Source organism: Xyrauchen texanus, chromosome 48 (assembly GCF_025860055.1).
Source record: "Xyrauchen texanus isolate HMW12.3.18 chromosome 48, RBS_HiC_50CHRs, whole genome shotgun sequence".
NCBI lineage: Eukaryota > Metazoa > Chordata > Actinopteri > Cypriniformes > Catostomidae > Xyrauchen > Xyrauchen texanus.
Genome location: NC_068323.1, coordinates 23,372,366 through 23,516,544, shown reverse-complemented (window position 1 = coordinate 23,516,544; position 144,179 = coordinate 23,372,366). Strand labels below are relative to the sequence as shown.

Genomic DNA, 144,179 nt, shown 5'->3' with positions numbered 1-144,179 from the left:
GTGCTGCGAAGTGGCGAAACATATGTCAGACATGTGCTGCTGTGGCAGCGAGCTCACGCTAAAAATATCTGTATTGATTAGAGAAGTTGTAATTAGAGTAGTTTGTTTGTTGCATGATTGCTTCTGAGTTCTGAATTGGATAAATCACGCTCCGAAGAGTGATTTGAAGGGAGAACAATCTTGATATTTCTGTTGGAAGATGACTTCAAAATGGAATCGCTGAATGGATCACGCCCTAAACGAGCTGTGCAGCGAGATAATGAGGTTGACAAGAATCACCTGTGTGGGTGAACCAGATTGAAACGCTGGGGAGTGTTGGCATGATTGTTGAATTAAATAGTTAATCTTTGTGTCACTCATTCGAATGGAGCTGTAGTAGAGCTCGCATAGCATGAAGCTATGGGTGGGTAGTTTAGATAAGAGAACATATGAACAGTTGTAGAGAGCGGTTTCATGTGTATGAGGCACCGAAGTAGCTGGCTTGTGGAAGCAGATTCACGCGAACAGACAACTCTGGGTGGAAAGAATAGATTAGCTGGAAAGTAGCACTTAAGTGGTAGCAGTCGATGCTGTAAATGAACGAGCTGCTGTGGCAGCGTCAGTAGCAACAAGATAATTTAAATGGAAGAGTCACTTGCATGGGTCTGTTCATGGGCAATGGTTGGGGCCGAATGACGGAAACTCTCAATGCTATGTAGAGGTAAGCAGCTGTTTATATACTCTTACTCTGCCTGTGTGATTGGTCAGAATAAATTATCTTGCTCCTCCTGAACTTTGTTAATAAAACCCCAGTCATTTGCTGTATTTGAAACATTTGTATTTAAAATAATTTGATATAATTGCAGAAAAAAAAACTGATTCTGTGTGAAGTTTTCATGCTGGTAAGAGAGTGATTGTCAACTACATTTTTTAAAATGGTTTTATTGTTGCATGGTTGTGTAAGGAGCCAACTATTTGAAAGTTCTGGTGTGGATGAAAGACACAGATGTTACAAAATCAATGCATTTCATCAGTGCAAATAGTGTGAATGTGGCTTCAGATGTGTATTCATATGTCTATTCAAAATTTCAAACACTCATGAAAAGGCATTGCCCTCTTTAAAAAAAAAGCACATTGAAAGGACAATGAGTAGGGACTTTGAGTCGCTTGAGCTCCACTCCACTCACATACTCTAATAGTAAACAAGAAGATGTGTTCCAGTTTTGAACAGGTGCATTTTTTTCCCCATGGCTTGATCTGTGTTTTAGCTTCGCATCTCCTATGCTGCTTGCATTTGCTAGACAGTTTTGGGGATGTAAAAAGCCACGGCAAACTGAGCACACAGCAGTGTTCCCTCAACCCTTTCCAATTTGAAGATAATTACAGGCAATTAAACAAACGCTCTCCTTGCTAGAGTGAAGACCCAGTGTGGCCACATTCCAGTGTGCATCCTTTATGGGGCCCTCACAATGTGGTCAGAGGTGTCCATAAGTGAACAATGAGAAGGGTCTGTTTTATTGAAGAGATCGGGCAGTGCTTGAATGTGGATAAGCTGAAGAAAAAGGAACTGAAGAGGGTTCTACTTCAAACAAGAGAAAACCAAGTGTGGAAACTTGGCCCTCTTTCCCTGCAAAACAGGAAAGAACTGGAGAGTAATTAACCAAGTTTAAACTGAGCAGTCCTCAAGGTGATACAATGTAGCACGTTTCCAAGCATTCAACCACCAGAGTAGATTTGTAAGGATCAGCATTGCGAATGGGAAGGAGACCTTGAGTGCAACTGCTGCTGGGTCATTTCTGTTATACATACTATCTACTTAATGCCCCATCATGTACAGTGGTCCCAAAAATGTGTGGACACTTAAGTCACACTTAAATATGTATAGAAGTCTTTGTATTATATAAGTAAATACCAAAGTGAGTAGGTTTATTATATTGATATACTGAAGCATAGACATATTTTCAAGCAAAATATATAAAAAAAGAAGCTTGTTAGGTTTAGGGTGACCAGATTTTTTTTGTCTCAAACTGGGATTAAATGAACTAATTTGTTTTTCAAAATGAATACAAGCAGTTTTTGGACCCTTTCTAGTTGTCAAACATTAGTGGAACATAACTACTCATGTGGCTACTTTGCTAGAACTTGAATTCATACATCCATAAAAAAATAAATAAAAAAAAAGTATCTAATTCTTGTTAAAGACTGCCGCTCTCTGGTTGTTTTTTGTTTTTCACACCATTCTCTATACACTGAGTGACTGTTGCACGAGGAAATCCCAGGAGATCAGCAGTTACAGAAATACTCAAACCAGCCCATCCGGCACCAACAATCATGCCATGGTCTAAATCACTAAATTATTTTTTTTGCCCATTCTAATGGTTGATGTGGACATTAACTGAAGCTCCTAACCAGTATATGCATGATTTTATATTATATATATATTTAATGCTTAAATTAAGTTAATGCATACCAAGAACCTGCTAGTTTCTGAAAACAGTACACCCACAATTAATGCTCAAAGGGACTCTAAATGTTGTATCAGGCTGCATTACATATTTTCTGCCCCATCACTTCTGTTTACAGACAGTGGCTGTCCTTGAACTCCAACAGGTTAAAAAAATAATTTGTTGGCTGATTTTTCAGTGGTCAGGATGGTCAGTGGCCTTGACCCTTGCTTGTGGCTGAGCTGAATTTTAATTCTCTGCCAGACACAGAGGATCTGGACTGTTTCTCTTTGAAGGACATCCAGTGACAGCAGCACAGTCCCTTGGCAGGCCTGTCAGAGCATTGCAGCAGAACCAGATAGACAATGAGCTGTGTGTCTGAGCTGCATTTGAGATACATGCCAGAGAGAGGGAGATTTACCCTTCTACAGGAAGCTCAGGACTTCCCGTTCCCAATGGGTGTAGGTCTCACTTTTAACTTCCCGTTGACCACCATTTACCATTATTGACAAGAGTTCAGTCATGACAACTCTCTAAAAGATTTAGCATGTTAATGTGGGTATGACATATTGATAGGATATTGGTCTTGGCAGACTAGTTCTGCTACGCTGCTACTGCTAGAAAATACACAGACATACTGAGTAAGCATGTGGACATTCAGCTGCTGCAGTACAATTAAACATGCAAGACATGCAGCATTGAGTATGTATGACATGCTGCTGCACAATTAGACATTACAAACAATCCCCCAACAAAGCAGTGAAGCCACACAAAATGCATGACACAGGCCAGGTACACACTACAGAGTTTCTGGAGTGACAACCGCATTTAAATGCAAGAGTGAATCCCCTAAATTATAGTTCCATGTGTGTACAGAATACAGGACTGACTCCTGCAATTGCAATGATTGAGAAGTTTAGCCATAGCAACGTTGCAGTGTCTCATGCCTGTGAAACATGAATAGCACCATCTTAACCCATTTTTGTTCACTGTTTTTGAGAAAAGAGATTATCCACCACAGAAGTATTATCATCTAACAATGTTTAGTTTACTGCTGTCGACAGAAATGCTGTGTTTTGTTTATGCACGTAAGCGGATGTTGTTAAACATTGTGCATGATCTCGACTGTAATGTACAGGTTAATGTAATGCCCCTAGACCGCAGGGATGATGAGAAAAACTACTGATGAGAGAGAAAGACTGGAATATATAAATTAATGAATGAAGACACACACCTCTTTAAGTGTGATTTACACTAGGAGAAGACATGCACCATTAATCACATCATTTAGTTTGGTTCCGTACACACTGTGTGGAATGTTTTTTAAAATGTGGTTGTCACTACCTGAATTTTTTGGAAGTTAATTCAGTTGTAGAATGTGTCACTCCTGTATTTTACTTAACTGTGTGTGTACAGAACATGAGAAAGCACTAAAGGATTAACTCTACAACTGAATTTAGTTGCAGTGAGTATGTGGCCATAAACACAGAACACAACCCCAACCAATAAGATCTATCACCAAGGCTTGTGCACTGCTGCTACTCCAAAGCAACTAATTCATTACGTAATCAATTACATTTGCAAGCTTGTTCAAGCGTGATCAGATTGTGTTGTAGCTCATAGCACGTTGCACTAGCTATGCAGAAATACCAGGGTCACGCAGAGTATGCAAGTCAACACATGAGCCAAAAGTGTCACAGTAACACTATAAATTATGTTATTGTGACACCAATTGTGCTTTTGTTTATGTCACATTGGCTTTTTATGTCACTATTGTTAAGTTTTAGGGTAGGGGGTGGGTTTAGTTGATTTTAATTTGGATTTAGCATTAACTTTAAAATATTTTTGGGAGAAAATTGTTCTCACTTTTAACATGTAAACGCCTAAAATGATTTAACTTTATTGGGGTAAGGTCATTAATGGCTTAAGCAAAAAAGGATCGACACACATAGATATTTTTCCCTTCACCCAGATTTAAACACCTGTACAACTAGCTCATCCAATGTGCGCAAGTGCAGAGTGCATGTCTATTTACGTATTGATGTCAAAAGCAGATAATTATCGATTTTCTATTATGCTGATTGTTTGTAGTTATCGATGCTTTGGTGTGCATGTAAAACACACTTATTGTTAAGTCCTCTAGGTGGTTGCTTACTGGCCCAATACAAAAAAAAAAGTCTTGATTATCCTTGGGTCTTCTTCAACTCGAGTCTATCAGATTGTTCGTCCGTTTTATCATCCACCAAGTAAAATTCTCAAGAGTGATTGCTTTGAAAATTAAAAGCCCATTTGTAGTATAATTCATCACACAAATGATGCAGGCCACTTTCATGGCAAAATGTATTCCTTGGGGTTAAGGTTTTTGAAAAATCTCGAACCCCAATTATGAGCAAGAATAGTCATGCTTGCTTGCTTTCATGCATTCATAACATGCTTTGATCAGTATACACTCATGGACACTGAGTAATATTAATTCTAAAAGTTCAAAGAGATTACACAGGACGCTCAGGCATGTGTACATTGCTTATTTACTTTCAGTGCAGATAAGACAAGGGAAGAGCGGTGTTAAACGGATATGGTGAGCGTGTCCATAGCTTCCTTTTGGCTCCTAACCCTCCACTGTTGGCCTCCATGAGGCAGTGCTGTGCTGAATCAGACAGAGGTCCTACCTCTGGGACCACACCGCCCATCTATAAGGGGGTTTTGCTTGAGTGAAGCATTATAATGGCTCAAGGAAACATTGCTTCTGTGAAATCTTTCAGAGCTGTCAAACGTTGAAGATTAATGCCCAAGCAGGATCCCTCTTGGGGAATGAACTCTCCATTCTCTCTTCTTTCTTTCTCCCACACTCTGTAAATTCACAAGAACATCTTTCTTCCGATCGCTCGTTGGCCGCCTTCAACATTTATTTCCTTCTTTAAACATATGCATGTAAAAACATTTAATCCAACTTCAAACGGTGCCACTCAATGGGTGCATCTGACAGCCAGGCTCAGAGCTGAAGTGGGACTCTTAAAACAATCTGTTCTTGGAGACGGCTCTGTAAGAAGTAGAAATTTTGATTGATCTGTGGCCATCAAAATCTTTTACAGAGGAGCATCTCTTTCGGACAGCGTCAGATCACACAAGAGCCATTCTCACTGTACTTATTTACTCGCTTGACAGCTTGATCACAGATGGCCAAAGAAAAGTTGCAAGAGACATAGAGAGAGGGTTTTATGACATTACCAAACCGCCCCACTCCATTTGTAGGGATAAAGATTTCTCAAGATTCCAAATTGTCTTGTTTAACCCCATTTAAAAAAAGCTGTGGTGGAGAATGCTTGATTTTCTTGACATCGCAGAGTTGGGGTGAACATATGGAATGCCTTCATTCATCTTGTCAGAGTTCCTCAGAATTCCATCATTCCTCAGGGAATGAGCTTAATCTTGTAATGAAATTTATTTTCTACTGGTGTTGTGGTTGATCGTTTGAACAGTCAAATAAATAGTTTTACTATGGCATACAGCAAATCAGATGAAAGATAGATTAAGGCTGCATCCACACTAATCAATTTTCAATTTGAAAACTCTGTCTTTAGTTGTCTAATTTCATTGTTTGCCAAAGTTTGCAGTTATGCATTTGGATGAAGAAGACAGCATTCTTTTGTGCATAAGAGGCAAAAGCGCAGTGAAATTAATGCATTTTCAAATAAATGAATAGTTCATGTACCCTGAAATTAACCCCATACTGCTGAATTACTGACAAGCACCATCTCACTTCAGACATGTTTTGCACCAATTCAGTCACCTTTCCCTCTAACTCTACTGATAGCGTGATGTGCGAGAAACCAACAAGACACAAGTTCTGGTCCCATAGGAACCAGGAAGAAATCATATTCACATACACAATGGTCCATCCGATTTGGAGGTTGCATTTTACTTTCCTAAGATTTAATTATTACTCCACTGACAGTTATGTGTATGGTTGGGATTTGGGTTAGTGGTAGAGTGAATACAATATGCATTCCTGTGGATTGTATTACACAATTTACAACTAAAATACAACTTGCTTTCTGTGGACATTTCACCTCAAATTAAATTGGAGCGAACTTGTCTCCATACGTTCAATAACACTTGCAGTTTCTGCCACCAATGGCAAGCACAGACCGATTTCAGCAGCAGAACTTTCGACCGACTGTTGCCAAAATCACTGTGCAATCAGTCTAGAGAGGTACCTATTAACTGTGACTATCAAGAAATGAATATCTTCATTCAAAATTGTCCATTTCATTTTTACTTCAGTTTATCTTAACACATGTCAGATTCACTTTACAAGAAGAAATCTGCTGCAGTCTAGATTGTACGAGTCTATTCCTGTAAAAGAACGTGCACGTGTCTTGCACAGATTTCTGTTTGGTCCATGGTGTGTTCTACATGCTCAAATAATTAGCATTGAAAATAACTCAAACCACATAGCATCTTATTTGGAGCTGGCAACCTACAAATCCTTTTCAACATAATCTCGTTCCCTCGTTCTTCTAATAAGAAAATACGTGGCATTCCTTGCCCACCACAAGCACATATGGACAGTGTTCCTCTGTCTCTCTCATATGGAAGTCAGTGGATGAACAGTCTGGAATCATTACTCATGCTTGGCTTCTCATCGTGGATATGATGTTGAGGTTAAGCAGACTTACGTAGAGCAGACCGCTGATGTGACCCGTACCACACAGCTTCTGTTTGAATAGGCTCTTGGGGTCAAGCTGAGCATTGTGATTGCAGGATCTTAAAGGGGTCAGATAGGTCAAGTGCATTTCCATGAGAGTGAGTTTTGATACATCAAAAATATTTATTGCTGTGAATTCAGCAAACTCAAAATGACACCTTGAAGTTACTGTAGTTTGCATTTGAAAGAGAAACCAATATACTATTCAAACTGATCAATGAGTTTTTAATTTTTTTTTGGTAATCCTTTTGGATTTTAGATAAATTATTTACACACCTTCATCCCCAAACACCAACATCACTGATTTATTACTGATAACTCATCCCGTCCTTCAATCATTCCTCCATTCCAACCCAATCAATAGCAATGAAATACAAAATCAAAGGTCATTGTAATGCAATTCCCCTTTGTTAAAGAAGATCCATGCACTTACTAAATAATAGTTTCATTTTTTACTCAATTTTTAATGATTATTTCTGTTCAGGCTCTCTGGCAAATGGTCATGTCTGAGGATTCAAGATCGTTAACAGAGGCTGATTTCCTGGAACTTGATTACATAATAATATCCCTCACAAAAAGGATCCAGAAGCCTCAACACCTTCAGGCTCATGATGAAAGTGGAGTGCCTCCAAAACAAACTCTGCAAGAGTATGTGAGTGTGAACATATTTGAAATGGTTCTTCCACAGGAGCTGTGCTTCATTAGTCTTTCCCACTCTTAATTGTGTATGTTCTGTCATGCGTTCAGTGCTTTCTTAACTAACATTTACATTTAGTCATTTGGCAGTCTTCCTCCATTTCAAGTTTTTTTTTTTTTTTTTTTTAAAAGACTCCGCCCTAATTTCATCTAACAAACGGGTTATTCCAAAACGATTCATTTGGAATAATTCTATAATGCTCATTGCTTTTTCATTTGTGCATTTTGTGAGTGATTTTGATATAATGGTTTAAAGTTTGTTCTATAAAAGAATACAAAAGTGAAAGTCAGTTCTTTGAAGAGTCTTAGGATTTAGGTCTTAGGGGGGCCAAACTCTTAATCAGGTTATGAGAAGTGTTCGTCCAGAAGTAAAGTATGTTTTTTGTGTGTGTGTTTTTAAGAGAGAGAGGTCACAGTTTCAAATCTCACTGAATGCACTATTAGTATATATTTATAAGTCTGTTTAAAATAGGGGCCTGGGTAACTCAGCGAGTAAAAATGCAAGTTCGAATCCAGGGTGTGCTGAGTGACTCCAGCCAGGTCTCCTAAGCAACCAAATTGGCCCGGTTGCTCGGGAGGGTAGAGTCACATGGGGTAGCCTCTTCATGGTTGCTATAATGTGGTTCGCTTTCAGTGCCACCCAGATTGAGGTGAGTCACTACGCAACCACGAGGACTTAGAGCACATTGGGAATTCCAAATTGGGGACAAAAAAATCTGTATATACTATAAAACCTTTTGTTGGGTTACTTTTTATTTGTATTCATTTTTTACAACTTTAAGGTATGTTCCATTACAGAAATTAACTTACCTGCCTACAAATAATTCCACCCTTTTACTGGAGTAAAAAGTTTGACAACAAGGCCCATTGTCCCAAATATAAGAACTGTTAATCACGGATTAAATATATAATATATATATATATATATATATATTTCTCCTATCTTAACTATGCAGCTAATAATTGTTGTGGCAGACACATCTTTGATAGTTACGTTGGGAATCGAAGGTGTGACTTCACTCACTTCAGAGGCTACTCTCCCATTCACACGCACAGTCTACGACTCCTGGCAGATCAGGACGGGTCACATCCTGGTGCCTACTGTCCCTTTGAGGCTTCTGTCTACTTCACTTCCTGATACTCAAGATGAGTGTCACTGTAGAACAAAATAGTGTGAGTGCACACAGCACATTAACTGTTTATGACTGTTTAAAATGAGAGCGGGCTTGTGAAACATGGGATGACATCTTGTATTGCATACAAGAACAGCTGTATTTGAGAAGAATTTTTTTTTTTTTAATATATATTGTTTCTCCTAAACAGCAATGAGATAAATAGGCAAATTGAGATTGTTGATTAAGATCTCCTGCTTATCAGGGGTTTATTTGTGTATGTATTTATGTTCCCCTTAAAAAGCCGCTGCAAGTACAGTCTGAAACGCAATTGTCCTCATGTTCCGTCGCCGGACACCAATTCCGAGTAAACTTCCCTTCGCCTTTGAAGGAATACAATGTGAATGTTGTACAAAGTGACATTTATTTTTTAACAACGCTATCAAAGTGAGTATCATGTACAACAGCGCCACTATAACACAGGCCGCCATCTTGATTGTTTTGGTTGGATAGATCATGACAAAAATGCGCCATCGTTTTCCAAAACATCCATTTTCACAGTCCAAACTACAACGCGAAAACGCCGTTTTCAAATTTATCCACTTTGGAGTGCGTTTTCAAAAAGCTCAGTTTGGACGGAAGGTCAAAATGGAGAGAAAAAGATGCGTTTTCGAACGAAAACATATTAGTGTGGACAAGGCCTAAAACTACAGTACGTTCTGTGGTTACTATTGTTTTACTATGAATATGAAATATGGTTACTGTAGTAAAACCATGGTAATGTTTGTGATTACTTTGGTTTTACTACAAATAACATGTTGTAAAACACAAACATAATTTATCAGTCAGGCAGCAATTTCCGCCTGAATAGAGTGACTAGACTAGCGTAGAGGCATTGGGTTTAAAATACTGCTGTCATTTCAAGTCATTAGGTGTCAGTTTTCACTCTTTCAAGGAAGTCCACAGGACAAGAAGCACAAGCCATTTGTCCTGAAGAGCAAATCTGCATATCACAGGATCAGTCTAAGATGAAAGAACGTCCTGAATGCAGACAGATATTCACACTAGAGCTGCACAGAGACATAAACAATTTTTCAGATCTGTTTTTAATGTTTTTTTTTTGTGGCTAACTACCATATAAAGTCTATACAGACGCTTATTATTTGTGCATCTGAAACAGACTTAATGTCTTAAAGTGAAAGTTTATCCAAAAATGAAAATTCTGCCATCATTTTAGGCAGAATAATTGGATCATTCACCACTTCATTGCATCTTTAATTATTATTTGTTTTAATGCAATAAAAGTGATTGCTAACAATAGTGCAGAATCATGAATATTGCTTCTTCATCTTACCTCATAACCATTGTTTGTTTGCAAATTTTCAAAATCTTAATGTATTTACAGGTTTTAATAAGATTTAAAATCCCAGATTTTCAAAGTGAACTCAGATTTGAACCTCACGTACAACCTAATAAAACATCAACCCGTTTATTTAACACAAATGCCAAAATAAAAAAAGCACTATGAATTTTTCAAAGCAAAGTCATACTAAATGATAAAACTGCTGGGAATTAGCATATGACAGTTAAGATTGATGGAATTAAATAAATTAAAAAGTAAAAATTCCAAGATAATTTGATTTTCTAAGAATGGTCCTTGTGGAGCCGGCATCTCCCTGTAATTAACTTCAGAAATGAGACAGGAAAAGCCGGATGTGACAAGACAACATCTCACTGCTTAAAGATGAGAAGGTCTTTTTTACTGCGGTGTCGCACTGAGACAGAGGTGATTTGTTGGACAAATGGTTTTGCTTTACAATCTTTGGAGTCTAAAGGAGTGTAGATCCCTAAAGAGGTAGGGAAGGAAGTCATGGTCAGTGGCTGTAAAAAGCCAATTGGTCTTCTTCACATCCTGTGCAAAACAGTCCAAAGTGAAATGGGGAACACCTTTACGGATCCTTATTCATGAAGTCCTGTCCCATGTAAAAGGGACCTCTAAGGGAATGTGGATACCCATTAATAACAACAAAATAAATCCTTATTGAAATCTTCTGGCATGGAGAAACTCAAATTTAATCATGTAAAGTAGTGGTTCTCAAATGGTGTCACAACCCAAAAATTGGTCACAGCTTCTGATAGGGTCATGGACAGTGGGGATGTATTGATCTGTTTCTCATCCACATTATCATATCGCTTATGAGGACATTGAATAACATTGACATTGAGGTTGTGGATTATTTTTATGATGCCGTGTTGTGCTTTTGGAGCTTCAAAATGTTGTCACCCATTCACTTGCAATGTATGTACCTACAGAGCTGAAACATTCTTCTGAAACTCTTCATGTTTTGCAGAAGAAAGTCATAAAGTGGAGTAGTTTAAAGTGCAATGACAAACAATAAATAACAACCCATCACAGCACTGTAAAAAGATGGAAATATGAAAGACACCAACTGAAGACAGCTTCTCTCTAGTCTCGTGCAACCAGACCTTTGACTTAAACAGCAAAGGTTCTATAGCAGATAGCAGATCAGTTGGTCAAGAACTTAGACAGGAAAAGTCATCTTTCTGACATGTAAAGTGACCAGTCACTGTCGGTTTTGTCATTACGTGGTGTTCAGGGGTAGGGCTGTTGAAAATGTATCATACCACGATAAAAGACAGACATGGGGAAATCAATCATTTATATAATGACGTGCAAAACTCTACGATGGAACGCACAGGAAAATAGCGGAAAATGTGCAGAGAGTCTAAGTAGGCCTGCAGCACAGCAAACATCATTATAGAGAATTTCACAGATATAACTAAGTAAACAAAGCTGAAAATGGAGCTCTGCTCGTGGATATCCCATTTACCTTCTGCTATGTGCCTCAAACAAAACTCTGAATATCTTTGTCCTCAAAAGCGGTCATTGCTATCAATGTGAAACCTAGTGAACACAACTCGGATTCCAGTCGGACTAATTAAAAGTCCTGCGTTCTACTCGCGGAAGTTCCATCAAACCAGCCAATCAGATCTAAGCTGAGTTGATCTTGAAAGTGTTTTCACATTTTGAGTGCTACAGTGTATGCATCAGACAAGGCACACCAAGAGTGAGCAACATAGAGCGACACGAAAAGTACAGTATAACGGGAAACAGAAGCATGTGTCCAAAAAAACACCACTTTATACAAGCCATAGTCGCAAACTATACCATCTGGCGTTAAATGATCAGGATATATCCACAAATACATGTTTGAGGTAGCTAATACTCCCTCGATTGGTCCATTAGATATCAGGTCCAGCATTTCGCTAGCACCCGCTATTATTTTGAGGAGCTGGAGCTGGGGAGATATTTGATGAGCAGGAGCTGGGGAAGAGGGATCCTCTGGTACATTAACAGCAGCCACATAACTATAACTGCTAAAAGCACCACCAGGCTTCTTTATGGGCAGCAACAATCTATTTATTGCACACATTTTTTTTGCTTGGGTCCAGCAGCTGGTCCACCTCTTGAGTGTAGAACATGTCATTGCTTTCGGCCAATTACAAAAATAAAAATATACACTTTTTTTTTTTTAAATGTGTGCTATTTTGTGATTATTTGGGGCAGTATAGCCACAAAGTTGGCAACACAGCCCACACCCAAATTTCTTTTAACAAATGGACAAATCGTAAATAAATTATAAAATCTTTTATTTAATATCATGTTAGCCTAATGTTTCTTTGAGTGAGCTCAGCCCACCCCTGCCCATGCCTGCATCCGGCCCCCCCAGCAACACATATGCTGTGACTTTCAGGAAAAATTACAAATGACATAAATCTCCTGTTGAACAATTTTAGTAGATATTTTAATGTAAATAAACTAATGAGACAACTTTACTTGTAAATTCACAGTTCTATAAGAGTCTTGAAAGAATACAAGTTGAAAGAATACCCATAAATATATTCAAGATGCTCTGTATATGTATTGTGTTTTACTACTGTAATGGGAAAACAGTCTTCACTTCTTATATTAAATTCAACATTAGGATATATTCATGTCTTAAAAAAAATATCATTAAATACCAAAATATGGCAGGTAAATTTGAATTATGACAAAATGAAAAAGAAGACAATTGCCTTGATCTTCCCTACAATTTAGATGAGGAAGTACCATGAGGCCAAATGAGTGCTTTGCATCTGTTTGGGTGGAAAACTTTTCTTGCAAACTGTGTGTTAATTAGGCCATTGTGATTATTCACAATTAATAGTTCATACTTTTTTTCTAAAAGCATTAAGTGGGAGAATTTCAAAAGGCAGAAGAATACTTCAAACCAGAGGCCTCGAGTGATTTGAGCTATTTCTGTGGCTCTTCAGCATTGCTTCAAAATGAATTATTCGAAAAAGAGCCGTATTGCACCACTTCTAACATTCTATTTATGACATCACCTAGAACATGAACAGTTTCATATGAGTCTGAGCTCATTTAACCCAATTTCATCTAAAATAGAAGCTTTGGCTTTCTGCTGTTTTTAAGACAGTGACAATTAAATAAATTCAATGTGTTTAAATCAAGTTTTAGGCTCTCTATCAATTTTTCATAACACTTGTGATTATTAAAAGCTTTTACTGCATTATTTATTAGCATTTTCCAGGTCAAGGTCATGGGAAAAGTATACTTATTTCAGTTGGGTTATGAGAAAACCCATCTGCTGTGGATTTTAACAGTACTGAAGGCGTTGTTTTCAGGGCAGGCATTGCTTTGCTGGCGCTCAACAAGATAAATTGCATCACACTCTACTTCCAAAGGACGCATTTCATCTCAAGACTCAGCAATATTAGAATAGCTGCCTCATGTGTATAAGTGGCTTCATTGTTTTGAGTTTTAAGTGTTAAAAATGGAGTGTTGTTTGGTATATAAATAATACCCTGGATAAAAAATACAATTTGATGTGGAAAGTGGCCTCTTGACGGGCCTACTTATTTTGTCCATGGATAATAAAGGAGGCTGTATCAAATGCTTTTCAAGTTTTACACACAGCCGGGACTATATTTATTTAGTCTATATTATACTATTATTTTATTTATTTATTTACTTAGTCTGTATTTAATTTCAGCCTGCGCAAATCATTTGACAGATTATATGTAGTGGGTGTTTTAATATGCATGGATTTTTGCAATTGGCTGTAACTCTGAGATGTGGTTGAGTGAGCCAATTCAAACTAGTGGGTGTGAAGTATCCTCTGTTTAATACGTAAACCCAATCATAATACCACGTTTATCAATTATGACTTGTAATAATGAAATGGCAAAGTTGTAAGATATTGTACTTCTTGGCTTGTATGAAAGGGTGTACATTTTATTACCATAGAGACCAACCAAACAACAAACGGAATATCAAATAGATTCAATACAGGCATCAAATTTCCGCTAGCCTCCTATGCAACACTTTATTTTAAGAAAGGAAATGTCTCTGAACAAATTTGGTTTATCAATAAATGTTTTTATCATTATTATGCAATACAAATGTCTGATGTATGAAAATAACCTTTAATATGCCGCACTCGTCTCATTTCAAACCTGATGTTACTCTTTCTTCCGTAATGCACAAAATTATTATAATTTTCTTTCTATTACAATAACAGTTAGACATAGGGGCAGTATACACGACAATATTTTCAACTAAAACCGGAAACCTTCTAATGCATTTTGGCTAACGTTTACACGACAACGCCGTTTTTGGGGCCAGAAAAGCCGTTTTTGGCGCTAAATTTTGAAAATTATACCGTTATCGGCTCCGTGTAAACATACAAAAATGCGAATTTGTGAAAACGATGATGTCATGCGCACATGTATTATGCGTTCAGTCTATAGGCATGAATTTGGAGAACTTCGTCCTTACCTCCAGGGCAAACAGACCAACACCAGTTGGAGTCCTTAAAAAGTTGGCGTGCTTTATAGTCCATGGTCATTTGTAGTAATAAAGCAACCCCATCATCTGTATAGACAAAATTGCTTGATGCTTTCGGCAACTTCATTGTTTGTATTCACCACTCTGTGGAAGAATGCTTATGTACGCAGGTAGTATTTCTTTACAAAGTGACATCACCAATTACTGGCCTAGCATGCATAATACAACGTTTTTAGTCGTTTTATGGATCTGTGTGAACGGGGATCGTTTTGATAACGTTTTCATCTGTACGCGAAACTTCAAAAACGCAAAGGAAAACTTTTTAGTACATCGTTGTCGTGTAAACGGCCCCTTAGCTTAAAGGTAAGAACACCGTTTCAAAACCCTGATATCTTTATGTTTTCCATTGTACACAAAAGTTATTTTTCCATTAAAATTATAGCCAGGTTTATGGTTTGGTTAAGGGGTTATGTTTAGTTTTGGGCTAGGAGTTAAACTTCGTAAACACATTGTTCACTGGTTCGTTTATTTTTCTTCATGGGAGTAAAAGGCATATGTTGTATGTATGAGCAAACATGTACGATCTCTTATGATTTTGATATCTCGTAATGTTATTACGACTTCTCATGAGTCTGTATTTAATATTTCGCAATAAAAAAGTGCTGTGCAGGGACCTGAATCTGTGAACCGTATTTTGTACTGGTCCGTTTACATGAACTGTCCAAACTAACAGATTCCCTAGAATGAAACAAACATTCCACTGCTTCATATGAGAGAGAAACATTAGGAGGAAATTGCTTTTGATTATTGTTTCAATTCGCTCAGCTATACAGCAATAGGTGCAATACAATGTGACAATGTAACAACATGCAGCATTTTGTTTCTCCTGCTTCTCATTTAAAATGGTCTTTTTACTGATAAGATGCACATTATTAAAATAGCTGAGCTACTGTCATATACTGAAAGTTAAGTCAGTATGTATTTCTTCCTCAACACTGCTCAAGAGTTCTCACAGTTCAGCCTGTCCTTAGCAGTGTTAAAGATGTGTTGACTAGGTTGGCTTAGAACTGCAGGTAATCATTTCAGCACACAGTGGTATATAATGGTGTTTTAATGGAGTTCCCCCAAGCTGCTGCTGCTACAATTATTTACAGACAGAATGGCAGCTCATCAGAATAAACCATACTTCAATCCCTGGTGATGTGATCTGGAAATAATATTAGGATTAGTGTACAATAACAGTTAGGGAATTAGGTCAGGCTTTCCTTTAAACTTGAGAGTGCGTGAGAAGAAAAACAGACTACCTGATCTTCCACCCGCTGGCAAGTGTCTACACCAAAGACCAGAATAATAATCACTATTGATTTCTCTTTATTTCTGACATTTACTGGCTAACACTTTTGGCTTTGATTTCATTTTCTAATACATTATTAGTATTTGCTCTGGCAAGTATCACTATTACTATTGCTCAAACTTTGGGTTAGGGATTATTCTGTAAAAATATATACTTTGCTGCCTAACTCGTCCTGTGCAGTTCGTGTTACTGAACAATATCTCAAATCTTGTGGCTTTTTGAAAAGGGCTATGCTTTTACTGTTTTAAGAAATCTGATTTACCAGGTGGAAAAAAAGGCTTATATTGAAGGCAGAAAACCACATAGCAACATTTAGGTGTCAACACACCACCCTTAAATTGTTGAGCTGGCATTTGCATGGGAAGCACCACTCACACTTATCACTCACACTCAGAAAATGTACAAATCTAGGAATAGCCTTCCCTTTATTTGCACTCAAGAGAGCTGCATTTATTATAGAATGATGTAATCAGGTTGTTCAGAAAAGCAAACATAACATAGGAACTGTCATTAAGGATAGTTCGTAGATCCAACGTTTCAACATACTGTCCATTGTTGCCGTATGGTTCAGTTCCCCCTGCCAGTTACACCAGATCGGGTTTGTGGGCTCAGATTCAATCAGGACTGGGCCTAGAGAGTTTTGGCACCAAAATTCAATTTTGCTTACTCGTCTCGAGTATCAGAAGCGGGTGCCACTTTAACCCCTGCAAGCGGGCACCTTTCAATTTGGGGGATTAACGCCACGGGCAACCGTTGAGCTCGAAGCTGAAGGACGGGACACCCAAAGCACCCATCGGCCACTCCCCCTCTCTCCTCAATCTGATTATGCTAATTAACTCAGATCTCCTCCACCAATTTCACTCCATCTCATGTCTCTCATTCCCCGACCACACCACCCACCGAATCAGACTGGAGACATGGGATCTCTTGCTTGGCCACCTCAGACGATTGGAAAGTGGAGATATAATGGCTGGTGGGAGCTCATTAGATTGTGACTTCTTATCTTCCTAATGAATATTGTAAATACAGGATGAATAATTAGAGGACATGGGACAAATGTCACTGTGGCAATGTCATCTTTAGATGAAATAGTGGATGACTAGATTTCCAAGGTCTTAAAAAGTTATAATTGAATTGGGATGTCTGTCTGAAAGAAAAAAAAGCCTTTGTTTTGGAAGTGTGGGTAAATATTTATTGTACTAAATGTTGTGATGAATAGAACTAAATTTAAGATGTTATTCACTCTCAAATCGAAATATATTAAATGTGGATCAAATATGTCGAGGACATAAAACCTTATTAGTTGTTTTTTTTTTTCTTGGGATAAAAGTACAACTTTACTACTATGCACTTTAACATTTGAATCAATGTGTCTGGAAAAAAAGACTCATTCCTGCTGGGTCCAGTTTGGTTGGATCGTTATGTCTGGGTTTGGTAATGTGCATGAGTACCAAAATGCAGGAATGTGATAAACTAAAATGTGAATCCAAACAAAAGTAAACAGAGAAACAAAAACTCTCACTATGGAGAAAAATAAACAATTAGACAAAATACAAACAAAAACACTCTCTGGGAGAAGAAATGACAACAAGACAAAAACAGAACAAAAGATTACTGACTGGGAGCAAAAAGGAATACAAGGAACTTACATGACAATCCGACTGGACAAGGGAACAAAATGATGCGACACCACAGACAAGACAAAGGAGAGAATATTAAGGGATAGGAAGGACTGAAAACAGGTGCTGTTCATAATTGCAAGCTGTGCTAATCAGACCAGACTACGAGAGGACGGCACTACATAACACAGAATAGACAAGAAAAAGAAACATAAGTTCAAATCAAATAAACAGAAAATAAGGTAAGGTCCATGGTTTAGCTGACAGGTTGGACCAGGATAGCACCTGCAGGATGGACCAAAGTGGCGCCGGTAGGATGGAACAGGATGGCATCCTTGGCATGGCAGCTTGACTAGGAGAGATGATTTGACTTGGTGAGGAAGTGACAACTTCACTTGTTGGTTTGACTGGGTGAGGTTGCTTGATTTGCCGTGATGGTTTGGCTAGGTGTGATAGTTTGGCTAGGCTTGACAGCTTGACTTGTCCTGATGGCTTGATTAGATTTGGCTGTTTGACTTAGTTATGCGACTTGACTTGGCTTCACAGTTTGAATAGGTGAGATGACTTGACTTGACTTGGCTTGTCTGTTTGACTTGACTTGGTGACTTGATTAGTAGGGGTGTGCAGCAAAGCCATTATCTGTATATGTATCTGTTCATATGACAAAATTATCTGTATCTGTCTCTGTATATGGATAGAACCAGGTGTGGGTGGGGCTTAAACTGGAAGTGTGTCACAACTAAATGAAATGTTAATTTTTAAGTGTTACACTTATGTTTATATTTTCTATTCATTAAATATGCCTTGTAGATGCCTTTTCATGATAATAGCCTAATAATAATAATCATAATTTTCTTGACTAGGCATGATTAATCCAGTATATAGCTCAATGGAATAATCAGGATCAAGTGCCTCTTGAACGGAAGCAAGGACAGGCAACTCCAGGATGTGAGCATGGACAGACGGCCCCATGACGGTAGCAAGGACAGATGCCTCAAGTATTGGAGTGAGGACAGACGGCTCCAGAAGGGGAGTGGAATCAAACAGGGAAATTACCTCCATGGCCATGAACACTGGCAGTGACAGGGGAACAGCCTCCGAGGCCGTGGGTGCTGACAGCGGCAGGGGAATGACCCTCCATGGCCATGAGCACAGGATCTGACAGGGGAACGGCCTCTGTGGTTGTGAGCACTGGCAGTGGAGCAGCCTCCGAGGCTGTGGTTGCTGGCAATGGCAGGAGAACGACCCTCCATGGCTGTGAGTACAAGCTGTGACAGGGGAACTGCATCTGTCTGTGGGCACTGGCCGCGGGTAATGGCCACCGCCTCCTTGCGGTCGGAAACGGGAATGTCCACCAACCTTCTGGTGGTCGGCAGTGTGCTTCCTCTGATGATGGCATCGAGAAGAGCAATGTTATTTTTGGGCTGGGATGAAGGAAGGATATTTTCAGAAGTGCAAACGGATTTTAACTCATCTCACTTTATTGCAAATTTGATGGTGACAGAAAGACTTATGGGATCACTCAAACCAGCCCCAAAATAAGGCTGGTCTGATTGTGGCCCAAACCTGAAGTTAGCACCAAAAATGTCTAGGTTACGGATGTAACCTGCGTTCCCTGATGGAGGGAACGAGACGTTGTGTTGAAGAAGCGACACTTGGGGTATCTTTTGAGCACCGAATATGCCTCTGATCTATGAAAAAAGGCCAATGGGAATTAGGCAGACAGTATTTGCATACCCCGCCCTGGAAATACGGGTATAAAAGCAGGGAAAATACGTCGAGTTCATTCAGGAATTTTCTGAGGAGCCAGAATGGTCCGGCCACTACAGTGGCTCGGCTCAGCGACGTGGCCGGGAGGACACAATGTCTTGTTCCCTCCATCAGGGAACGGAGGTTACATCCGTAACCTAGACATTCCCCGTCTGTCACTCACTTCAATGTTGTGTCGAAGAAGCGACACTAGGGGTCCAATTCAAATCACACCATGCGCTGAGCTGTGTATGTGTACTGTTGACACAAGAGCGGGCAGGTATATTTACGTGCAAAGGCGACCAGTTGTGTCAGGCTGCACGTACCCTTCCCGAATGCCCCATAAAAGAGGTAATCAGCAGGGCTTATTAACTGTTTATTAAGGGCGAGAGAGGGCCCTGAGTCCAACTGATTCTAGTGGCTCGAAGGGTAGTCTCTGAAGGCCTGTGAGGACCACTGAGAGATCTCAGGAGGGGAACAGGCTTGGCCGGGAAAGATTTAACATCCGGACGCCTCTTAGCCGCGACTCACATTCATTACAAGAATAAAACAAGACCAAAATGGCAGGACCATGACACAATGTACTTATTACGTTGATAAATGTTGTTGCATTGTACTTACATTTAAAGTACGTGCATCTGTCGTTTGCAAACACATTGCACTGTATGCATTTTAATGTTGATGCATTATAGTTAAAAACACCTTAAATGAAATGGGACCATATAATTCAATTTGAGAGTGAATAATGATTTAAATTTGTCCTGTTTCTCACACAAAGTTATTCAATAATCTATTTTAAGTCACTATATTACACTATAAAAATCAAAGATCGTGATTTTGTACAAGTATTTCTGTTTTCAAAACTACATCTCCATCCATTACCCAAACACAGAGGATTCCACTGAAACAACACCTTTAGACATGATGACACACCTTGTCATTGGATTGGCTCTTTTGTACTGCTTAGCACTGAGAAGATGGAAGTACAAACAGACAAAAGATAAAGGAAGGGTGAGTAAGAGCTACAGGAATGAGAGTTTGAGAACAGCTGACAGAGAGACTGTCAATAAGGTGTGAAATTCCGACAGTGACCCTCCATCTGGCTAACAGTAGAAGGCATGTCAGCTTGTCTGCCCAGTCCCACCATGTGGGTGTTCCTCCCCCAAGTGAGGCATGAAGGTTTATCTGTGGACACTGGTGCCCATCGCAAAATCTGTGACATCCAGACCTGGGCAACTGACTTGCCATTGGACACTTATTTAAGAGTCAAGCTGCTCTGAGTCAAACAGAAAGCAGCTTGGCTCTTAACTAAGTATCCAATAGCAAGTCAGTTGTGATGATTTAAAAGTTAACAGTGAAATCAGTAAGAACAAGGTATGAGGCAAAATATCAAAATAAATCAGAGGGAAGTGATAATACAATTCTAGAAACAGTAAAAAACAAAACAAACGTTGGACTGCCAAAGTCCGCTACTACACAGTGCTTACTTTACTGCTTCATCATGTTAATAAGCATGCAAGAATTCGTCCAAATCGGGAATTTAGGTTTATTAACTGCTGCTTCTAGCATTGTTATGTTATGATACGTAACCTACCTAACATACTTTTTATGTTAGCTGCGATTTTTATCTATGTTGCCAGATAAAGTGAACTTTGTGTGTTTCAAAAATGTTGTTTTGTTTGAAAAAAATTCAGGTACAGCTTTTTTAGCACATGAAATCGCCCACATTCCAACTAACCAAGGAGAATGCAGAACAGTTGATGACGATTCATAGCAATAGAATGTAGGTGCCAAAGCTGTTATGGATCTCCCTCCGTAACTGGAACAGATTTCAGAAAACCATCGTTTGACAATGGAATAATTTGCAGGTAGCGACAAACATATTTCCAAAATGTTATTATGTTAATAAGCTTTATGCTTCACCTTAAAAGTCTAAGCAAACCCCACACTGATTCTTTCGAATGGCCTGGGTATACCATACCTGTCAACATTTGGTTTTCAAAATCCGGGAGATTTTTTTTGGGGAGTATTGTTATGAGCCTACCTTTTCATGCTGTAAGAGGTAGGCTCATGCTGTTAAGTGTACTGCACGTGTTAAGTGTATTATTTACATTGCAATACCCATAAATGAAAACATAACTTAATTTATTAATATTTCTTAATTTTTTTTATTTGTCATTTTATTACAACAAAACATCACAGTTTTTAACACTGGTACAAACACATAACACTGTGGTACAAACTAATTTAACACATTTATTTACAGTTCATTCCTTGAGCATCAATAACTGTCTCTCTTTTGTAAACATAAGTACTGTATGTTTTGTAAACATGAATATGTGCTCACTATTTTTTTGAAGTGTTGTAATTGTATGTGGCAGATTTTGCTGCTCTCAGTGCCCTCTTGGACGGAGTGTATTTGGAAACCAAACCGGTGTGGTTTATTTTGCAGGATAGGAGAGAGCAAAGAGTGCTGTTATTCATGCTCATGCGATTTTCTGTAACTCTCTGTCTGTCCTTTCGTGATGAAGGATGAGATCGCCTGTGTGCCCTTACTTGCCTCATATGCGCGATGGTGCCGCTGTGTTTTAATGTGCTGCCTAATGTCATTTTTCCCGCCGTGGCCTACATTAAAATCAATGCGACATACCGTACAAAAAGCGTGGAGGTTGTCTATATGACTGGGTAAGATGCACGTACATTGTTAGCGTCCAACATTGTTGAAATTTACAATTGTACTTCAGTTTCTTTGCGGGGACACCGCCTTCACCTGCCATCATGTCTATCGGCTCGCTTTGGGTTAAACTTTCCGCGACTGCGCAACTGGGTTATACTAGGTTGCCAGGTTGAGGTGACAAATGGGTTGAAATTGTAAATGGTGTGTGGATTGTGTGAATATAATGCATTTAATACAATCTGGCAACTGATCAACATTAGACAAACATATTGGTCCGATTAATAATAATAATCGGCGATTATTCATAAAGGAGTTTGGGCCATGCAAATTACGGGAGTTTCCCGGGAGAAATAACAAACCGGGAGGGGTCCGGGAGATAGGGCTAAAAAACGGGAGAAACCCGGGAAAAACGGGAGTGTTGACAGGTATGGGGTATACAGAGCATTCGCAGCTTATATGAACCACACACTGTTGGTATATTTGCCACTTTGATGCAGTTTCTATGCACAGTAAAATCACTCAAGGCCAATTTAATGTGAATGTTTGTTCAGAGGACACCAAAAAATGTGTAACGCAAATGTGCACCTAAAAGTAAAATGTTCTAATAATTTCTTAGACAGAAAAAGAAGCGGGATGTACTGTACCCACATAGTTTCATGACCACTTGCAGGAATTCATACAAGATGGCAAAACTGGAAGACATTGTTTGACTGTGCTTGTAAGAAAAGGTATGACTATCATTCCCATGGATACCAACCAGCCAACAAACAGAATTTCAAATTGATGCAATACAGGCATCACATTTCAGCTGTCCTATCAAACAATTTATTTTAAGAAAGGAAATGTCTGTGAACAAATTTAGTTATTCATTCCAAATGTATTTATGCAATTAAAATGACTGATGTATGTGAATAACCTACAATACTCTTCCCTCGTCTCGTTTCCAAACCCCAATGTTTTCTTTCCGTAGTGCACAAAAGTTATTTTCTTTTAAAATTGTGGTTATGGTAGGGTTTGGGTAAGGTGTTCAATGTTTAGGTATGGGATAAATTTGAAATAACAAGAAAAAGGCAAAATAACTATGGCAAATTTTAGTCGTTTATTGATTTGTTGAGTCTATTACTCTATGAGAGTAAAGTCATTTGTTTTTGTACTGATTTTACCATCTCGTTCTGTTACAGTATTATAACTTGCCATGGGACTGGGTTGACTGTTCTGTTTATGAATATTTAGTTTACTTACGACCAGGGCTGGACTGGTAATCTGGCATACCGGGCATTTTCCCATTGGGCGATGCACTTTGGAGCCGATCAGGGGTGGACTGGCCATCGGGAGAACCAAGCGGGCCGGTGGGTCGCCGCAAAACGGGCCGAATGGGCCGCGATGAGCTAAAATGAGCCGCCGCGTTATGCAGAACGGACCCCCCCCCCACACACACACACACAACTTTTGGGACGGTTGCTATGTAAAATCCCGGGCCGATTTCTCATCTGTCATCCCAAAGATTTGATTCCACAAAACATGCAATCTTTAACAAATCCAGCAACTACTTCTTTTTCAAAAGCAAAATCTTGATTTTGTTCCCGAAAGTCTCCCAAGAAATTGCATAGCAGTCTGGCAAATGGAACTTGTGATTGTACACAGGTACAGTTTTATGTGCTATATGCATCAGATGGTCAGTGAATGGAACATGGGCATGCTGTCTGAGGCTAGGATTGGTGGAAATGTATGTAAATCGTGTTTTGAAACTTTTGAAAAGTCTCCTTAAGTCAGACTGTTGTTTGGTAATGGATAAATCTGCAAAACATTTTACAGGCTAATACTTAGATATGTAGTTTTAACTGGATCATTTAAGACTAACACTGCAATTTATTCTGATGTAAAATTGCTTTTTACTACTGTGTAATGGGTAAGGATCTGGCCCTCCAGGGCTTGAGGTGTTAAACCATTTCTCTTTCAAATATCGTGATATTAACCATCATTAATTATCTTGCTCAACATGATGTTAAGAGATGGGACAAATTATTGCCCCAAGCTGGCCATCTCGTTTCATTTGAATACACCCAATATGAAAAAGAAAATATATATACAGTGTATAGATATATATTTGTTTCATCAACTGTGAATTCAATTTGCTGTGTATTTTAATACATATAAACCTTTGCCCCCAGCACAGAGGAGCGTTTTGTCCTTTTCTAATTTGATCAAATGAAAAGATAGAGGGAGGGAGATAGGGTGAGAAAAAGTGACCTTAATAAATGTTAACCGTTCAAGCTTGTATTCGTCTGAACTTTCATTCATATTGTTTATACATATTTTAATTAAAATTTTAATTGGTAATTTTCTGGTCACAATATGTGGAGGTCTGTCTGCCACAAAGTCTTGCGCAGTGTCTGAGAATCCTGATATTTTATTTTTGTGGTTACTTGTAATGTCTTAGTCAATAAAATTATAATTTTAATTGATTTTCTATATGTTTCGTTTGATACATATAACTGTGAATGCGAATGCAATCATGGGAAACAATTATTATTATTATTATTATTATTATTATTATTATTATTCTTGTCTAGATAGATACTTACAAAATATTCTGTGCTCAGTTCATGCATACTGCAAAACATGGAACCAATGTCAATAGTATGACCCATTTTAGGGGTGGTCAAAATAATACTGCCAAATTAATTGATCCTGAAAGGGAACACTCCTTATGGAAGATGACTGAACATAAATAATTATTACTGTTAGGTATTAGGTATCTGGGGTGGGGTGGGGGGATACAACGTAACAAATATGATTAGAAATCAGGTTTAAAATGAACACTTGTACAATACAGAGATCGCTTAACTTATATTTTTTATTAAGTTTGTTCATCGTTTGTGTGTTTTTTTTTTATTCAACCAACATGTGCACAACTCAGCCTTTCACAAGTTTTCGCAAAGTTATGTATTTCCTATCGCTTTCCAGCCTTGTTGTTTATTAATACCTTCATATCACTTCATACAGCTGAAAGACATTTTTATGTCTTAAATGTCATTTCGGTATGTGCACTTAGATGTTAACTAGGACACATTTAATTGACTCTGTAATTGTACTGCACTTTGCCTGATAGAGAAAATACAGTAACACTTCACAATAGGGTTGTAAATATTACCATTAGTCTGTTAATGGAATAGTTAGAATAAACTGATAGTAATCCATATTTTAATAACATATAATATTCTTGGTTAATGTACTACTATTATATATATGTATGCAGGGCCAGACTGGGACACAATTTCAGGCCGGGAAATCCTACACCCATCCAGGCCATCCTATGCACCCAAATAAAATTTAGAAACACGGACAACCTTGTTTTTTTCCCCCCCTAAATTACATTTATTTCCCAGTATGACCATAACATAAAAACATAAACAACCAACCTAGAAGTAAAGCAGTCCTAATATCAAATGGGTCTGCACATAACGTCCTGTGCACTGCAATTACAACTGCAATAAATAATGTTATGAGATTGATGTTTTAAATAAATGTTTGAATATAAAAAAAAAATGCAATACTTAAACATTAAACTAAACCGCCAATAGGTGGCGGAAAGTGACCATCTTAATTAGTGAGTCATTCATACAAAAGATTCATTCAAAACGCTGAATCATTCAGTAACAAAACACTGCTGTAGCTTTCCTTTGGAACTATTTTAGTCGGTGAAATAGAACAAAAACAGTTAATATGATTTGTGTCTAAAATGTAAGTAACTTAATAATAAATATTAACTACGCTACTTGTTTATTGAACAATACATTCAATGTAACATTTTCAATCGTGATAATATTCAGCAAAACAGCTCCCTTAGTTGTGTTATGTTAAACTAAATCATATGTTATAAATAAAAAAAACAACAATTATAATTTTTACCTCAGTACATTGCTTCTGTGAGTTTTCTGTGTGCACTCATTTGTTTTGATTTCTCCACGAATGTAACGTTAGACGGGTGCTGCTCGCATGTTCTGTTTAATCGTTTGTCTGAGGCATAAAGTCGAATCATAGCCTTGCCAGTCAAGACTAACAGATTCATGATTTTTTATTGTTATTAATATTAATAATAATTTTATTGAATGACGAATTCATAAATTATCACTGGTAAAGGTAGTAATATAAAATAATAATAATAAAAATTAAATAAAAAAAAAAAAAAACGCTGGCTGGCAGCAGGCCAACTTAGTCGCCAGGCCAGCGGGAATTGTCCCGGTGCTCCTGATGGCCAGTCCGGGCCTGTATGTATGTATGTGTGTGTGTGTGTGTGTGTGTGTGTGTGTGTGTGTGTGTGTGTGTGTGTGTGTGTGTGTGTGTGTGAACGTGTATTTATCACTTTGTGGGGACCAAATGTCCCAAAAAGGATGGTAAAACCCAAACTTTTTGATGTTGTGGGGACATTTTGTTGGTCCACATGAGGAAAACAGCTTATAAGTCATACTAAATTATGTTTTTTGAAATAGACATTTTTTAAAAATGCAGAAAGTTTTCTGTGAGGGTTAGGTTTAGGGGTAGGGTTAGGTTTAGGGGATAGAATATATAGTTTGTACAGTATAAAATCCATTATGTCTATGGAAAGTCCCCATAAAATGTCTCGGGTTACTTAACTGTAACCCCTGTTCCCTGAAAAAGCGGAACGAGATGCTGCGCTGATTTAGCGCTTTGGGAATGTCATTAGGAGTGACCATCATCATCCTGGGGTATCCTCAGTGTGGCAATGAAGCGCAGCATCTCGTTCTGCTTTTTCAGGGAACGGGGGTTACAGTTAAGTAACCCAAGACGTTCGCTATAAAAAGCTACACTTTGACGCTGCGCTGATTTAGCACTTTGGGAACGAGAATACTCATGACGCCACACTGCGGATGTCTGGACCCCTTACAGTTGTGTAGTTGTGCTCACAAGACATGAGCTTGTGATGTTGACTCAAGGACATAAGAGCCCGGAGTGACATGAACATCCAACTATAAAATCTTATGAATGTGTGCGGAGAGGACCAGCCTGCCGCATTACAAACATGCTACAGAGGGACACCTATAGCCAAGGCTTTAGAGGAGGCGACCCATCTGGTAGAGTGAGCCCTGATCCCTACTGGCGAAGCTTGACCGCACGCCTCGTAGGCCAGGGCAATAGCATCCTTCACCCAATGCGACATTGTCTGCTTGGTGGCGGCCGCCCCCTTGTTACTGCCCCCATGACAAACAAATAGTTGCCCTTCCACTCCACTGCACCATTTTGGCTAGTGCAGTGGAAGTAAGCCTGAAGGGTACGGACTGGACATAGTCCGTGAAGTCTTTCCTGATCCGGCATTGTAAATGGCGGGGAACAGAAGGCTTCAAGAGTGACCGGATATATGGCTGAGAAAGGAACCATAGGCACATAGTCAGGATGAGGGTGCAATATTGCTTTAGCCATAAATGCTAACTCTATTATTGGCATAACTTCTTTAAGTAGGGGGAGCCCTAGCACTTAGAATGGTCTTGATATCTTCAGGTTAAAGCCCAGTGTCCCTCAGTTGGTACCCTTCAGGGGCCAAACATGAAGGTTCCACAACTCGGACCGGGTGTGAAATATTGTCCCCTGCTTCTGAGACAGAAGGTCCCTCCTGTCCGGAATCGCCCAAGGCGAGCCGTCGAGGAGAGACATTATCTCTGAGAACAATACCCTGTTCGGCCAACGTGGTGCATTAGTAAGAGGCAGGACCCTTGCTGGTGAACTTTGGCCAAGACTCCTGGGAGCAGAGAAACCAGAGGAAACGCATACAGGTGCATTCTGCTCCATGTGAAGGTTGTTTAAACATTTAACATTAACTAACATAGAACAATACTTTAACAACATTTGCTAATCTTGGTTAATGCATTATTATATTCATGAACATTAACCAACTTTAATGCTTGAAAACATATTGTTCATTGTTTGCTCATGATACCTAAATCATCAACTAATGTTAACAATTGAATCCTTTTATAAAACCAAACCAAAAACTGTTTAATATAATCTAATCATTTGACAGACACTTTTATATAAAGTGAATTACTGTGCATTCAATATATTCATTTTGTATTCACAAGTGTTCCCTGGGAATCAAATGTGCAAATTTGGGATTGTTAGAACCTTGCTCTAACAGTTAAGCTAATGGAACTCCTAATCACATTTCTTTTTTCTTGAATGGGCAAAAGTTACAGTGTCCTGACTTCTTTTTGTAAAATATTATATATATATATATATAAGTTAGTATATAAATTCTTTGTGGTTAAGAAAGTCAATCTGCCAGCGCTTGACTGCAGAAGTACCAAAGAACACAATGGCAGTATTCATGTGATGTCCTATATAGAGTTATTCTCATTATTAAGTAAAGATCTGAAGTCATGACTGTTAACTTGGCAGCAGTTAAACATCTGAATAGCTAACTTTGAAGAAAGACTATGTGTAAGAACTTTAGAGTGTGTTTAGGCACTGAGAAAGATACTGGGAATAGTGTAATGTCACAGTGGAGTGGTTCACTTCGGCTCTAAGCTTATTTAGCTGTGGGTGGGTGTGGAAAGTGTCAAAGCCACGCAGAAAGAAACCCAGTATTTACTTGCTGAACCTCAACAGCGAAGAATTCCAAAATTAAGAACTGTTCAATCTGTCATGTGTCATCATGTGAGTAAACTGGGCCTAAAATGTACCAGCTTCATTCAGTCAACAAATACACCAAATCTTCAGAGAGGATGATGTCATTTTGACAGATACAGTTTTTATTTGAGGCAATTTTTTGCCTGATAGACACAATGTGATATTGCAGGTTTTCCCATAAATTTTTAATAGGAGGGAACTTTGTATTTACATTGTGTTAGATATTTAAAACAATATTAAACGTTTTTACTGGTGGATGTTAGATGGATGGAAACATTGCCTCTAAATATATATTAGTTTGTGAATTAGGACTGGTAATGTATCGTAAACATGTATTTATGTACAATAGTTATTGATTCATCCATATATCTATTTGTCATTCAAATTTATTTATAAGTTTTACTATTTTATTTAACGGCATGTTTTTTTTTTCTTCTTAATTGACACAATAATATTGCAGATTGTGTTTTTTATTTGTTTATTTTTGCTTTGTTGTCTTGTTTTTGTTCTGTTTTACTTTGATTTTGCTTTGCTTTATTTTGTTTTTCTTGCTTTGTTTTGTTTAGATTTCTTTGCATTGTTTTGATTTTTAATTTGCTTTGTTGCTTTGTTTTGTTTGGTTTCCCTTGCTTTGATTTGCTTAGTCTTTTATTGATTTTTTTACTTATTTGTATTTATTTGTTTATTTATTTTTCATTTTATCATTTTATTCATTTTTTTGCAATGCATTCTTCCTGGCAGGGTAATTGGTGAGCCTTACATGTTATTGACAGGTTGCTCTTGAATATTAACTGGCAGTTTTAAAATGATTACAAGCCTGTCCTGCCTGGAGATGATGGGACAGCATCTGTCTCGAGACAAAATGCAGGAAGTCTCCATCTGTGGTAATCTAGCCGTGTATATTACAGAGAATTTAGACTAAACAAGGAACCAGGTGAGGTTTAAAAAGAGCAGGGAGGGGAAAAATAAGCTATAATGCAGTTCAGCTTGCCTGTTGACCATCAGAGCCAGGGTCCACTTTGAAATACCAGGTGCTTGCCTTTTGACACCAGGCATCCTAAATGTTTACATTTCAGTTAACGGGCCAAGAGAAACTCCAGATGCCCTGATTCTGTCGATTGTGGGACCTGCAGTAATGCTACACCTTTCCTAAGGTACCACAGAGGAGATGGCTGAAAACAAAAAGGCCACAATGGCCCAAAAGTGAGGCTGATCTTTCCCAACATGCTGCCAAACACTGACGTGAATGACCACACACAGCTGAGAGTAACAGTCATGTCAACCACTTGATCTCAGTGTTAGAGGTGAAACCATGTACAGTGCTGTGGAAAATATTTGGCTCCATCCTGATTTCTTTTGTTTTTGTGTATTTTTCATATCTTCAAACTAGATATAACATAAAACAAAGGCAACCTGAGTCAACACAAAATACAGTTTTCAAATATATATATATATATATATATATATATATATATATATATATATACACATATAGGGTTGAGAGGGTTACTTTTTAAATGTATTCCACTACAGAATACATGCTGTAAAATGTAATTTGTAAAGTATTCGGTTAGATTACTCAAGGTCAGTAATGTATTCTAAATATTTTGGATTACTTCACTGGTAGATTTTTTTCACTTGTTTTGACTATAAAAACTCTGCCAGTACAGTAAGACAAAATACACATGTTAAAAATACATTCTCTGAAAAAACCAAATATCTCTGTTTGCTCGTATGAATGTAACACATCATAAGAAAGTGTTTCACCGCTGTTCAAATGCACTTTGGATCGCATCATATATATGCATAAATGTTTTCCATCTGAAAGGACTAAATATTAAATGAAACATATGACAATAAAATGCAAAGTAATCTCTTCAGTAATCAAAATACTTTTTGAATATAACTTTATTCTAATTACCAATTATTTAAATTGTAACTGTATTGGAATACAGATACTAATATTTTGTATTTTAAATACTTAATCCCGTTACATGTATTCTGTTACTCCCCAACCCTGTATATATACAGTGCATCTGGAAAGTATTCACAGCACTTCACTTTTTCCACATTTTGTTATGTTTCATCCTTATTCCAAAATGTATTAAATTCATTATTTTCCTCAAAATTCTACAAACAATACCCCATAATGACAACGTGAAAGAAGTTTGTTTGATATCTTTGCAAATTTATAAAAAAAAAAAATTATAAAAAAAATCACATGCACATACATTATCTCACAAAAGTGAGTACACCCTCACATTTTTGTAAATATTTGATTATATCTTTTCATGTGACAACACTGAAGAAATGACACTTTGCAACAATGTAAAGTAGTGAGTGTACAGCTTGTATAACAGTGTAAATTTGCTGTCCCCTCAAAATAACTCAACGCACAGCCATTAATGTCTAAACCGCTGGCAACAAAAGTGAGTACACAAGTAAAAATGTCCAAATTGGGCCCAAAGTGTCAATATTTTGTGTGGCAACCATTATTTTCCAGCACTGCTTTAACCCTCTTGAGCATGGAGTTCACCAGAGCTTCACAGGTTGCCACAGGAGTCCTCTTCCACTCCTCCATGATGACATCACGGAGCTGGTGAATGGACCTTCCATTTGAGGATGCCCCACAGATGCTCAATAGGGTTTAGGTCTGGAGACATGCTTGGCCAGTCCATCACCTTCACCCTCAGCTTCTTTAGCATGGCAGTGGTCGTCTTGAAGGTGTGTTTGGGGTCGTTATCATGTTGGAATACTGCCCAGTCTTCGAAGGGAGGGGATCATGCTCTGCTTCAGTATGTCACAGTACATGTTGGCATTCATGGTTCCCTCAGTGAACTGTAGCTCCCCAGTGCTGGCAGCACTCATGCAGCCCCAGACCATGACACTCCCACCACCATGCTTGACTGTAGGCAAGACAAACTTTGTACTCCTCGCCTGGTTTCCGCCACACACGCTTGACAACATCTGAACCAAATAAGTTTATCTTTGTTTTATCAGACCACAGGACATGGTTCCAGTAATCCATGTCCTTAGTCTGCCTGTCTTCAGCAAACTGTTTGCGGGCTTTCTTGTGCATCATCTTTAGAAGAGGCTTCCTTCTGGGACGACAGCCATGCAGACCAATTTGATGCAGTGTGCGCCGTATGTTCTGAGCACAGACAGGCTGACCCCCCACCCCTTCAACCTCTGCAGCAATGCTGGCAGCACTCATATGTCTATTTCCCAAAGACAACCTCTGGATATGATGCTGAGCACGTGCACTCAAGTTCTTTGGTCGACCATGGTGAGGCCTGTTCTGAGTGGAACCTATCCTGTTAAACCGCTGTATGGTCTTGGCCACTGTGCTGCATCACAGTGTCAGGGCCTTGGCAATCTTCTTATAGCCCAGGCCATCTTTATGTAGAGCAACTTTTTCAGATCCTGAGAGAGTTCTTTGCCAAGAGGTGTCATGTTGAACTTTCAGTGACCAGTATGAGGGAGTGTCAGAGCGATGACACCAAATGTAATACACCTGCTCCCCATTCACACCTGAGACCTTGTAACACTAACGAGTCACATGACACCGGGGAGGGAAAATTGCTAATTGGGCCCAATTTAGACATTTTCACTTAGGGTTGGACTCACTTTTGTTGCCAGCGGTTTAGACATTAATGGCTGTGTGTTGAGTTATTTTGAGGGGACAGCAAATTTACACTGTTATACAAGCTGTACACTCACTACTTTACATTGTAGCAAAGTGTCATTTCTTCAGTGTTGTCACATGAAAAAATATATAATCAAATATTTACAAAAATGTGAGGGGTGTACTCACTTTTGTGAGATACTGTAAGTATTCACAGCCTTTGCCGTGACAATCAAAATTGAGCTCAGGTGCATCCTGTTTCCACTGATCATCCTTGAGGTGTTTCTACAACTTGATTGGAGTCTACCTGTGGTAAATTCAGTTGATTGGACATGATTTGGAAAGGTGCACACATGTCTATATAAGGTCCCACAGTTAACAGTGCACATCAGAGCACAAACCAATCCATGAAATCCAAGGAATTATCTGTAGACCTCCGAGACAGGATTGTATCGAGGCACAGATACGGGGAAGGGTACAGAACAATTTCTGCAGCATTGAAGGTCCCAATGAGCACAGTGGCCTCCATCATCCATAAATGGAAGACGTCTGGAACCATCAGGACTCTTCCTAGAGCTGGCCGCCCGGCCAAACTGAGCAATCGGGGGAACAGGGCCTTAGTCAGGGAGGTGACCAAGAACCTGATGGTCACTCTGACAGAGCTCCAGTGTTTCTCTGTGGAGAGAGGAGGACCTTCCAGAAGAACAACCATCTCTGCAGCACTACACCAATCAGGCCTGAATGGTAGAGTGGCCAGATGGAAGCCACTCCTTAGTAAAAGGCACATGACAGCCCACCTGGAGTTTGCCAAAAGGCACCTGAAGGACTCTCAGACCATGAGAAATAAAATTCTCTGGTCTGATGAAACAAAAATGTAACTCTGAGGCACCGCTCATCACCTGGCCAATACCAACCTTACAGTGAAGGATGGTGGTGGCAGCATCATGCTGTGGGGATGTTTTTCAGTGGCAGGAACTGGGAGACTAGTCAGGATTGATGGAAAGATGAATGCAGCAATGTACAGAGACATCCTTGACGAAAACCTGCTCCAAAGCGCTCTGGACCTCAGACTGAGGCAAAGGTTCATCTTCCAACAGGACAATGGCCCTAAGCACACAAGATAACAAAGGAGTGGCTACGGGAAAACTCTGTGAATGTCCTAAAGTGGCCCAGCCAGAGCCCAGACTTGAACCCAATTGAACATCTCTGATCTGAAAATGGCTGTGCACTGATGCTCCACATCCAACCTGATGCAGCTTGAGAGGTCCCGCAAAAAACGAATGGGAGAAACTGAGATAGGTGTGCCAAGCTTGTAGCATCATACTCAAAAAGACTTGAGGCTGTAATTGGTGCCAAAGGTGCTTCAACAAAGTATTGAGCAAAGGCTATATATACTTATGTGCATGTGATTTTTTTTTTTTGGCAAAGATTTCAAACAAACTTCTTTCACATTGTCATAATGGTGTATTGTTTGTAGAATTTAAACATTGTAGAATGTTTAATTTTGGAATAAGGCTGTAACATAACAAAATGTGGAAAAAGTGAAGCGCTGTGAATACTTTCTGGATGCACTATATATATATATATATATATATATATATTCCAACATCTATATCACCCATGTGAGAAACTAACTGCCCCCTTAAACTTAATAGCTGGTTGTGCCACCTTTAGCAGGAACAACTTCAACCACACACTTCCGATAAATGGAGATCAGTCTTTCACAATGCTGTGCTGGAATTTTGAACCACTCTTCTTTGCAGAACTGCTTTAGTTCAGCTACATTGGGGGGTTTTTGAGCATGAACTGCCCATTTAAAGTCCTGCCACAGCAACTCAATCAGGTTCAAGTCAGGACTTTGACTAGGCCACTCCAAAACTTTTTAATTTAGCTTCTTTTGTGCCATTCAGAGGTAAACTTAATCCTATGCTTTGGATCGTTTTCTTGCTGCATAATCCAGTTGCACTTGAATTTAAACTCACGATGACTGGATGTTCTCCTTTAAGATTTTCTGATAGAGAGCAGAATTCATGTTTCCCTCAATTATTGCAAGTCACCCTGGCCCTGAAGCAGCTGTCACGCGCACACAAAAAGAGACAGTCACAATGTTGAGTGAGAACTGCTTTATTAAAACAATAAAGCAGGCAACAGTACAAAAAGGGCAAAACCAGTGAAGAGTTGTCGAGGGAGCATAGGGTCAAAAGCCGGGGAATCAAAGATATAACAAGGGGGAAAATCCAATGAGGGAAGTGAACGATAGCGGGGAAAATAATGGGCAACTAGGGCGAAGAACAAGACGAGACTAGCGGGAACAATGACAGGGGAATGAGAGGAATGGGGGGCTGGCAAGCTAAGAGGAAGAATAGTAGGGAGGTCAAAACTAGACGAGACTAGCGGGGGGGCAAAACTAGGCGAGACTAGCGGGGCAAAGATACGGGGAACTAAATACAATAACCAACCGGGAACAAACGGAAGGATAATGTATTTATAGGGGCGAGAACAGGTGTAAACAATGACAGGTGATAGGGACGAGTGCAGGTGTATCTAATGTGTGGGGACGAGAAGCGCGTGAGTGCAAGTGGTCATAATGTTCAGGCTGATTTGAGGCGAGTGCGCTAGAGGGAGGAGATAGTTTACGAGCGTGAGCTCGTAATAGCAAAACCGGGCGTGGAAGCCTGAGGGAGGAAACAGAGCGTACGAGCTCAAGGGGCGGAGCGAGGAAGCGGGAAGCGAGCACGCTCACGGAGTGCATGTGTGCATGCTCGTGGACGCGGAGATGGGGCAGAGGAGCGGGGTTCGTGACAGTACTCCCCCCTCTGAATAGGACGGCTCCTGACGGCCGCGCTCGGCTGCGAGGAGCGCGAGGGAACAGAACGAGCGTGTGAGCTCGAGGGGACAGAACGAGCGTGTGAGCTCGAGGGGACAGAACGAGCGTGTGAGCTCGTGGGGGACAGAACGAGCGTGTAAGCTCGCGGGGGCAGAAGGCACAAAAGGGAAATGAAACAGTCCATGGGGGTCAATGGGCAGTTCAAGGCAAGGTCAGGGGGAACATAGTGGACAGGCGGGTGGTCGGGAGGTCTAGGGGGCAGCCATAGGGCAGAGACTGGGTCAAGAGGTCTGGAAGGTGACTGGAGGACAGGGACTGGGTCCGGGGGTCTGGAAGGTGACCACCGGACAGGAATAGGGTCCGGAGGTCTGGAAGGCGACTGGAGGACAGGGACTGGGTCCGGGGGTCTGGAAGGTGACCACCGGACAGGAATAGGGTCCGGAGGCCAGGGAAGAGGCCACAGGACAGGTAGAGGGTCAGGAAGTCCGGGCTGAGCCGTGAAAGGCGGAGCCGTCAGAGGCGGCACCGTAGGTGGCTCTGGAGCTGGGGTCCTGGAAGGCTCTGGAGGTGGAGCCGACGGAGGCTTTAGGGGCGAAGGCCTGGAAGGCTCTAGAGGTGGAGCCGAGGGAGGCTTTAGGGGCGAAGGCCTGGAAGGCTCTGGAGGTGGAGCCGAAGGAGGCTTTAGGGGCGAAGGCCTGGAAGGCTCTGGAAGTGGAGCCGAAGGAGGCTTTAGGGGCGAAGGCCTGGAAGGCTCCGGAGGTGGAGCCCATGGAGGTGGCGCCGTAGGAGGCTCCAGAGGTGAAGCCCTGGAAGGCTCTGGAGGCAGAGCCGAGGGAGGTGACGCCGTGGGAGGTGGCGCCGTAGAAGGCTCCATGAGTGAAGCCCTGGTAGGCTCTGGAGGCAGAGCCGGGGGAGGTGGCGCCGTAGGAGGCTCCAGAGGTGAAGCCCTGGAAGGCTCTGGAGGCAGAGCCGAGGGAGGTGACGCCGTGGGAGGTGGCGCCGTAGAAGGCTCCAGGAGTGAAGCCCTGGTAGGCTCTGGAGGCAGAGCCGGGGGAGGTGGCGCCGTAGGAGGCTTGGGAGGCAGAGCCACAGGAGGCTCGGGAGGTGAATCTCTAGAAGGCTCTGGAGTCTTAGGGAGCAGAGCCGTAGGAGGCTCGGGTGGCGGAGCCGTGGAAGGCTCGAGAGGCAGAGCCCTAGGAAGCTCTGGAGTCTTTGGGAGCAGAGCCATGAGAGGCTCGGGAGGTGGAGCCGTAGGAGGCTCTGTAGGGGGAGCCGTAGGGGGCTAGGGAGGCAGAGCCATAGGAGCCTCTAGTGGCCGAGCCCTGGAAGGCTCGAGAGGCTTGAGGGGGGGAGCCATGAAAGACTCGAGAGACGGAGCCCTGAGAGGCTTGAGAGGAGGAGGAGCCCCGAAAGACTCGAGAGGGGGAGCCCTGAGAGGCTTGAGAGGGGGAGGAGCCCTGAGAGACTTGAGAGGCGAAGCCGTGAGAGGCTTGAGGGGTGGAGCCATGAAAGACTCGAGAGGGGAAGCCCTGAGAGGCGGAGGAGCCCTGAGAGACTCGGAGAGGCGAGCCGTGAGAGGCTTGAGGGGTGGAGCCACGAAAGACTCGAGGGATGGAGCCCTGAAAGACTCGAGAGGCGAAGCAGTGAGAGGCTTGAGGGGTGGAGCCATGAAAGACTCGAGGGATGGAGCCCTGAAAGACTCGAGAGGCGAAGCCGTGAGAGGCTTGAGGGGTGGAGCCATGAAAGACTCGAGGGATGGAGCCCTGAAAGACTCGAGAGGCGAAGCCGTGAGAGGCTTGAGGGGTGGAGCCATGAAAGACTCGAGGGATGGAGCCCTGAAAGACTCGAGAGGAGGAGCCCTGGGAGGCTCGAGAGGCGGAGCCCGGGAGGGCTCTGAGGGGCGAGCAGAGGCCGGCAGAGTCGTGGAAGACTCTGAGGGCGGAGCAGAGCCCGGCAGAGCCGTGGAAGACTCTGAGGGCGGAGCAGAGCCCGGCAGAGCCGTGGAAGACTCTGAGGGCGGAGCAGAGCCCGGCAGAGCCGTGGAAGACTCTGAGGGCAGAGCAGAGCCCGGCAGAGCCGTGGAAGACTCTGAGGGCGGAGCAGAACCCGGCAGAGCCGTGGAAGACTCTGAGGGCGGAGCAGAGGTCTGCAGAGCCGTGGAAGACTCTGAGGGCGGAGCAGAGGTCTGCAGAGCCGTGGAAGACTCTGAGGGCGGAGCAGAGGTCTGCAGAGTCGTGGAAGACTCTGAGGGACACTCTGCGGTCTTGAGCACAAGACGTGACTGGGGAGAAGGGGCCCTCCTCCTTCTCTTACGTCTTCGGCCAACAGGGGACATGGCCAAGGGGGCGGTCGAGACCACAGGCGCTGGCTCGCTGACCGTGGCAGACATGGGCGCTGGCTCGCCGGCCGTGGCGGGCATGGGCGCTGGCTCGTTGGCCGTGGCGGGCCTGGGCGCTGGCTCGTTGGCCGTGGCGGGCATGGGCGCTGGCTCGTTGGCCGTGGCGGGCATGGGCACTGGCTCGTTGGCCGTGGTGGGCATGGGCGCTGGCTCGTTGGCCGTGGCGGGCATGGGCGCTGGCTCTCTGGCCGTGGCAGGCATGGGCGTTGACTCACTGGCTGTGCCAGGCTTCGAGACTGGGGCCGTTACAGGCTTCGGGGCTAGGGCCGTGTAAGGCTTAAAAACGGGGGCCGTGTAAGGCTTCAAGACGGGGGCTGTGTAAGGCTTCGAGACGGGGGCCGTGGTAGGCTTCGAGACGGGGGTCTTGGTGTGGAGCGCTGGTTCAGTGTCTGCCTCCCCCACAGTGAACGAGGAACCAGGGTACAGTAGGGCGAGGTCAATAAACTGAACCAGGTTAAGGGGGCAGCGACCACCAGGCATTAATGATGAGGTTGGCTCATTCAGTCCACATTGGAAAATGGTCTTCAGAGCCACCTCATTAAAATTCACCTGGTACGCCAGGACACAAAAATCCATAATATAAGCCTCCGAGGTTTGGCTCCCCTGACGCAAACCCACGAGTCGGGCCGCTGGGTCCACAATGCCGTGGGCGGGGTTATGGGTTACACAACCGCTACCTCGCATAAAAACCCCTTGGTCAGCGTCTGAAGAGCCGAAAAACCTCTCCGGGGGTGGAGAGCTCACGGTGCCCGGACATGCATAGGACGCATAAACGGGCTCAGGGGCAGACACAGGTGAAACCGGGTGAAATAAATCAGAAATTGCGCTTACCTGCTGCTCCTGGGCCGTGAGCGCGTGGTCATCACTCCCAGCTGCAAATCCGCGCACAGAACGTGCCGCGACAATCCGCTCTATTGAGCTGCGCGAATCCGTGGAGTGACGCATTGTGACTGTCTACGGTGAGGTTGGTTATTTTGTCACGCGCACACAAAAAGAGACACTCACAATGTTGAGTGAGAACTGCTTTATTAAAACAATAAAGCAGGCAACAGTACAAAAAGGGCAAAACCAGTGAAGAGTTGTCGAGGGAGCGTAGGGTCAAAAGCCGGGGAATCAAAGATATAACAAGGGGGAAAATCCAATGAGGGAGGTGAACGATAGCGGGGAAAATAGTGGGCAACTAGGGCGAAGAACAAGACGAGACTAGCGGGAACAATGACAGGGGAACGAGAGGAATGGGGGGCTGGCAAGCTAAGAGGAAGAATAGTAGGGAGGTCAAAACTAGACGAGACTAGCGGGGGGGCAAAACTAGGCAAGACTAGCGGGGCAAAGATACGGGGAACTAAATACAATAACCAACCGGAAACAAACGGAAGGATAGTGTATTTATAGGGGCGAGAACAGGTGTAAACAATGACAGGTGATAGGGACGAGTGCAGGTGTATCTAATGTGTGGGGACGAGAAGCGCGTGAGTGCAAGTGGTCATAATGTTCAGGCTGATTTGAGGCGAGTGCGCTAGAGGGAGGAGATAGTTTACGAGCGTGAGCTCGTAATAGCAAAACCGGGCGTGGAAGCCTGAGGGAGGAAACAGAGCGTACGAGCTCAAGGGGGCGGAGCGAGGAAGCGGGAAGCGAGCACGCTCGCGGAGTGCATGTGTGCGTGCTCGTGGACGCGGAGATGGGGCAGAGGAGCGGGGTTCGTGACAGCAGCAAAGCATCCCCACACCATCACACTACCATCACCATGCTTGACCGTAGGTATGAAGTTCTTTTGGTGGAATTCTGTGTTTGATTTACGCCAGATGTAATAAGACCCCTGTCTTCCAAACAGTTGCACTTTCGACTCATCAGAAAACAGAACATTTTCCCAAAAGAGTTGAAGATCATCAAGGTGTGTCTTGGCAAAATTCAGACGAGCCTCAGTGTTCTTCTTGGTTAACAATGGTTTTTGCCACCCACACTGATGGCATTTTTGGCCAGTGTCTTTCTGATGTGGAGTCATGAACAGTGACCTTTATTGATGCGAGAGAGGTCTGCAGTTCCTTGAATGTTATCCTTTTTTGTGACTTCTTGGTTGAGTTGTCGCTGTGCTCTTGGAGGAATTTTGGAAGGTAGGCCACTTCAGGGAAGGTTCACTACTGTGCCAAGTTTTCTCCATTTGGATGTAATGGCTCTCACTGTGATTTCTTTTTTTTTTTTGGTGTCCCAGAGCCTTTGAAATAGCTTTACATTTACATTTACATTTATGCATTTGGCAGATGCTTTTATCCAAAGCGACTTACAGTGCAATTATTACAGGGACAATCCCCCCGGAGCAACCTGGAGTTAAGTGCCTTGCTCAAGGACACAATGGTGGTGGCTCTGAGGTTAGAACTTGTGACCTTCTGATTAACAGCCCTGTGCTTTAGCCACTACGCCACCACCACTCCAGCTTTGTTACCCTTCCCAGACTGATGTATTTCAATCACCTTTTTCCTAATAACTTCTAGAATGTAATTTGACCTTGTCATAGTGTACAACTGGGTGAAATCTTTTAACCAACTTCACGCTGCTGAAATAGTTCTAGTTAGGTTTTGATTTGATTGAACAGGGCTGGCAACTCCATTATGTATGCAGTTTTATAGATTTGGGGATTTAGTAACTAAGGGGTCAAGGTTTTCACACATGCCCAGTTGATATTGGATAACTTTTTTGCTTCAATAAATAACATTCTCATTTAAAATCTGTATTTTGTGTTTACTCAGACTGTCTTTGTTTTATTTTAGGTTTTTTTTTAGTTTTTGAAACAATTTAGTATGAGCTATCCACAAAAACAGATGAAATCAGGATGGGGCAAATACTTTTCCACATCACTGTATATGTGTATGTATATATAAGCTTTTTGAACCATAAATATATTTTGCATTGTATTCAGAACACTGAAAATAAGAACTGGGGGTTCAAATGTGCATAACAATCCTGAAAATAATGTCACAATGTAAAAAAAAGAAAAAATCTTAATTAGCCTAAAAATAGACTTCTATATGCACATTTATATTTCTTCTTATTATTTTTTTGCTTTGGAGTTAAATAGGACCAGGACCATTTCTTAACAGGTTTTGTGATAATAACCAAGTCATAATCGAGTCTGTCGTTCTAAGAAGAAGAAGCCTTTATTTTTGTCACACATTATGCATTTGCACATATACAGTGAAATTATTTTTTTTCGCATATCCCAGCAAAGCTGGGGTCAGAGCGCAGGGTCAGCCACGATTCAGCGCCCCTGGAGCAGATAGGGTCAAGGGCCTTGCTCAAGGGCCCAACTGTGACATCTTGACCTTCTGGTCAGTAGCACAGAGCCTTAACCGCTGAGCCCAAAAATACTTTATATACTTTTCCATCTGAATAGTATGCAATAAACATGCAATATATTGTTTTATAATTAAAATAATGACTGTTTTAAATTTTACTGTCATTACCATCATATGCAATTATGTACATAGGATAAGTAGTTCAATTTTAGGACACAGTCTTGGACCATTGTCTCTTTTTGATTTTCAAATACGTTGGGCTTCAGATCAAAGTTATAATGTTGATTAATCTCAGAGTTAGTTTGTTTGATTCATGGCTTATAATGCTTAATTATTTGTATTACTTATTTTAAAATGATGAGAATGAATGTGTAAGTACAAGACTGCTTAAATAATGGGCGGTCACTGTGTATTGAAGTTGTTTTTTTCAACAATGTAGGGCTTGTTCAATTCGGCAAAAGTTGCTGAAGGGCAATTATATCTTAGATGTATTGTTTCTTAGTGCTCTATCAGCTATAAGCAGTTAATCTTTTGTGTTTGATGAATTGCTGTGTGTCAGTCTCATTTCCAGCACCTGTATGATGCACAGAACAGGACTGGTTCTCTGATTGCTTTCTTGGCAATGACTGGCCTGTTATTTGTGATTGTGTGTGTGCATATATGGGTGCGAGTATGTGTGGATTACCTTCTCTCGCAAGAATCTTACCCCTTCTTGAGTTGAAACTTTGTGTCACAACACGCTTTAGTAAGATTACAGGCCAGACATTTAACAGTTGAAATTAACTATGAACTATAGTTTCAATTCTAGCCCCTGACAATTGGAGCCAAAAAGCTTTCCATAAAGAATATGTATGTAGCTTACACAATATACATGCAGTGACACACTATATTTCAGGCCTATTGTGGAATTGTAGAAATAGTAGAAAAATGTATATAAATGGGGTGACCTTTTCATATAAACCTTTTAAGGCAGACATACCATGAGCGTCCGAGGTTGTTAATCAATGTTTATGCTTCTGTTGAAGCCATCAGTCCTTGTGATTTCAACTTTTAGGTTAAAAAAATTGTTTAACAGAAGAATTCCTGGTGAAGAACTGCACTACCCATGATCCTGAAGGGATAGATCCACCAATCAGAGAATCACGGCAAACAAAGCTCGCCAAAAGAGCTCTGCAGTGACCGCCCACTCACTGTGAATGCCGCAATCGAGTCGGCCTCTCTACACTCCAAAGTACGCATACAATTGTAAATATCTGAATATTTTGCAATCCAATTAAAATATATTGCTTTTATACCTATAATCAACAAATTTATATTAAGAGTTTTATATTTTTCATCAGTTTTAATTAGATTATGTCATTGTAGCGTGTTCCCTCATTAAAGATATTAAGTACACACAGGGCCGCCGCTGGCCAAATTGATGCCCTATGCAGAGTTCCACATGATATGAGCGTGAAACGATCATCTGTGTTCCGCAACTGCTTTCGGGTTTTTGAATAAAGTATAACGTGCAAGTAAGGGCAGCCGGTGGACTTTTGGTGCCCTCCTAGGGAAAGATGGTTGCCCCCCTAGGGAGTTGGTGCCCTACGCAGGCTGTGTAGTCTTCTTATAGGGAGCGCCGGTACTGAGTACACAGTACCCTTGTCTTTTTGTCTGATTTTCAAATACTTTTCTGTTTCAAATCAAAGTTTATAATGTGGTGATTCACCTCAGAGCTGGATGGTTAAAATGCTCTTTTATGAAGGATTTGATTCAATCCCTACTGAACAAAGGAATTGGGAAAATACTTTCGGAACCAAGATGCATTAAAAAGTAAGCAGGTACAGTCGCGTTGATTTTGATTGGTTAATCATGGGCTTCTACAGTCAAACATATTTGTTTAATGGGTAAAACTTTAAGGACCCACAATAATGCACTAGTTAAGCATAAATAAGACAGTAATTAATATATAACCAAATGTTTTGTAAGAGTATCATAGCCATATTTGCATAATGTATTAAACGTCTGATTTTTGTGTAGAAAGTATTGTAATTAATGCTCAATTTCTAATTAACTGAATGCATAGTAAGGCTCTCTTAGCCATACAACACAATACACGTCTTATTTTGGTTTGGAAAGTAATGCTCTTTTTCAGAGATCATATTTCAAGTTTACTAAACTTTATTAAGCCAGTAATTAAGGCTAATAAGTATTGGCTTTACAAAGCTGCTTCTAAAGTCATATGTTAAATAAAACTGGACTCCCTGTTCTAAAATTAACATTTTACCAATTGTTTATTGTCAGGGTTGGGGAGTAACGGAATACATGTAACGGGATTACTTTGTCATTGGTAATTAGAAATACAGTTAATAATTAGAAAAGTATTTTGATTACTGAAGACATTACTTTGCATTTTATTGTAATTTGTTTCATTTACTATTTATACATATAAATGATGTGATCCAAAGTGCATTTGAACAGCGGTGAAACACTTTCTTATGATGTGTTACATTCATACGAGCAGACAGAGATATTTGGGTTTTTCAGAGAATGTATTTTTAACATGTGTATTTTGTCTTACTGTACTGGCAGAGTTTTTATAGTCAAAACAAGTGAAAAAATCTACCAGTGAAGTAATCCAAAATATTTAGAATACATTACTGACCTTGAGTAATCTAACCGAATACTTTACAAATTACATTTTACAGCATGTATTCTGTAGTGGAATACATTTCAAAAGTAACCCTCCCAACCCAGCTGATAGGTTTGTTTTGCATGTATTAGCTGGTGTTCAAGGTAATTTAAATAAATTAAAACAATAAGAGTTTTAATAAGTTGTAAATTATGGCTTAGCCTTTCTCTACATTCAGCTCATAATTCATTCATGTCATGTTCATGCATTAATGCATACAAGTGCATTAATGTTGACCCTTCAGTGTTATATTTTTCACTTATTTATTTGGTAAGTAATCATGAATTAACTGGGATAATATAGTCAGCTGTCATTAGAGTAAAATAAAACAAGACCCATCCACTTCGTGTTAGCACACTGACTTTATTTTGCGATAATGACCAGCTGATGGTAAATTATCCCTTACATATGGTGTAAATAATTTCATCCATTAATATGTTTGTTCAGAGAAAAACAATCTAGAACATCTGCTTATCCTGATACTAAGACCAGCTTAGACCATCAGGAATTTCCATGCTTTTCCAGACTGTTGGTCCAACATCAACATGCTGTTAACCTGGAAAATGTGGCTTGTGAAGCAATCAGCAGGGTCTTTCTGGCGAAGTTGATTGGCCAAAATGTCTTGCTAGTTAAGGTATGGGAAGTTATACGGTCACCAGTGCCTAACTATCCTTGAGTTCATTGTTATTTTATGTTTATGCATTTGGCAGATGTTTTTATTCAAAGTGACTTGCGTTGCATTAAAGATATCTATTTTATCAGTAGGTGTTTTCCCTGGGAATCGAACCAATAGACTTGACATTGCAAGCAGAACCAGCAGAGTGCTCCATCTCATTGTAACCTATTTATCAGGCTAGAATTTTGGCAGTACATTTGGGGAAATTCATCAAATTACCACCATGCAACCTCAAAGAACTTTATCTACATTTGGGTTGCGTTCATGAACGTTGCTCAATTTCTCCAGGTGTTTGCTGTGAAGATTCATGTGGCCCAAAACAATCTGGCACTTGGAGACAAAGAACAATGATCAAGTGTGTGGATGTTTTGTCATGTCGGCATTCCCTCTTCTTCAGCACTCGGATCAGTCAACAGCCCCTGCTCGGAAGATTCCAAGAAACATCAGTGGGATCGAGGGGCTTTGTGCGCAAAAATGACCAATGTCTTTGGTTCCCATTAACCATGAGTTCTTGAGCTGAGAAATTTGGGTGGTTTGCTCACACACTCCACAACAGTAAGGGACCCATCTTGTAAGTTGCTTGCCCTTAATTCAAACCAGACACATTTGTGGCCAGGTGCATTACAGTAAATACTAAAGAGCACGTTTCAGGAAGGTGCTGAAATCAGTGTTATAATCATTAATGGACGCATCAAGGAAATTTTAACATTTTTGTTAACTGAAATAAAAACAAAATTGTAAAAGCTGAAATTAAAATAATAGTGTAATTAATTTTTTCAGCGTTCTCATTCCACCCCTGTACCTCATACATTTTTGTGAGTTGTGCCCACACTTCTATAGTATTCCTCAATATATCTCTTATAAATAGTGTAACGCAAAAAAAGGCTATCAGCATTACTATCACATGCTATCAATTTGTTTGTGTCTTAAAAGATAAATGGGTACTGTATTCATACAAATAAATACTATTTCACATTGACTTTCTGTGCAACAATGAACTGTCAGCAATGCTGAACTATATCAGTCATTTATATGCTTCTAAACATACATACATACATACATGCAATTTCTTACTCAAGATGGTGCTGTTGTTTCAGTGATTGATTTGATTTACATTTAACATCACTATTTGATGAAGAAACAACATTGAAGTAAACTATAGCAAGTACAACACATGAACAGTTTCATATGACTATTGTCATTTGGGTGTATTACTGAAAGTTGTGCATCTAAAAAGACTGAATAAAATACACATAAGATTACACGTGTAGATTGTGTGTTATGTGTAGCTCAATATGTGTTTGACAGCAGTTGCATCTCGTGACATTTCTGTGAAAATAATGAATCGTGTTCTTGATTTGTTCCAGTTTCTCTTTAATTTATGAAAAATAAAACATCAAAATATATTTTATTTTACTGTTTTCTAATTGCCTTGAAAATATTTGTCTTAAAAGTATATACTGTAACTTTTGCACTATCTGGGCATTTTATACATCCATTTTTAATAGATATAAGTGCCGAGTGTTTGGGAAAATTACCATGCATTAAAGGGTAAAACATATTTTTCATTTTATATATTTAGTTTTATATCTATAGCAATTACCATGAGTTTTACACAACTTTGGAAGCCTTAACATAACCGATTAAAACTAGAAGTAAAATATAAACTTAATAAATAGTGAAACATTTTTAGGAACACTGAAAAAGGCAAAGGAAACTTTATTTAAAAAGAAAGTTTCATACACAATGGTAATTCAAAGTGCTTTACTAAAAAACAAAAAATGCATAAAAATCATTTTTTTAAAACAAAGAACAAGAAATGAGCAGAAAAAATACCAAAAGATGAAAGATGTATTCAATAAAAACAAAAGAGTTAAATATACAATTATAAAGTAAAGCTGAGCTAAATATAAACTACACCTAATGGTAATAAAGTGAAATCTAATGAAAATTAAACAAAATTAAAAGGACAAATTAATTATAAAATAAAAACTAAATTCATAGCTTTAATAAAATTGCTTCAAGTATGCTATCCACCACTGGCCTGCCATAATACTAAAAACGATAAAAACATAAAACTAATTAACTGAGATCAGCACAATTGTAAGGGGCTTGAAGACAGATGGGCTTTTAATGCCCATATTTCTAATGTACTTTTCAGGATGGAAAAAGTATCAAGCTCCATGACCCTTGCATCACCTCAATCCCATAATAACCAAGTGATCGTATCTGCAATGCATTTGGAAATGAAAGTGAATTCCCCCTTGCCCTAAAATGTCTTACTTTCTCAGAGGCTTAGAAGGGGTGTTGACATTGACCTATGGTGATCGGCTCTTAATAGCCACTGGCACTGTGCTGACATCACACTGCTAATACAGCCAGACTTTGTTTGCAAGTCGACATGTCGGAAACGTCAATGGTCAACAGCAGGGGCGTCACTAGACCCCTTTTTCTGGAGCACGTGCCCCAGAACAAATCTGCTGTGCCCCAGTAATATCTCAAGTTTGAGTTTTAACAATTGACTTTATTTCTCAGTGCATTCATTTAGATTGATAATCCCGGAAAAAATAAATGGATCTATCTAAATACAACGCAGTAATCCACCCAATCAATGCTTGTAAAAGCAACGCAGCTTAACCGAAAACACAAATCTGATGCATGCATGCAGAAATCCATGTCCGTGCACCACGCACCTGTGCGCTTGCTATAACCAAAGCCACTGCAGAGCGCACAGCCAAACAAGTCCAGGGGCCGGTTGCACCAGCTATACTTATATTACAACTTAACCTAGTTGTGGCGTAAATGGGCACTAAGTCACAACTTACGCACTACTAAATATTTGAACGGTGCACCATTAAACTTAGAGGAACGTAACCCTTCCTATGAACTAAATTTTTAAGGTAGCCTCCGACCAGGAGTAAAAAAAGCAGACTCATTTAATGTCATCAATGTGCTCATGTTTTGCATGATGGTCATCAATCATTTCGACATATATGATGATGTTGGCATTTACACTCGTTTACATTTACCAAACTCAGCCAGTTTAGCTACCAACTCTGCCTAGCGACCAGCTCTCTGGTCATTCTGAGACCTTTTTGTCTAAAGCCGTTTCATCTGAGGCTGTTTTGCCTGATGTTGGATAATGCAATTCCATAGACTTACTTGACAGAGGTTTTCCTGATGTGTAATGTGTAATATAGAAGAATGCAAATGTGCAAGAAGGTTTTCTCCAGTTTTATTATTTGCATATACAATGTATGCATTTTATGCTGTAAAACATGTTGAGAATGTTCATGTACAGTATGTTCAAGATACTTAAATAATTATTTTCATAAAGATTAATATCGCTACATGTTTACCATTCTCAGTAATTGTTGCGGTGTAGGAATAGTGGGTTAAGCAAGGGAAGTTTCTATACTGCATTGTGTTGGACACTTCTATCAGGAAGACTTGCAGACTTGAGTGAAATTTAAGATGGCATTTATTTGATGAATATAAAAGAGAAAAGTAATGTCTCTCTTTGGCGTAAGCCCCGTCTGGCAGTGCGAAGAAATTGTACTTGGAACCCTCATATCCTGCCGGAGATAGGAGGCAGGGGCATGGAGCCTGGCCCTGTGCAGGACGGGACTCAACAGGTGGTGGTGGGGTGGTGGAGGTTGCCATGTTAGTGCACTGAAACAGCAATGTGATAGATTGTGAGCAGACTTATAAAGCAACAGCTTATTTGTGATTGGCTAGGAATTACCCAGCTAATGGTGCGATGATGTACAGCTGCTAGTCTTCCCACTAGAACTACGCTGGCTTTCAAGAAAGAAAAAAAGTGATATGAGTAATGTGGGCCTGTGCCCCAGTAGAGCTTTATGTCTAACAATGCCCCTTGTTAACAGTAGAATTGAAAGGATGGGACTTTGTCTTTGTATGGTGTTTAAATATTTCAAACAATATTGGTTGGCTGCGCGTCAGTGACCATTTGCAGATATATGCCTGGTGGACCAGCATGATTTGACATTGAATTTGGAAACATCAGGTTGACTTTAGGGAGCTATAGTCAATCTGTGCTTATTGAAATTTTAAGCACTGCCCCAAGTGTCCAATGCTGGAAGTGTTTTTGGGCATACGGGCACATGTGAGCTCCAGAGTGGTAAAGCAAGTTATTTTTAGTTGTAAATGATGTAATACTGTCAACAGGAATGCATATTTTATTAACTCGACCCCCTAACCAAAACCTTATCCCTAAACCTAGCCATCAGTGGAGTAAAAATGTAATCTTAGAAGGAAAATAGAACCTACGATTCATGCTTAACACTGACGATGCAAACACAAATACCACCTGGTTTCAACATGGGAAGCGAGCTCTGACGCAATGCTATCGGTGCACTTGAACCGATACAAAAATGTCTGAAGGAAGATGATGCTTGTCAGAATTGCTTGTCAGAATTTTGCATGTGAGGATGTATTCAAGGCCAGCAGGTTTAGAGGCCGGTGCAGTGCTATTTTTGTTTTTTGTTCATGTTTTTCCTAGCAAACCTCCTTTTCATTGGTCAAAACCTCAAGTAATGGGGCCAGATTGGGCTCTGGCTCCAGCATCAACACTCTGATGGTGGAAATTTAAGTTCACCTAAAAATCTATAGAGATTGCACCACACGTCATTCACAGCGTATACCCAGCAGAATATGCCAGCGTCAAAGTTAGGATTGAGTTGGGTGGGGACACTAGTGTACAGAAGACAAGCCAATAGTGGAACAGGATAGGGTGAAAGTTTGAGAAATTTCCATTTGTCCACATGGCAATAAAAAGTCTGCCACTTTACTTATTGAGTTTGTAATGAAGGCCAGGTGTGTAGTCTGTTTTTCGAAGCACTCTGTGGGCATTCTACAAAAGAACATTTTAGGAAATCTCGCTGCTGGACCCAAAGCAGACTTTTCAAGAAAACATTATAAATTATAAAGCACAGCTATTACCATTCACAGAGACAATGAAAAGCACAGTGAAATATCCCAATGAAAAAAGGGAACTCAAATATATTTTTTAAACATTTCACATTTGAAGACAAATAACCAAGTAATTAAAGATTAGCAAAAAACACAAATCTAAATGCAATGAGACAACCAGTCTATTGACTTGGATTTTCCATTCATGCAGAACGGACCCTGGAGTTTTTAATCCTGGTTTTAGCTCAACCCCCTATTTATGGTTTCACATACATACATACTTTTTTTACTTGAACAAACATTCTTATTAGAAGACTTGCTCAGTGTGAGGTTAATTCTTTTCTTGTGATCCAACCCTTTTTCTGATCGCACATATGATTTCATTAAAACACAAGGCTGCCTACATAGTAAATCAAATCTCACTCGAGTCTTTATACAGTCGGGCACAGGCAGCCTTATAAATAACCACTATATGGCAGAAATGTGGAATAGTTTTTTTTTTTTTTCTGGATCGATTACCTCTATAATCCTGTAAAGCTCTTGCTCTTTTATTGGTTTGACTTCTACTCTTTCCATAACAACTCTATTGCATTTGTTTGATTTAAAAGAGGCTTTTTGTGTTTAATCGCAGTAAATGTAGTTTACAAAAACATATATATATAGAGCACTTGTGAAAAATTATGCATAGTGAGGATGTCTTCAAATATAATGACATAAATAGTTTTCATTTATCACTTAATGTCATACAAAGTCCAGTAAACATAAAAAAAGCTAAATCAATATTCGGTGTGAACACCTTTGCCTTTAAAACAGCACCAATTCTTCTAGATACATCTGGACACAGATTTTCTTGGTTGTTGGCAGATATGATGTTTCAAGCTTCTTGGAGAATTCTCCACAGTTCTTAGATATATTCAGACTGTCTCAGCTGCTTCTGTCTCTTCATGTAATCTCAGACTGACATGATGTTCAAAGGGGGGTTTTGTGGGGGGCATGACATCTGTTGCAGGGCTTCCTGTTCTTCTATTCTAATACTTTCTATTAGCAAAAGTAATGTTTGTGAATCTAACATTTATATTTCCTATTGACACACTAAAGCTGAAGATATAAATAACCATCTGAACCACAGTACTGTATATATGTGTGTGTGTGTGTGTGTGTGTGTGTGTGTGTGTGTGTGTGTGTGTGTGTGTGTGTGTGTGTGTGCATTAATGTCATATTACAAAGCAATTATGAATGCAGATATTAAGTAATACAAATGAAAAACATGTATCACTGTGTAATTATTTTGTGGAACATCTTGCAATTACACACTGTTATTGCTGTTATTACTATTAATTAAACATTAACAATACTGTTATAATACCGCAACAGACCTGTAAAGTGAAGTGATACCAAATCAAGTTTTTCTTTTGTATGTTCGTGTACACTGACTCCATTTGAGGGGAAAACTTCAGGCATTTAGACCCGCAGAGGGGCGCTCTCGCCCTGTCCACTGCCAGATTGTTTCAGGGGAGGGGCCACTAGAATGACTGACGGCTCAGTTTAACTGAAACCCCTCCCACCACCGCCTTCTCTCTCCCTCTTTCACTCTTTTCTTGGTTTCAGAGCAGCCGATCTTCATTCCAGTGCACATGGAAAGGCAAGAGCAGCAATGATCGGCGCTCAGATGGTGAAATTCGTTCAGGGATTTTACGCGTTACGCCACTATAGGGTCATTTAACGGGACTTACACTGGGGCGCGCTTTATTACCGGACTACGACCAAATACGACATGAGATGGAATTGACTTTTAAACAATTACTCTCCATATAGGGATTCCACTGTGCAACGCCTATAAACGGACACACATGTTCTCCGCTAATGAAATACAAGGAGCATTTACCCAGTGGATGAGTTTTAACCCTTCAATGATGCTTTAGATATTTTGCACATCGGCAGTTGGATTACATGAACCCGGCAAAAGTATTTGCATGTTGAGAGGCTTGTGATTTATGGAACTAGAGCTGAGAAGAAAAGATCTGAAGTTGGAAAAGAGGGTCTCGGGACTGAGGGTCTGAAGGATTTTACCATCTCCTCCTGGAGCTTCACTTTAATGTCCAACGTCTTTGGGTTATGACAATGGATTATTTTCTTGTTTTATGCAGTTTTATTCTGCCTCTGTCCTCGGCTGTAGAAGGTAAGATTTTAAATAATATTTCATTAGCCAACAGTTACTTTTATGATGTTTTTACGCGCAGTGTTTATCGACCGTCACGGGTCGATTTGCATTGATGCGCACCCAGAAGTTGCGCTTTTGGACACCGTGGATAACAATGAGGTTTTAAGGTTTTAGTTGATGGCTATAATTAATGCAGCGGCATGCGCCTGGTCCGATACTTCTAATGACACATGAGAATCGATCTAACCATCAATTGACACACTACACATGCAATACATCGCAGGACTTCTTCCTCCTAATTGTTGTTTATTTTCTTTCAGCAAGACAATAGTTTCTGTCTCTCCTAAAGGAAATGTCTCTACAGGGAGTCCCACTTTAACAGTCTCTCTGTCAGTTACAAATCCAGGCGATCACAAAAGACTCACGGCTGAACTCGTCTATAGTGTATAATTTAAGCAAATTTTGAGCGCATTTCTGTTTTGGCGCTATAGAGCGTAAAAACCAGCATTTTATTTGCGCCTTTGTATCTAAAACCAGCAGGTTGGTCTTATGTCGGCGTATTGTTGGGCAATGATGATAAAATGGCATACAAAAAGAAAGAAAAGTTTTTGGTCTGTGTTTGTGTCCTTTTTATCTATATTAATGATATATTTCTTTTATAATGGCTTAAATCATTTGCGATGTTGCCGTTTGTTTCAATTAATTTAAAGTCGGGACCCCACTAGACCTCCAGACCTATTGACATCAATAAAGGTGAAAAGAGCGCTATAATAGATTTTAAGAGAGAAAAACAATGTCGATAAATTTCATTTCTATTATTATTATTTCTTTTTTTAAAAACTCGCATTTTTCTTGAACGACAAGCATGAAATCATGAATACCATTATGTTTATTGAGGTGCTGTCTGACTTTTTTTTTCTCCTATCAAAATAGCTATATTAATATAGCACTTATCTGATAATAAGAATAATAACTGCAATATATTTGGGCAATATAATAGCATATAGTCTATGCAATATCGGCATAGGTGGCTATTAACCTTTGACAATGCATATTATTATTATTTTATTTTTCCTTTTAAAGCTGAAAAAAAAAACCTTCATACTGTCCAAAGCTGGACTATAACACACTACTTTACTCTCTAAGTGAGAAATGAAGTTACTTTGCCATCTTATCGTTGTTTAACATTGGATGGATGGTGGGCTGTTTGGAGTTCTTATGGTTGTATTATTGAAATTATTTATTGATCTTTTCCACCGCAAAATCATGGTAATAATTTCCTATGTAAACGTGGCAAACGTTTTTAGTTTAAAACTTTGCTCAGTGCATGTGCAAGAACTTCTCGAAGAGATCGGTGTGAAGGAAACATGAGCCTCTGAGTAAACTATATGTGATCTTACAATATAAATAAAGTAATAAAGAACTCCCCAATTAACTTTATACAAGTGGCCTATTGTGATTATAATGTGTGTTATAACTGATAATAATTAAATAACTTATAAAGAGACAAAAGTGAAGCAGTTGGGTTCAGTGTTGTTTAGGTTTGAAGTGCGACGCATTTTTCATTGTCCTTAAATTTCTAATATGCACTATTGCGGTTTTTTTCCTCAATTACACTGCTGACAGTGCTGTCAAATTCTGAGTTCACTTTCATAGTGCCAATTGAACCCCTAAAAGGTAACAACTAGTAAATAAATACATACCGTTGTTTTTTTTTTTTTCATCCATACTTTGATGCATTATAGTCTATCTGTAGTAATGTTAGTTCTCATTCTTCACTCTCTTGTCTTGCTCGCTTGTGATATCCTGCGCTTTATAATCGACCTCAAGTCTCTCTCATTGTCCAGTTAATCTAGATATCAAAGACCCGGTTTTAATTCTCACCATCCCTTTGGACCTATTTATTTAGCACCTACATATGATAAAAACTCCTATATATACTTACTCTGAGTCTAAAGTAATCTAAGGCATCAGGGTTGTAAAATAGGCCCATTGCATCAGTATAAACTGTAAGACTGCACGGGCCATCTGACTTCATAAATCAGCTTGCTAAAATACTCTTGTTTGTCTTTCTTCTACGTGGTCTACCTTACATGCACTATTTTTAATATAATCGAAAATGCAAACATGCACTGTGCCCGTATAATCTTACTCGGAGCGCATTCGGCCCTCTTTATGTCTCTCTGAAGTGGTAATTCAAAGGTAAACGACCACTGAAGCGAAATGTAACCCTTGTTAATGAAATGACAGGTTCTGGGGATTTTAGGGGAAACAAGAGATACAGGGTACACTCACTGCAGAAGAGCTGTAACTTGAGTTTGAAGAAAGGCCTGGGTCGAACTGAACCCTGCGAAACGCAATGTAAGTAATAATAATAATAATGATAATAATAATAAAAATAAAATTGCTCAGAATTAAACGCTACGTAAGGTCACTTCAAATAAATAAATAAACAAATAAATAATATAAAACTTAAAAATTTAGCCATCTATTTTAATGCCCCAACAGATAGGCCTATAACAAAAACAGCTAAATATATCACAATTATTATTATTATTATGACTATTATTATAGGCCTAACTCATGATTTATTGGCTAACCAATGCGATTTCATCGATTTGTCCTATATACTCGGCATATACTCATAGAGTGATGTGATTCATCATGCATTCTGTTAGAGAAGATAAATCAAAAGCGCAATTTGGTTTAGTAACGTGGGCAATAAAACTGAACTAAATAATTGCATTCATTTATGACGTAGAAATAAATCAACACACTAGCAACTATGGCAAAATACACACTTATTTTTGCAAAATATTTAGCATTTATTATGTTTTATGTAGGCCTACTGCGCCACAAGTGCCATTTAGTTGCAATCAAGCGTAATTTAAAAATAAAAACGCGAAAAGGCTGAAGAGTCACGGCAAAAGATCGCTTTTAAAATATTAAAATAAATAATAATAGTAATTAAAAAAAAATTAATGCTTACTGCCATTACATTTTCCTTGCATGTAATGTGTTCATAAAGTTACCAAAAATAAAATAAAAATGACATAAAAATTAAAATGTAAAAATAATAAAAAATAGCATAAGCTTTTTAGAGGATAATATATTATATATATATATATATATATATATATATATATATATATATATATATATATATATATATATATATATACGTGTGAGTGTTAGTGTATCTCTGTGTGTGTGTATATGTGTGTGTGTATATATATATATATATATATATATATATATATATATATATATATATATATACACACACACACACACACACACACAGATACACTCACACTCACACGTATGTGTACGTATGTCATTATCATCAGTGCTTGATGCTTAATTTGGCTGGGTCAGCCTGGTGGACGGGAGTGCCTTGTGTGTTATATTTATTTACTCGTGTTCATTTCTCTTTAAATAGTTGATTTTCTTCTTAAATTATATATATATTTATATATTATTATTTAAAAAATGTCATTATATAAGTCTTGTTTAAGAGTTATTGAAAGGTCATATGTTAAACAGAGGGCAGGTTGAGCAGATGTCCGTTGGCTTTGTTTCAGACCCTGGTAAGAAGCTCAAAGGGTCTCAGACTTTGTCAGACTTAAAGATGCTATGAAACAAAGGCATATTAATGAGCGCACTAACCCCACAGATGCCCAATAATCAAGCTAACATTACTAACCTACAAACATCAGCACTGATAACCTTTCGATTTCAAGAATGCTTTGGCTGGTACAATTTGACTGTAATCTGAGCCCAGTTACTGATATAACCTGTGCCGAAGCCAATATTTAACCAAGTGGTCTGTTCATTTATGAAGAAGTGGACTAGATGCTGACTGGAATGTAGAATTTGCTCTTTTTGGAGGGTCCACTCAAAAGGGCTGTCCTGGCAGCTGATGCAAAGGCCTTCACAGAAAAATGGGTCTTTGATACTCACGACAGTGCGAGGAGAGAATGTGTCTGGGGCCGAACACTGCCAAAATCCCCCCACTGCTGTCTGCAGCTACTGAAGCGGAATGAGAGAGAGAAAATGAGAGCAAAAGAGAGGCAGAGAGAATGAGGGATTGAGAGAAAGAGAGACATCGGAGCTTGCTTTCTGTCTTCAGTTGGTCGCTAGCAAGATGGGTGGCGTTGGCAAGCGATATATCTGCTACCAAAGCACCCACTGAAATGAAGGGCGGTAGTGCAGAATACCCAAACAAAGTCACATGATGACAAGACTTCTTACTTTCCATCTGAAGGGTTTTCTCTCTCAGGCCAAGCCATAGGGATTTTGTAATTTTTTTTTTTAGCATGCATGTGTTCAGTTACTTTACAGTTGGGGCAAATATGGTCAGGCAAAGTACAGAAAGTTTATAGTTTGAAATTTAGAATCAATATCAGTCAAAACTTTAGACACGCCTACTAATTTTTTATTATTATAAGCTATTAAAACTATGAATTCAAACCTAAAACGTATAACAATCGTAAACAGTATTAAAGGAGTTCCCATTTATGGTGCTTCGCAATTGCAGCTTTTCCTGAACATCCAACTTATCCAAATATTTTAGTTTTGCGAAGGAATTCATATGTTGGCAGCAGGCACAATTCACATTTGTCTCCAAAACTATTCAAGCATTTCAGCATAAGTGTTAATATCGAAGGGCATTTTAAGAGCATAAGAAATATAAATTCAGACAAGTGTGTTCAAACATTTGACTGTCATAGGAAGCCACATTTTATAGACACTTGAAGATTTTCCCTTTATAAACTATAAATCAATCAACACTGCAATAACTGGTACCTTTGTTTAACAGTGCTGGTAAACCTGATACGTTAATAATTTGTTTATGAAGCAACCTGCATGATATACCACCCGATAAAACAGAAGCAGTTCTTAATTTTGATATATATATATATATATAAGTATCCAAGATGTTTAGTCATTTCTCAACAGGTACAAAATTTAAGTGGAACTTCATTGAAATAAAAAATGCTAATGCAGTGCTTAACATTAATTATAGGCCTATTAAATTGACATAGTGTAATTTTTCCTAAAGGTTACCTATAAACAATTTAATAACTGCAACAAACTAGTGCAACAAATTAGGTTACAAAACATATAATTTGAATTTAATTGAGGATGATAGTCCTATCTGGCTATGTGGCTCATCTTGTCTGCAGGCCGAAAACACATCTCTCCAAAGAACAGCATCTGAAAAACAGGTTAACCAAAAGAGAAACATAATTTCTCTTAAAAACACAAAATCATCATGATTACATTTAACAACTGCAAATATATTAAAACAGAATTAACCTACATGATGTAATGACTAAACGTATGGCAAAATGTTGTTGCAGTAATCAAGGTCACTTTGATCTATATAAGGCCTAGTAGGTCTAATTAAAATATTGGAAATAAATTTCTTACCTCAAATCTTCTCTCGTCTGTCTTTGTCCTCTTTCCAGTAGTTGTAGACCTTGTCAAGGTCTATAGGACTCTCTTTTTGCCTTGATTTAATTCTCATCAGTTGGTCCAAATGGAAAACTTCAAGGCGGTTGCGCGATTTTGTCTTAATGGCATTCATTAGACTGAAACCGCGTTCACAGTCGGCGCTGGATGCCTGGAATGTGCCGCAAATGTCAAGAAATTGTACCAGATCTGGAAAATGCTCACTTTTCACTGACCAGGTTACAATCTCAGAAAATGATCTGAGCAGTCCGATTTTCCTTTTTTCATTAACCATGAACTTGAATTCGTTGTATTGTTGACAAATGCGCCCCGTGACCGCATCGTCTGCTTCCTCCAAAAGCGCTTCGAACTTCTTCGCCAGACTGGTCACGTCATTCAGCCCATGATCAAATTCACCAACTGCATGATCCAACGTGCCCGGCTCAAAGGCAGCCCACTCTTTGAGCTCATTTTCAGGGAAGCGGGCATCCAAGTGCTCACAAACTTTACGGACAAACAGAATAATGTCCCTTGTGTTCACTGCACTCTCACTTTCCAAAACTGTGAGCGCTCGTTTGCCCCAGTGAACACACTCTCCTAAATATTGCGCACGTAGTTTCTGTGTTTTCGCTCTGGCAATGCAGTGCCCATCCACGGCCGTAAGGTTACTGCGCTGTAAACAGGTGCACAGCTGAGCGAGTTCCTCAAGCACTTCTGCTAGCACAGTGATTGCAAATTTGTACGTGGTGTCTGTCAGTTTTCTATGACAGTATTTCGCAATGGGGTCAGAGTCAGTTTCTTTGGCACAGTATTCGGTCAACGCGCTGAAATTCCGCAAAAAAGCGTGCACAGCTTGGTAGCGTGACAGCCAACGCACTTCATTCAAAGGCCTAAAAGACAGCGAATCCACTTCCAAAACCTCTGCCATCTCTGTGAATTTAGCTTTCATCACAGATGATCTGCTAAACATGGAGTATACTGTCCGGAGTAGCGTTTCTACCTCTTTCATTATAGGGACATCTTTCCATGCGTCATCAATTCCTAAGTCCTCCCTATGGGCCACGCAGTGTTGCTCAGTCAGGTGCGGTACTTGACGCTTCAGTAAAGCAGCCACTCCTTTATGTCTGCCTAACATGACAGAAGCACCATCTGAAGTAAACATGACCATATTGTTCATGTCTAGCGCATGGTCTGCGTAGAACTTGGTAATGGCATCAAGAATGTTTTCTGCAGTGCATCCTGAAAGCTGAATGATTCCAGCAAAAACTGTCTTGTAACTGAAATCAGTTTGCTCCCGAAACTTAATGTAAAGCACAAGCATCTTATGCACTGAGATATCGGTACTTTCATCCACAATTAGTGTGTGGACACGAGCATTTCTTATGCTGCTTATCATCTCAGTCTGCACAACTGAGTTGATACATTCCACAAATTCAAAAGCATAATTTTTGCTTCTCCAACTCTGAGGTAGGTCGACGTATTTTGCCATGTGATCGTGTATATCCTGAACTGATAACATGGACATGTTGGTGTTAATTGCTAGCATCACATTGTCGATCAATATTTTTATTTTTTCAGGGTCGGATCGTGCTCTCTGAATTCGTCTCTCTCGGATTCATTCGTTTCGGTGAGCATTTTATCAATAGAGTTCCCATGTCGAAGTCTTAATGTTTTCAATGCGTCTACATGAACTTTCTGTGTCAGATGACGTTTTAGGTAATCAAGCTTCCACTCGGACCAGTGTTTCCCCCGAGTGAACTCTCCTTTCGCTTTTGCCTCCGAGCAGAATTTGCAGATCACGCCACTCTTTTCTTCATATGTAAATATGTCTGAAAGTTTTATCCTACCTGGACCATCTTTTGTGTCAGTTTGGACTATTTCATCTAACCACATGTTTGAACGTTAGGCAAACCTTTTTCTGGGGCACCAGCTCTGCCTTTCTCTTTGCCATGGTATACTGTATAACTGTTGGGGGCTGGGGCATGCCAAGAGTAGCCTAGGATACGTATGTAAACATTCTAACGTATCCGGCTTGGTTGTCAGTCACAGGTCAGTATTTTAAATGTTTATTACCTAGCCTGCATCGCCTTTGATGCTCAGATGTTTAACCCCTGAAAAAAAAAATCGTTTGGTTTGTGTGGTCTGAAAAAAAAAATGTGCTCGGTCTGAAAAATCTATTGCGCGGCAACTTCGACTGGCCTGCGCGGCCGCGCGCGCGCAGCTTAGAAGGAACATTGGCCGTTACTCTGTGTTGAAGCCATTTGGCAAGTAGGATTTAGGAAAAGCTTCCAGACTTTTGCTGCAATGGCTTGATCCTTTGCTGGACCATGTTTTATGAGTTTTAGTGTGGCCATTTCATCTGATAGAGCAGAAGAGTTCTTTTTAATAGAACATTACTTTTGGCCTTTTTTTTTCTGCCTGACTCAAACCTGAGTCACCTCGAGCAAACAGTTCTTAAATAACAGAAGCATATGCACAATCCACTGTCCAACTCTAAAACAAAAGAGTTATTTGACGTTAATTCATCAAAATTCAATAAAAGTCATATCCACAACCATATTTTAGCTTTTACATAGCAAAAGTCCTTTACAAAAAAGTTTAATGAATTCTTAGCTGACAATGTCCTACATAAGGAAGTTAGTTTTTGGGGAAAATGTAATTGTCACAGTGTAATATGGTGGTATTTGCAAACCGTGGTTGAAACAAGGCAACGTGTGATGTCAGAAGCCCTGTAGGAAATTGCTAATGCTAACGCGAAGTGCAAATGTCTGCTTTGATTAGCAGTACTGGCATGTGTGAACAGGGTTGGGGGGTTATGACTAATGTTGGCTACTAAATTCCATTCTCTTTTAATCAGACCAGGCCTCAAGATTGTTAAAACATGCTCCTAATGTCCACATCAAACTCTGGAACCCAAAAGCACCCTGGCCTTTCACCCTTTCTTTTCAATCTAGACCCAAATGTACAATTTAGCACCATGCTGTTATTAACAAATTATTTTGTAAAGATGAGTATGTCTGGTTAGATTTTTTTCATTTGAAAATATTTGTAAAAGAGAAAGAAAAATAATGTGTATCAGCATGTCATAATTAAAGTTTGTATCAATTTATTAAAGGGTGTGTTGTTAATTGATACAATTAATTGTATTTAATTGTTTTAATATTTTGATGACACTATTAGATATATTATAATGCAAATAAATAAATAAATAAGAAGAAATTACACTAAGGACACCCTTACTGTACATAGGTTTACATGGTAACCAAAAAAATAAAAAATAAAAAATTCATTTATGGATTTGGCAGATGAAAATATACCATAGGCTACTGCAGTTACTGTTCTCAATGTAAAATTAGAGATTAATAATGTGTTTCTTTCAAAACGTCCAGTATTTTTCTTCCATTTAGTTCAACTTTTTGAACGTGCATGGCTTATACTATTCTATAGTAGTAAGATCTATAACCATGCGATTTTGGTGGAAAATATGATGACCATATCATTTTTGCAATGGTAATATTTTTAGCCCTTTACACCTCATACAATGGTGTTGGACAGGAATTAATTTACTGCTTACTTGATTTGTCACCTCTCCATTTGGCTTTGGAAATGGCAACGGCATTTCGTCAAGGTGCAAATGTAGGGACGTGTGAAAAACAGTTTGCTGTGTCTCATAAAAGCCCCTGAAGGCGAGCACACATTTGTCTGTTGTAGCTGCACTGCAATAGCTTTGAAATTCACCTAGCTGGATTGTTTTGTCTGTGTAGTTTATAGATCAGATGTTTCATGTAATACAAAGCAAGGGAATAATTATGTTGTACTCATGCTAAAATAGCATTGTATGGTGTTGGATGATGTAATGCATTAGAGATTTACTTCTTGTCATAGACTGTAAGCATAATTTCCTCCAACCTGGACGCTATCAATATATTACTCATTCTTAATCTCAAGTAAATTCTCTGTAGAGTCACCACCCTTATTCAATCAGCGATTCCTAATGAATCAGTGTGACTGATCAATTTATCGTTCATTGTCAGGCTTGATCAATCACACGTCCTTCTTATTTAGCCTTTCTGGCAACTGCCCTTTCGAAATGTGCCAAGCCTTCTAAAGCCTCTCATTACCAATGTTTTAGAAGCTGTAGAAGAATGGCAGGATAGAGGAACCAGTCAGTAGGAAGATAGTGTCTGTCCAGTGGACTTTCCATCAACCTGCTGTCCAAATGGCATGGCCAGTATTGATTTGGAGAAAGGGCGCACGTCTCATGCCCATCCCCTAGATGAAGTGACACATTTTGACAGTGACCTCAAAATTGCCCTTTTTGAGTACATTTCTCTTAACTCTGAACATCGAGGATTATGTATATAATGTAGGATGTATCTAGATGGTAACCTATCTAGAAGCTAAAAAAGCCTTGAGAGATTTGCATGAGACATTCATACACACCCATACTTAACCTAACATTAACCCTAACCTTAGTGGCAGAAAACGTGACTCTCTCTTAGTAGGAGTGTTACCATTTAGACATCACCATATGAGGTATGCAGTGCACACCAAGTCACCCTGAGTCACAACTAGTGCCTTATCTGTCATTGAAGCTCCATGAACCTGAACTGGAGAGAGGACATAGGCTAAAAAAGGACAGAATAAGACGGAGGGAATTATTCGCTCTCCAAAAGGCACTTGGTACAGTATTGGTTGAGCAGTTCATCTAAAAGGGTGCTGAGAGCAGAGACAAAGGGAACAGACTGGTCAGATGAGGTTATGAATGCAGTGGGAATTGAGGCAGAGCTTAGGACTAGGAGAGCCTAGAGTTTTCATCTTATGTCTTGGATAGCTGCCACAAATCTATCTCTGCATCTTAAATTTGACTTGCTTGGCGTAGCTCTGACTGAGAGTAGATCATTGTTTCTGCTTCCTCTCTCTCTCTCTTTCTACCTATCATTCTCCTTGTTTTGAGCTCAAAGAAGTCTTGATGTGTCCTGGAAGGGATATGCAAAGGTTTTTAATGAATCTGAAAAGCTTGCCGATCAATGACAGCCTTGAGCCTGCGCTTGAGTTCAGACCCACCTGACAGTGGTAAAGAGAAGACAGTTATAGCATATATCTGCATTCAGAATGGAGAAACTCTGCTCTCTTTGGAACACTTACATCTAAAACCGCATTTACACCTGATATTAAGATTTTTTTTTTTCTGGTGATCCAGTCACAAGGGGACAACATTGAACAGGTGTAAACTGGGTCCATGATGTTTTGTGATCCGATGACTCAAATCACACACTTCGGTGAAAGTCAGAAACCTGATATCAATGGGGATTTGTTGCACTTTCTTTTCATTCTTTTTTTTTTTCTCTCTTTATCACACGGGTCGTATCTTATTACCAGGTGTAAACAGGGCCTATGGGTGCGACGACATCTAGATGCAAGCTGATGGTAAAAGGGACGACAACCTGGTGAAAACCCAGAGAACAAGAGTAGAAAGTTCACAGGCCCTTCCCCCAACAGGTGGACTTTATCCAGACAGAGGGGGTAAAGACAATGCCCCTCTTTCTCTTCTCTGTTTACCATCCCTCTCGCCACTTCCCTGTCACTTCATTGCTATACTTTCCCACCATCCCTTTTCATTACTCCCTGTTCTCCTTGTGGCTGTCTCTTATCAGGGCGAGCTTCTAATTGCGGTATTATTGTCCCTATCTGTTATCTCACCCCTTTAGTGATATCGGAATCCCAGAACAGAACAAGAAGCTGGGGGACATTTACCCACCAGACCATTGTTGGGTCCAATCATTGATAAGATTTGTGACTACCAATGTGTGTTCTTTGCTTACAACTCTCACAGTTGTAAGCAATGCAAGTCAAGCTCTTGCATGATAGAGTTGACATGCTTAATCTCTTGATAGTCTGTCACTTGTGGCATTTAGGAAAATCTACAAACATGTTCTCTCCTGTGAGATCCGAGTGAAACAATCAAGGTACAAAAACGTAAAGCAGTCCCATGCTGCCGTAATCCCATACACTGTTTGAAGGCAAGTCAAACAGAGGTCTCTAACTATGTGACAAAAACTCTTGAGGGATGTGAAAGCAAGCATATTGATGTGAAATGGAGCTGGCTCTAGGAACAAATTAAAATATCCCTTGGCCAGATGGAGGTGGTGAACTAAGGGGCCATATTTGAATCATGGGTGTGAGGTTCACCACATGGATACAGCTTTAGTGACACTTTTGTCCAGTTGTGTCCTCTGGGAAAAGACTTAAAAAGATGGTGATGATTAGCTATTCAGTTTAGCCAGCCATCGGTCAGTGCAGCTGGCCATGAGGAGATGGTTGTTGATGCTCCTTCTCCATCAACAGGTTGGTGATCAAAATCACCAGGGACTTGGTTTCTCTTCCTTGGTTAATTAAGCATGCAATTTGCCACTGCTCTTACTTATTCAAAAATCTTCCCTTCAAATTCTCTTGATCTGAAGGTGCTAGCTATGTAGGCGAGAAATTAAGAGCAATCTATAGAATTGAACCGACACTGCTTTTTTCATGGCTAATTAATCAAGGTGCAGCAGAGGTGTCATAAATACAAAGATACTTACGACTAAAGCATATCAAGGCACTTTTATTTGTAATTTTCAACCCGTTCAGCACATTTTTTAAATTATTTTAGAAATTATTGCCATTGGCCGAAAACTGTGGTAGGGTAAATTAAAATGTTCAATGTGCCGTTCCGTCTCGTGCACGTTGGAACGTTCAGAATTTCGAAGTATACTCTTTTTGACCACAGACCATAGGGACGCAATCTGTGTTTGCGCACTACAACTGCTTAGCGGTAATGTCTTAGCACAGTCAATATAGGTGTATGCAGGGGTTAAATTGGGATTTCGGTGGTGGGGGAACCCTCAAATTGGTTGATGTCGCAACCATGTATTAAAAAATCAGATGACAGATGGGACAAGTTACATTCTTGTCCTTGGTGGGGGGGAAGGGGGGTGTTATCTTATAGATTAGAACTGTGCTTCTCAACCTGGGGGCCAGGAACCACTAGGGGGCCTCAACACACTTCCAAGGGGGCCTCAAGTTGACTTAAAATTTATTTAAAATAGGAAATATTAAATATCTTAATTAAAATGCTAAAACAAAATACATTAAGATGTATGCCTACAAATTATAAACAGACTCTTTCTGAAACATTTAGAATCAAAAATTATCCAAGATCAATTATTTTTATCAGACATGTCTAGTTTTGGGCGAGGGGGCCTTCAAAGATAGTCTTGGACAGTGGGGGAGCTTGGAGTCAAAAAGGTTGAGAACCACTGGATTAGAACACGTGCCTGCGACATGCAAGGACACGGACTGTCCGCATGTCTTGAAAACTAGGCTGCACACTGACAGTCCTATTGTACTCTGGCATGTGTGCTTGGCATACCGGCATGTAGAAAACCAAAGTATACCGTGGCCTTAAGTATCATTTCCAAAATCTACCAATAGCATTGTAAATTAATAATAATAATAATAATAATAATAATAATAATAAAACAATTTGTTTTATTTGAGTGTACATTTTTAGCAATTTAATTTGATTATGAGGTTCAGACTTGGGGAAAACATGACTATTCATGTATCACTTTGTGGAAGCTGTAAATACAGGGTTCTCACGAGGACATGGTCACTCCTCCAATGATAGAACTCCTGTACAGCTGACTTGTTCCTATGAGTAATCTATGCTGAGGTTTAGTCCACACCCTGTGGTGTTTTTGATGAATGCTCACATGTTGGATTCATCCTGCTTCGAAGATCACCAAGAGGTAGCATACCTGAACAGCAAAAAGTTCACTGGCTAGTTCCAGGCAGTCAAGGTGTGTTTAGCAGCTCTATAATTAGAGGCCACCAAGTCTTCATGACGGCATATCTATGTTTGTGTGTAGTGGGTTTAGTGGAACTACAGTATGTATATGTGTGTGTGTGTGTGTGTGTGTGTGTGTGTGTGTGTGTGTGTGTGTTTCAATGTGCAACTTCTCATTATCTCCCCAACTGTAAATTGCATCTCCCAGCATATGTACAGTACTTCCTAAATTGAAGGGATTCTCATTTAAAAACCGGTCGTTTTATTGGTGCCACCTTTGCCATCTGCACTGTTTGTTTTCAGGCAATTCACATTACCACAATAAACAACCGCTTTTACATTTATACCACACTACACGGTCTTATTGGATGCCTTTATTGGTTCATTGACACTTCAGTGCAAATGCTGTTAAAGCCAATGTATTTGATTTATAAGTGAGTGATTGTATCTAGATTGCGCTAACCCTCAATTTTACCTGCTCTCCAAGCTTTCCCCATTTCTCGTGCTATCATACACATCCCTGTTGACCCAACTTTGCATCAGTGCAAAATTGCTGCTGTTTTGGTGGTTATACACAATATTAGGCAGGTGGTTATAATGTTGTGGCTGATTGGTGTGTAAATATATATGCTGATATATATATATATATATATATATATATATATATATATATATTGCTACTTTAATACTAAATTGCTCATACATTGACATAAGATTTTGGTCATACCACACATTCAGTCCTACATTATAATATCATTCTTTAGCCATTTTGACACAGTTATTGATTATATATTGCACTGTACTTCATTGTCCACGGTTAAGCAGCAACTGCTTTGGCAAAACAAATGCAGCATTATTTGTCATGCACACTAATCCCATCTCATTCCTCCACCAACTCCATCTCAAACCCCCTACCATTCTCTCTGCCTTCTCACCAGGGCCTCTGTTGAGACCCATAAATCAATGCAGCTCAGTAGCCTGTCGGGGGTTTACCGTCTGTGGGGGGTATTGGTGGCCTGGGCTCCCAAGCTGCTGGCTTTAGTTACACATCAATGATGGGTGAATAATACATTAGTCAGTTGTCGACTGAACAGCTCTAGTTGGGCAGGCAGACGGAGCTCCCCTGGCCCTTCATCAGCGCATCTGTGCCGTAATCAGCCTCTGGAGATCTACTTCAGCCTGGCCTACCTCTCGATCACCTTATACACTTTACGGGTGTGCAAATGATACATTATTTAAACTCTTTAGGGGTTAAATGGATAGTTCACCAAGATATGAAAATTCTGTCTTCTTTCACTTACTCTGAAGTCATTGCAAACATGTCTTTCTTCAGCTGAATACTAAAGGAGGTATTTAAAGAATGTTCTCGATACATAATCATAAATCATCAAACAAATCATCACTTTCTGGTTGTCAAACGTTAGTGTGCAAAGTTATTGTGATGAACCTCACCTTTGGTTACTCTGCTAGGACACCTGAGGGGAACTGACTTAAAATCACCTTGACACCAGTTGAAAAATCTTTGCATGCCTTATGCCGTGACTCTTTGGGGGCCACTATACATACAGAGAAGTCCATGTGCCAAGCCCTCTTCCTTGCATGCACAATTACAAACAAACACACTATCTATTCAAATATATAATTGCATTTTTTTATAGTTCAGAGCCATATGGGGCATCCTAGAATTGGATGTAAAATGTTCTATCAACCTTCTTCAGCATAATTGCCCAGCGATAAACTTGCATTGCTAATTCCTACTGTCACAATCTGCGAGTCAATTTGCTGAAAGTGAAACACCTAAGAGCGTGACTGTGTGATCGCCAATGACCTAGATGCCCATGTGTCCTATTCAGGCAGTTGTTTCTTTTTTATTCAACAGCCAGAACTCAGGGGCGGCACCTGCTTAGGATCGGACAGTCACGCCTGGCAAATAAATTACACTTTCTTACACTCTACCAGCCTGTGTTTGTGTATTAAAGAGCCAAAACCCATTTAGAGAGGTCTAACGAGTCAAGTTATTACTGCAGTCAAGTGTGAGATTAATTAACTGAGCGGCAATTAAGAGCATGACAACATCTCGCAGATTGGCGCGAGGAGAGTCATAATCAACCCAATGTATTTGCTTTGGCCATTTGGGAGGGAAAAAATGAGTAAACAGAATTAGCCAGCTTTAAAGCCCAAACAGCTCAAGAAAATTGTACTGCCAATAGAAGACTGCTCTGTCCACTATAAATCCTTTTTAGCCTTGGAACAACATCCCTATCAACTATTCATTGTCCTTAGATTTTAGGTGTAGGGTTTATTGAACTAATCAGTTGGTAAAAATGTTGTTCTAGGACAGAACAGATGTTAATCCAGGAACGTACCCTATGGGGTAAAAAGTTAAATAAACAAGAAAAAAGCACCAAAGTATTTGGACACTGAAGTAACACTTAAAAATGTCTGATTGCCATTGCATTCGATACAAATTATCATACCAAGTGGCATCTGCAAAAATCATGCTAGTCCTTTTCTTAAATGTAATTTTGTTTCTTAACCATTTTTTTTTTTTGCAATGAATTTTAAGCAGCTGGTGTCAAAGGGATTTTAGTAGATGATTGAAGTCAGGTCCCCTCAAGGTCACACAGGTGTCCTAAGCAAGAGTAACCACAGGTGGAGTTCAGTACATTAACTATGGAAATGGCCACTAATGTTTGACAGCCAGGAAGTGTTTTCAGGAAACCACTGGTTATAATCATTATTTATTTATATTATATATTTATCCCCTTTTCTCCCAATTTGGAATGCCCAATTCTCACTACTTAGTAGGTCCTTTTGGTGGTGCGGTCACTCACCTCAATCCGGGTGGCAGAGGACAAGTCACAGTTGCCTCCTTGTCTGAGACAGTCAATCCGTTCATCTTATCATGTTGCTTGTTGTGCATGACACTGCGGAGACTCACAGCTTGTGGAGGCTCATGCTACTCTCTGCGATCCACACACAACTAACCACACGCCCCATTGAGAGCGAGAACCACTAATCGCGACCACGAGGAGGTTACCCAATTTGGTTGCTGTGAAGGCCTGGCTGAGTCAGTCACCACACCCTGGATTCAAACTCACGACTCCAGGGGTGGTAGTCAGCATCTTTACTCGCTGAGTTACCCAGTCCCCGATAACTGTTATTTATTATTTTGTTCAGGGTGAATTTTAGAAAAATGTATTAATATTTAAAATAAAATTAATTACATAAATGCAATGCTTGGCTTTTAGGGTTGCACAATTTCACCAGTTTTTTTTTTACAGTCAGTTGATGCTCTGAATTCATGTCATAATTCAACAATGTATAATAATAATTTATTACAAGCAGTATGGGTAAATTAATGAACTCTTTAATTATAATGAATGAAAAATGAGATTAATCGAAAATGTATTATATATTTGCTGGTATGAATATAATAATGGTATAATAAATAATAATACATTATAATACAATTATAAAATTTGAATAAATAATACAAAAAATGCCCATCTCTATGTGTTGTAGAATATTTAATGTACCATAAAACAAAGTGTACCCACATTTAACCATATTACATGAATATTAGATCTCATTGAATTGCTTTCAAAAAACATTGCAATTCTGCTACACTTAGTCCAAGGTCTAGATCTGAGGGTCAGAATAAATTACAATACTGTAGTTTGTTAATCATGCATATTATGCAAAGACATACACTTTTAAGAGTAGCCATGTGTCAAAATATTTGTTTTGGGCTAGTGTATATTCAGATGTTTGTCACTGGTTGTAAAAGCATCTGAAATTTGCATAGCTCTTTTCCCCGCCTTCTATTATAGGTACTGCCAAAGTGCTAGAGCATGGCACAGATTGCTAGAACGAGACTGTTAACGTGATCTATATGAAAATACAAAGCTATGACAACATAAATGATGGTGTGCCTTTCACTCAGCACCATTTCCAAGGCCTACAAACCACACTGAAATCATTGAGTGTATTCAGAGTGCATACGTGGGTGTGTATTTGTATTTGTGCATGTATTTGTTGGCTCAACAGTCACAAAAGCCCGAACCAACCACATTCCTGCCGGTTACTGCCTAACCCATTGTAGTTGCGGCCCTGACCTGAATCAGATAATGAATGGGCAGGTAAACATTAACGATTAGCTCTGGGCTTAATGAGAAAACGTGAGAAGATGCAGTCGAAGGAGACCTGCACTGCCTCAGATTAGTGTGTCACATGTAGCCAGAAATGCCAAAAGAGGAATACCAAAGAACTGAAGATAATAACTCCTGTTACACTGTGGTGGAGTTGGAGTCATTAGATGTGTTTTATTTGTTGAAGCAGGTAAACCATAACATATCACGATAATTAGCATGCAGCATGACAGCTGAAACGAAGCTACATGTTTTCCCATGTCTTCAGCGTGAGCTGGCAATGCTAATGTTGCTACATTCACACAACAATGTACTGTACTGTACTGTACTGTAGAGTACTAAATATGGTTAAGTTTGCACACAGGTTGGTTATAAACTTGAGTGATGACCGCATTTCAGACTGATCACAAAAAGGTTGACTTTTCTTGACCTAAGCTTGGTCTGTGCTTTCCTAAATTTGAAGTACTGCCCCCAGAGGCCAAAGCGGGAAGTGCTTTTGAATGCAAAAACTCACCGGATGAAAAGCCCACTGTTTGACTTGTTTTTAGCTGTAAAGGATATAATACAATAAAGATTAATGCATATTTTAGTAACTCAACCCCAAGCCAAAACCCCAACCCTAAACCTAAACATCAGGAGGGCAAAAATGTAATGTTAAAGGGAAAATGGAACCTCTGAATCGTAGTCAACACTCACTATGCAGATGCCATTGCTTCCTGGTTTAACACAGGACAAGAACCTGGATCTCCCATTCTGTTGACACAACAGTCGCCCAGTCGTGCCACAGAAGATAAACACATTTGAGCCAATGAAGCTTCTCATAACAATTTTATGATAAAACGTTCTGGTGTAAATTTCCCGATCAGACACATTGGTAATTTCCTTTTAAAACCACATGTAATTGGCAAAGTTTAAACTCTTGTCACACCTGCTACCAAAAGTAAATAAAGTTCTCAGTCTCAGACACTGACTTTTTAAACGTAGCCAAAATGACAGAACTGGAATGGTTTATGGGAAGTTAGCTGAGTTTATGCCCTCACAGTTTGTTTTCTCAAAAAAATGAAAAGGACTCTATCTGAACCTCAGTGGCTGCACCAGACGGTATATTTGAAACATTATGAACCGATCGAAAGCCACTGGAATGCTGGAAATGTGGACCACATCAGTCCGGTTGCTGCTGACAAACAGCTGTCCTATGATACAAAACAGAAATGTCTCATTATATTTAACACAGCCATTACAGGGTACTGTATGTTTGCATGGTAAGATGATATTGTATGCTTGGCTGAGGGCTCTATCAAGGACAACTTTACCCTGACAGACACCTCAATTCAAATCAGAACGTTTCTGCTACTGAAAAAAAGATCTACCCATATCTAGCCTCCGCTATAATCCGCTCAGCTCCACATCTCATGATACAGTAACAGCAGATCTTTGACATCATGCCCAACTTGTCATCATCCCCAACCAACATCTTGTCTCAAGCTAAAAAGAGATGGTGAAAATTAGGGTTCTTTGGACATTTTAACAACTGCTACACTGTGGAGTACCTCCTCAGTGTTACTGCATGGCTAATACCTCCCAGTGGTCCGACAGGATCATGCTATTACCATATATTTAGCAAAGATGTGTGCTGACTGCCTCAGCAGAGGTATAATGAACGTGTCAAAGGGAGGCAAGTTCAGCAAGCGGACTGTTGGAGAGATGGAGATGAGTCCCTGGGCGGCTGCTAAAACAGTTCCTCTCCGCAGCTGACAGGCAAGGCCAGTGGGCAGCACTGTGCCAAAATACCTCCATAATGAACCTGGGATGGGGAAGTCAAGAGTGGCTTTTTTTCGGTGGCTGGTGGTGTTAGGGTGAAGGACATTCTCATTCTATAGGGCATTTTGTTCTACAAAAAATTGTTTATGGCCCTGAGTGGAAGTGGAGTCATCAATATAATTGTATATGAGAATATTGTGAGAAATTGAGATGCCCTCAAAGCTAACATACATGGACTAAATCAACATTTAATCATAATTGGTCTACATGTCCATTCTTTTACCAGACACAAAATCACACCTTGCTGTGTGCTACACCCAACAAGAGATGAATGTCCATCATTCTATCTCATAAGTGCACTCTTATCCTGTTTGATTTATGCAAAGAACATCTACGGCACAGTTCACAACAGGCTGACGATACCTAGTGCCAGATTTTTGCTAGTTAGCTTGACTGAGAGTTGTGGGTAACAATGCATTGAGCTCTATTGAGCATGATGGCATATTTCAGGCAGTTTTAAAAAAACATTTTTTATTTCAGCAGTATTGGCAGACTTGCATTCCTGGCAGTTTATTACTTGCAGAGTAGAATTTCAACCAGAAGGAGAAAATCAATCAAAACATAGTTATCGTGATTATAGTCCTTTTATGCTTCTTGCTTGAAGAGAGCAGAGGTGTTTGACTGTTAAAATATGCTTACACCAAGACCAACCAATGTCACGATTCATCACGCTCTCTGGATAGCAATTTCAAAAACGCACACTCGATGATCATTTTTTACACACCTTGGGGGCTTCAGGTTTGTTTTGGAGATGAAATAAAGCAGCTTTAATGTTAAGACTCCTTTCTAAAATGAATAGATTCGCCTCTAAATTCTGACTGGATGTGCCATGCTCAAAGCTATTGCCAAATGCCAATACACACACACCTGTGACCGCACATTCTATATTAATTTGCCAAGTTTCTGTGTTGCTTGGCAATCACGAACAACCCACAGTTAGATCACATTCATACTAATCCGTTGTATCCGGTAATGGAGAGGGTTTTCGAAACATTCCATTTTCGGTGGAGAAAATGGCGTTAGTGTGGATTAGACGTGCAAACGTAGCGAAATGTATGCATTTTCAAACAAAAACATGTGCGTTCATTACTTGTATCGCAACAGTTCCGAGGAGAAATGTCCACTGTGTGGCGCTAAAAGCGAGTTAAATTTAAGATTAATGCTCTTATGTTGTTTTAAATCAACGAAACCCAACTCCATACCCTAAAAAGTCATTACTGTTGTAGTGACTCTAGTGTTCATTTCACCAGGAAACTGCCACATTGCCTACAACGAGCCACGAAAATCATTTTGCACAAATGTAAGTATAGTAACGTGACACTCGAGACCAGGTTGAGATATTGATATGTTTAATTATTTATAAAAAATTATTTAATATAAACTTTTATCACATCACTATTATTTTAAAGCAATAGGCCAAACATTTTAGTGATTTTACCGAGGTCAACGCCAGGGTACTGTAACTGTGTTGAGTTGTGATTAAAACAACCATTGTAAAATCACTGTAACACGCTGCCTCTTTTTGCCTATTGCTTTATTTTACATTAGACATATGACTCAATGTTACATAATGCACAAATTTCCTGGTTTTACTGAGATTTTTCATTGTGACTCATTGTGACTCATTGTGACTTTTCTCAGAAACCAGACAAGTGTAACCAGGTTTAAAGAAGCATAAAATAAGACTTTCAGATAAAGTCTTCACCTTGCAAATATATTTTCAATGGTGCTTGTAGGAGCCAAATTGAGCTTTTGAGTTGATTTAATGTTTCTTTCTAGTGAATAGTGGTGTGTGTCTGTGGATGAATGAATGAGTGATTATATGTGACCACAGGTATGTCTACCGCCACCTAAAGGACGGTTTAGAGGCTGAAGGTGGAGCCCAAGGGGAAAGGCCTTAAAGACAGGAAGCCACAGTATCTGGGTGTGGCTGAGAGGGCAAACAGTCTTTTGACCGTGTGGTGGTGTGCCGTATGGTTCCATGACGTGACAAGCCGTTTGTTACCATATAAGAGACTACTATCTTTGTTTTATTTGCTTTTGTGTAACATTCATACAAGTGACAATAAATGTTCATTGGACAAACTGGATCAACTTCTCACTCATCTACACAACTGCACGCGTCAAGCTATATCCAGCTCAGCCAACAGTAATAGCTTTCATGGAATAAAGGACAAAGAGGAAAAGGCTAATACATTTAGTCAAAAGACTCTCTGGATGGATATACTTGGATCAAAGGAATATTGGATACTTTGAACAAAGGAATACCAGATAAAAAAAGTTTAAGAAGTGCAAGTGCCATCTTGGATTTTTGAAGGCCAAAGTGAATCCAAGCTGAATCCAAAGGAATCGGTATGTAAAACAAAGAACTTTTAAAGCAATTTTGCTCTGTGTGTATATAAGAATTTATTTTGATGAATATTGAGTGATATATTTGGAAGAAAAAGGACTTTTGAGTTTGTCACATGGAACAAAGAGCCTCAATCAATATGGATGTCACTGACACTGATGTTACACCTGCTGAGGAAGAATTGCTTGAGCTAGAAAAGAAGAAGAAAGAAGCAAGAAATGCTAGAAAGATTAAGTGTGCTGTGTTGACTCGTAGAATGAACAAAACAACTGAACTTATGTGTGATCCAGTCAATCTGGGGAGGTAGAGGAGAATGTTCAGAAATACAATGAAATATTAGAAGACTTTAATAACCTGCACAAACGATACCAGCAGTTATTGTCAAAGGATGAGTGTGCTGAAGACACAGAACAATGGTATGAGCCAAAGTTGATAAACATCAATGAGTTTAAGATTAAGGTTGATGAGTGGATTCAATCCTGTCCTGTTCAACCACTGTCAGAAGAAGATGAAATTGGTCCTAAAGACAGTATATCTTTGGTAAGTCAGGTTTCATGTAAGAGTTCATATGCAAGTTCAGCATCAGCTCGTCTGGTGGCACAAGCCGAGAAGGCAGCACTTTTAGCTAAGGCCGCTGCTTTGAAGGAAATGCATGCTTTGGAAGAAAAGGAAGAGCACTTATCTAAAGAAAGAGAAGAAATAAGAAGGAAAAGGGAGACTTTGAACTTTGCAGCTGAGTTGTCTGCTGCAAATGCAAAACTCGCAGTGTTGGATGGCGCGGAAGAACAAGTTTATTCCACCCCAGTCGACGGCATGAACTCATACTTTCAGGAGAGGAACTTGAAACTCGCCAACATGGAAACTCTGCAAACAGGGGCTCCAACAACCAATATGCATGAACGTAGGAGTGTGCGTCCAAAGGAAGGGGTACAGCATCTACAGCATCTGCCGTCGTATAGACTACCATACCCCCAAGAAAGTTCCAATGGTGACCAGAGAAAGCACTGGTCATTACATGAGAATCAGGATGTTATAGGGGTAGCACAAGGGCAGGCACAATCTCTGCAGGCAGATAGTATAGCTCGAAAGGGTTCTAGTGTCGTTGAGAAGTCCTATGATCAATCCGAAAAAGTGGAGCTCAGTACAGAATATAGACAGCTGGCGGTTGATGTTCCTGTTCAATCACGTGCAGATATAGCAGGTCCTACATTATCAAAAAAGGAGCTTAAGCAGGGCAGACCGTTAGAGGGCAGTGTAGCTTCCAATAGTCTCATTGCCGTCTTAAACAGACAAAATGAAATTACATCTATGCTTCTCAAACAGCAGCAATTGTCATTATTGCCACCTAAAAGTGTTACCATATTTGATGGGGACATTTTACAGTTTAGGTCATTTATGACATCTTTTGAACACAACATTGAGATGAACACAGACAGTGGACAAGATAGATTGTTTTACCTTGAGCAATTTACTAGAGGGCAAGCTAGAGACCTAGTAAGAAGTTGCCAGCATATGGATGGAGATCAGGGTTATCTCAGGGCAAAGCGCTTGTTGCTTGAACAGTTTGGCAATGAGTATAAAATTTCCACCGCCTATATTGAAAAGGTTCTCAATTGGCCAAATATAAAACCTGAAGATCCTAAAGCCTTGAATGAGTACTTCCTGTACCTCAAAGGATGTTGTAATGCTATGGCAAAGATTAACTACATGGAGGAATTGAACGTAGCCTCTACTTTGAAAGCCGTTGTTATGAAATTACCCTACAAGATCGCGGGATAGATGGCGGACTAAAGCTCAAAATAAACTGGAGGACAACAACAGCAGGATAACATTTACAGACCTTGTACAGTTCATTGAGGAACAGGCCAAGATATGTTCCAACCCGATATTTGGAAATATACAAGAACCAGTTGCAAGCAGGAATAAAGGGCCCAATGTAAGTAAGACTCTTTTTAGGCCCAAGTCTACCTATGCAACTAATGTAACAACACTGTGTGATGTGAAAATTCCATGCATCTGCTGTGATGGTGCTCATTGTCTGGAAAACTGCTCTCACTTCAAGAAGAAAACGCACAGGGAAAAGTTAAACCTTTTAAAGAAAGAAGGACTCTGCTTTGGTTGTTTGTGTAAAGGACACATGAGCAAAGACTGCAAAAACCGTCTTACATGTAACATCTGCAATCAAGCACATCCCAATGTGCTGCACATCAACTTTGAAGCTAAAGGTCACGCTTCAAGTTTAGCAGAACAATCAAAAAATACATCAGCAAAGTGTCATCAAATGCTTGTGGACATGCAGGGGCCGGCAACAGTAAATGTGCACTGTCAATCCTTCCTGTGCAAGTTAAGTCTGTCAAAGGCAACAAAATCATTCAAACTTATGCTCTTCTTGATCCTGGCAGTTCAGCAACATTCTGCACGAAGAGGCTGGCGCAGAAGTTGTGTCTAGAGGGGAAACAAATTACCGTAATGCTGAGAACAATGGCATATGAGAAACCCATAAAAAGTGTGTTAGTAGCAGGTTTAGAAATCAGTGAACTTAATGGTAAAAAATTCATTCCTTTACCTGATGTTTACACACAAAATTCTATGCCTGCAACGAAAGAGAACATCACAACACAAGAGGATTTAAAGCAATGGCCTTACCTTAGTGAAATCCAATTACCTCACATAGACTGTGACATTGACTTACTCATAGGAATGAATGCAGCAAATGTTATGGAACCTTGGCAGGTAATCAACTCACAAGGAGATGGACCTTATGCTGTAAGAACATTGTTAGGTTGGGTAATCAACGGTCCATTGGGAGGTAGCAGCAAAAGTGTGGAAATGGCCACGGTGACTGCAAACCGGATCTCCTTGAGTCGACCTGCAAGAACTTCTGGTGAGTCAATACAACACAGACTTCAATGAGAAAGCTTATGAAGAAAAAAGTGAAATGTCAGTGAATGACAAGAAGTTCCTGAACATTGTCAATGAATCTGTAAAAGTAAAAGAGGGTCACTACTGCATTAACCTACCTTTCAAAGAAGATAATATCACAATGCCCAACAATCGCGTTGTTGCAGAACAGCGCTTGTTGAATCTGAAAAGGAAGTTCAAAAGAGATCCGAACTATCAAAGGGAGTATACAGAGTTTCTCAGTGATGTCATTCACAAGGGCTACGCTGAAATTGTTCCCTTTGCACAACTGAATAGGACAGATGGAAAGGTTTGGTATATCCCTCATCATGGGGTATATCACCCAAAAAGAAGACCATTAGAGTAGTGTTTGATTGTGGTGCAACCTTTCGGGGACATCCCTTAACTCTGAACTACTCCAAGGCCCAAATTTGACAAACACACTGATTGGAGTGTTGACACGTTTCGAGAAGAACCAGTAGCACTGATGGCGGACATACAGGCCATGTTCCACCAAGTTAAGGTGACTGAAACTGACACAGACTTCCTGCGCTTCTTATGGTGGCCACAAGGAAATGCGGATGATGCTCCAGTGGAATATCGTATGACTGTTCATTTGTTTGGTGCAGTCTCTTCACCGAGCATAGCTAACTTTGCTCTCAGAAAAACTGCACGGGACAATGCAAGCAACTTCCCTCCTGAGGTAACAAACACAATCATGGAGCACTTTTATGTAGACGATTGTTTGAAATCGATGCCCACAGAACTAGAAGCAATAGAACTAATCTCAAACCTCACTGAAGTCTGTCTTAGAGGAGGCTTCCATTTGTTAAAGTGGATAAGCAACAGTAGAGCTGTTCTTGATGCTGTTCCACAAGAAGACAGAGCTAAAAAGATAAAGGACTTGGACTTGAGCAAAGATCAATTGCCCATGGAACGAGCCTTAGGACTTCAATGGTGTGTCCAAAGTGACTCCTTCAAGTTCAACATCACCATCAGTGAGCGTGCACTTACCAGAAGGGGCATCCTATCAATGGTAAGCTCTATATATGATCCATTAGGCTTTCTGTCTCCGCTTACCTTGCCAGCTAAACTGTTGTTGCAGGAGTTGTGCCGACAGGACCTTGGATGGGACATAACCATTCCCAACACACTTTCTGACCAGTGGACCAAATGGATCAGCAGTCTCTCACAACTTCGCAGATTTTAAAGTTCCACGCTGCTTTAAGCCAAATAATTTTAGTGAGTCAGTGCATAACCAGATTCACCACTTCTCTGATGCCAGCGAGCTAGGCTATGGAACAGTCAGCTATCTCAGAATGACAAATGCAGAAGGAAAGGTCTATGTAGCATTCTTGATTGGCAAGGCAAGAGTAGCTCCATTAAAACGGCAGACCATCCCAAGGCTGGAGTTAGCAGCTGCAGCTCTGTCAGTTAAAGTGGATAAAATGTTAAAGGAAGAATTGCTACCACCTACAGATAGGTCAGTGTTTTGGTCCGACAGCACATCTGTCTTAAAGTACATTTCAAATGACCACACTCGTTTTCATACCTATGTGGCAAATAGAACATCTAGGATTAGGGAGGCTACACAAGTCTTTCAGTGGAGATATATTGACACAAAAAGAAACCCTGCCGACGATTGCTCTAGAGGTGTGAGCGCAGAGAGGTTCAGGAGGAACCCAAGATGGATCTCTGGACCAGAGTTCCTTTGGTCATCAGAAGAGGACTGGCCGAATGAATCTGTGAACAAAGTTGAACTTTGTGAAGATGATCCAGAGGTGAGGAAATCTGCAACAGTGAATACAATCATGCAGACATGTGAGGAAAGGCCCACAGACAAGTTGCTCAATCACTTTTCAGACTGGCTGAAGTTGAGGGTAGCGGTTGCATGGATCCTAAAAATTAAAGATGCACTAAAACTCATTGTGCAGAAAGGAAATGACTCAAAGAAGGGTGGTAAACAGACTCAAAGGGTAACCAGAATGACAAAAGGATATGTCAAAGACAACATAAAAGAAGCAATAACAGTTGATAATCTGATAATGGCAGAAAAGGCTATTCTTTCCTATGTACAGAGACAAAGCTTCCCTGAGGAAATCGACATGCTGCAAGAGGGCTTCCAATGTGAAAAAGGGCAGTAGCATATATAGATTGGATCCAGTGCTGGACAATGGAATCCTCAGAGTAGGTGGTCGTCTCAGAAGAACAGCAATGCCTGAGGAAAGAAAACACCCTGCCATTTTGGACAAAAATCACCACGTGTCCACTCTGATTCTGCGTCACTTTCATGTTCAAACTGGACACGGGGAAGGAACCACGTGCTATCTCAGGCACGAAAAACATACTGGATAACAAATGGTAACTCTGCTGCAAGAAAGGTTCTCTCTCACTGCGTGACTTGTAGAAAGCACAGAGGTAAAGCCGGCGAACAAAAGATGGCTGACCTGCCAAGTGAAAGACTGGTCACAGATTTACCACCATTCTCCAACGTTGGCCTTGACTACTTCGGTCCATTTGAGGTAAGAAGGGAAGAAGCACAATGAAGAGATATGGCGTCATTTTTACCTGCATGACCAGCCGGGCAGTACATCTAGAGGTAGCCTGTTCTTTAAGTACAGACTCATGCATCAATGCCATTAGAAGGTTTCTGTGTCGAAGAGGGCAGGTACAACACCTAAGATCGGATAATGGCACTAACCTTGTAGGTGCAGAAAGAGAACTAAGAGAAGCACTCAGAACTTTAGATCAAAGGAAGATCCACCAAACTCTAATGAAGGAAAGAGTTCAGTGGAGCTTTAACCCCTACAGCCTCTCACCATGGTGGGTTCTGGGAACGCCTTATTAGAATGGTAAGGCATGTCTTATGCTCAGTCTTAAAACAACAAACCTTAGACGATGAAGGGCTACACACTGTTTTCTGTGAAGTTGAGGCAATTCTAAACAGCCGTCCCATTACAAAGATTTCTGGTGACCCACAAGATCTAGAGGCCCTAACACCAAATCATATTCTGTTGCTCAGAACTAACCCAATTCTGCCCCCTGGAGTCTTTTCAAGGTCTGATCTATACCACAGAAGACGCTGGAGACAGGTCCAGTATATGGCCGAGCTGTTTTGGAAGAGATGGCTTCTGGAATACCTCCCTCTTCTTCAAGAACGACAAAAATGGTCAAGAGCAAGAAGAAATTTCATCCCAGGGGACATCGTCTTGATCGCAGACAATAACGCTCCTCGCAGTTCGTGGCTACTGGGAAGAATTGTTGAAGCCAAACCTGACGTCAGAGGTCATGTCCGGGTTGTGAAGCTGAAAACAAAAACGAGTATACTAGAGAGGCCAGTGTCCAAAATCTGCTTGCTGTTAGAGGGTGACGAAGGTTCTGCAAAGAGGCCCTGAGCATTCAAGAACACTGAAGATAAGTTGACTCATTCAATTTTGAGTTTCATTTAGAATTTTACTATAAGATATCAATTTAAAAAACTTTTTGAAAGTTAAACTGCAAATAGTGATGGCTCCTTTTCATTTAAAAAAAAGTAATTGTTTTTACCTCTACAAACACAATTAGGGGCCGGTATGTAGGAGCCAAATTGAGCTTTTGAGTTGATTTAATGTTTCTTTCTAGTGAATAGTGGTGTGTGTCTGTGGATGAATGAATGAGTGATTATATGTGACCACAGGTATGTCTACCGCCACCTAAAGGACGGTTTAGAGGCTGAAGGTGGAGCCCAAGGGAAAGGCCTTAAAGACAGGAAGCCACAGTATCTGGGTGTGGCTGAGAGGGCAAACAGTCTTTTGACCGTGTGGTGGTGTGCCGTATGGTTCCATGACGTGACAAGCCGTTTGTTACCATATAAGAGACTACTATCTTTGTTTTATTTGCTTTTGTGTAACATTCATACAAGTGACAATAAATGTTCATTGGACAAACTGGATCAACTTCTCACTCATCTACACAACTGCACGCGTCAAGCTATATCCAGCTCAGCCAACAGTAATAGCTTTCATGGAATAAAGGACAAAGAGGAAAAGGCTAATACAGTGCTGGTTTGACCAAATAAACTATATATCTACGTGTGGAACACAATAAAGTATGTCTATGCCTCTGTGACCTTCTGTGATAGATGTGCCCTTCTACTTATATATTTTACCATCTCTCAGTGCCATTTAGGAGAATCTTAAGGAGCCAAATGTTCCCACCTACCATTTCAAACCTTTCCCTTCTGTAAACCTGTTTACCCCCGCCTGCTTGCATTTTTAGGGGGTTGGTTGAGTCATCTGTATTTATTTTAGCTGGCCCTGCTCCCCGCTGACAGTAATGGAGACCTAGAGAGCTTGATAGACAGAGAGAAGAAGAGAGAAGGGCTTTCAGAGATATGAGGGAATGGGAGAATAAAGTGGATGGAAAGGAAGGCTGTGATCAGCCCGGCCTGTCAAACTACTTCCTGTTGACTGATACACTCCAGACACTGGGGAGAAGAAGTGAGAAATAGATAAGGTGTGAATAAAACATAAAAAGTGCAGAAAAAATAATTCTTAAGCAGTATTTGTTGTTTTGATTTCCAGGAATATTTAGCTCAGTCATATTTACTTCAGAAGCAGAATTGTGCAAAATTTTTAAAATTGTTTTCAGGGAAAACACTTTGAGTTAAATTTATTTGTCTTACCCCACTGACAAAACGTTCTTTCTTTTTTGAAGCAGAATCAAATCGGTAACACTTTTTGCGGTACAAACCGGTAACTATTTACATTAGATAAACAAATATTCCGGGTTCATAACAAGTTAAGCTCTCGATTAAGCAATCGACAGCATTTGTGGCATAATGTTGAGTGACAAGTCTCAGATCAGTTCAGTGGAACAGGGAACCAGCTTACATACTTTCGGGTTATTTATTTCGTGCCGCTTTTCAGCAAGAACACAAGCAAAACTCATCAGCTCAAAAAACACAAACGTAAAGTAACGCTCGCTTTTACACTGCAGTCTGCATCACTGCAGGACTCAGATCACTCTCTCTCTCTCCAGCTGCAGCTCTGGCTGCTCTTTATCTCTCTCCAGCTCTCACTGTAACACAAAACAGCTGTTAGAGATCATTTTCTCCAGGTGTCAATCCTTACAGCTCTTCCTCTCCCTGCCTTGCTCTCCACAGATGTCGCTTGACCACGTCTACATCACCAAACTTCATAAACACAAAAATGTATTTTGACTCGTTCCTCCTTTTATTTAAAAAGGTTTCAGAGTGGAACTTACAATGGAAGTGAATGGGGCCAATTTTTGGAGGGTTTAAACGTAGAAATGTGAAGCTTATAATGCAAACCCAGATTTTAGCTTTTTCTTAATGAAAAAGAGGAACACATTTTTGTGGTAATCAACATTATGCCACAAATGCTGTCGATTGTGCTTAACTTGTATTGAACCCGCAATTTTCCTTTAACATACATTTACAAACTAACAGCACATACCAGAAAATCTTTTCCCGGTTTTTGACTATTCAGAGGTTTTGATGGACATTTTAGTCAGTGGCGCAGCTGTGTTGTTCAAGCGCGCTATGAGACACATAGGAGGAAAGTGAGCCGGCGCGCTGGTCAAACTCTGTCAGCAAGGCTTTCGAACAGTGCTGCTGTATATTCATCTAGCAAATCTCTGCTCTCTTCCTAACAAAACAGATGAACTACATCTCCTCTCTCGTACAAACAAGGACTTTTTCAAACTCTGCTGCCTTGTGCTTCACAGAAACCTGGCTGAGAGAAGCCATTCCAGACAGGCTTTCAGCTGTTCAGAGCGGATCACATTGCAGAGATAACAGGAAAAAACGAGAGGCGATGGAACATGCTTTAAAATCAATGAAAGTTGGTGTGCAGATGTAACAACATTAAAGAAGATCTGCCGTCCTAATTTGGAAGTGGTCTATATCAACTGTAATCCTTTCTACTTGCCACAAGAGTTTTCCTAATTTATTCTGGTGAGTGTTTATTTCCAGCCACACGCGTGCGTGAACGCAGCGCTGCAATAGCTGGCTGATCAAATCATAGATACAGAACAACAATACCCATACACACATTATTCTCTGCAAGTTTAACAGAGCCAATCACCCGTGAACTGCCAGAGACAGAAATATACTGGATCACTGCTACACAACATTTGAGCAGACAGTGATCAGAGAGTCCCTAGAGCAGCTTTGGGACTCTCTGATCACTGTCTGGTTCATCTTCTTTCAAACTACAGGCAGAAACTTAAAACAGCTAAACCTGTATTAAAGACTAAAAAAAAAATGGACAAATGAAGCAGAGCTGGAACTACAAGCCTGTTTTGACTGCACTGATTGGAGTGTTTCTGAAGCTGCAGACACCAATCTGGCCAAGCTCACAGATACTGTGACATCATATATCAGTTTCTGTGAGGATATTTGCATTCCTACTAGGACTTATTTAACGTTCAACAATGACAAACCAACAATTTACAGCAAAACTCTAGCAGCTTCGTCAGGCCAAAAAGGATGCTTAGAGAAGTGAGGATAAAATCTTGTACAATCAGGCCAGAAACACACTGACAAAAGAGATTAGTGTGGCTAAATGAAGCTACTCCGAGAAGCTGCAACTGGCTGATGACTTGAATGTGTTTTACTGTCCAGTAAGCCCAGTCTCACACCCCATACCCACTCTGACATTCACTTCACATAAACATCAACTCCTCCTGCAACCACCCTTCTCCCCCTACTGCTACTCAACCTGCACTTAAGATCTGTGAAGACGATGTGTGCCGGGTCTTCCATAAAAAATAGACAAGGAAAGCACAGGGCTCAGATGGTGTTTCACCCACTTGTCTAAAATAATGTGCTGACCAGCTGGCCCCCCATCTTCATACAGATCTTCAACAGATTACTGGAGCATTGTGAAGTTCCCTGCTGCTTCAAATGCTCCACCTTCATTCCTGTCTCAGAGAAACCCAAAATCTCAGGAAATTATGACCACATCTGTGGTCATGAAGTCATTTGAGAGACTAGTGTTGGCCCACCTGAACTATATTACTGGACCCTTTCTGGATCCAATTTATTTATTTTTTTCAATTTGCTTATCAAGCAAACCGGTCTGAGGATGATACAGTCAGCATGGGATTGCATCATGTCCTGCAACATCTGGACAGACCAGGGAAATGCAAGGATACTTTTTGTGGATTTCAGTTTGTCTTTCAAAATCATCATCCCAGCTATTCTCTGGACTTAATTAAACAGACTCTCCGTTTCCACCTCTGTCTTGTCAGTGGATTGCCAGCTTTCTGTCAGATATGCAGCAGTTAGTGAGACTGGGGAAATTCATTTCCAGCACCTGTAAGATCAGCACTGGTGCCCCCCAGAGATGTGTGCTCTCCCCACTAATCATCTCCCTCTACACAAAAGACTGCACTGCCAAGGACCCCTGTGTCAAACTCCTGAAGTTTGCAGATGACACTACTGTCATCGGCCTCATCCAGGATGACGATGAGTCTGCATACATAAGGGAGGTTGAACAGCTGGCTGTCTGGTGCAGTCAAAACAACATGTAGCTGTATATGCTCAAAACAGTGGAGATGAAAGTGGACTTCATACATTGACCCTGCTCGCCATTCTGAACAGCACTGTGGCAGCAGTGGAGTAATTCAGGATCTTGGGCTCTACCATCTTACAGGACCTGAAGTGGGAGATCCACATTGACTCAACCTGCCACAGGCGCTGCTGATATTTAGCAGTTCTATTTAGCAGTCATTGAGTCTGTCCTCTACACTTCAATAACTGTCTGGTTTGGTTAAGCTACAAAATCAGACATTAGAAGACTACAAAGGACAGTTCAGACTGCCGAGAGGATTATTGGTTGCCACCTGCCCTCCCTTCAAGAACTCCACACTTCCAGATTTAAGAAAAATCTCTCTGGACCACACTCACCCAGCCCACTACCTTGAACTATATACAGTATATATTTGTCTTATTGTGTATTTCTATATATAGACTTATATTTTCTATTTTCTTTTTGTTTTTATTCCATTTTTTATTTTCTCTGTCTTGTTGTTGTATTGTATGTGCACTGGAAGCTTCTGTCACCAGGACACATACAAATAATTTTTATTTGGCAATAAAGCTGATTCTGATCCTGATTTTTGATTCTAACAATGTATATATATATAAGGTTTAATATATATTTGCCATTTGCCATTTTTTTCCTCTGGTAAATGTATATTGTTTAAAAGATAAAAAATACAAAAACGGACAATATACAATTAATATGGTTTGAAAAGTTTCAAACACAGAATTTAGTTCTATTATATGAACTTGTTTTACTTTATGTACTTACAGTGAAAACTTCAGATGTCAGAAGAAGATCAAAGATGATTTTTATTTGTTTAATATTACATAACATTATCTCCACACTTAGTTTTAATTATGTTCCTATTATAAATTAGAAAAATTGTAATAATAAAGAATGAGTAGGTGTGCCCAAACTTTTGACCGGTAATAATGATGAGTCTGTTCATGAAGTTCCCTTTTATGGTTAGGAACAAAAATTCAAACAGAAATTTAGACACAAAGAATCATCCAATGCTTAGATCACACAAACAATATGACAATCAACAGTGATGCATACATGACGGTGGGGAGTATTGTAATCACGTGGTCTGACGCATAAATTGCATCTGCTTTTGAGGTAGCTACTCTTTTGGGCTGACGAAACCACAAGCATCACATCATAAAGCAAAACAACCATAAAGGAACAGCTGTCATTCTCTCAGATCAGTAAAGACTATCATCAAAGTTGTGTAACAATACCTAAAGCATCAGCACTATAGAAGACGTCATAGCTTTTATGTTTCGAGTGAAAAAAATGGAGAACAAAATTAATTTGACATAGATTTCTGAAAGCACTTGACCCTGCTGAAATAAAAAAAATCAAATAAAATACTTAAACCAGCCTAATCTGGTTTTCTGGTCTTTTCTGGTCCACAAGCCTGGATTGGCTGGTATCGTTTATGAATATTAAAAGTGTTTTAGGGTCTTGTCAGCTGGCCAGGCTCGGAGACAGCCTAAAGCCAAGTTAGGAGACCAGTTAGACCAGTTAGATCTTAACCATCTTAGACTGATTCAAGATGTTGTGCTCAGCAGGGAAAGACTTGGTTGGATGCCTTGTTGATACTGATCCATAGCCAACATATTTAAGTGAATATTTCTAAACAAATCACACCAAACCAAACTTATGAATGCATTCATGTTTGCCTTTTTATAACAATAACTCTCCCAGACATTAATTGATTGCACTCTTACAGTGATGTGAGTCGAGCAGACTGCTCTTGTTTAGTGTGAAATCTGTAATCGGATCAATGTACGGTATCACAATACGCCAACGTGCTAGCTTAAGTGCTCATTAATAGGTGAACGCGCATCTCAAAGCATCTTGTGTCACATCTAGCCACAACAGAGTAACTGATGTATGGTATTTAGACTCGTCGACCAAGTGCTTTAGGGGACAGGCACTGAATTGACCACAATTCATTGCAACTGTTGGGTTATTTGAGGGCAGGGGCGTCATGCACCCAATTTTGAGACCAAAAGAAAAAAATTCTTCCTGGGTTAAAGAGATGACATGATCAACCGGCTTCTTTAGGGACTGTCACGCATGCAGCTACAGTGGCTCATGTTAGCCAGTATACACATTTAGACACGTACTTACTAGCACACCTGGTTAACAGACAGTCGCCCCAGGGGCTGCCTGTTCATTAGATTGACTCTCCTCTGTAATTAAAGATCTTGGAAAAAGGAAGAAGGAAAGAGAGAAAAAAATGTGGGTGGTGGGAATGGAATGCCCATTTCGGAGGCAGAACAGGAACTGGACCACAATTATTATCGTCAAAGAAAACTAAAATAAAACTAAATGAAAACATGTTCTGCAAACTAACATAAAAAGGAAACTAGCGTAACTGTTAAAGCTCATTTTGATTTAATTTGAAAATTTCATATTTTTTTTTTTAAATCAATGTATTGGGTACATTTATTATTATTTATTTGAATACATTTTAAAAATAAATGTTAATAAAAACAACAGTAAATTAATTCTATTTTTAGATACACATTATGTTATAAGCTTGAAAGCCACATACATTAAACATGAAAATGCTGCAAGATAGAGTTACAGCTTGAATGCTATTAATCATATTTAAAGCTGAAGTGTGTAATTTATTGTGTTGTTTGTTAAAATACTGAAAAGCTTCTATCTCAGGCCATGTAGACACTAATCTGTTTTTGTTTGACATAATTTCGTTCCTAACGTCATTAAAGGAGATAGCCTTAAACGTAATTAAATTAATCTGTTTTCAAACAAAAATGTAGTAGTTTGCCTTAGTTCAATATGCAAAGACAACTAGAAGCAGTGTTTGGGAAGTTATTTAAAAAAGTAACCTATTAGAGATTACTAATTACTTCTCTAAAATTATAATCAAGTTAAACTACTAATTGTGTCATGGAAAAAGTAATCGCATTACTAATTACATTACTTTTAAAATATTTTCTGAAACTACTTACACTTTATTACAGAATGTTTTTTTTATTGTTGTTGTTTTTTCTGTTCAACGAATGCAAAATAATATCTGTATTTCCTCCTTGTCCAATGTCCAACACAAACCATGAATTGGTATGTTTCAAATGGATTCCACATAAATAATGTTGTATTGGAAAAATGTACTTAATGTTAATTAATTGACTTGAAAGTCAGTGATTGTAATCAGATTGCAATAATTTAAAATGCAATGTTTTTTTGTTTTACTAAATAAAGTGTTTAGATTACATTAACTCAAGTAAAGTAATCACATTACACCCAACACTGACTTTAAGTAGGCCATTTGTTGGTAATTTTCTGGAAAAGTGTAAACTTTGTTGATCGGTCACATTATCAATCTGTTTTCTACTCCGCTTGATTGAGCATCCTGACCAGCCCTCATTCAAACTTACCATTGGTGTGAGTTTGGGGTGGAGCTATCTGATTAGATGGCAGAAATCCATCATTCTTTTCTGCAATTCTGTTTGGTGACACTAGTGTCACAGAAATTATACACTTTAGCTTTAAACACATTAAAGAGGCTCTAAAATACTAAAACTAAAACAAAAATGAAATATGGAAAACCTAAAACTGAACTGAAACAAGAAAACTCTACATTGAAACACTAGAAAAAGCTAAATTGAAAGATCAAATTGAAAATAAAAATAAGATTTATCACTCAAACCCTGCAAGACCAGAATCCAGTGCTCAGAAGGCTCTTTTTAGTTTGACACAGATGCTCGGGATGAATATTCATCTCGGTTACAGCTCATCTTTTGGTTCCAATATGAACCCTACATGAGCGCTGTGTCTGACTCTGTTTGATCTAAGCAAACTGCCTCATTTTCTATAACCCCATTCAAGTTCAAAATCCCCTACAACTCGCACCAATCTTGCTTCCTAAGTCTTCTAATGTCTTCTGAAGAAATAATTAACACAACATACCAAAATACAGCAGACGCCCTTATGCTTTTTATCACCTCCCTTTCAAATGCTGTCATTGTAACTGTCATCGAGATCGTTAGAATAATTTGAATGGGAATTAAGCTTATGCTACGTTAACACTGTGTCAGAATTCCCATAAATAGGAATATTCGTACGTTCCGCTCCAACATGTTCACATCTCCATATTCAGAAGTTACCCATTTCAACAACACTCAAAACACCAAAATGAATCAATTTGCAGCTTTGGTATTGTTGACATAACAATATGTCATCAATATATAACCTCTACTATAGCAAAATCTTGACGAACTAAAAAAAATAAGAAACGGACCAGGTAACTTTGGCTATATGATCCTGGATCTCAAATGGTAGAGTATGGCGCCATCACAGACTGATCTAACTGTGAATTCGGCGACTTTGGGTCAGAATTTCTCCAGCTGATACCGGTCTATCTATGCTCATCATAATTTAAATCGCTGCCCCCAGTGGCTGAGGCTGGAAGTGTTGTTGAATGTATGAGCGTGTCTAAGTGAAATGTCCACAGGGTGGCGCCAAAAGAAAGTATTATTTTTAGCCGTAAATGATGTAATCCTGCCCATAATACACGTTGTTGTGAATCCTCATTGAACAGCAGGCCACACATGGCACAAAATTAACGTCACTCTGTCTCCAAACACTTGAGCTCTGTTTGGCCACCCAACGCATTGTTGAGGTGCGGCTGTGGCTCAGTTGGTAGAGCGGGTTGGCTACTAATTGCAGGGTTGGTGGTTTGAATCCCGGCCCACATGACTCCACATGCCGAAGTGTCCTTGGGCAAGACACTGAACCCCAAGTTGCTTCCAATGGCAGGCTAGCACCTTACATGCAGCTCTGCCGCCATTGGTGTATGAATGTGTGTGTGAATGGGTGAATGAGTCAAAGTGTAAAGCGCTTTGAATACCGTTAAGGTTAAAAAGGCGCTATATAAGTGCAGACCATTTAATACAGTCAACCGTTATAAATAGTTTAAAAACGCTAAACCTAACTGTCAATCAAGTAAAACTGTAATCTTAGCGTGAAAATGTATCTTCAGAATCGCCGTCGCCATTGTTTATGTGACCATGATTAACACCTGCTTGCCACAGGGACGTCTCCGTTTCATATATGTAATAGTACTGTAAAGAATTTCTTTCCAGTTACTAGTTGGAAACTTTTCATGTGATAGTTCACACACAAATACAAGTTTTGTCATCATTGCATTGTAAATTGTTTTTAATTATAGTCATTCGTAGTGTGAACGCAGCATTACTTCTGTCAAATTGACAGTGCAACATGTTAGTACGTAAAAAGCAGAGAGAGTAACAAGCATTGTGCAATGACTGATGGCGAGTGGACAGATAGGGATGAGGAGAGTCCCAATTCCCATGGAGGATTCCATGTGTTGAAGATTCAGCCAACTACATCAAGAACCGGCGACCAATTAGATGCTCCTCGCCAAAAGCAACCCTAATCACCACACTCCACTGTGCCACAAAAGCCCGGGCCGCTCACCACATTTCAATTTAAATAGGATTCCCCTCCTTTTTTGCCTCTCATCTTCTTTCAGTGTTTTTCTCTCTCCATCTTTCTCCTTTCCCCCTGCTTTAGCCCACTGCACCTAACCCCCCAAGAGCTAATAAAAGCTGCAACAAAAGCACATACAAATCAATCAGTCTAATAGCTTTAATGTGTTTAATGCAGTGTTTTCCTCACACTGTTGACACATCGATGTGTTGGGGGGCCAAACAGAGCTCAAGTGTTTGGAGACAGAGTGACGTTCATTTTGTGCCATGTGTGGCCTGGCGTTCAGTGAGGATTCACAACAACGCACCATGAGACAAAATAGACATATTTTGAGACGCATGAGAAAATAGCTTCCTGCAAACAGGGAACATTGAATAAAGTTGATCAAACGAATAACAGTTTATTCATATTATATTTTTTTAATAATGCTCTGTTTGTTTATAGCCTGACACAGTTACGTTGGCTCAACCAATCATGTGTATTTGGGGCGGGACTATCTGTTTATCTAGCCAATGACAGATAGGGGAGTGTCATTATTTTTGCATTTTAATTTGGTTATGCAGAAATTACACACTACACCTTTAAACCAATTTGTATTCATTTTTATAGAAACGAAGCTTCAGAATTCTGCTCAGTCGTGTCATTCATGCATCATAAACACAGCGAAACCCAGATCATTCTGTTTCACACGCATTTTGTTTTGCTCTCCGTGTGTGCTAGATGGTTGCCTAACCTCCGAACAACATGAGAAAAGAAATCACTAAAGCTGAAAGCAGTTCAGCAGAAATCCTGCACTAATCTCTCACCTGTCTGCCCACACAGCTCTGAGTCAGTTTCTAAATCCACTGAGCATTCTTTGTATCAATAGAAGTGGTTTTGTTCACATACCCCTCTTTTAAAAAGATTGCTTATTTGGACAAAGAAATGTTTTAAGGAGCTTGTAAACCAACAAAATGAGTGAGTGTGTATGTGTGTGTGTTTCTCTGTCGTTCTCTGTTATTAGCACTGCTCTGTCATTAGTGGATTAGAATGGAGGCGCTGACCTTTCTTACATGAATGTTAGAGAATGTGACTTTGCTTTTAATGTGCATATGACATGCAACTTCTATGTTTAGTGTTTGAGCCAGAAACAAATAATTTAAGCAGATTTTCATACTTCCCTTATACGCTTCTTAAAAATCAGATGAGCATACTTTTTTTAAAGCATTCATGTGTGCTCTAGTAACCTCAAATGTTTACATTTCCCAGGAACACTTTGTAAGAACGTTTATAGCTTTCTTTAATAAGTTATTAACAATTATATTATAACATAACATTTTGCAATGCTTAACTGACCATTATTTGTAGTGCAATAAATTAATTGCAATTAATTAAATTAATTGTCTGCACTTATATAGCACCTTTTTAACCTTAACAATATTCAAAGCGCTTTACACTGTGACTCATTCACCCATTCACACAAACATTCATACAAGGAACTAGCCTGCCATTGTGAGCAACTTGGGGTTCAGTGTCTTGCCCGAGGACACTTCGGCATGTGGAGTCATGTGGGCCAGGATTCGAACCACCAACCCTGCGATTAGAGGCCAACCTGCTCTACTAACTGAGCCACAGCCACCCATTTTATTTGAAATAGTTCAAACATCTTGCATATTTTGAGATATATTCAAATTTGAATGTACATGTTGAATGTACAACTTATCTATCTTATATTGACTCATTTTATACTTCAACATAAGTTTAAGATTGAAGACTTTTGGTTAGAAAACAACGTGAAGTTGTATGCACCAAAGGTTAATATAGTATATTAATTTAGCATTTTACTAATACTCTAGTGTTACTGTAGTGTTTTATATATATATATATATATATATATATATTTAAGCAATATCACATGAGCAAGGTTGCGATATGGCCCTACATCAGCACTGCTGTGATTCGGCCGCAGGCCGAGTGCCTTAATTACAGCAGTGCTGATATAGGGCCATATAGCACGATTGCGAGTGTGATATTGTTCATATACAACAGTTTCATTAAAAGTACATTTGAAAAATAAGGAAAAATTTAGTATAGTCATAAAAAAACGCATTTGTGCATGGAACTACTTTCTTACGCAATGGACCAGAATCTGCCATTGCTGGTTCAAACCAAATGATGCGTCCAAGCCTCTCAAAAACGTAACTTTAGAACTAGTACCACGGCTTGTGCTGTTTCTATTATGTTATTGGAGAAACAATGATGGATGTGTGTGTGTGTGTGAGAGAGAGATGGAGCATGAGCCACTTCCCAGTAGAGATGGTGTAGTCAGTGCGTTAGAAGATAATGTCATTTTGGTCAAATGCATCCAATTTTCTCAGTGGAAAAATAGCCATCCAAGCGGGGCTATCCCTCCCTATTTCACAGTAGCCGGTGCTCAAGAGTCATTCACTATAGAATCTGCAATCTCCTCCACCATTTAGAACAATATTTTCTCTCCAATGTGGAAGCACCTTGACTTTGTGTAATGACAATGTCTGTTGCATCAGCCTTAATGTTGAAGTTCGTTTAAAGCTGTTAGTGGTGTTACTAGCTTTAGTAGTGTAGTATTAATACGAGCGATCACGTAGTGCTGATGAATGAAAACACTGACTGATGCTGACTCACTTCATGTCACCTAACTGGCTTAGACACAAAAATGGCTTTAGCTGCCACCTGTTGGCGAAAATCTGCATTGTCACAAAAATAAATGTAAAGAGACACATATAGCTCTTAACACATTCGCACTGCTCTTATATATATATATATATATATATATATATATATACAGTATACTGTCTACAGTGTATATATAACTTAATTATTTATGTTATTATAAAGTGTTACCCATGTGTTATTGTACAAGCTAAAAAGGTGTTTTTTCTATATAGAAAAAGTTAATAAGGTTTATTAAGTGTACATAGTGTAAGTAAATAATGTATATACGTACACCTAATAAAGTATTTTCACTTTTTTAATTATATATATATATATATATATATATATATATATATATATATATATATATATGTATACTGTACAAACTGTGAAAATTAGTAAAGTAGGAATGAGTGAAGTAGTAAATTAATGTACAACATCAACATTTGTTTGTATATATATAATATATATATATATATATATATATATATATATATATATATATATATATATAGCTTTTAACTGTATCAAAATCATCTGTAGTCATAATCGAGGCTCCACGAAGAGGCTTCATGCAGAAGTGCAAATTCTTTGTCGCATTGAGGGCACGGCCTTTCTCTCTCGCCCTCCTGACTGCGGCGGGCTGGGGTGAGGGGTGGGTCACCCTCCGCTATGTTCTTTCTCTCATTGAGTCAGGACTGCTTCCTCACCTAAAAGCACACTCAGCTGACACAATGCTCTGCTTTGCTGCTCTTTTCAGAGCAGCTTACAAAATGCAATCAACACCGAATGCTGCTGAACGCGAGTCAGTTGCCGCATGCTCCGAAACGTTCTGCCTGTTTCACTGAGTCAGAACTAAGACTCACTCACACATGCATTTGCTTTCACCCGATTGTTTTTCTCTGATTTTACCTTGAATTCTAGCTTTCGACAGCAGTCGATGCTGCAACTGCCTTCTTTAAAACCATGAAAGCTTTTGTAGATAATATTTACATGTCACTGCACCTGTCAGTCAGTGACAGAATATGACATGTAATCTCTCAATGTAGTGGATGTCATCAATGCGTGACATCCCAACAGGAAATCAATTTTGAATTCTAACTAAAGACAAAAAACAAGGTCAGAGATGGTTTCTACTTATTGTCCAAATGTCTACTTCTTTGAAACATCTTGTGTAGCCACAGTCAGGCTGAATGTTTCCTGCAGGCACAAGAGGAGATATAAAACAATGGAAAGCTAACTTCAAGCTAGCTTCTAGCGCAGGGTCTCCATTGACGTTACTACATACATAATTTGCTACGCTGCTATGCTACTACATGTTGATAAAGTGGTAAAAAGGACATAAAAGATGACACGCATGTGCTCCCAAATAATTTGACATTTTAATCTCACTACAAACGTGACATTTCGAGTGGAATGGGCATTGTTATTTTAGTGAAGCAGCTGTATTAGCTGTGTACTTCACATTATTCATTCATTTAGCAGGCACTTCTAAGATGTTCTGGGAGGTCTTGTGCATATATGGGTGTTTCTTTAACTTGTCGAAAATTAAAGCAGTTTTCAGCACTCTCAAAAATAATTTTGATTTGTCTACTAACAAAGACCAACACTTTATGCACATGCATCACATGAGATTTATGTCAGTTTTGTCTTTTTTTCCCTGAAAGTCAAGACAATTCCTACCACAGTCAGTGTGATTTCCAGCAATGAAACTGATGGAAATCACATTCTTAAAGGGGTAGTTCACCCAAAAAGGAAAATTCTCTCATCATTTATTCACCCTCATGCCATCGCAGATGTGTATGACATTCTTTCTTCAGCAGAACACAAATTAAGATTTTTAGCTCTGTCGGTCCGTAAAATGCAAGTGAATGGTGATCAGACCTTTGTTGGTCCAAAAATCACATAAAGGAAACATAAAAGTTATCCATAAAATTTCAATATTTTATCTGTATCTTGAGAAGTGATAAAATAGGTGTGTGTGAGAAACAAAAAATGTTAAGTCCTTTTTTACTCGAAATCTCCACTTTCACTTTTCGATGTGAAAGTAGAGATTTATAAAAAAAATACTTTTGATCTGTACATTTTATGTATCCCTAATACACATAATTCAGTTTTTTTTTTTTTTTTTTTGTATACTTTTTGCATAACTTTTCAAAATTACAGTGATATTTCACCTTAAGCATGGCACGGAAACTTCTGTTGGCTTGAATTACAAGCACACTAACATTTTCAAAAATTTTGTTGGGGCAGAATTGTTTGGTGTGGTGGAAATGACAACACAACTGTGGAACAGATTTATTTAATTTTTTATTTTTATTAAATTTTATGAGAGAAATCAATTTTACACAATAAATGTTGAAATGGTTCATGTTTATTTCACTCTTTTGTTAGATTATCTTACTTTTAAACATGTAATTATATGTATTTTTTTTTAAATGGATTTTCATAGTTTAATATTGAATGTGTGTGTCTGGGACAAGGCTAAAACAGTCAAATGTGTATGTAAAAGACATCTGAAAAGTACCAAAAAAATAAATGATGAAGGCCTGGTAAAACTGTTCCCAGTCAGTTTTAATGTGATCTTCATATATATATATATATATATATATATATATATATATATATATATATATATATAAAGAAAATTAATGTAAAATATTTTTGTTCTAAAAAAATCACCCCCTGGGTCATGAAATTGCCCAAAGTTGAAGAAACACCTGTGCATGTATGGGCTTATGAAAACAAAACAGACAGTCAGAGCATATTGGGTATTGAGGAAAGTGTGAAGCTCTGCCTTTGTCAGTTTTATGGTGTCATTGAAGAACTCCTTTGCTCAGTTATATCCACTTGAGTTTACAGCTGCTAGCTTAAGGGTTTGAGTCTGTGGATGTTGTGTGTGTGTATGTGTGTACGTTTAGGATGGGGAGCTGCTTTGTCTTTCAAAAACACTTAGCTATTCTTTCCCACCCAGCAAATACACGGCTAATTAAATCTAATTAGAGAAGTGCTGTCATAAATCTTTGACAATGCCTTCTGGATCATCCACAAAGCTGTTTTCACTTTCCACCATCTTTTCACTGTTGATTAGCATGATGGTGTTTCTCTGTCCCTGCACCCGTGAATGTACCACGATACATTAGTAATGATTAACTATATGGACAGTAACAGTTATGTGTTCGTTGGCTCCTCCTGCACAATATGAAATCAAGTCTTTTCAAGTGTTTTTTTTTTTTAAATAGAAAGTGTTCCTCAAATATAATGGCTCTTTGTTGTTTGTCTGCAGAAACAATGATGGACACCAAATGGGCCACAACTGAACTTGCATGGACTTCACATCCTGAAACTGGGGTGAGTCACTATTTCCGTGATTGATTTTGGTTTACCTGATCCCATTATATAAAATGTACATGTATAAACCTAATTTATATATATATATATATATATATATATATATATTTAAATGAAAAGTATAATTGAAAATGCATTTTGAAATTATATATATAAATTTTTTATTGTTCATACCCATAAATGTCTTAAATCGTAGATCTTAACATTAATCAGAATCATAAGTGGCGATTACAGTTACAGTCTTGTTCAAAAATACTGTGTCTAACATAGAAAGTACTGAGTTTAATCAGATAAAACCCAGATCAGATTACATCTTAACTGTGTTATACACTCATTCTTTAAAATTAAAACTTGTGCCCACAAGCTTCTGGATCAGAAAACAGAATCCTCTGTGCATCTTTGCCATTAATATCCGTCTTTGGGGCACTGCTCTTCCTGATATCCTGAATATTAGGGTTTTGCATGTGCCCCCTTCCTGCCCCACTGACACACCATTTCAAGATGTTGCAAATTGTTCTCCTCCCCAAAAACTTTACTTCCGAGCGACTTAGCACGAAAGCCCCAGTAACACAAATCATTCTTTCATGTCCATATATTATTCTTGTAAATTTCCCTCCCCGACACCATTAAAGCCCTAAAACTCCCACCAGGACAATGGGTCACATCACACCCACTTTACGCCCCAACAGATGTCTCATTTCAGAACATACATTGCTCAGTTCTTCCCCTTCTGCTCTCTGTCAGGCACACATGTATACATTTCACCCGCAACACCCCACTGTATTTTAGGGCAGACAGGGGAAATGTGGCACCAGTGCTGCACTTCTGTAAATTTCACAGTGTTCTGGCAGATTTATTTTCAATCTGAAACAGAATCACTCACTATACTGGGGTGAATCTCTCAAAAACATGTCCAGGTCTCATTTCACCTCATATATATACAGTATATACACCGATCAGCCAGAACATTAAAACCACCTGCCTAATATTGTGTAGGTCCCTCTTGTGCTGCCAAAACAGCGCCAACCCTATATATCCTGAGATTATATTCTTCTCATCACAGTTGTACAGAGTGGTTATCTGAGTTACTGTAGACTTTGCCAGTTTGAACCAGTCTGGCCATTCTCTGTTGACCTCTCTCATCAACAAGACATTTCCATCCACAGAACTGCCGCTCACTGGATGTTTTTGGTTTTTGGCACCATTCGGAGTAAATTCTAGAGACTGTTGTGTGTGAAAATACCAGAAATACTCAAACCAGCCCATCTGACACCAACAATAATCCATGTGATTATCTAATCGTGTGGCAGCAGTGCAGTGCATAAAAATCATGTATATGCGGGTCAGGAGCTTCAGTTAATGTCACATCAACCATCAGAATGGGTAAAATGCGGTCTCAGTGATTTGGAGCGTGGCATGATTGTTGATGAGGGTTGGCACAGTTTTGGCTGCACGAGGGGCACCTACACAATATTAGGCAGGTGGTTTTAATGTTGTGGCTGATCGATGTGTATGTATATATATATATATATATATATGTGAGGTAAAATGAGACCTCGACATGTTTTTGAATGATTCTGTTCAACGGTCATTTGTTACTTTGTCTTACACAGAATTGAAAGGGATGTCGGACCCCAAAAAAATACAAATAAATTGGAACTGTGCCCAGATAATAATAAATTCAGCAAAAGTTGGATTAAATCCCAGTCTGACTCAGCATTTCTTTTGTTCTTTCTTATTTAAACTCCATTAGTCGTTAGGCAGGTACCTGCAAACAACCAAAGCAATAAACATAGAAACACAGACTCTACATTAAGACCACAAAGGAAAAATATAAGTGTAATTTCTGGATAAAACTAAGCAATTGACATCAAAAATACTGTTCATATAAATATATAAAGCAACAATAACCATCATCCCATGCCATCATCTTTGTCTATGTGTGTGTGTGTGTGTGTGTGTGTGTGTGTGTGTGTGTGTGTGTGTGTGTGTGTGTGTGTGTGTGTGTGTGTGTGTGTGTGTGTGTGTGTGTGTGTTGGGTGGGCATTAATCCTGGAAAGAGAAAGTATAATTTCAAATACTTGTGATTTGTAATACCCAGAGGAGTCAAAGTGCGAGCCACTTCCTCTTCCCCCATCTGCACTCTCTCAGCAATTTATTCCACTGAACTAAATGGCCATTTACACCTCATTCTTTCTCCTGTCCCATTGACCTGCTGCTGAAAATTGATCCCCGCACCCCTGGCTCAGCGAGGCCGTGATGAAGCAAAGATTTCTGGACGCCTCAGTCTGCCTCAGGTCTCCGGGGCTTATCTGGATGAATGGCCTGTCCACACCACATCCATATCACTGTGTTAATTAAAGACTTTACCTCTACACAAACACTGCGCCGCTCTGATCAACAGATCTCTGGATGCTGTGCTAGTTTTCCTTTCCTTTTCGACTCTTGCTCGTTCTTTACATTTTCAGTTCAGTTGGCGTTCACACCAAACCCATGAAATTTAAATAAAATGTTTAAATCGTGAAATCAGTCCAAACTTAATTCAAAACGCTGATTTAACTATTTGCTTACTTGCTATCACTAGCAATCAAAAGTGATTGTTGAATTCCTAATGTTGCATTTTTGTCCTCTTCTGGGACAACAGTTTAAAAATATTGATGCACTTGAGATATTAGTCCAATGAAATAATAAGAATAAGAATGCCCCTCCCTCAAAGCAATGCAGCTTTGAGGACCCCAACGCCACACAAAAAAAATCTTCTTCAAAATGTATTCTTTATAAAATGATGTTTCAATAACTATTAGAAAATATTTTCTCTCTATTCTGCTTGCCAAAAGGCACAATTCCGGCAGACTATTGCATAGCATATTGCTCTGCATGAATACAATGTAATCATGATGGTGTTATTGAATGGTAATTGATTGTGAAGTGATGCCGAGGGTGCTCCACACTCGAGGTATGAGGTAAACATCCACTCGTTGTTATTGTTGATGGAGTTCTGACACTCCACAGTAATTGTGATGAATTTGCAGAGGTGAGTGCGGATGAAAGACCAGCATGTGTACAATGTGTAATTGAAAAGGCACAATCCAAAAGCACAAAATGTCATTTTCCCTCGCTTTTATCCACCCCATTCACTCTTTTTATCACCTTGCGCTTTCCTCCATATAGTTTCTTGAGCTTTTTTCTTGCCGCGCGTGAAGCTGTAGCTAAGAGCGATTTATTGCCTGTCGTAGCTTTGTAGTGCAACACCTCAGAACTTGACTTCCAAAGCTCTAGATAACATCAGATTGAGAATGCTTTCATTTGTAAGACTGACAATAAAACTTATGGTACTGTACTGTAGATAAAACCCTTTTATTGCTATTGTTCTGTTGAAGAAACCTTGAATGCAGCATATTAAATGCTAGCTCACCCTGTAGACTTAAAGTCTCAAGGTGACCTTGTTTTACTTTTTTACAACAATGATTAATAGTTTTATCTTTTTCCTACTGTTTGTCTCTTTCACCTTTTGCTCAGTGGGAGGAAGTTAGTGGATATGACGATGCCATGAATCCCATCCGAACGTACCAAGTCTGCAACGTTCGTGAGCTTAACCAGAACAACTGGCTTCGTAGCGACTTCATCCCTCGCAAGGACGTTCTCCGTGTGTATGTGGAGATGAAATTTACTGTACGGGATTGCAACAGCATTCCCAACATTCCAGGATCTTGTAAAGAGACCTTCAACCTTTTCTACTACGAATCGGACTCAGATTCAGCAACAGCCACGAGTCCATTTTGGATGGAGAACCCTTATGTCAAAGTTGACACCATTGCTCCAGATGAGAGCTTCTCAATGTTGGAGTCCGGTCGCGTCAACACCAAGATTCGCAGCTTTGGTCCACTTTCCAAGGCTGGCTTCTACCTGGCCTTCCAAGACTTGGGCGCCTGCATGTCTTTGATCTCCGTGCGAGTTTTCTACAAGAAGTGTTCTACATCTATTGCCAATTTTGCGGTTTTCCCTGAGACGGCAACAGGTGCGGAGGCCACGTCACTAGTCATTGCCCCTGGCACTTGTGTGGTTAATGCTCTGGAAGTGTCGGTTCCTCTCAAGCTCTACTGCAATGGAGATGGAGAATGGATGGTTCCTGTAGGTTCCTGCACTTGTATGGCAGGGTTTGAGCCTGCACTTAAGGAATCGCAATGTCAAGGTGAGTGCTGATTGAGGCTGGGGAATATATCAACTACTGTATTTATGATATACTCACAATTATTTTGTTACTGATGACAAAAATCAATGGAAAAACATGCTTTGATTACTTTTAAATAGATTTTATTTTACAGTATAATATATTATTTTTGTTCTTTCATTAACATTTTTGATCATCATCTTTTTGTGGCAACAATGGAAAACAAATATTCTTTTTAAGTAATTTCAGAGTAAATACATCCATATTGAGATACATATTGAATATCGTCAAAAAGCTGAAAAAAAATAAGATAATATTTTAAGCTGTTTCACCCATCCCAAGTGCTGATATATGTGTTTTGGGTGTTTTTTTCTCACTTTGCAGTTTATTCTTATCTTGCAGTATCATATTAAGCCACATGGACAAATCATCCTATTTTTTATTGAGGGTGTTTGGCCTAACAGCGAATTTGGTTATTCGACCTCAATTTAAGCAGAGCAAAGCAATGAATAAGTAAAAGACTCCGTATGTCTGTCGGTGTGGAACAGTTTTTGCTGAGAGAAAGGAGGGGTCTTGATGAAAAACATATCAGGTTTAGACGGAGGTGAATTAAGCCGGCGTGTAACATAGCCGTGGTGAAAGTGAGCAGAGCAGACAGCGGGAGGTCAAGGGTCAAATGGAGAGCTGGGAGTGAGAGGAGACCAGGAATCGATTTGCGGATCAAGGGCAAGGGCTGCAGTGAAACATTAATGAAGCGTATGAGATGGAGAGAGAAAAGTAACCCTGACAGTCAAGGCACAGGAGGTTAAAGGTCACAGACAGACAGTAGGCTCCAACACATTATAAGAACCACAAAGTTGGAGATACAGAGCAGTGACCCTGTGGAGTAAAGAACTAAATTGAACAGTGAGGAATATGTGTACAGAGAAAAGAGGATTATTAGCGGGGCTTGATAAGGCAATAATACGTTGGCCGTGAAGTGCAAAGCGAAATAACAAATCTAAAAACACAACAACAAATAATCAAAACCAAAAAACAAGTTAGAAAACACAACAGCAATTCAGAAGATTTTAGGTACACGGTGTGTAAGGGACCGTCTAGAAATTCCTCAAACTGCACTAAAACCCCATTCAGTTGACTTGAATATACAAACATGACAAACACTGTTATTAAAAAAGCATTTTGACATTCTGACGGTTGCAGTAGACTGCCAGCGTGATGGCTCACTTTCTACATTTGATGCCAGCATGACCAATTATGAGGTCAGTGTTTTTTTTTTATACAAAAAAATAGAATACTGTATCATTATAATTGCATATACTTGGAAAATCTATCCATTGGCAGCAACCGGAACCTTTATATATATATATATATATATATATTTGTTTTTTAACAATACTTTTTTTTAAGTTAGATCATGCAAGTTGAATGAACGCTTGGTCACCACTAACGTTTTAGCACAGTTTGTGGACTTTAAGATGGTCCCTTATGCACTAGATGGACCATGAGACCATAGATGAACATCGTGCCTAAAACTAACTTTTCCCGCTCACTGTTTTTACTCTCTGTGTTATGAAGTTTCCCGTTACTGTTTTCACTCCAAATGATTAGTTTTTCGGTCAGTTACCTTTTGGCATGGATTTTGATATAATCAGTGAGTGAACAAATCCTGAAGAAAGGACTAGGTCTCATTCACATAAGCTATGGTACCTGCCCATTCCGTTTCAGAATTAGGGGTGGGCTCTTTTAACTTCGGCCAGTAAGCACCAAAAAACACAACTGGCAACACCATAGCAACAAAACTAAAACTAAAACCTATAAATACACCTTTGGAGAAAAATTGGGCAGTCCTAGCAAATCTGCTCTGTGACGTACAGTTAAAAACTCATTCGTTTAAGTGTGGCGGCTCAAGGTCAGAGCACTGCTGGCTGAGCCCTGTTAAAACATTCTCTATTCAAGTTGACCGAAAACTAAAGGAGGGATGAATCTCTGTCACCCCCTCCCCTCTCTTATGCGCCTTCATCTGAAGGCCACTGGTCTCATTAATACCCTGCTGGAGCACTGTTTGGACATTCACATGAATATTAATTGTCGCGATCTTTTTTTTTTCTCCATATTTTTCCTCTCCGTTTTTGCCCTCACTTCCAATTTCAGCACAAATTCTAATCACTCCTTTAAGCCCTATGTTCTCCTCTCAATGAGAGAGAGAGAGAGAGAGAGAGAGAGCGAGAGAGATAGTTTGGACAATAGAGTGTGAGCAAAAGAAAGAGTGCAAAAGTGAGAGAAATCATGAAAAAAAGCTTGCAGGATTTGCATTTCTTTGCCTGCTTTCACCTCTCTGCTCTCTTGCTCTGTTAGGAGTGCTGCTAGAGGAAAGATGATGATGAAAGCAAAGGGCTGACTTCTTACCTTCTTGGAAGTGATTAATCAGCACATTCAACCCTTCAAATAACAGCCTGACTTTTTTTAAAAGGGGAATTTCGAGCAGTCTTTCATGGGGGCTAGATGGACTCAATTTGTCTATCTAAGATTTGTTTGATTTATGTACATCTGAAATCGGAGGGAAAACTCTAAGGACTCATTCATCTCCAAGGCGATGTGTTATGTGCGATAAGCTCGCATTCACAAGGCCTACACTCTTTCATCTTTATCTCTACGTGAATCATTTCCTAAGTTCCTTCTTCACTACCTGTACCTTTGGACACCTTTGATAAATGGTTGAACAAACAACCCCCGTTTAGCTAAGTTAACACAGTTTCCGTGCACTAATGGAACGCTATGTCAATATTGCACGTTCTGAGAAAGGGAACTAGGAAGTTTACCTCAGCTTAGAAACCAGATGTTCATACATGTTAATCAAAAACATTGCAGAGGTTCTTTATTTGCTGTTTCCAACCCTTTAAGTTTACTGATAAAGTTGGAAACCTGCTGTTATATTCCTTCCTTGCTGGAATTTAACATAAAACTGGCTCCTCGATCACTGAACGAGACATTTAAAGTGACCTACAGAGCAGAAAGATCCTAGCGTCGTTGTGCACCTTGTAGAGCACATCCACATTTATCAAAAAGTGCACTAAAATGTGTACACAAGCTCTGTAAATGGTCTCAGTGCTCCACAAGGCCAAAGACCAGTGAATGATGCTGTAATCTTTGTATTCATAAGATAACGGCTCACACTTTCTCTTGTTCCCCTCAATAAGCTTTGTTTAACTTTGAGAGATATTTCTTCTGGTGCAACATCAACATGTCCTCTGTTTGAGTATCGATTGAAGGAGTTCATTATAAAGAGTGCTGGTGTTTGGAGCTAACAGCCGTCTGTTTGTTATTAATGTTGACGGTTAGCATATGCACAGTGGGTTTATGTTAGGCTAGGGTACTTTGTTGGATGTTGTCTAGTCATAAGGGGGTTATTTAGGGAAATATATGGAAAGCATTAGCAAATTAACGTTGCCAAACAAATACATAAGAAGGAACCTGTACGCCTTCGTACTTTATGATGCCAAGATTGTAAAAGTCAATATGGGAAAAATAGACCACATATTGCGGGCAAGAGAAAAACGAAAAAACAAACAAACAAAGAGAGTCAGTTAAAGAAGCACTCAGTATCCTCTTGGACTTACAGTGACACCTAGTGGTGTGGATGCAGCATCATTTAAAATCAATAGCGTTCAGTTACAGATCCCAATGTAGAAATTCACTATTCACAATCAGCCATGATTAATTTAATCCAAGAGTGAAAGTGTCCAATAACAAGACAATTACTGAGATTAAGAGAGTATTATTCAGATGGTCATGTGATTCTAAAATGGCTGCTGTCATATGGGCTGCCATTTTCATGCATAAAGGTAGTAAAGCTAAAGCTAAAGCTAATGAATCTATTACTGTTTTCACCGCTAACTGTGAAAGTGGTGTTTTCAATGCATTTTTAAAAACAACAAGCTTTTTTTTTAGCTTGCAGCCCAGGCACCTTCAAGTCAAAACAAGGTGAAGGTTTGTGCACCCCATGTCCGCCTAACAGTCGGACGAGTTCTGGAGCTGCCAGCATCTGCTCCTGCAGGAATGGGTACTATCGGGCGGACAACGATTCTCCCGACTCAGGATGCACAAGTGAGTGATTAACTCGACTCAGCCCTGAATGACTTCATCCAGATACAAGCAGTGCTATTTCTTTTGTAATTTCATCTGAAAACAAAACACAAAAAAACTAATTTATGTATCCAAATACCATTGGATCAATTCCGAAATTATCTATTGTATGTCTTCAAACCAAATTCTTAGTCACTGGTCCGTCAGTCTGGAGAATGATTGTTTTTTAATAATTTTCTTCCTGCTTCATATTAGCTTCTCTCTAGCTGTGTTTGCTCAAAACCGTGTGAGCAGTCTGAGCAAATGCATCCAAAAAATGCTTTCCCCAAGCAGCACCGATGCTATTTCACTGCTCAAGCTGGTCTAGTTTGATGGTTTTAGATGGATTTAGTTCATGTGTCAGCTGATCAGGCAAGGAGACATACTGGTAAACCAGCTAGACCTGCTGAAAGGCTGTGAAACCATCAAAACCAGCAAACTATCTTAGTCTACTTTAATCTGTTCTTTTCACCAGGTTTTTATTATCTAAATTATTTGCATGTGTACTTGTATATTCAGAAGATAACAAAAACATAATACATTTTTTGCAGCCGTGCCCTCAGCTCCTCGCAACGTGATCTCCAGCGTAAACGAGACATCATTGTTACTTGAGTGGAGTGAACCACGTGACCAAGGTGGCAGAGATGACATTTTCTACAATGTCATCTGTAAAAAGTGTCTGCCAGAGCGTGGAACCTGCACAAGGTGTGATGACAATGTGGACATCTCTCCACGCCACCTCGGCCTGACCGAGAGACATGTGACCGTCAGGAACCTTCAAGCTCACACTCAGTACAGCTTTGAGATCCAGGCCGTCAACGGAGTCTCCAACAAGAGTCCCTACGCACCCCATTTTGCATCTGTTAACATCACCACCAACCAGGCTGGTCAGTTTAATGGGTTTTGTTTAAAACATTTTATCTTAAATACTTGCTTGTCACCAACGAATGTTGTGTTTTGGATGCTGGTATGCTTGTGTCCCCACAAGGCTTCTTAACTAACTTAACCAGTTCAATTATTATTATTTATTATTTATTTTTGATAAACCAGCTTTAGATATGAAGGCTAAATTGCTTGATCAGCTTCACCAGCAAAGGTGATGTTGGTTTCATAACTGGCTTATTAAGAACAGCATGGTAATTCAGGTCTGATAGTGTCTAAACCAGGCTTCTTGACTAACTTAACCACTAAGACCTCCTAGGTCAACCAGTCTCACAAAAAAAGGCAATGCTGGTTGACCAGCTTCAACAGCTAAGGATATGCAGGTCAACCAGCTAGACCAGTACCAAAACAGCACTATCCAACATAAACCAGCCAAGACAAGCATGGAAATTCAGAACTGCTGTTGTTTTGACCAGGTTTCTTGACCAGCTTAACCAGCATGATTCTCATTGTCAACCAGCTATACGAAAAAGGCCATACTGATTAACTAGCTTCACCAACTAAAGTGATGCTAGTCTGTCAGCTAGACCATCACCAAACAACACTAACCAGTATAATCCAGTCTAAACCAACATGGAAATTCATACTGGTCTATTCAGCAGGTATATGTGTCCTCCAAAAGTGTTGAGAACCTAAGTGAATTTAGGACAAGGGTCTTCACATTCTCACTGGCTTGAAATAGCATAGTATAATGGGTTCAATTATGACACTTCCAACCCACAATACTCAACCCACAGAGCTCAGCCTACAGAACACATATAAGCCAAAGAACTGTGCTACGATACTCAATAGCTATGGTAGAGTGTGCTGGCTTTGTGAGATGTGGATATGCATTAACATTTGTAGAAAGCTGGTTTCTTATTGTGTGATCCATTTTTTTATTTAACACTGGACTTCTTAGGATCACTGCATATGTTTAACAATATCTTTAGTACTCTATACTTGCACCCAGATCCCAGAAAGTCTCATATTTGCTATCTGGCATTGTCCACTGGCATTGTAATATGACTCAGGCTGCAGTTTAGCCGGGTCAAGCCCAGGGTGACATGCACGCCTACATAGCAGGCCACAAACTTGCAATTAGATTAACTGGTGATTTTCCCAGAGCTACGCTTGAATATTCATCCCTTTTAAGACAAAAAATAAATATGGGCCTTTAAGTTTATGGGGCGTCATGGTAACTTCCACTGTCTCCTCAGAAAGAGGCCCCCTTAATCCCGGCCCGAGTGTAAGCTGGCAGGCTGGCCAGGGAGTATTGACTTCAGGGTGAGCTTTTCTGAACAAGGCCTGAGTTTGGAGGTTGATGGTTGTTTGGTTGGGGGGCGGGTTGCAGGGGTAGAGGGGAAGGATCAAAGAACCGGACCTGGGGATTAAAACACTCAGAATGTGTGAGCAAGGAAGAGAGGGAGACAAGAAAGTATAAAGTGAAATGCTGAGAGGTACTGCAGGCCAGTAGAGACGTGATAAAATCAGAAACCGGAGATGCTAGCATCACATCTGAAGACAAATGGGGACAGTGTAGATTGTGTGAAGTAGGTGCTAAAATAGTTTAGGTGCACAGAACAACATGATGAAAACAAATAAATTAGTGAATTTAATTCAAATATGCCCAGGTCACCATTAACCAAAAAATGAATAAATATAATACATATATATTTATATATACCACCTGCCCCCTCGTTGCACCAAAACAGTGCCAAACCGCATCTCAGAATAACATTCTAAGATTATATTCTTCTCACCACAATTGTGCAGAGCAGTACTGTTACTGTATAATATAATAATAAAGTTATACTGTACAACTGAGTTACCGTAGACTTTGTCAGTTCGAACCAGTCCGACCATTCTATGTGGATCTCTCTCATCAACAAGACATTTCCATCCTCAGGACTGCCGCTCACTGGATGTTTTTTTTGTTTTTGGCACCATTCTGAGTAAACTCTAGAGACTGTTGTGTGTGAAAATCCCAGAAATACTCAAACCAACAATCATGCCACAGTCCAAATCATTAAGGTCACATTTTATCACCATTCTGATGGTTGATGTGAACATTAACTGAAGCTCCTGACCCGCATCTGCATGATTTAATGCACTGCACTGCTGCCACATGATTGGCTGATTAGATAATCGCATGGATGATTGTTGCGATTGTTGCGACATGCATTGTGCCAGATGGGCTGGTTTGAGTATTTCTGGGATTTACACACAAAACAGTCTCTAGAATTCACTCAGAATGATGCCAAAATAAAAAAAATATATAATTATTAAATCCAGGGAAACTTCTAATTTTGCACATTAAAAAATTAAGAGACCACTGCAAAATTGCTTAAAGACAATGGAGCCAATTTCTGGACCATTAGGACTTTTTGCATGATGATATTATTTTCTTGAAAATTAAGCACATTACTTTTTTAATTTTTTATTATATTTTTATTACCGTAATACATCTGAACATCTCACATTTCAGTTCTTCTTTTGTTTATTCCCAATTTACATTCCCAGTTAAATATTCTTAATTGTCTTCTTATATGACATCATTTTTACACTGTATTTTTGTTCTGTATTATAGTAAAAATGCTGTATTTTCCAAATTAAATGAGAATAAACTATGGCATTAAATACATTCTGTATATTATTGAACAAATTAGACAGTGCAACAAATACAACCATCATGTTCAAATACTTACAATTTCAATAAAATATCAGTTGTTTCTCATGTTACAGTAATGAGATTAGTTAATTCTTTTATTTATTTACTTTATTTATGGTAATGAGAAAATGGTGAGGAAATGTGCTTCATTGTCATAGTGCATGTTGTGTCCATGTGGGTGTGTGTAGCTATAAACATATTTGCTGTTTGTGTGGTAAGAGGTGTGGACTGGATCTGCCAGATAGTAAGCCTTCCTGTCTGTCTGTCTGTCACGGCAATATTCACAAGAATAAAACAGAATGCTTCAAACAGAACCCAATATCAAAAGTGCCCTAAACTATGAGCAACTTCCATTTTATGCATGCAAGCATGCTTCAAAGCCGGTTGTTGGTAATCCTGAACCAAAGAAGTCTTTCAATGTGCAAAAATAAATAAATAATAATAAAAAATAAAATAGAAATGCAGCTTTTATTATAACATGACTTTTCTCATTTTCTTTATATAGCTCCTTCCGCAGTTCCTACTGTCCACCTGATGGGGGCGTCAGCAAACACCATGAGTCTCTCCTGGCTTCCCCCTGAAAAACCAAATGGCATCATCTTGGATTACGAGATTAAATACCATGAGAAGGTGAGAGCCAGTGTAAATCAATGAAGCAAAGGACATTCAATCACAATTCCTCCACTGTCATCCTCCGCTCTATACATAATCTTTCATCCTGACAACAGTGTCAGCCCGTCCTCTCTCTCTCTCGTACCCTAACACCCTCCTCCCTCACTCCTTCCTCAATTCATCCACTTCTTTTGAGCGCAGATAACGCGAGGCAGCCAGTGCTTGGCAGGGATGGAGGCAAGAGGATTTGCATAGGGGAGAAGAAAGGGTCGAGCATATCTGCTGCATGTTTGATGTGTTGTACTGACAGATTAAACTGGAGCTGCAACACACTCGTGTTTGGATGCTGGCTGGTTTTATATGGCTTGTTTTATCACTGTTCCTCTAGGACCAGGGAGAAGCTATTGCCCACACCATGACAGCCCAGCGTAGCTCTGCACGCATTGAGGGTTTAAAAGCTGGCACGTCATATGTGGTGCAGGTTCGAGCCCGAACGGTTGCAGGGTATGGCCGCTACAGCAGCCCTGCTGACCTTAGCACCAACCACCAGGGTATGTAAAATACCCTATATTTAAATTTGACCACATTACAGTGTCTTTTCAAAACATGTCAAGCATCCATGCAAGATGTTATAACAAGATCTGAGCAATTATTTTCCCTTATCCTGAATGTGTCTTATGGTATCTATATGGATTTTTTACATGCACACAGCCGACTCAGACAAGAGTCTACAGGAGCAGCTGCCTCTCATTGTGGGCTCCCTCACGGCTGGGCTGGTCTTCATCATTGTTGTTGTTGTCATTGCCATAGTCTGCCTCAGGTACAGAGTTCAACTTTTAATTGACCTACTTAAGTAATGTTTTTTTTCTTTTCCAAATGGATTTCACCTAATGCAGAGGGAATACGCCAAAATATATCTATGAAACAGCACTATTACTTATAGAGTTACAACAAATACTATTTTGACACTATAACCTCTCTTAAAAATGAATAAATGACTTTGCTTTAAATTGCCATTTATTTTCAAGTTTGGTTAGAGCTAGCTAGTGAAATCTAGCATCGTGCATTTTTAATTGTAACTTAAGTGTACAAAATGTAAGTAAGCTTTCTTTCCCCTAGATTTAGCCTTTGTATTTGAGAACCCATAGAACAAAAAAATGGATGCTGTGTCAGGCATATTTAAGCAGATTCATTCTGGGCTTTCATTCATGTAAATTGTAGCCACTAGCCTCAGATTTACATGTGCCCTACATTGCATTCCTGCAGTTTGTCGATCACTGGCACAGGAACGCTTCATCTTCTAGCCACCGTCCCATTGACATAGTTGAGGGCAAGGTAGCTGTGTATTTAAACCCTTATCATGCAGAAATTCTCAATTTCCACTCTATGTCTTTCTAATCAGCACAGCGTCTTGGTATCTTAACTTGTCTGCAATTTAAAAAATGTAGGCCTTGGCATATTGCAAAACTGCGTTTGAATTGGAAATGAGATACAAATTACCAGCGGGTATTATTGGCCCGGTTACTAGTTAGACAACAAAGGGACTACATTAACATGTTCCAGGAGGGGGGTTGGGTTTGTTGAAATTGCACTGCATTTAATAGACTGATAGTGGAGAAAGTGTGGAGGAAGGAATTAGGAGAGGATAGTGAATTATGTGGAATAATGAATAATTTGAGAGCAAAGATTCCTGCACATTTAACAGGAGCACAGTAGCTGAGACTGTCGCTGTTGTTTTAGGCCTTCCTCTGTTGTTTTTATGATTCTGTTTTTTGAGTCTGAAACAGTTGTTCTGTTAATTTTCATATCTTTCCCCTCCTTTAATCGACCTTAATGTGTCCCTGAAGGAGCTGACAGGGAAAAATGCAGGTCCTTTTCAAAATACCTATTCTGCTACAATGTATTAGGAAATCATCAACCTCTTGTGACTGATTTTATTGTCTTTGCTTCACAGAAAGCAACGCAATGGCTCAGAATCAGAATACACAGAGAAATTGCAACAATACAGTAAGTTTCTAAAGATTTAACTTGCCATATTCTGACTTTGTATACACTACCCCTGCTGAAGAAACCAGCATATTCAGTTTTGCTGGTTTGATGGTGTACCCACCTGGCTTTTTAGCTAGCTAAATAAGCAAGACTTCCTTGGACAACAAGCGTTACCAACTAAGTTCTGCTGTTGAACTGCATGGCAATGCTGGTCCACCAGCTAATCCACCAGCAAACCAACTTGGACAGCATGGAAATTTATGCTTGTCTAAACTGGTCTTTTCAGCAGGCACATGTGATCACAATAATTTAGGGCTGTTAAGACTGAATGCATTCTTGCACTGAAAATAAGTTAGACATATTATTTTTGCTTTAAATATCTTCTAAAAATCATGGCGCTCCTCAAATTCATCCATCTTGAGCATGTTTAATAGAAAAACAATTGAAAACAGTCCATATGGATGCAAAAATGTGTTTGGTGTGAACTGCCCCAACGTATGATTGAGATACAGTGGCGTATTAAAGCAGTGCGATTCATATGGCTATTCACACTATTGAATCCCCTATAGTCACTCCGGGAATGAAGGTCTACATTGACCCCTTCACATATGAGGACCCTAATGAGGCTGTCCACGAGTTCGCCAAAGAGATTGACGTTTCCTGCGTGAAAATCGAGGAGGTCATCGGCGCAGGTAACCAACAACACAAGCTCCTGAGCAACAGGGGGAAGACAGCTAGGCACACCCAGGCCATACCTTTAGAGGACTTCACTCCAAGCGGTACTTGAAACCCGACCCCCTAGCAACTTACCAACATCTCTAACAGCTTTACTTACAAGAGGGAGCTCCTGAGGTTTTCTTTAGAGCTAACTATAGAGCTACTATTTCTGCTACTGCCCTCTGTCCACTTACCAAGCTTACCCTAAGGGTGATGGTACCTCCCGGACAAAAAATTGTCCTCTTGACCTGTTAAGGCCACAGTATACTTCAGTTTTCTGCGTGCCGGTACAAATTCCATCATCAGCACAGAAGGCGCAAACTGAATGCTTGCAACCTAGTTTTTTTACACGTGAGCAGTCCGTGTCTTTGCAAGTCGTCAGTGTACAAGCCTGCCATTGGATGTGATAAAAATAGTGTACATGAATTAAAAGTCTCCATACAGGGTCACGGTCAAGAGTATACTTTGAAAGGCTGAATGCTGGATCCATGTGTGAGATGGAATGGCACTTGGAAAAACAAAGTATAACCTTGATTTTAACCTCTCCTTCCATGGCTCATTCCTGCCCTCAATACAACTCCCCTTTGTTTTGTCAATTTCAGCTTGATCTTAATACTATTCATAACAGTTTGGTTCACAAATGTCTTGGAAGCTAAGCATTTTAGGAGCCAAGAACAAATGTAGGATTGTAGGATTCTTGTTCAGTAGGACTTAAACCCATGTTGTAGTGGACCGAGGAGTTGAGGAGTTCTCTACCAGAATAAAAGAAGCAAGGCTTTAACATTCAGAGCTGCTACCTGAACCCGTTGCTTCCTAGCTTTTAAAGTGACAAACCCCTACATGTACTTCCCCAACCCCTCTTAAACCTTTTTCTCTGTTGCACTCTCTCACACGTTGGTCTAGACTCCAGGTGCAAGTCCTACAATCATCCCAAGCTTCTGTCGTCACCTACTTCTTGCCCTACTACCCTCACTACACCAAGACCCTAATATTCCCTCTTCCTGCCCTTTACACATTACTCTTCCTATTTACTTTTCTAAACCCCAACCCCTGCAACCCTCCCAGAGCTTTTGCCTCCTGAAGCATTCCTGGCCACCCCCACCCCTTCTCTAGACACACTCCAATAGCTCCACCTTTAGCCCTGGCTTCTATTGCTGTCTCCCCCCGCCTTCCCATGGCTCCTTGATTCTAACCAGTAACTGTCCATCTACCCTTTCTCTCCCACACTCCACCACTTTTCCCTCTCCTCTCTCTCCACTCCACCCTTTCTTCCTCTTTCTTGTCTGTCCACCACTCCTGCAGGAGAGTTTGGAGAGGTGTGCCGTGGGCGCCTCAAGCTCCCTGGACGCCGTGAGATCATTGTGGCCATCAAAACATTGAAGGCAGGCTACACCGAACGCCAGAGGAGAGACTTCTTGAGTGAGGCCAGCATTATGGGCCAGTTTGATCATCCCAACATTATTCGTTTGGAAGGGGTGGTGACCAAGAGCCGGCCAGTTATGATTGTAACTGAGTTCATGGAGAACGGAGCACTGGATTCCTTTCTCCGGGTGAGAGATGCCTATTACCATAATGATTTTTTTCTTTAAAGTCATAGTAATTAATGTTAAGTAAGTAAAGTGTGTAATTTTGGCACCACTCATGTCACCAAATGGAATTGCAATGCAATTGTTTTCAATCAGGCTTCCCAAACACTTCCATTGGTGTAGGAACAAATAGTCCCACCCCAAACTCAGGCACATGGTTGAGTCATTGTTGTTACGTCAGGATGCTCAGACAAATAGAGCAATCTATTGATAGCGCTGCAGAGCCTAAGTATTTACACTTTTGGGGGGAATCAATGTTTAAATGGCTTACGTATAATTTTCTCTGCATATTTTGGGCTCAGAGATAATATTTTAACATAAATAAATAAATGCAAACATTAAAAGAATAGTTCACACAAAAATGATGTCATGATTTACCTTCCAAACATATTTGACTTTCTTGAGGGTAAATGGTGACAGAATTTTAATTTTGTGGTGAACTAATCATTTAAGGTCTGTACTTGTATTCTTTTCACACAACATTTGTAGAAATGCAAGTAATACTTTATAGAAAGTGATCTACTTCATGAAATTGTTTGATAATTATATCCCCTCCTCGCTGCAATCTAGCACAAATTCCTGCCTCCATCTTTTTAATAAAAAGACATATTTTCACTTAACCCATTGAAACATCCTCCTAAACTGGCTATGAATGGCTATGAAAGATAGCGTAGCTGATAACTGTGACATTCAGAAATTAATCAGCAGGCTGATGAGTCACATCCTGGAACGTTGAAAACACGTTGACAGCAGTGAGGGACGATACTGTTATGAATGAGTCTGTGACATCTTGTCTCTCTCTCAAACAGCTAAATGACGGCCAGTTCACAGTCATCCAGCTGGTCGGTATGTTGAGAGGAATTGCAGCTGGCATGAAATATCTGTCCGACATGAACTATGTGCACCGTGACCTGGCTGCTCGTAACATCCTGGTCAACAGCAACCTGGTGTGTAAGGTGTCTGATTTTGGCCTTTCTCGCTTTTTGGAGGACGATCCAACAGACCCAACCTATACCAGCTCATTGGTCAGCATTCAAATCACTTCTTGGTCCATTAATATTTAAAGCAATCTTGGCTTTCAATATTGCTATATATTTTTCATTTTTATGAGCAAATATCAATTGCAAACCCTCAAATGTGGTTAAAAAAAAAACACTTTTCATCTTGTATCTGTAGGGAGGAAAGATCCCAATTCGCTGGACAGCCCCTGAAGCTATTGCTTACAGGAAATTCACTTCAGCCAGTGACGTTTGGAGCTATGGTATTGTCATGTGGGAGGTGATGTCATACGGCGAGCGCCCATACTGGGACATGAGCAACCAAGACGTGAGTCTTGTCTTTTTACTTTGTCTTAATTATCCTCACCTGTGCATAGACTAACATCAATCTATCAATCTTCCTTCACCAGGTGATCAACGCAGTGGAGCAGGACTATCGGCTGCCTCCACCCATGGACTGCCCTACTGCCTTGCACCAACTCATGCTAGACTGTTGGGTGAAAGAAAGAAACTTGAGACCCAAGTTCTCCCAGATCGTCAACACCCTGGACAAACTTATCCGAAATGCCGCCAGCCTTAAGGTGGTCACCAGCACACATTCTGGGTAAGTGCACTCATGGACTGAGGCATATTAGCTTGTTAGAATGTTAGATTTTTAATAAGCAAGCAGTTTTAAATGATCATTCTGTCATCATGTACTTGGAATGTAGCGGACACTCTTTTCCATGTACCTACAGTAAATGTGAATCAAAGCTTTCATGCTTCAAAAAGAAGCACTGTAAAAGTTGTTCATTCTGCTGGTGGAATTTACAAACTGAAAATTCAGGAACGGAGATTGGATTTTGCACTGAAAACACAAATCCCACCCACTCCAGATCCCACCCACACCCTCTTTTGCTTTGTGCTTTCACGAAAAGTGTACTTGCGCACTCATGAAAATAGAGCCCAGAATGTTGTCATTTTTTTGGGTGAACTATGACTACAGTTCTCTGTTTACGACTTATTTAGTCTGATTCTTTCCACCATTTCAAAGTACATGTATTAGGCCAAAGGCCATTAGGAGATCACTGATTTCAGATCATTTTATATTGACGAACAATATTCTAAACTGAGAAACTCTGACGTTATGGAAATTAAGATGACCTTCAGTCAATGAAACATTTGGAGGCTATTGACTATTTTGGCAGAGATGATTGCTTTGGTACACTTGCAGAATCCTTTTCTGTTCAAGATATTTAATCACATAAGCCGTCTTCCCATCTTCCACATAAATCAAATTGATTGTCAATGACAGATGTCAGTCACTAAATAACACAATTTGTTTATTGACTAGTGTTTTTGCTCTAGATTTTTTATTTTTTTTTATTTTTTTTGTCTTTTTTTAATGAATCAGGCAGTTATTGGTAGGAGATTGTGTGTGGAGCAGAAGCTCCAGGTGGGCACTGATGGGGGATTGACCCACCTCAGGGTGTCTGCCTTTGGGCTGAACATCCTGGAGGAGGGCTGCTGACAACTAGGAAACCGAGGGAGCCACTAAGTCTGATCCACAAAGATCAGACGATAGAGGAAGAGTAATTAGTTAATGTAATACAAAGATAGGAATGGTTTTAATTAGCAAGTAACAGGATTTTAAAAGGAGAAATGGAGATGTGCCCCCCCCCACCCTGCCGAACTTAATGAAAGAGGAATGACTTTAATGCAATGTGATTCAGTCCTATACTTAACCAAGGACAGTTTCACACATACTGCATTTATGGCCTGAGAGAAACACGTATGTTCATTTAGACAATATTAATACTTTTGGCGAATTAGAAAACATTTTGAAAATACACTGTTAACCTCTTTTTCAACACAACCATTTGCAAAACAGGCTTTTAAAAATCAGCATTAAGTGACACAACCAGCATTTTAATTTGGTATATCTGATTGAATCCAGAACACTTAAGCAGTTATCTAAATTTAGGTGTGTACAATTTAGGTGTTGGGATTCCGTTTCGGGTAAATCAATTCCATTTAATATGTAAATGTGATCCCCCTCTTTATGTAAATCATATTTCATGGTGATCAAGTTTATAATAATGCCATTAAGTAACACAATTTTTGTTCCTGGGTAGTAAGTGTTATTTCCTAATTTCTTATGCCTCAAATGGTTAAAATGGCTATTATTCCCCACAAACTTTGCTTTTGTGATCATGACAGTGATATTTTGAAATGTACCTAGTTCCAATGAGAAAACGGGCGAATTTGTGTCTTTTCATTCACAGTCAGAAAAAAACAACATATGAATCCAAATGAACATGTATTTATACTAAAGTAATACAATAAGGACTACAAATGATTTAGAAGGGAGTCATTTTTCGAGGTTTACGATTATACTGTAAATCACTGTCATGAATCAGCCCCCAAATGTACTCATCATACTTCAAGGTGTCCAGCAAGGTCTTGATGCTGTTGTAATACTCTTTGAGGTGCACCGATTGATCCAGGGGAAGAGACGGGTACTTGTTATCATTTTGGAGCAGCACGGCTTTGAGGCTCCTGGATGAGCTGTCAATGAAGAGGCGCCACTCATTCTGGTTACAGGCGATTCTGATTGCCTCAAACAAACTGGTCACATTGTGGCAGAAGCAGAGCCCATCTTGACGAAGAAGCTGGAAAAAGGCTGTTGACGCTTCCTCTGATCTGCGACTTACACACTTTCATCCATCAAGTTCCACTGCTTGAGCCTAGACGTCAAAAGCTTGGCATTGGACTTGGTGAGACCAAGATCTCTAATCAAGTCATTGAGGTCTTTTTGGTTGTTGTAGTATGGGTTTCTCTCCTCAACTCCACATATAAAATTGCCATCTGGATCTACAACATCTTCCTCGCTCTCTGACTTGCTGCCCTCTTCTAAAGACGGCTGCTCTCTCGCCGGAGGAGTGGGTGAGGGGAGCTTATGTCAGTGTGGCACCGGGGTGATGGATGAAGGTCCGGATATGTGATAGCAGGTGCAGTCTTGCCAGTCCGACATTTGGAAGTAGCAGTTTCTTGAGTGGTCAGTGGGTTCCCGCATAATTCTTGGAATAGTGAACTTCATGGCTCTCTTTTCCCCTCTGAACCATCCTACAAAAATACATTTATTTCACCCATGACTAATGTGTAAAAGATTCTTGCAACATTTTCCATATATTATATATTTTTTCAATAACAAAATTTAAAAAATTAACAAATTTTAAAACTTAAAATTCCGAGCAACAAGTTTTTTTGCAGCGCTCGCAGGTGAAATGAGGTGCCCAGGGTTTATCTTGATCCCCCACGAAATATGCCTTGTAGGCCTCAGACATCATAGCAGATGCTTCCACACAGTACTTTTCGCTCTTATCTTGATAAATTGTCCACAGACATAGCAAAATGCGTCTGCCGGATGCTTACATCCTCTCGATGCCATCTCAGAAAAATGCAGATATGTATCCACTTAGGCGGCTGGAACTAAACTGAACTGTTGGGCTTCAGGCCCCTTTATTTATACTACTATTTATATTACTGGAAACTTCTAGAAAGTTTTAGAAGTTACTCCACGTTTACTCAGCCCTGAATCTATCTAGAATGTTCTGGAAAATAGGTACATTTCAAAATATCACTGTTACAAAAGCAATGTTTGTGGGGAATAATAGCCATTTTCTAGACTTTTGAGGCATAAGCAATTAGGAAATAATACTTACTAACCAGTAAACTTTTTTACACTTTTTTATCGCCCACTCATGACAACCATTTTGTAATTCATGGCCATTATTAAAGGAAATGCTTCCAAATTAAATTAACACAGAAATCACCGTTATAAATAAACAGAAACAGTCCTTATACCACAATTACACTTACTAAACAATAATAGTTGCTCTCAATCTTCTGTTTAGGGCAATTTAGTTTTGAATGTTTAACTTTCAATTTCCTCATATGGCTTTTATGTTTACATTTAAAGTCAACCTCTCTAAGATGTAAGAGTCTGGCCAGCTCTAACAATGCTCTATTAAGAGAAGCTGCCTTCCAGGTTAATGACCACAAACCCTTCAGCCCTAAAGGCAGGAGCTTATTAAAATCACTCTTCCCATCCATCTATAGACCTTCTCCTCAATAGAGCCACTGTTCCACACTTATTAACTTTTCTCTTCTGCTTTTAATTGTTAATTAATCTAATGCCATCAAAAGACAGCCAGGTTCAGCCGAGCAGAGAGCTTGCAGACAGAAGTGTGTGCTCTCAAGACTTTGCCTCCCTGTCCCCACTGCCCAGAATGTAATGTTGGGTTATTAAGAGCCAGATCTAGGCATAAATTAGGCATAGTCTCTGTTGGTTTTACTGGATTAACACAGCTGCCTTTGTGCCTGACATTACATTTAGTTACACTATGGGGTATGAGTCGATGTGTCAGGCGAAAGTGTTGCAAGCTCAAAAGTGAAGTGATTGCTTCAGCAATTGCCTTTTTCATCAACATTTGCTTTTAGGACTCTACAGGTTAGGATTATGTTTAAGGTTTAGGGTAGCAAAGTTGGTTTTGTTGATTTTAAACTCAGAGCATTCATCTTAAAAAAATTCTGTTTAGGAGAACATTTAACTGGATTTTAACTGGAGTGGAAATTTCACCTCGAAATTCAGTGTAACGTATCAAGAACCACGTAATATGATTTTTTCATAATTTTTATGCATTTTTATGAATCATTTCCCTCAGATTTTAGGGCAAGGGTTAGTGCTAAGGTTAAGGTAAATGGTAAGAACAACTGCTTTTTTGAAAGTAGTGTTTTACCACGACTAATTAAGGATGTTAATTTACCTACTTAACCACATACAGACTCTACTTCGGTAAATCACATGGTGTGTAAGCAACACAATATAGGGCATCTACGTGCGAGAGTATAAGCTGAGTCAGAAAATGCTGCAAATCCATAGATTTTTTTTAAAGAGAAGGTGGTTTACAATGACATTTCACAAGGGTATTGTGAAAGTAATGCTCCATCATGCTACCAAAAGATGAGGAAATATTTACTTTAGCTGCAACGCACTCAAACGTAGCAACTCGTTAAGCAATCCCTTACAAAACATAACTGCAGGAATACTTCGTCCAAATTACCACACTTGTACTGCAGTAATGGAAAATGCAGAAATACTTTGTCCAAATTACCACACTTGTACTGCAGTAATGGAAAATGCAGAAATACTTTGTCCAAATTACCACACTTGTACTACAGTAATGGAAAATGCAGAAATACTTCATCCAAGTAATGGAAAATGCAGAAATACTTCATCCAAATTACCACACTTGTACTACAGTAATGGAAAATGCAGAAATACTTCGTCCAAATTACCACACTTGTACTGCAGTAATGGAAAATGCAGAAATACTTTGTCCAAATTACCACACTTTTACTGCAGTAATGGAAAATGCAGAAATACTTTGTCCAAATTACCACACTTGTACTGCAGTAATGGAAAATGCAGAAATACTTTGTCCAAATTACCACACTTGTACTGCAGTAATGGAAACTGCAGGAATACTTTGTCCAAATTACCACACTTGTACTGCAGTAAGGGAAACTGCAGAAATACTTTGTCCAAATTACCACACTTGTACTGCAGTAATGGAAAATGCAGGAATACTTTGTCCAAATTACCACACTTGTACTGCAGTACTGGAAAATGCAGGAATACTTTGTCCAAATTACCACACTTGTACTGCAGTACTGGAAAATGCAGGAATACTTTGTCCAAATTACCACACTTGTACTGCAGTACTGGAAAATGCAGGAATACTTTGTCCAAATTACCACACTTGTACTGCAGTACTGGAAAATGCAGGAATACTTTGTCCAAATTACCACACTTGTACTGCAGTAATCTAAACTGCAGGATTGTCCAAATTACCACACTTGTACTGCAGTAATGGAAAATGCAGGAATACTTTGTCCAATTTACCACACTTGTACTACAGTAATGGAAACTGCAGGAATACTTTGTCCAAATTACCACAATTGTACTGCAGTACTGGAAACTGCAGGAATACTTTGTCCAAATTATCACACTTGTACTGCAGTACTGGAAAATGCAGGAATACTTTGTCCAAATTACCACACTTTTACTGTTGTTCTCTAGAACTGCACTCTGCATTCCTACATTTAATACATTGCTGTACTTCCCTAAATTATTTAAAAGTTGAACGCAATCACAATACAGGTTATTTCTAATCAGCAATGTATTGACATTCAAACATTTAAAAAGGTTTAAAGGCATTTAAACATGTATATTACATTTCAAATTGAACATTCACTAGCAAATAAGAAATTATAAAATAAACATGAAGTAATTGGCAATGTATAAATGTATAAACATTAGCACTGTCAGTCGATTAAAATATTTAATCGAGATTAATCGCATTAATTTTAGTTAGTTGATCAGATTTTGAAAATGCTGAAATATGTCTCTATATATACATCTTTTCCTGTCAAAATGCATTTATTTAGTAATTAAAAAGAAAAAAATATGCAACACTTATGTTTTATTCATATTTTCCAAACAAAGCATTTCACAGTATAAAGATAAAAATGCACTAAAATACCACCAAGTAACATAAAACATTCCCAAAATCCAAGTAGGAGGTACCAATGGTCCAAATAAGTTGCATATTCATTACAATGTATATTAAATTTCATAAACCCACATCCTCCACAATATTAATCGTCTGACAGGCTGTGGCTCTCCACTTTCCTACAGTTAAAAGGCATTGTAAGTACAGTAGTTTGACATTGTGCAGTAAAGCATCATTGTACTACACAAAACTGCACTTTTTACTACATATATTGCAATAATACTGCAATCAGACTGCAGTTTTACTGCAGTTCATTTTTGTAAGGGATGAGTATTTCAAAGGTCCAATTTTCAAACATTTAAAGTGCATGTAAATGTACTGGCAGAGGAGCACCAAAGTCCCAATCAAGGCAAGTCAGTCCACTCTGCGGCCATCTTTGGAATGATCTCGGGCAGGCTGGGCAGCTATATTCTATATAAACAAGTGGCATACAAGAACAACTCTGGTCTACTTGAATGGGGAAAGACCAAAATCTCCAAAACGGTTGTTCAAGATTACAATCAACGGACATATTTAAAATCAGCAGTCAAATCGGACAACACTGGTATCATAAATTGACCTTTAGCACTGATCACACTTTCAAAAATGCTATTTTTCATACTGGTTCAGCTAATGCACATGCACACTCTCGATTTGGCTGACAGTTGATATCTGTAGCTAAAAGTCGATTGGCTCTTTTCCAAGGCAGGACTTCCTTTTCTACATCCGTTTCCCATTCCAATTTTCCCATTCATTTCAATACCAGTGGTCCATCTCTGCTAAACTGTCTCTGGGACCACCAACTACTTCCAGTAAAGTTCTCTCAGGCTGGTCAATGCATATCTCCAGCCAGTAGGCCACAGTGGCAGGTTGCGGCCCTACAGGCCAGGAGAGGTGATGGTGGTGGTAGTGGTGTGGGGTTTGGGGGTAAGGTTTCGGTGGTGGAGGCCTTGCGTGACCTAACCCTCTCTCTCTTTTTATCTCCACTCCTCTCTCTCTCTGTAGGGCCTCCCAGCCGCTCCTTGACCGCTGTGTGCCTGACTACACCACCTTCACCACTGTGAGCGACTGGCTGGATGCTATCAAGATGAGCCGCTACAGAGACAACTTCCTCAATGCCGGATTTGCTTCTTTTGACCTGGTGGCCCAAATGACCGCAGAGTGAGTGGCTGCTTTACTGTCTAGATTTGGGCTTTTTGTTTTGGTTAGGTTGACCAGATAAGGAAAATGGCACTGTTGGGGGAATGGGAGATTTTTTGATATTTTTTCCTACAATTGGGACGTCTGGCCACCATAGTTTTGGTGGACTTGAGAAAAACAAGAAAAATAGAAATTAATTTAGAATTCAAGAAACGGGGTTAGTGTTTTCATCTCACTATTTTAATTTACTGAATCATTTCATCCCCTTGAAAATGTCATTAATGAAAAACCTTACAAAGGTCATTGTCAAAATAGTAAATCTATAATTTTCGGTATGTTGAATGTCTAGACAGACGTGAGGAGAGCAGTTAGGATCAAATAAATGAATGAAAAGAATCATAAATTCATCACGCCCATTAAAGGGTAATAAAGGATGGAGGCAGGGGTAATTTGTTTCAATATGCCGTCTTGACAGGTGGATCAGTCGGTGGTTTTCCCCTGGTTTTAATGACTAGTAATTCTTGTAATGGGCTCCATTTATTTTCGTTTTATCCAACGTTGTTGCCTTGATGGGGCCAACAGAGGGGAAAAGAGAGGAAAAAACATTTACATTGTGTGAAATCACTTTGCTAATGCCGTGCACTTGTAGAGATGAGAAAGGGCTGACAAGGGGGTCATCACTCTCCAAGAACGTCGGTGGGATTGTGCTCAACACCACTTGTCTGGAGAAAAAACAAATAAGTAAATGAAAGTGTCTGGGATATTATTATAATTTTTTTAAGCTGCATTTGTTCCTGTGTAAACTAAAACCCAATGAAGAGATTAGATTACATAGATTTTTATTTTTTGTATTCTTTAATACACTGCAACAAATTGTCTTGATCTGTATTTTTAGTAAAAAATATCTAAACATCCTAAAACCAGCTAAATTTATTTGAGAAGCAAAACTATGCCAGATAATAAAATAAAATTATTAAAAGTTAATAAAACATTAATTAATGCATTATGAACTAACAATGAACAATTGTATTTTTATAAATGAACATTAATCAAGAGAAATATTTGCTGTGAATATATATTGTTCATCATTAGTTCATGATACCTAATGCATTTAATAATGTTAACAAATACAACCTTATTATAAAGTGTTGCCAAATAATATTTTTAGAGAATATATTTAGCAATAAGATTTTTCTTTCTTGTTGTAAGCATAGACCACACTAAATCACTGTATTAAATGTATTTAATTTTTAGGTTGTTTAGATATTTTTACTGAAAAAAAGCATGCAAAAATACTGATTTAATGTATTTTTCAGTCTAAGATCTCTTTAATGTCTTTAATAGCGTTTGTCTTGGTGTTATCGCTCTGCAGTCATGTGATGAAATAGTATTCTTTGTCTGTAGTTCAGCGAGTAACACTTTCTAAATGTTGCATGCGAAATTTAACATCTGGTATCCAAAGGTGCAAATCCTAGTAAATAATTGCCCAAATATTGACCTACCTCCTGTCTGGGAATTGGCTTTGCACCACAAACTTGTCTTAGTTCGGTAGCCAAAAGGTGGGGCTGCTCTATTTGCACATTCTAGCGACAATTTGCTAACGGATTTGCTCACCTGGATACATTCCCAAAAGAGTTTATTACTAGAATGAAATGAAATCTGTTTTCACTTTCAGAGGCCACTTAATAAAAATGACAAAAATCTATATACAGTATTTATTTATTTTATTATTTATATATTTATTATTTATTTATTATATATTTATGATTTATTTATTTTTGGTGTATCTGACTCATATATTTATTTGTTGTTGTTTGAACAGTAATAAATAAATATGTAAATAAATACATGAATGTGATTTTTACAAACCTGATCCAAACATCCATACATGAATATTTGGTTTAAATATAATTAAATAAAATGCTTTGTATTTCAAGTTGTTTTTGTGTCCTAAATGACGAAAACATTTCAAGTATGTTTCCATTAAAAAAGTACAAAATAAATGGAAAACACGACTTTCTGTTCCATTTACGGTTATCTAACGTGCATTCTTAAGACTTATAGTTCATATGACAGGTTAGGGTAAAATACGCATTATGGGTTGCATTATAAAAAGTTGTATTTATAATGAAGGAATGAATGATCTAAAATAATTGTTAATAGATTTCTTAAGGAACAGAAATTTAAATAAATAAACAAACACCAGGACCAAGTTATTTTCTCGACTTTCAGTTCTGTTTACGGTTATCAAACATGCATTAAGACTTGTTCATATAACAAGTTATTTTAAAATATTTACATTATGGGTTTTGTTTTAATAAGATACTGTATATTTTATATCAATGAATGAATGAATTAACCTAAAATAATTGTTAATGAAATCGTGAAGGAACTACAACGGAATTAGAACCAAAATATTATTATTATTATTATTGTTTTTTCAAATTCGGTTCTTTTAGCGGTTCTCGAACGTGCATTCTTCAGACTTTTTGAATTGAGAACACAAGAGACACACTGTGGGTTTTGTTGTAATAATACATTTTTTATGTGAATCAATGAATTAATTGATTAATTAATACAACTAAAATTAAATAAGGGAATCGTTAAGGAACTGAAATATATTAATCAATATAAAAACAGAACCATTTCCTTTTCTGAACTTTTTTTTTCCAGTCTTCGGGACTTATTGTTCATATGACAACCAGTTTTGCTATAACAAGTCATATTTTATATGAATGAATGGACTAATCTAAAAGAACCATTAATGGAATCAGTCAGTGTAATCAGAACCAAAATAGTTTAGTTCCTTACGTTTAGTTCCTTCTATCCCTTAGACAGTCATTCTCACTGGGTTTGAAAAATGACACAATAAATGTGTTTTTTTTCTTTCTTTCTTTTTCTGCAGAGATCTGTTACGGATAGGCGTGACATTAGCCGGCCACCAAAAGAAGATTCTCAGCAGCATCCAAGACTTGAGACTGCAAATGAACCAAACGCTGCCCGTCCAGGTGTGAATTCGGATTGGCTAAAACTATTCTAGCGGACGCCTGATCATCTCTGCTAATCAGATGAAACTGGCTTGCAGTGCCTCGGACAACTTTTTCCTTTCCCTTTTCCTGCATTATTTTACACGCCACAGGATGACATACAATTATTTTGTACTTCTTTTTAAGAATGGAGAGAGAAAAGCCTGTATCCCATGCATGCCTTGCGAGGCCTTTGCATGCATGCGTGTGACATGCGCTGAACTCGCCCCATCTACATAGCCTCCCATAATACATTTTCCCTAAAACTGATTTGCAAGGGAAGAACTCGGATGGACAGTGCATATGGAGATAGTAATTCTCTAATAGTGCACGTGACTTGAAAAGAAAAGACAGAAAGACTAAGAGTGAATACATCCATTCACAACCAACGCGTTTGGACACAGAAATCCCTCCAATGCTAGCAGAAGTTTATTGTGTGATATTGTGCATATTCCCCATCTTCATATTGAAGGTGTTTAACTTAAAGGCACATGCTCGCAGGGAGAGGCACACGACAGGGGCGAAAGATTGCAGATGGTGCAGGACCAGAGTTTAAGGAAGCTGCATTTGTCCACCAGGTTGAAACTCACAAAGGACTTCTTAGAAAATACCAGGTGAACTTGTGATGCTTTCATAGTTACAATAATGGATTCTCAGCTGAGTTTCTCACAATTTCAATTGATGTTTTCTTTTATTCTCTACCTATGTTTTTCCACACCCTCTTTTAGTTCCTGTTCCACTTTGAGTTGACATTTAGCTTGTTGTCAGTCATTATATCAGGATTCTTTAGCGATTAGAAAGAGAAGGACCGGGATAACTTGTACTATAAACAGTGTTAATCGCTGGCCATCTCTATACTGAGCGGATGTGTGTGTGTGTGTGTCAGAATGACTGTGTTGTAGTGTATGTGTATGTGTATGAAACGGAGCGATTATGAGGATTATGCACACACATACTGTACATTAACCTTCTGTTGTGTTTAATGGCTGAAAACTAATACATGAATTGTGACAAGAGCTGCAGTTTTATTATATATAATCACACATGGATCAATAATATTCTATGGACAATTAGACTTTTTAAGTTAACTTGGATAAACTTGGATAAATTGGAAGTTTTACCCTTTTTTATTTTATTTAATTCCTATGGATTTATTTCCTTCAGTCAGGAGGAAATATAGCCCAGAAAACCCCTTATTCTAAAAACAAATATTTAAAATAAATAAATGTGTCTTATATGAATGTGAACCTGTATATTTGATTTTATTTTTCTTCATTCAAGGGAAATATAGCCCAGAAAACCATATATATATATATATATATATATATATATATATATACAGGGATGGATTACCGACTGGGCCAATGGGGCCAGTGCCCAGGGGCCCTTGACTACCAGGGGCCCTTGACTACCCGGGGGTGCCCTGGGCTTAAAGGCTGTGCAATCTACTTTGGTGATCCCCCCGCTTGAAAACCCTTTTGGGCATGAACAACGAACCATCCCATACAACTTTTGGGTGGAGGGGGGCCCTTGGAGATAATTGGCCCCAGGGCCTTTGCAAGTCATAATGCGTCCCTGCATATATATATTATGAAAATGTTTTTTCTGTGATGTGACAAAGCCCATCACAGGAGTGTTTGTGCTATTTGTATTTGTTTTGTAATCATTTTTTTTTATTTATTTTTTTCACAAATCATTCTGATGTTCCCCAGTTTGCCTCTTTTTATCTTAATTACAATTATATCATGAAATACAAAGTGCTGAAGTGAGTTTTTTGTCAGGCTCCCTGTTTTAGGAGCGCTAGCGTTAAGCGCAGCGCTATGCCGTAAGTCATAAGTGCAAAGTCAGTGGGCATGGCCATGAAGTTTTGGTATTTTCGTGCAAGCATGCGCTATGTCTAGGTGCATGTAGGTTTTGTGAAATTGCATGGTCAATGCGCAATGCGTATTCAATTTATATAATTCATTCCCCCAAGCACCAGCGATTTAAACCAAGACTGCACATTCATCAGAAGTGAGTAGTGTAAATGGACTGTATGTAATGAATTAGAAAAAGTGAAAATGATGTTCTTTTGTGCATTAACTGCATCCATGATGATTAGTGGACATATTTCTATGACAGTGACGCTCCTTTACACGCATGGAAAATGCGATTCTTGTCAGAATTTGGATGTACACTCCGTTAAATTACAGACAATGTCAAAATTATGAATCATGTTCATCTACTGACACACAAGTCATGGCTAGTATTACCAGTGTTTGTATCAGCACTTCACTTCTACCGGTCCATTTTTATCAATTAAATTAACTTAATGAAACAAGTGGTCAGAACTGCTAACTGCTGGTGAAATATCTAAACTGCAAATGCAAGAAATGAGTTCAAAGTCTGCATGTGTAAGTTTAGCGCAATATCTATTTCTCAGGATAATAGTAACATGCATAAAATAGTAACATTCATTAACATACAACACACCCACAATAGCGCAAACACTTTCACCCACACCCACTTGCGCTTTGTGCTGGCATGAAAATTGCGATTCTAATTAACGCTCTCACAAAAATGGGATAAGACGTTGCACGTACCGCTGCACTTTGCGTGCTCATGAAAATAGAGCCCTTAAACTCTATTTAGCTACATTTTAAGAACTAAAGTATTGTTACTTTGAGAATTTTTTTTTAGATATTTTAGAAAGCAATGTGATTTCATTTCATATAAAATGCTGCAGTTATTTTAGCTCAATTTTATTAAAGAAACATAAGAGTTAGTGATGCTTTTTGTTTAACTTCCCCCATATTATTTTAACTCACAAACTCTCTTGTATAGGAACCCTATTGCTTAAAGTTCCCTTAAGAGCCGTTCGGGAACTGCTTTTGTCACATTGAACACATTTGACAGTGTACTCTCATAACTTGATCTGAATGTGAGTAAGTTTGAATGTGTGTTTGTTATTGTTTGAGCAAGATGCTGTTGACATTGTTTTATTAAGGCAATTGTTGGAACAGAACATGATTTTGGTTCAATATTTTTGTGCCAATGTTCTCTCTCTCTCTCTCTCTCTCTCTCTCTCTCTCTCTCTGCCGTGTCCTCCAAAAACTGATATATATTTTAGAGTTACTCTTTTTTTTTATTAAAAAAATGCATTTTTAAGCAGTTAAAACTGTCTTCTCATCACATCACAAAATCACTGAAGTGAGAGAAATGTCTGATGTGTGCGTGACTTATATTGAGAGAAGCAAGACACATTTCAAGATTAATATTTTTTTCTTTCTGTTTTTTCTCTTTTCTTTTTTGAAAGCATTGAGATGTATTTAATGGTGAAGACAAAAACAACGATTAAATAATGCATTCTGGTAGAAATATATATTAAAAAAGAAAAAAAAAACTTTTGCAATTAAATTATTTAAGAAACACCCGTGTTTGCTGTATGAATTCTTGTGTGGAGTTTAATTGGAAACACTTTAACCTAAGGTTGTATACGTTACTATATAACACAATAGTTAACAAGAATTAACTAATACTTGTTATAAAAGTATAATACTTTTAAAGTCTTTTTTGATCTTTGTAATTCGTAATTTATTAATTTGCTAATATATTTTGACAATATAAATATATGCAAGTTAACATAACAATGAACAATATATTTGTTGTAAATTAACATCAGCCAGGATTAATAAATGCTGTAAACTTATTGTTCATTAATAGTTCAGGATGACTATTGATAAAATAATGTTAACGTGTACAACCATATTGTAAAATGATATTTAATATTTTCAAGTTGTTGTCCATTCTCTGGATGTGTTGCAGCTTTTAGGCATGCTGAGGCCACAGATTCCTACTTTAATGAAAATCTTGTGGATTTTTAAGAATGTCCTCCGTTTATAAACCATTTTGCCATGTATTTAAGAGAGAAGTATTTGATCTTTACCGGTCAGGACACCTGCCTCGCAGAAACACTTGCAGCCAAAGTTTGGAATATTGTACAGATTTTGCTCTTATAGAAATAAATTGGTACTTTTATTCACCAAAGTTGCATTCAACTGATCACAATGTATAGTCAGGACATTAATAATGTGAAAAATTACTATTACAATTTGAAAAAAAACACAAAACAGAACTTCTTAAACTACTTACTTATCCCTACTTTTAGACTTCTCATCAAAAAATCCTCCACGTGCATCAATGACAGTTTTGCAGATCTTTGTCATTCTAGCAGTCAGTTTGTCCAGATACTCAGGTGACATTTCACCCCACACTTCCTGTAGCACTTGACATAGATGTGTCCGTCTTGTCGGGCACTTCTCACACACCTTACAGTCTAACTGACCCCACAAAAGCTCAATGGAGTTAAGATCCATAACACTCTTTTCTAATTATCTGTCTGTGTTTCTTTGCCCACTCTAACCTTTTCTTTTTGTTTTTCTGTTTAAAAAGTGTTTTTTTCTTTGCAATTCTTCCCATAAGGCTGCACCCCTGAGTCTTCTCTTTACTGTTGTACATGAAACTGGTGTTGAGCGGGTAGAATTCAATGAAGCTGTCAGCGGAGGACATGTGAGGTGTCTATTTCTCAAACTAGAGACTCTGATGTACTTCTCCTCTTGTTTAGTTGCACATCTGACCATCCACATCTCTTTCTGTCCTTGTTAGAGCCAGTTGTCCTTGTCTTTGAAGACTGTAGTGTACACCTTTTAGATGAAATCTTCTTCATTCCTTCATTCATCAAAATTATGATTGACTGATGAGTTTCAAGAGAAAGCTGTTTCTTCTTCATTCTTCATTTTTGACCTAATATTGACCTTAAGACATGTCAGTCTATTACATACTGTGGCAACTCAAAAACAAACACAACGAAAATGTTAATCTTCATTTAATGAACCAAATATCTTTCAACTGTGTTTGATATAATGGAAAATTATTTTGTAGTACCAAATGATCAATTTAGCATGATTACTCAAGCGATAAGGTGTTGGAGTGATGTCTTTTTTCAAATAGTGATGGTGCTGATTTTACATCAGTAATGTTCTGACTATACTTTGTGATCAGTTGAATAACACTTTGGTGAATAAAAGTACCAATTCTGTCAATATTTACTCTCCCTCATGTCGTTCCAAATCAACCTGATCTCACAGAATCATACCGCGCCAGTTTCTGGTGAAATGAACACTAGGCGAGGGGCTACAACAACAAAGGCTTTTATTTACTTTCACATAAATCATGAGTAAAACTGCAGATTATCAGATCATAAACACTTACTTTTTACCGTTCCTCACAAAATGCTATCTTATGACATCTAAACACGTTTACTACAGTGCAAGACTAGTAAGGCGATACACTTGAGCATTAGCATTATATACATGTATGTAAATAACTACTTTTAGAAACTTTTATCAAGTTGATCAAGTTGCACAGTAGCTTGACCGATAGAACGTTGCACTTGCGATGTAAAGGACCAGGGTACAAGTCCTGAAGAGCACGTGAGTCAACACATGAGCACCACAAAATGACACTGTTGCTTATGCAGTTGTATTTATCATTTCACATTTATTCACTCCACAATATATTGTAGATATATGAGAAAAATGGGAATCCCACCCAAACCCCTTCTTATTAGGATTTGCTGCCAGAGATGCCATGAACATACAATATTTCACTTGAAGGTCAATAAAAGCACACTAGCACCTATACAAAAGTTACTTTCACATCGATATATTATCTATTCATCAGATTCAGATTGTTTTCATGCTCTAGCAGCAGCAGCAATGTTCTTCTTGCTGTGTAAATGTCTTTAAATTCTTTACCATTTACTAGTGATCCTCTGTGCTGTGTGAATTATACTGTAATTATTCATGATGTCATAGTGATTATTTGTGTTGTGTAAATGTGTTTTGATTGATCATATATATTTATATTTTTACATCCTCTTGTGCTTTGTTATAACTGTGTTTAAATTCTTATAATTTATCATCATTTTCATAAACATCATTGATAGGTAAAGTTGGTTACAAGCATCTTTATACCACTTAACCCTAATGAAGCCTGATTGGATTTGGTGACTTATGTCAAGCTAAAACCATTCCTGGAATCCTGAATTTGTTCAGCTCACGTATAGTTTACGTAAATGCTAAAGAATATGATGATTTAATTTCCCTAGCTAAATTGCCCAGCCCTAATTGATATGCAATTTATAAGAAATATATCAAATGTAAATCTAGTAAATTCAATTTACAATATAATGTATTTGCACACTCTCTCTCCATCTCTCCCTCACTGTCCATATAAAGGAGCTGTGCTGTTGTAAGCTTCCTTCAGGACTTCAGTGGATATGCTCAGAGCTCCTTTAAAGAAGGATTACTTATTTGTTCCCTGCATTGAATGGCATGAGAGAGAGAGAGAGAGAGAGAGAGAGTAAAAGCAATCTCACCAAACCAAACTCAAGTCTGTAAGCGTTCCTCAGGACTTACTTGATTATAGATTTGGTTAAGCAAGCCCGGACAGATATTCAGGGGCTGGAATGTGATGACACAGTGCGTGCATTGTGTGCTATCTCTTGATTTGCAACGGTAACCAGTGGCTGTCAGTGGCTGCAGTGAAATGCGTGACATTACAGTGGCTGGCACTCAGACAAGTGCTGTTGTCAGATTGGAAAGGGAAACAGCGGTGCCTCCAGATGGGATAACTGCACATCGTATATGGCAAAATGTTTTGACAGTAGAAGTGATAGGCACTTTTGAATTAGAGACAGATTTTTGCTCACAAATCAGTATTGCCTTACATTTTATTGCAGTTTAAATGCATGTATCAAAATGTTATCTGCCAGCCAATGAACTTGTGTACTTTCTCTTTGTGTAACATTCAAATTGCCTAAGTTGTTTGCAGATAAACTGGTTTCACTGCAGCTCACAAAAATAGATTTCTCTCTGAAACCCTCCTCCTTCCCAGCACCACAGGTCTAGATCTATATCTATATCTCATACTATTATTGCATCTTGTCATGAGACCCACTGGTTTAACAAACAATGTACACAAATGTGAAACACAAAATAAGTTTAGCAGAATAACCTCTGCACTAGGCCTGTCGTGATTAAATAACCGTTTGATTGAGGTTATGTGATCTAACCATGGTTATATGATCTAACTGTGATTATTGTGCACTTTAAATTCCAGTGACATTTGAATGCCCACATAAGGGAATTTTAAGCAAATATACAGTATAAATGCCATGAATGGTGCATTTGTGTGTCATTGAGTTTAATCACTGTGCTGCACCGCGGATGACAACTGGAAGTGCAGCCCCTGTCCGGAAGAGCAAGTGAAATTTTCAGCAATATAAACTTTGACAGTGAATGCAAAGTGCTCCGGTTTCACTTTAATTTAATGTTTATGTGATGGAACATGTGCCTGGACATGTATATCAGTGTGATTTATGTTACTTGTTATGTTGTCTAGTTAATTTTTTCTCTGATGGTGTTTTGTTTTTGAGTCTTTTCTTATTTATTGGCCATTGCTCCTAGAAGGAGATCATTTAGCCTTTTAGTTTTACCACCTGCATTTTTATGGTGGTTAACATTCAATGCAGATCATTGAGAACCCTATTGCTTAAAATGCTTTAAAAGTGTACACCACGAATAGGTAAGTATTACAGTATATTATATGTGTTTTCAAATATTTATGAGAATATACTGTATAACTCTGTGGAACTCTCACGGGAAGCAGGACAGGAAACGAAGGTTTCAACAAAAAAAGGTAAGGCTTTAATTGCCGTATGTCTCACAATAATTTACACAGTAGTTTACACAAAGACACAAGCGCACTGGGTTGGCTTGCACGGTCGTCTTCCCTCTGCTCTGAGGCTGCTGGCTTTTTAACCGCTCTCCTCGCTCTACTGCAATTAGAGACAGGTGTTAGTCATAATTTGGCCCAGGTGTGAGCGCCCTTACCGCTTCTCTCTCCCGGACGGGCGCTTGACCACGCCCCGCTGCCACATACCCCCACCGCCCGACTCAGGCCGGGCGTCATCCGGCCTGCCTACCACTCCCCCATTTCTGGAGAGGAAGTCGGCGGCAGCCATCTGCACCCCGGTCTGTGGACCACCTTGAACTTAAAAGGCTGGAGAGCCAGATACCAACGGGTGATCCGGGCGTTAGTATCCTTCATCGCGGTGGAGCCACTGGAGTGGGGCATGATCCGAACAGAGGGTGAAGGCCCGCCCCAGCAGGTAGTATCGGAGGGTGAGGACCGCCCACTTGATGGCCAGACACTCCTTTTCCACGGTGCTGTACTTAGTCTCCCTTAAGGAGAGCTTCGGCTAATGTACAGCACCGGCGTCCTCCCCTCCACCACCTGCGAGTACGGCCCCCAGCCCTCTGTCTGAAGCGTCCGTCTGCAATAGAAAAGGGAGAGAAAAGTCAGGTGCATGCAAAGCGGCCCCCACAAAGTGCAGCTTTAATCTGCGTGAACGCCTGTTGGCACTGCTCCGACCATTGGACCGGATCTGGAGCCCCCTTTTAGTGAGGTCAGTCAGCGGGCTGGTGGCGTCCGAATAATTAGGCACAAATCTTCTGTAATAGCCAGCCAGCCCCAGGAACTGCCTCACCCCCTTTTTGGTCTTAGGTCTAGGGCAAGTCGCAATCGCCGCAGTCTTTTCAATTTGGGGACGCACCTGGCCATGACCCAAGTGGAACCCCAGATACCGTACCTCCACACGCCCAACCGCAGCACTTCTTAGGGTTTGCTGTGAGCCCGCCCGCCGCAGCGATCTCAGGACGGCCCTCAGATGTTGCATGTGCCGCTGCCAATCATTGCTATAGATGATAATGTCATCTAAATAGGCAGCGGCGTACGCGGTATCGCGGTCTGAGGATCCGATCCATGAGTCGCTGGAACGTGGCTGGTGCCCCAAACAAACCGAAAGGAAGCGTCACAAATTGGTGTAATCCAAACGGCGTGGTGAAGGCTGTTTTCTCGCGGGACATTGGTGTCAAGGGGATCTGCCAATAACCCTTTGTTAAATCCAGGGTCGAGTAAAATCGAGCAGTACCTAACCGATCGAGCAGTTCATCAACACGGGGCATTGGGTACGCGTCAAATTTAGACACAGCGTTGACTTTTCTGTAATCCACACAGAACCGAACCGACCCATCACTCTTGGGAACAAGAACAACCGGGCTGGACCAATCACTGTGGGATTCCTCTATTACGCCCATATCAAGCATTGCATCTAATTCTTCCCGAACGATTTTCTTTCTATGTTCGAGTAGCGATAAGGCGACAACGCACCACCGCGCCCGGCTCGGTCTCGATGTGGTGCTGTATGAGGTTTGTACGGCCCGGAGAGGGAAAACACGTCCGCAAACTCTTTTTGTAACTCAGAAACCTCTGCGAGCTGCCGCGGTGAGAGTTGGTCTCCACAAGTGACCGGAGTGTTGAGATTGTAGTCTTTGTTTATCTCCGGTCCGAGCTCCGCCCTGTCCGGAACTACCGTGGCCAACGTCACAGAGGCCGCCTCCTCCCTCCATAATTTCAGGAGGTTGAGGTGATAAATTTGACGCGCGCCCTCTATCGGTACGTATAACCTCATAATCGAGATCCCCCACTCGTCGTGTGACCTCAAAGGGTCCTTGCCACTTAGCGAGTAATTTAGAGCTCGATGTTGGGAGTAATACTGAGTACTTTGTCTCCGGTGCAAATTCCGTAGCCGAGCACCCCTGTCATACAGCCGGCGTTGGCGTTCTTGAGCTTGGAGCAAATTCTCCTGTGTTAGTCAGCCCCAGTGTGTGGAGTTTTGCTCTAAGATCAAGAACGAATTGAATTTCATTTTTACTGTTAGAAGGTCCCTCCTCCCATGCTTCGCGGATGACATCGAGGACACCGCGGGGCGTCGCCCGTACAGCAGCTCAAACGGGAGAACCCGGTGGAGGCTTGCGGGACCTCTCGTACCGCAAACAACAGGGGTCTAGCCACTTATCCCAATTTCTAGCGTCATCGTGCACGAATTTACTGAATCATGTTCTTGAGCGTTTTATTAAACCGTTCCACTAGGCCATCTGTCTGAGGATGGTAAACGCTAGTGCTGAATCGATTTAATGCCCAAGAGCTCGTAAAGTTCGCGAAGTGTCCGTGACATAAAAGTTGTGCCTTGATCGGTGAGGATTTCTTTCGAATCCCCACCGGGAGATTATCTTGAAGAGTGCCCCTGCAACACTACGTCGCGGAGATGTTGCTCAGAGGCACTGCTTCCGGATATCGCGTCGCGTAATCCACTAGGACTAACACGAAGCGATGTCCGCGTGCTGACCGTTCTAATGGCCCGACGAGGTCCATCCCAATTCTTTCGAAGGGACCTCGATTAATGGTAGAGGCGCAAAGCGCTTTTGGGGTGGCCGGTGGGTTTACCAGCTGACATTCGCGGCACGCCGCACACCACCTGCGGACGTCACCGCCAATGCCCAGCCAATAGAAACGGGCTATTAGGCGGAGAAGTGTTTTTCGTTCCCCTAGGTGACCGGCCATAGGATTATAGTGAGCCGCCTGGAAAACCATTTCCCGACGGCTCCGTGGAATCAATAATTGTGTTACTTCCTCTTTTGTTTGGGCGTCCTGCGTCACCCTGTATAAGCGATCCTTGATCAGCGAAAAATACGGATATGAGACGGCGACACCCGGCCGGAGTTGTTGACCATCGATTACTCTCACTTGGTCAAAGGCGTGCTTAAGGGTATCATCCCGCGACTGCTCCAAGGGAAGTCCCCTCCGGGAATTCCCGGAGAGGAGGGGCGTCCACCTCGCCCCTTCCCACGTCACTCGGAGCAGTCGAGGACGGCCCTGGCTCCGCCTCCCCGCCAAAGCATCGCACATCACACACCCCTTCACTTTCGCGCAGGACCCATCCGCACAAACTCCCTCCAATAACTTTCTAAAATTCGGCCAATCCGTACCCAAAATTAGCGGATGGGTGAGGCGGGGACTAACCGCTGCCTCTACACTATGTTTTTCTCCCCTGAATTTGATCGCCAGAGTCACCACGGGATATTTGTGAATATCCCGTGTACACACCTTACCCTCACCAGTTTAGCTGAGCCCAAAGCCCGGGTTGAACCAAGCGTTGGTGGATGGTGGTCTGGTTACAGCCGGTATCCAACAAAGCTTGGTATGTACCCCTGGATTCTTACCGAATCCGATACGCTCCAGCTCGATCGGGGCAGTCTGTGGAACATCGGAGACCCGTACCACCGCCCCTATTTCCATCAGCGGACACTGATCCCGGAAGTGGTCCGGGTCCCCGCACCTCCAGCAGACCGGCCCAGACGCTGCGGCCGCACCGTGCTGGCGGGCGCCCCACCTGAGGAGGAGAGCGGCTGAAGGATGGAGAAGGGCTTGGTGGGTGTTCCCAAGACCGGGGAGCTGGGCGCGCGAACGCTCCACGCCTGCGGGGGGCAGGAACGGACCCTGGGGAGAGAGCAGAGCGAGAGGGAAGAGGGGAGGGAAAAAAACAGGGGAAGACACAGGGGAAGGGGAGACAGACAGAGAGGGCGCATCCGCCCTAGGAATCGCCGCCATGTGGTCCTCCGCGAGCCGGACGGCTTCCTCCAGCGGCGCCGGGCGGTGGCACTGGACCCACTCGGCCGTCTTCCGGGGCAAACGCTGGACAAACTGCTCCAGTACCACCTGGTCGACGAGCTCCTCGACGCCGCGGTCCCGCGCAAGCAGCCACCTCCGACACGCATCACGGAGCCGTTGGGCGAACGCAAACGGGCGGTCGGATTCCTCAAGTTTTAAGGCCCGGAAGAGTTGGCGACTTTCTTCTGGGGACCGACCAACCCGTTGCAGGATGGCTTTTCGCAGGTCGTCGTAAGCCAGGAGGCTGGTTGCCGGCAGTTGTTGGGCCGCGAGTTGTGCTTCCCGGACAGGAGAGGGACTAACCGGGCTGCCCACTGGTCTTGGGGCCACCCCAAATCTCCGCCGTCCTCTCGAAGAGGTCGATGAAGGCCTCTGGGTCGTCCGCCGGCCCCATCTTCTGTAACGCGGGTGGGGGCAATGTGGCACGGGTGTCCGGGGTCGCGGCTGCGGCTGGAGCGGCCTCCTGGCTGAGGAGGCTCCGGATGGCGTGCCGGTCCTCTGCCTGAGCCCGCATGATTTCAAAAAAACGGCGATCCTGGTCTTGCCGGAGCTCAAGCAGGGATTGTTGGTGGCTCTGGTGGAGTGTCGCGAGGGACTGGAGGACTTCAGCCAGCTGGGAGGACTCTATGGGGCGACTCTGTTCCATTATTAATTTCCCGGGTTTCGGCACCAGTGTGGAACTCTCACGGGAAGCAGGACAGGAAACGAAGGTTTCAACAAAAAAAGGTAAGGCTTTAATTGCCGTATGTCTCACAATAATTTACACAGTAGTTTACACAAAGACACAAGCGCACTGGGTTGGCTTGCACGGTCGTCTTCCCTCTGCTCTGAGGCTGCTGGCTTTTTAACCGCTCTCCTCGCTCTACTGCAATTAGAGACAGGTGTTAGTCATAATTTGGCCCAGGTGTGAGCGCCCTTACCGCTTCTCTCTCCCGGACGGGCGCTTGACCACGCCCCCGCTGCCACAAACTCATTACAGTATTAAAGGAATATTCCGAGTTCAAGTGAAGCTCAATTGGCAGCATTTGTGGCATAATGTTGATTACCACCAAATGAATTTCGACTCAAGTGGAAGTGAATGTGGACTTTTTTTAATGTTAAAAATATAGCCACAAGACATAAACAATATCCATGTAAACATGAGTTTACTGTAATAAACTTGTCACTAACCTTTTGTGTGTTGTGTTATTGCCAATTTTACAACATTGTTACCATGACGATGTAATGTCAACAAACCCTAAAATGACTGTAAAAATGACAATTGAAACAACTGATGTACAGATGTTTTAACAGAATATTTAATGAAAGTGATTTTATAAAATTCTAAGCTTCACATTTCTGCCTTTAAACCCTCCAAATATTGGCCCCATTCACTTCCATTGTAAGTGCCTCACTGTAACCTCAATTTTTGCGTTTTATTTTTGAGAAAAAGGAGGGATTAGTCGAAATTATTTTTGTGGTTATCAACATCATGCCACAAATTCTGTCGATTGAGCTGAATATACATTGAACCCGGAATATTCCTTTAAAGTGCATTATGAAAGCATTCTAATACAATAAACACATTGTGCACTATTTTACCAGGCTTTATAGAAAATAACAACTATTCTTTTTCAACTGAGCTTTACACAGTGCCCTTTGAAGAATATTATGGACTTTGTTTTGGGTAAAGAAATGATCAGTACAGCCTCAGGCAAAGGCTTTCTATCTGTTCTTTTCTCTTTTTCCCTTTAGACTTGCCTTCTTCTCCACCCACTACCTCTCTCCCCCTCACCCAGTTTCCATCCTTACACATCTACACTCTAATCCCTTTGTTCTTTCTCTCGCTCTGTGCAGAGGATCGGCTAATTGGTCACGTCTGTGCCACGACTCGGGGACCTGACATAATTGTTGGACAAACAGTGTGCCGTTCAGCATCAGGCCTGAGCAACATGCAGACAGCAACTGACTTGAAACGCTAATTACAGGCCAGCACCACATCGTTTAATTGGAAGAGGGTTCCCCTTTGGGGGTGTTTGTGTGTGTAGAGAAGGATTTGACAGCAGACTTAAGATTGCAGCTGAAACCAATGCCAAGACTGCAGAGAAAATACGTGCTGCAAAAGTATCATTTTTCAGTGCGTTTAAGGGGTTATTATGCAGTACCTTCCGAAAAGCTCAGTCTGCTCTGATTGGTCAGCTGGCCCAGTCTGTTGTGATTGGTCAACCGCTTAGAGCGTGTGTCTGAAATGTACGTCAATGTGTTCGCAAACCTGGAACGCTAATTCGCCATTGGTTTCCTCAAAAATTTCCAGTGGGTTTAAATTATTGTTTTTTTTTTAGAGCGCATGATGCTTTAATACGACTTTGAAATTCATGTTTCACATACACAAAATAAATACATAAATAAACATTTGATTTCACAAGAAATCCAAATCAAAAGAAAATCTATAGCGTCAAAGTGCCCTAAATAAACTACTCTCACTAACCTAGTGTTCTAACACAATTGAAACCTCAGTGTGGCACATGCATATCACGTGATATCTTACCTGTCCTTTTTCTTGTCCCTGTTTAGTAACATCGGTTTTAAAACCAGTTAAATTAACACAAAGAGAGAGAGAAAAAAAGGAACGAATGAGCCGTCACACTAAGGGATCAAAGAACAGACTTTACCATTAACATTATCAATGATCAAAGTGATACAGCACAAACAACTACAGCAGATGCAAAAACATCTAAGAAAGAATCATCTCGCTTTCCACGCAGCTGCTCTCTTTTATACTCGCAAAGCCCGCCCTCATTAGTGGAGACGTGATGTCATCAACATGCGTCTCCAAGATTGACAGATGAACGAGCCAATTAAATACCTCGCCAACCTGCTGAAAACGAAAGTGAAGAGGGAGAGAGAGAAAAAACAAACAAACTCCAAAACACAAGTCACGCTTATCACATGGGACGTAACAGGGCTCATTATTGCATGACCGCCTCCACAGCAAGACATCAAGGTCTACTTTAACATCTTGGCACCCCTGGCCCACCCACTGGCGCTCAGTCGGAAAGGTGAAGAGGATCAGGTAGTATATAGAGGCCTACCATTCCTGCACACCAAAGGGGGACTTACACATGACACTTTCTTGTGCTCATCTGGACTGTTTTTATATTATTTTATTATATACTGTAAACATGCACTATAAAGATATTGAATATATTAAAGATATATTTCTGACAGTTGTCATTGCCCCACTTTTTAAAGACGCTGTCTCAAATTATGACTTTGAAAGGAGACCCGCATTCTATTTCACGGCCTCTTGTTGATTTAAGTTTGAACGTGTCCTGTATGCATTTTTGCAGCCATCTGTGCTATTTTTTCATTTTTGGTCTATGTAAACATGCACTATATGGATGTCTTTGACCCTTTTGATGCATTTCCGGTGATGTGCGCCTTGTTTTAAAAGTGGAACAAATTCACTATTTTTTTAGAGTGTTCAATTCCATTTCGTTCCGCTGCTGCTGCTGGCTGCGAGAACCGCATCTCGTCCTGTGTGTAAACAGACTAGTAAAGTGTAAGATGTTGTGGCTGTGCAGACCAGCATGTCTGCTTTTGCATCTGTTGATGCATCAAAACTTTAGGAAAGAGTGGCTGAAGTTCAAGAGTTCCTGATCAGGATTATGTGTGTGCAGCACGCTTCACGGTGGATTATAACGGTGAAAACTAATTTCATTTCGTTTTAAATCACTTCCGGTGAGACAGATACAGATAATTTTATCATATGAACATATACAGATACAAGTACTGATAATGGCTCCGCTGCACACCCTTAATTAACAGTTTATGGAGCAGCTGGGCTTGAGTGAGCCATTGTCACGAACCCCGCTCCCTCGCTCCGCCCCCTCGAGCTTCCTCGCTCGTTTTGCTCCCTCGGGGTTCCACGCCCGTTTTGCTCGCTCGAGCTTGCACGCTCGTTTTTGCTCCTACGAGCTCACATGCTCGTACACTATCTCCCCCCTCGGGCTCACATGCCCGCTCCCAATCGCCAGAACATTATGTACACCTGCACTCGTCTCATCACCCCTTTATTCATTACACCTGCACTGCTCGTTAGTTCCCCTATTTATATCACAGCACATTCGTTTCACACCCGTTGGTTATTGTGTTTAGTTTCCCGTATCTTTGCCCCCTGCTAGTCTCGTCTAGTTTTGTACTCCCTTGTGTTTAGTCTTCCTCTTAGCTTGCCAGCTCCAGTATTCCCCTAGCTCCCATGTTTGTTCTACTCGTTAGATTTCCTCGTTACTCTGATCCTGTTTCCCGGCTTCGACCTCCCCACTCTCGTTGACCACTCTCTCCCGGATTTGCCCCTTTACTTGACTTTGATTCCCGGCTTTTGACGCTACGCTTCCCTCGACAACTCTTCTCTGGATTTACCCTGTTTGTACTTTTGCCTGCTTTGCTATTAAAATAAAAGCAGTTTCATCTGACATTGTGACTGTCTCATCTTGTGTGTGTGTGTGCGGGTTACAGAATAACCAACCCCACCGTAGACAGTCACAATGCGTCACGCGGAGGATTCGCGCTGCTCACTAGAGCGGAGGTGCACGTCACATTCGGCGCGAGGAGCTACAGTTTGGAGAGATGACCACGCGCTCACGGCCCAGGGGCAGCAGGTATGCACTATTTCTGATTTATTTCACCCTGTTTCACCTGTGTCTGCCCCTGAGCCCGTTTATGCGTCCAATGCATTTCGGAGCACCGTGAGCCTTCAACCCCCTGAGAGGTTTGACGGCTCTTCGGGCGCTTACCAAGAGTTTTTCGTGCAAGGCAGCGGTTGTGTAACTCATAACCCCGTCCTTGACATTATGGAGCCAGCGGCCTGACTCTTGGTTTTGCGCCAGGGGAGCCAACCCATGGAGGCTTATGTTGTGGATTTTTGTGCCCTGGCTAACCAGGTGAATTTTGATGAGGTGGCTCTGAAAGACATTTTTCAATGTGGACTGAATGAGCCAACCTCATCATTCATGCCTGGTGGTCGCTGCTCTCTCAACCTGGCTCAGTTTATTGACCTCGCCCTACTGTACGCTGGTTCCTCGTTTACTGTGGGGGAGGCAGACACTGAACCAGCGCTCCACACCACAGCCCCCGTCTCGAAGCCTACCACGGCCCCTGTCTCGAAGCCTACCACGCCCCCCGTCTCGAAGCCTACCACGCCCCCCGTCTCGAAGCCTGACACGGCCCCCGTCCCGAAGCCTGACACGGCCCCGGTCCCGAAGCCTGACACGGCCCCGGTCCCGAGGCCTGTCACGGCCCCGGTCCCGAGGCCTGTCACGGCCCCAGTCCCGAGGCCTGTCACGGCCCCAGTCCCGAAGCCTGTCACGGCCCCAGTCTCGTCTTGTACTCAAGACCGCAGAGGTTCCCTCAGAGTCTTCCACGGCTCTGCCGGGCTCTGCTCCACCCTCAGAGTCTTCCACGGCTCTGCCGGGCTCTGCTCCGCCCTCAGAGTCTTCCACGGCTCTGCCGGGCTCTGCTCCGCCCTCAGAGTCTTCCACGGCTCTGCTGGGCTCTGCTCGCCCCTCAGAGCCCTCGCGGGCTCCGCTTCACGAGCCTCCCAAGGCTCGTCCTCTCGAGCCTCCCAGAGCTCCTCCTCTCGAGCCTCCCAGGGCTCCTCCTCTCGAGCCTCCTAGGGCTCCATTTCTCGAGCCTCCCAGAGCTCTACCTCCCAAGCCCCCCAGGGTTCTGCCTTTCAAGTCTCTCAAGCCTCCCAGAGCTCTACCCCTCGAGCCTCCCAGAGCTCTGCCTCTCAAGCCTCCCAGGGCTTCTCCTCTCGAGTCTTTCAGGGCTCCCCCTCCTTCCAAGCCTCTCAGGGCTTCTCCTCCCAAGTCTTTCAAGGCTCCTCCTCCCAAGCCTCCCAGGGCTCCTCCTCTCGAGCCTCCCAGGGCTCCGCCTCACGAGCCTCCCAAGGCTCCTCCTCCCAAGCCTCTCAGGGCTTCTCCTCTCGAGTCTTTCAGGGCTCCACCCCTCAAGCCTCTCACGGCTTCGCCTCTCGAGTCTCTCAGGGCTCCTCCCCCTCTCAAGCCTCTCAGGGTTTCCCCTCTCGAGTCTTTCAGGGCTCCTCCTCCCCTCGAGCCTCTCAGGGCTCCACCCCTCAAGCCTCTCACGGCTTCGTCTCTCGAGTCTCTCAGGGCTCCTCCTCCTCTCGAGCCTCTCAGGGCTCCGTCCCTCGAGTCTTCCAGGACTCCTCCCCCTCTCAAGCCTCTCAGGGCTTCGTCTCTCGAGTCTTTCCTGGCTCCCCCCCTCAAGCCTCTCGAGCCCTCTCGGGCTCCGCCTCCCAAGCCTCTCGAGCCTTCCAGGACTCTGCCACTAGAACCTCCCACGGCTCCACCTCCCGAGCCTCTCACGGCTCTGCTCCCAAAGACTCCAGAGCCTTCTAGGGCTCCGCCTCTCGAGCCTCCTACGGCTCCACCTCTCGGGCCTCCTACGGCTCTACCCGCCGAGACTACCGAGCCTGCCAGGCCATCGCCTCGGAAACCTCCCACGATGCCACCTCCCTTGGCTCCACCTCCAGAGCCTTCCAGACCTACCCCCCTAAAGCCTCCCTTGGCTCCACCTCCAGAGCCTTCCAGGCCTCCGCCTCTAGAGCCTCCCACGGTGCCACCGTCATTGGCTCCACCTCCTGAGCCTTCCAGGCCTTCCCCCCTAAAGCCTCCTTCGGCTCCACCTCCAGAACCTTCCAGAACCCCACCTCCAGAGCCGCCTACAGTGCCGCCTCTGACGGCACCGCCTTTCACGGCTCAGCCCGGACTTCCTGACCCCCTCCCTGTCCTGTGGCCTCTTCCCTGGCCTCCGGACCCTATTCCTGTCCGGTGATCACCTTCCAGACCCCCGGACCCAGTCCCGGTCCTCCAGTCACCTTCCACATCCCCTGACCCAGTCTCTGCCCTTTGGATGCCCCCTAGATCTCCCGACCACCCGCCTGTCCGCTATGTTCCCCCTGACTTTGCCTTGAAACTGCCCATTGACCCCATGGACTGTCTCATTTCCCTCTGTGCCCCTCGGACTGCCCTCAATTTTGTTTGTGTGTTTTGTGGGTTGTCTGTTCAGGGTTTTTTGTTTGTTGGGATCGTCCAGCACCACTTCCCAGAGGTCGCGCTCCTCGCAACCGAGCGCGGCCTTCAGGAGCCGTCCGTTTTAGAGGGTGGAGTACTGTCACGAACCCCGCTCCCTCGCTCCACCCCCTCGAGCTTCCTCGCTCGTTTTGCTCCCTCGGGCTTCCACGCCCGTTTTGCTCGCTCGAGCTTGCACGCTCGTTTTTGCTCCTACGAGCTCACATGCTCATACACTATCTCCCCCCTCGGGCTCACATGCCCGCTCCCAATCGCCAGAACATTATGTACACCTGCACTCGTCTCATCACCCCTTTATTCGTTACACCTGCACCGCTCGTTAGTTCCCCTATTTATATCACAGCACATTCGTTTCACACCCGTTGGTTATTGTGTTTAGTTTCCCGTATCTTTGCCCCCTGCTAGTCTCGTCTAGTTTTGTACTCCCTTGTGTTTAGTCTTCCTCTTAGCTTGCCAGCTCCAGTATTCCCCTAGCTCCCATGTTTGTTCTACTCGTTAGATTTCCTCGTTACTCTGATCCTGTTTCCCGGCTTCGACCTCCCCACTCTCGTTGACCACTCTCTCCCGGATTTGCCCCTTTACTCGACTTTGATTCCCCGGCTTTTGACCCTACGCTTCCCTCGACAACTCTTCTCTGGATTTACCCTGTTTGTACTTTTGCCTGCTTTGCTATTAAAATAAAAGCAGTTTCATCCGACATTGTGACTGTCTCATCTTGTGTGTGTGTGTGCGGGTTACAGCCATTTGATAAATTTGGATGCAATGTGTTGGGTGTGCGTTATGTGTAAAACCTGCATTTTTAATTTTTCATTATTATTTTTGTGGAGCTGGTTCATTGTTTTTTAACTGAGGTTCAAATATTATATAGCTCAATTGTTAGCCAATCATAACTGAGCATTTACATTTGAGTCTCAAAGAGGAACAGAACTTAAAACAGAGGGTTTCAGTCAGAGGGCCAGAGACAGGATTTAAAATAATCATATATTTCTAAAGCTGTTTTGGTGCAAAATAACTTTTCTAACATTATAAGTGGACATCAGGGAATGTCATGGCGACTTTAATAAAAGTAGTATGTTTATGCTTTGGCCTTTGTTTTATATTACTTAATATAAAAATATATTTATATCAACTTTATATTGAAGCACTGGTATGTTTTATATCACTACAATGTTATAAAAACATTCAAGGTTTTACTGAAAACATTTGGGGCCCGGTGGCCCGCTTCTAGCGCCACCCATGATTTACCTGTTGAGAGTTCTCTTACAGTAGGATGTCAAATTGAAGTAAATTTAAAAAGAAGACTGTAACTACTACTACTGTAACTTTAACTCTTTATTTCCACTGTTACAGTCTATCTTTCGCATTGTGCAAATAATCAAGTCCTAAACAATAAAGTTTAAGTTCCTGAGCTTGACGGGAGCTTATTTCTGTATTACTTTAATTACAACACAAACAGAAGCATTTAGTTTGAGTTTAAAAGTTAATGCAAGAACGTAATGACCAAAAGCTTTTAATTGTTTTTCCAGTGGTCATCTGTTGAAGAACTCTGAGTCACAAATCACAGGTCTTATAAAGGTCAACATATCATAGCATTTCATTAAGGTTTCAGACCATATCCTGATTGAAAACACCAGTCTTACCAGGGGACTAATATAATGAGTTTTATTAACTCCATTCATGTCTTCAGTGCTGTATTTATGACGATTAATGTGTATGTTGGAGTATTATGCACTTCATGTTGGTTTTGTCCGACCGCAGTGTGATATTCTCATGATATTCACTGAAATGACATCACATTTTCTAAATCATTGGATGTTGTCAACTTTGAAATGGTGGAAATTAACCAAAGGTCTCAGCTATATCCAGTTTCTAGAAAAGCGGGGTTGTCTAGAATAGTGTAAACTAACAAGACAGAAAGA

At 40.3% G+C, this 144,179-nt stretch overlaps 1 protein-coding gene across 6 annotated transcripts; it reads left to right on the top strand.

The window, feature by feature from the left end:
* The first annotated feature begins 50,905 nt into the window (after positions 1 to 50,905).
* LOC127639523 (ephrin type-B receptor 3-like) lies at positions 50,906 to 126,924 on the top strand. 6 transcript variants are annotated; one of them, XM_052121570.1, is made up of 16 exons: positions 50,906 to 51,450; positions 94,937 to 95,001; positions 98,521 to 99,193; positions 103,124 to 103,279; positions 103,849 to 104,184; positions 107,395 to 107,519; positions 107,890 to 108,052; positions 108,213 to 108,321; positions 109,456 to 109,508; positions 110,060 to 110,182; positions 111,510 to 111,757; positions 112,603 to 112,818; positions 112,970 to 113,119; positions 113,202 to 113,395; positions 120,393 to 120,548; positions 123,433 to 126,924. In XM_052121570.1, the coding sequence occupies exons 1-16, from the start codon at positions 51,387 to 51,389 to the stop codon at positions 123,539 to 123,541; spliced, it is 2,940 nt and encodes a 979-aa protein (XP_051977530.1). In that variant the 5' UTR covers positions 50,906 to 51,386; the 3' UTR covers positions 123,542 to 126,924. The 6 variants fall into 6 exon arrangements, with proteins under 6 accessions (XP_051977530.1, XP_051977528.1, XP_051977529.1 ...); XM_052121568.1 differs by having other exon boundaries at positions 110,060 to 110,269; XM_052121569.1 differs by having other exon boundaries at positions 110,048 to 110,182.
* The last annotated feature ends 17,255 nt before the right edge of the window (positions 126,925 to 144,179 follow it).

Bases quoted from the DNA above. Each gene is read 5' to 3' on its own strand.
- LOC127639523 (XM_052121567.1), top strand. From the start codon at position 51,387: ATGACAATGGATTATTTTCTTGTTTTATGCAGTTTTATTCTGCCTCTG. The intron at 51,451-94,936 runs GTAAGATTTTAA...GTTTGTCTGCAG, and splicing joins TCTGTCCTCGGCTGTAGAAG to AAACAATGATGGACACCAAA. The intron at 95,002-98,520 runs GTGAGTCACTAT...CCTTTTGCTCAG, and splicing joins CTTCACATCCTGAAACTGGG to TGGGAGGAAGTTAGTGGATA.